The sequence below is a fragment of the Dicentrarchus labrax genome, unplaced genomic scaffold, assembly GCF_905237075.1.
Source record: "Dicentrarchus labrax unplaced genomic scaffold, dlabrax2021, whole genome shotgun sequence".
Classification (NCBI taxonomy): domain Eukaryota; kingdom Metazoa; phylum Chordata; class Actinopteri; family Moronidae; genus Dicentrarchus; species Dicentrarchus labrax.
The window spans coordinates 14,359,198-14,482,817 of NW_026136716.1; the positions used below are offsets into that span (position 1 = coordinate 14,359,198).

The 123,620-nt window shown below is 38.6% G+C and overlaps 4 protein-coding genes across 9 annotated transcripts; 1 reads left to right on the forward strand and 3 right to left on the reverse strand.

Moving 5' to 3' along the window:
- Positions 1-26,950: 26,950 nt before the first annotated feature.
- slx9 (SLX9 ribosome biogenesis factor) lies at positions 26,951-58,016 on the reverse strand. Its single transcript, XM_051427308.1, has 6 exons — positions 57,314-58,016; positions 56,884-57,004; positions 35,072-35,140; positions 30,677-30,851; positions 27,425-27,490; positions 26,951-27,323 (listed from the first exon to the last, which is right to left on the reverse strand). The coding sequence occupies exons 1-6, from the start codon at positions 57,509-57,511 to the stop codon at positions 27,197-27,199; spliced, it is 756 nt and encodes a 251-aa protein (XP_051283268.1). The 5' UTR covers positions 57,512-58,016; the 3' UTR covers positions 26,951-27,196.
- Positions 58,017-66,390: 8,374 nt separating this feature from the next.
- Positions 66,391-71,070, forward strand: LOC127378443 (ankyrin repeat domain-containing protein SOWAHC). Its single transcript, XM_051427273.1, has one exon. The coding sequence runs from the start codon at positions 66,605-66,607 to the stop codon at positions 68,432-68,434; it is 1,830 nt and encodes a 609-aa protein (XP_051283233.1). The 5' UTR covers positions 66,391-66,604; the 3' UTR covers positions 68,435-71,070.
- Positions 71,071-74,187: 3,117 nt separating this feature from the next.
- Positions 74,188-100,453, reverse strand: dhrsx (dehydrogenase/reductase (SDR family) X-linked). 3 transcript variants are annotated; one of them, XM_051427299.1, is made up of 7 exons: positions 100,356-100,453; positions 87,877-87,984; positions 86,526-86,594; positions 81,506-81,607; positions 81,206-81,413; positions 79,324-79,531; positions 74,188-77,128 (listed from the first exon to the last, which is right to left on the reverse strand). In XM_051427299.1, the coding sequence occupies exons 2-7, from the start codon at positions 87,929-87,931 to the stop codon at positions 76,955-76,957; spliced, it is 816 nt and encodes a 271-aa protein (XP_051283259.1). In that variant the 5' UTR covers positions 87,932-87,984; positions 100,356-100,453; the 3' UTR covers positions 74,188-76,954. The 3 variants fall into 3 exon arrangements, with proteins under 3 accessions (XP_051283259.1, XP_051283258.1, XP_051283257.1); XM_051427298.1 differs by having other exon boundaries at positions 100,270-100,356; XM_051427297.1 differs by lacking the exon at positions 100,356-100,453 and adding an exon at positions 94,308-94,444.
- LOC127378436 (E3 SUMO-protein ligase ZBED1-like) lies at positions 88,471-94,444 on the reverse strand. 4 transcript variants are annotated; one of them, XM_051427262.1, is made up of 3 exons: positions 93,235-94,301; positions 92,783-92,964; positions 88,471-91,764 (listed from the first exon to the last, which is right to left on the reverse strand). In XM_051427262.1, exon 3 carries the CDS (start codon positions 91,714-91,716, stop codon positions 89,665-89,667), a length of 2,052 nt encoding a protein of 683 aa, XP_051283222.1. In that variant the 5' UTR covers positions 91,717-91,764; positions 92,783-92,964; positions 93,235-94,301; the 3' UTR covers positions 88,471-89,664. The 4 variants fall into 4 exon arrangements, with proteins under 4 accessions (XP_051283222.1, XP_051283219.1, XP_051283220.1 ...); XM_051427259.1 differs by lacking the exons at positions 92,783-92,964; positions 93,235-94,301 and adding an exon at positions 94,308-94,444; XM_051427260.1 differs by having other exon boundaries at positions 92,783-94,301.
- Positions 100,454-123,620: the final 23,167 nt, after the last annotated feature.

The following is a 123,620-nucleotide window of genomic DNA, read 5'->3' on the forward strand; positions in this document are numbered from 1 at the left end:
AAGTTAAGCCCTAAAGTTAAGCACTAAACTTTGGCTTTCTGACCAATATTGTGATTGTGAGAGAAATTGTGATTACTTTGTATAAAGGTAACTCCAGACCTGTAGGCTGCATAGTTTTTAACGAGAAGTGTTTGTACCAAACGTAATAAAAAAATGTATCAAATCAGAGGGCGTAGTTTTCTGTAAAAACGTGACCAATTTAGGCCAAATTTAAAGATAGATATTACATTAGTGTTAAATTTAATAATCCTCATATAATCACATTAAAAAGTGGCATTATATTTATTGATAAAAGCGACGTAGTTGGCCAAAACTTATGGTAACAATGACAAACTGCTGGTTTTAGACAAGTGTGTATTATTTTATGACTAGATAAAATATAACTGGAGCCAGTAATGTCTGTAAATATCTGCTTTTGGACTGACAACACCAGGTTTGCACTTGAGCTGCGTGAGCTAACATTAACTTTGTCAATGTGTCCAGCTAACATTAAGATTGCACAAAATGCAGTGTTAGATGTTACAGGGACTGTTATAAATACAAATGCAGATCCCACTTCTGGTTCTGGTTGCATAAAAAAATCAACTTTTTTTTACTCAGATTCTATGCATATGATGCATATGGTGGTGCCTTTTTATACTATGACAGTTTTCCTCAAGTTAGATTAAAAAAATTGTATCGTGATACGCATTGTATTGTTGACAGTTCATAGCTCTACCGAAAATAGTGAAAAATGTCTATCCCAGTTTCTCAAAGTCAAAAGTGATGTCATGAAACATCAATGATATAAAACACAGCAAAGCAGAAAATCTCCATATTCGAGGGGCTAAAAATAGCATTTTCTGTCATTTTTGCATGAAAAATGAAATGTCGAATCAACTAGTCGACTAATTGTTGCAGCTCTAATGCTAAGTATTTACAAATCCAAAAATTAGTCATGCAATGCTACACTTGTGAGTGATATGAAATAAAATGGCGATGATTCAGTGCGTCTGGGAGTAAAAGAGTGAGCGAGGCAGTGATTTTGGACACATCCTCTCTGTTTCACTGTACAGCAGTGAGAAAGTCACCTTGTGTCCCTGCAGTAGCAGCACCCAGGGGTCCAGTCCCGCCCTCCCTGTCACAGCGTGGCCCCTGCTGGCCCCCATCTGACGCACCGACACAGAACTGCACACACCGCCCTTGTCCCCCGTCCCCCTCTCCAAAAATAAGCTCTGACGACATGCAGGCAGCAGAGCATCAGCTGCTGTGACGTGATTCTGGCTGACATCGTTCCATAGAGATAGAACGCATAATTAGATTTTAGATTCCTTGTCGCGAGTCCAAATCTAATTTATTATCACTTTTTGAAGCTGAGGTTACACTGATACGGTAAGCTCTGCTGTTTTTGGCCCCCGGTGTCGACTCTCAAACAGAACAAGATGCTTGAGAAGAGTCAGACAATCCTGCTTTAATCCCACCGCACTTCCATCTGTCAAAATATAGAACAATTCATGTGAAATCTGCCTTCAAAGCAGCATTTCACCTCTTTAAAAAAGATAAATGAATCAGCAGGTTTATTTGGGTAAATCCTCAAACTGCTATCAGCTCTTACTCTAATTCCCATGTGGACGGACCATACTGCCAGTGAGTCATCAGCCCACACACACACACAGTAATACAGAAGTCTCACAACATCGCCGCCACTGCACTCGTTTCTTGTCTTGTCAGAAATGATTACACCAAAAAACTGAATTCACTCTGCAGTGGTTGTGTAAGCAGTTAGTGGCGCCGTCCTGGGTTAACCTCATTCTTCGCTGCTGCCTGTATCTGACTCCAGCACTCTCCATCTACAGCCCCTTAAAATCCACCTCCAGGCTCCGGCTTCAATCACAGCATGTTTGAGAAGTGGAGCGGGCAGAGGATCAAAGTCGAGTCAGGGATCCTTCGCTTGACGTCTGAAGCTCACGTGGACAGACGATGATGCAGAAGGATTCATCTCTAAACACATAACCAGCCCCTGGAGTACAAGGTCACATCCCAACAGGCTCTTAACGCCAAAGGATGTAGTGACCTTGATGATAGTGATTATCTTTTATCTTCTCAGCACAATGTAGAACAGTGGTCTCAAACTACCATCTCAACGTCCAGATCAGATCCAGACTTCATTGTAATGAGCCAACTATTCTTTTATTTTTTATTACTATTTTAGGGCAATACGATTTTTTCGCAATGCGGCAACATTTTGATTATTAAATCGGCTCCTGACTTCACATTACACAAGCTGCACAACTTGTCATGTTGTTTCATGTATTACTGTAAGGAAGGTTACAGTCTCCGCATAGCTTGAGTATGTTTATTTAAAGCTGCAGTAGGTCATTTTTATAATAATATTTTTTTGTTATATTTGCTGAAACTTTCACTATATCCTGACAGTCGTACATGAGACAAATATTCAGTGAAAAAAATCCGGTTTCCCGGGCTTGTTCCAGTGCTCCTAACGGCATTTGCAAGAAACCACCGGGCCTGAAAGAAAACAACCAATCAGAGCCAAGAAAAAAGTGTAAAGAAAGAAAGGGCAATATCATCCTGTTGTCATGGTTACTGGGACTTGTTAAAGAGTCAGGATCAGGGACACTCTACAACTCCTGCACAATATACACTGATGTTTGTGCCAGACAGCTAATTGCAGTGTCAGGTTGCTGCTACATCACATGATCAGCTCATATCTGGTTTAGCTCAGACATTAGTGCCCAGCTCAGCCCACCACAAACCACCTCAATCATCCATCTAGTCGTGGTGGCTCAGTCTGTTACAGTGTATACTAATGTGTGCGGGTACACATTCATTGCTTTCATGGATTTGAATTCAGTCTACAGGTGCTTCCTTCCGGTTTGAGCTCTATTCGCACAGGAGACTGAACCCCCCCCCCCCATCTGTGTTTCGGATACTTTGCAAAACTTAAAAAATATGACCCCAAATCACAGAGATGCAGAGTCCCGTGGGATTTTGTAAACTATGGTAGGTCATTTGCGGTGGGGTTTCTACTTCACAAATTACCAACATGGCAGATTTGCATGGGATTAAGATCACACACGACCTCTGCACTTCAAATCACATGTGATAATACTAGTTGCATGCAGATAGGGCTTTATTCTGCAAAAACATGGTGGATTCTAATATTATTTGTTCCTTTTCTAAAAAATACAGTACACCTAGGGACAGGACATAAACTGTGGTTGTTCAACACTGACTGACAGCAGGGAAATGCCTTAAGATATGAAGGGTCAACCCTTTATCCCCACTGGATGTGGGCGTTGCATTCTGAATAAAAGCTCAGACTACTGCACATACAGTACAGTCAAAGTTAGGATAACCATGGGTGAGTTATTGTTCCAATTGGATGTGTATTGTGCAGCGCCATCTGTTGATGACACCTGGTTCGCTACATAGCACCATGGTTCCAAGACTCTTTAATAGAACCGGTTCAAGAACCAGGGCTAATTTGGTGGAAAAACACTAAAAGTCAGCTCTGAACACATGTCAGCAAGTTGAGTCAGTGGTATTCAGTGTTGGGCTAGTTACTCAAAAAATGTAATTTATTACTCTATACTTAATAGTAATATTATTATTACTTTATTCATTACTCTCTGACAACAGTAATTTAACTACTAGTTATATCACTTTTCTGCTACTTCACACAAAAAATAGTTTGCAGTGAATATTTCCAGCTGCTGAATGTAAGCTTTTCCATCTTCCAAGCTACTCCCCTCCACCATTACAACAATGAATTCAAGCTGTAACTAACTATGTTTTGTGGGGTAACTGTAGTACTATTACTGAAATGTATTAGTAAGTACTACTAGTTAATGGGGAAAGTAATATTATTACTAGTAATGAGTTACTGCCCAACACTGCTGGTATTGATCAACAACACCCAGCAAGATAAATTATGACAATCATTACAATCATTTTCTGCAGTAAAAGAATAAAAGTGCTTTACTTCAGTCAGTGTTTTACTTCAGGGCCTCCAGCAGCCTCCTGATCACAACTGAGAAGGTGTTTATAAAGTAAAAGTTATTAATGATGTGCGGCTGAAGGTAGAGCTTGGCTGGCTTTGTGTAATTATTGTAGCGGAGAGGTAATGAAATCATCAACACTTCCAATATCTCAACACAGATCATAAACTGTTGATGCAGCACAGCGCTGCTATTACATGCTCAATTTACATCTGCTGCATTCTCGACATTCACACATGCCTAAGTGCCTGTAGTGCGGGTGCTCTTTCTCACACACACATTCCTCGAGGGCAAACAAATGTGTGTGTTAAAATATATAAACCTTCCTCAAGTGAAATAACAGCTCACCTTAGTGTTTCTGTGGTGGGCCTGAGTGCATCAAAGAGCAGGTGAGGAAAAAAGAAATAGAAAAATCAGATTGATAAATGATTCAGCAGCGAGGCATCTGAGCATTGATAGCCTAGACTCCCATTAATGAGGGCCAGAGTTCCCTCTGCTTCATCAAAGTGGCGACCTATGAAATATTAAAGCGAGCTCGACAGCAGCACAACACGGAGCTACAGAGGGCGGGGCCCGACCTCCCGCAAAAAGAAAAACCAAGAAGGAAAAAAAAAAAAAAAAGAGAGGGAGACGGGAAAAGCAAAAGGAATAGCGCTGACTCGAGTAAGGATTCGGGGAACACTCGCATCAGCGTCTCAGAAACTGAGGCAGCAGAACTCAGAAGAGCTGAATATCGATGCAAAGAACGGCTGCAAAGAAAGGCCTGAAGATGGAGAAAAGGGCATGAGTCTGATAGATTTACAGATATGGATCAAGACCTTCGCTGCATTTAATTTAAGTTGAAGGTTTTCTATTAGAAGCAAATTAAAGTGCTTTACCTCTGCCAACAAAAAGGAAAATGTCACTGAGCATTTAATTTTAGGTATTAGATTAAAGATAAACACCCTGATTTATATATAGTAGTTATCTATGTTTTAAAACTAATAACTATTGAGATCTCTTGAAGGACCAGTGTGTAACATTCAAAAGCATCTATTGGCAGAAATGGAATATTCATATTCATATTATAAGAATGTTTTCAGTAGTGTGTAATCACCTGAATATAAGAATTGTTGTCTTTTCATTATCTTAGAATGAGCTATTTTTATCTAGAAAGGGAGTGGGTCCTCTTCTACAGAGTCCGCCATTTTGAACTGCCATGTTTCTACAGTAGCTCAGACTGGACAAAGCAAACACTGGGTTAAGCTAGGGACGGCCACCTTAATCTTTACACACACACTTAACAGCCGCTCTTATTCCCAGGTCAAATACAAACACGGGCAGTATTCAGTTAGTTGCTATCTGCAACTTCACTGCTAGACGCCACTAAAACCTACACACTGGTCCTTTAATTGTTCATCATAGTGTTTGTTCAATACTTTGGTTTATGATCAAATACCTGGAAAACTAATGCCGTTATAATGCAAATATTAGCATGCTAACATGCTAAGATGGTGAATATTGTAAACATTACGTGTAAAAGCATGATTAAGGACCACTGTGTTCTTTTTAGTGGCCTCTAACATTTAACTGAAACCCCTTGACTCAACCAAGGAGAAACTACAGGGGCCACTAAACTCGAGAAAAGGGACAGACCGATTATCTGATCCGATATTCAGATTTTTTCAGATCATCTGTATCGTTTTTTTGTTTTTTTATTATCAGATTGCTCCTAAATTAAATTCATTTAAAAATGCGCTACCCGCAGCACTATGATTGGTTACACTTCACAAGTAATAGCCAATCCATACTGAAGGCTACTGTGTCAAAGACAGAGTAATGGAAAGTACCTCAAAAGTGTACTTAAGTACGATACTTAAAATCAACAAACCCCTTTTATTCAACATTTTGACACTAAGATTTTCATTCTAACTTCAAATTGCTATATATCAGGTTAAAATAGAAAGGCTCCGTCAAAGTAAAATATTTCGGAATAATAATTTATTTTCATTTAATTGTAAGTCCGGGTCAGGGGAGGACGGCATCTGGGTCCGGAATGCCTATTAGCGATTGGGGATCCAGCCCCCATGTATTCAATCTTCTATATTGTGTAGGAGCACCACAGGCATGATATAAAAGAAATGTATATTTTAAATGTAGAGAAATCTGTTGTGTCCCAATCAAGCTGGAGACTGCTGATAATATTTCAAATGTAAAAGAAATGAAGGCAACGTTGTGACCACAAATACATTCTGAGGGTATAAAAAAAATACAAATACAAAGTTAAAGAGAGAGACATTCTAAAGCAATAAAGGATGTTGTTTTAATGCCTGAGGCCTCTCTGATTGAAGGATGTTGGGGATTTTTGTGCTACCAGAACATATTTGTGGTCACAGTGTTTCCTTTCTTTCTTTCCACTTCAAATCCTGGCCTCCAAAAGAAACCATGGTTGTTTTGGAATTTCTTTATAAGACATATGCTAGATTTGTTAGTTTTACAAAACTGAAATCATGAAGGAAGTTATTCTGTGAGATTAGGGCACAGATCTTTGGCACATACTGGCAACATGTGATGATATGACTGACTGAGTCAGGGACTGAACAGGTTGCCGTCTCTTCTAGCTTGGTTTCATTCCATTTTGTTCATTCGTACATGAGATCTGAGTATTGGTGCTTCCTTGTAGTTTGTCTTGAGATTTGTTTCCGTACAGTAAAGCTATTCCTTGTTCTGTTTGTAGTCCGAGTGGTTTGCTTTGGTTGCCTGCAGGTAAACAGTCCATGCAGAGAGCCAACGAGGTGGACAGCATTCCCATCGGCTATCATCTGATGAAGATTTACCTTTTTTAAAATGTATCTGTATCCATATTCTGCTGTTGTTTACAGATTAGCCAAAATGCGTCTTTCTCATCATTCTCGCGTATCAAGTTGCTAATTGGACTGCAGAGGAAGTCTTGTCCCAGATATCCGTTACCCGTTTTCTAGATATCTGCTGGCATATCCCCAAAACATCAGCCGGTGCCCCCAGAGGCTAAATCAGACGATAGCCGATGGGTTCTGAGATTGATTCTAAGCAGGTTTTGATTATGTGATTATGTAGGGTGTACACTCACAAAAAGTAACAAAATAAATTATGGAGAGCTTAAATGAAACCTCAACAACTAGGTTTCATTCCAGAAATGATAAAAACAATACAATAACTGCAAATCCAGCCTTGGAACAACCTTGATCAACAATATTTTGTGTGGCTCACTCAAAGTCTAGATAAGAATGGTAAAATGTAATATTGTTGTTTATTTAATATTTCTCATCTTAGTGACCTTTAATGGACACAATTTAACACAAGCACAAGGCCTTAGCAAATTAAGCATCAGCAGCTCAACAGAATTTGGCCAGTCGAGCGGCCTCAGCTAGTCCAGATATGGCTGTAACAATTAGTGGCCGATGCCGATACGTATAGAGCAGGGCTGTCAATGGCCCATATATAATGCAGATATCAAAACCATGAAAAGTCATGTATAATTCCATTCTATTCTATTCTATTCTATAGGAAATTTAGACATATGTTCACAGTAGGAAGCATAAAGGTTATATCACAACCAACTTTTTCACCACCTTCCCAAAACTCTCTAAGGGGAGTGTTTGTTGTTTATCAGACTCGTGAGCACAGACATCGGCCAATGCCAAATATCTCAAAAAGCTAAATAATCAGCCCGACCGATAGCGGCTAGCTACTTTACTATACTATCAAGACAAGATCCTTTAGGTAAACATATGTAAACATCTATCATTACATATAGCAGGGCAGCAGAGACAGCAAAAAGTCAGGGTTCGATTTCTGTGTGAAACCTTATTTTAACAACATAAGTTTTCCGTCATCTTTAACATCCAGCGATTGTCACAGGATAAATAAGTACACTTGTTTAGTTCAAAAACTGTATAGCCTCCTACAAAGGTTATGATATAGTACATACTGTATACGACTGTGGACTGACCAGCTTTATAAATCCTCTATCCTCTATTTCTTCAGAGTATAACACACACATTTTAAACACCTGCCTCTACACTGTCCCTGCCATCTAGCTCCCAATATCTCCTCACCTGCTGCTGATGCATCGAATCACATTGGCTTAGCATATTTCCATAGCACACGGCACATTCCCACCTCTGACGGTGTGATTTTAAGCCTGTTTTTAGAAGCCATCTGCCGTGCCGTCAGTGAATTTCACAATGAGATCAGCATTCTGCTCCTCTCTCTCATCCCTCTGACTTACAAAGCAGATCTAATATTAACACTGACTCATTCTGCTTTATGATGAGCAAAATAATGAGGTCTGGAGTCGAATCATAATGAATGTTAAACAAACATTATTCCTCATTCCTCTCGTCACACTGAAACCACTCAGTGGTCCGTCTAGCATTAACAGCTCTACCTAGCAGTGCAGTACTGTGATCATGAAACCCCTTCAGGATCGCAGACAGATCTGGTGCGGCGTGTACCCTCTTGTCCGCTGTAAAGGCTCCCGCCTCTCTCTGAGATAAGGGCACTTCCTCTTTGTCCAACCGTCGCCCCGGGACATGGCTGTCATTAAGATAGAAGAGGAGTGCTTGTACCTCCCTGAGCACCTCAACACTCTGCTCTCACTCTGTGTCAAGTTCAAAGGTGCTCTGTTAAGGCACGGAAGGGAAATTGTTTGGTTAAGGAAAGCAGGAACAAGAGTTACTATAGAGGTTGCAGATCAGAAAGCGATTTGCATGATTTCATATGGTCTGGAAGACAACGCTGTTCAGCTGATCCAAAAACACTTGTTATTTAAGTATGAGGAGTAGTTGGATTTAGGATGGTGCTGCTGTTATATTCTCTTTCTAAAATGGCCTTTAGAATAAACTGGTATAGCCTCACTCAGGGTTAGGGCTGTGTAATATGACAAAAGAAAAATGTCTATTGTTTCATATTATGCTCTATCGTTTATTTGTGTTGTATCACATCCCACTCTTTACGGCAATATTTTTGTCATCTGGACAACACCTTGCTTTCACCTGCACGGCATGGATGCAGGCAAGAAATTTGCATGAAGGAAACACAAACATGGCGGATAGTCAACACGACATAGAACTGGAGAAGGACTCCAACCAGCCAAGCCAAAACGAGGAGCTTGCCCCTAAAAGAGAAGCTACTTCTGTTGCATGGATGTGGTTTGGGTATGAAAAGTCCAGGACCAGGACCAGGACCAGAAAACTGCACTGTGCAAATTATGCCGCAGACTGGTCCCAAAAACAAACTCAAACCCCACTCACCTCTTTTACTTACACTAAAGAGTCTACAGATGAGAGCCACAAACCTACAGCTGAGTGCTCAAAACAAAACCCAGACATTGCAAGAGGCTTTTGTCCAAATTCCCAATTTATGCAATTCCAATAATGTAGTATGCAGAAGAATTCAAATACACTATGTGCAAAAAACTGTATGGTTTTTGCCCCAACTGCATGAGATTAGCATAAAGTGGGCATGTCTGCAAAGATGAGATTTTTAGGTACCCAAGAACCCATTTTCATTTAGATATCTTGAGGTCAAAGGTCAAGGGATGCCTTTGAATATGGCAATGCCAGTTTTTCCATCACCATAATTTAGCCCCCTTCCCGACAAGCTAGCATGAGGTCCATGGTACCAATGGATGTGTTAGGTCATCTAGTTTCATATTATATTTTCACTCTAGCTTTAAAACTAAGCCCACCACAGCTTCTGAAATACAGTGCAAGTGGAAGAGGTAAGGATAATAGGGTGGCCCCTGGGGAAGCCAATAAGATTTCAGGGCACCCTAGGTCCCCCTCTGGATACGCCCCAATTCCACCTGTCAGTCAGTTGATTCAAACCCAGGGCACTGCAGCTAACCACTGTCCAACTATTCAACTTGATTTCACAAAAACTTCAACTGAAGCACTGTAGCAAGAATGAGCAGTTTGTGTTTAAAGCAGCATTAAAGCATTGCAACTAACTCAGTAGTTAAAGCTAGTTTTTACAAATATTCACAGTTGAGAAGCTGAAATCAGAGAATTTAGGCATGTTTCTTAAAAAATGACTCAAAACAAAAAGATTAATACTTAATACTACGACAAATCAGTTAATCAAGTAGTTGTTGCAGCCGTTCCCTCCATAATTAATCTTCAATGCAAAGACCATTTCAACCATCTCTATCAGCAGATATAAAAGAGATTATTCTCAATCTTCCCTCAGTGTCTCATAGTGTGATTCAAAAGGACATATGTGAAGAGCACAAATTGATTTGATGGCCACAGTAAATGTTGTCAAGCCTGACATCAGCAAACGAGCTGTGATCTGTATTCGTCAGCGCCTTGCGTCGCCTACAGAGTGTCCTTCCTTTTCAGTTCGCGTCCTCGTGACCCGACTGCACACTTGAGTAAAGAAAATGACTGACTGAGTCATGTAAGATGTGGGGGTTAAGCTGAAGGCACATTAATTGTCTAAAAGAGGATTCAGCAGTCTACAAAACGCTCCGACCACCCAGTCTGGGCCCTACTAATCCCCGAGAGTGGAGCCTCGCAGCAGCCCGCCGCTTGGCCCAGGATTTAGTCCAAGATACCACAGAGTGACAATCACTAAGTAGGTCTAATATGTGAGAGTGGTCGAAATCACTTTTTATTCCTTTTACAGCATACCTCGAACGAACAGATCACTTATCAAGCAAAAGTGTCAAACATGGTCTGGTCCCAGTTTGAGGATTTGCTTCTTTTCTCTGTTTTATACCCTTGAATGTCTGTGAGTTGTTGGTCGGACAAGACAAGCAAATCAATTGTTGCAGCCCTGCAGTTTTTGGACACAGAGTGAGCCAACTGTCACACTGAGAAGCTTAAGAAACAATATCTAAAGTCTCCCTTTGAGGACAGAAGTAGGGGTTGGTAGATTAAGCTCTGGAAATAAATGAGATGCAATTCCTCAGCCTCAACCGCATCACCAGACAAGAACGTCGATATTGTGAAAGTGTTCAAGAACGAACAGGTTTGTAACAGAACACTGTTGTAAAGCACTTTGAGTGGTTGGTAGACCAGAAAAGCCAAGTCCAACAAAGATCCACAGCATCCTGCATTAAAGTCAGACACACCAAACACCCCTTGATCTCTATACCCTTATACACGCACAGGATCTGTTCACTGATGTCAGACGGATCCTGTCCATTTTCTATGGAGAGCAGGAGTTCTGTCCCGTTTGCCTTATCTGAATTTGCATAAACGTGCATCGACTTCAACTGTATGTAAATGATGTATGTAAATCTAAGTCCAGTGCAATGAGCAGGCTTACCAAACTCAGATCAAACTGTCAAACTTGGGAGTGCTGATAAAATGTGAATCAAACTGAACTGATTATCTGTAAAACAAGAACCAAGTGAGCCGCCATTGTTTCCTTCTATGGAACACCAACACCGCCATTGGTCCATAATCCCGAACTCGAGGCTTCAAACCGATACTCCACAAACCAATGGGTGATAAAACGATTCACACTTAAATATATCAAAAGCATCAGTGGCAGCATAATGAAAGTCATCTTCCAATGCGGACAACACCAAATACATTTAAACAAACTTGTTCCTATGAAGAGTCATCTGACCACATCTGAAGGAAAAAGCTGTTATGAAGGGCCACACTTGAATTAAAAGGTGAAAATCCCACCATCACAGAGAGGAGAAAGAGCAATCACTCACACAGGAATAACGGGGCACAATTTTGGACAGTCTCGCCTTTAAGGTATTCAAGGTGGCGTACTCCGTTGTACACACGAATAGTGACGGAGTTGAGTGAAGAATGCTTAGGTGGAACTTGAGAGAGGTTCAAACCACTTCTACTTCCATACCTCCACACTGTTCGCAACCACTGCAATTTTTTTTTATTTATTTGGGGTTTTTATTGCCTTTACTTGATAGTGACAGCTGAAGATAGACAGGAAAGGGGGCCGGAGAGAGGGGATGACACGCAGCAAAGGGCCGCAGGTTGGATTCGAACCCTGGGCCACTGCAGCAAGGACTCAGCCTCGGTACATGGGGCATTGTACATTGTCTTGCTCATACTTGCACCTTAACATTTATAAGTATCTGGGTATTGAACCTTAGTGCTTTTTGGGTAGCAACCAAAAAGGTGTTGCATTCATATCAAAACTGTCCAGGACTGAATCTGGTGCTGAGTGTCTGTTCTATAATCAGATAGTTCCTGGTTTAAATAATAATTCTTCCAATTTTTAGGCACAGTTCTTGTATGCTACTTGTGTTTAAAAAACATGTAACATTTGAGAACTAAAATTGAAATTCTCAAAAGGTATCCAACTGTTCTGGTATGGCAAGGATAACTCACATTTCAAACAACTCTCAGTTCAAACAATTCTCTTTGTTCTATCCGGGATTTCTGCTTGCACAGTAAATGCAACAGAATGAGTCGAGCTTTGCTAAAGATGCCCACTGATTGAGTCACGCCGAACCGACTTCGAACACACATGCATGGAAGTGAACATGCCTTCCGTCATCCACCTTTTTAATTCTATTTTTGTGCATGTAGGCTAAGTGGAAGACAAGAGCAAAAGGGCCTGCGGCAAGTTGAGCCAAGCCATGCAGAGGCCAGAAGTAATCGCAGAACAAATGAATTTGCCAAATAGGCGTTCTTTTGCGGCCAAAGGCAGTTTTCCTCACGGGGGAATTACACAGGGTGATCTGTCTTCATACTAGAATAGTCTTTTAATGTGTTATGCATAATTTATGAATGTTTCCTAGAAAATGGATGTTTAACACACCCATTCTTAAGATATGAGTCAGGAATTTACAACTTTAACAACCTTTCCTTGTTGAATAACAGGGACTGTGCTTTTATTTATATTTCTCACAATCATTTCAGCAGAAGATTGTGCTTTTTTGCATCAGTGAAATGTGTATTTGGAATTCAATTAGACTGTTTTGCACAGACAATATAGAAAATAAACCTTCCAATAGGACATTGAGCTCTGAAGTCAATGTCATTTGAAATGACTTCTTCAAAATGATTAACATTAAAGCAATTTCAACTATGCCTTATGGCCTAATATTGATTTCAACACTGTCCATTAAGCTTAGTCTACCTCTGATTGTCATAAACATTCAGTCCAAACCAAAAGGGACGAATAACGGAAAACATGCCTGTGTATTTCCACACAGATGAATAACACCATCATAACATGTATTGGAAAATGTGTTTCCACCACAACCAGGAAGCAGAGACTCAAACCTGTGATAACAAACAATAGTTATTTGGGGGTGCCTAAAGGGGGTTAACACCCTGACACTGTACTCACAATGTTCTGGTTTAAGTCCGGCTGGGGACTTTTGTTGCATCTTCCCAATCTGTGATTTAGTGGAAGCTCTGAATGTTGAAAACCTCTGTTAAAATGTTCCCAAATCAGATTGGAAAATGTAGTGCATTAGTAAATCACTATCCATAAGCTCAATATTTATTTCCATATTTACTCCCCATAGACAAAGCAGCATTTGCTTCTATAAAAAGTCAACTTTTATAAATGTTTGTTTAGACTACACAAAACTATTTTCCTAATTGTAAAAAATAAGCTTTTTTAATATAAGGTTTGTATAAACAAATCAGCTGGTCGAATTATTATTAAATTAATGTCTATAGGGGTGTTGATGAGAAAAGCAAGATTAAATGTTTTCATGGTGTGAGACAGGACAGATCACATTTGATCGCTAGAATCGGATTTTGACATTTGGTTATGGCAGACTTTTATGGTGTCTTGTTGTATGATGCATTAACAGTGTAAATGAACTGATCATTCAAATATTATCATATAATTGATCATTCTTCATATATTGCGATATACAGTGGATAATTCGGGAGTCGTGCTTGCTGCGCTTTCCGTCACGTCGGGAAAGTCGCGCCGAACTTAACCGAATAAGCTGCTAATTTAAGGAAAACACGAATATCAGGTAAACCACATGTGTCATAAATTAACTTAAGAGTCTGTCTTTTTCATTGGGACAGACCCTTTAATTCGGCGTAGAGATAAGGCAGACTACAGCAGTAGGTTCAATAATATAACTGCTTTTCCTGTTGTAGCCTATCCCCCGTTGTCTTGTGTGTATGTTTGCACTGTGTCGTGGTGAGCAGCGTCAGCCGGTTAATGAAGTTATAATTTAACAAAACATAACCGCTGCATTTCACCTTAAACACATGCCGTATTGATCAGTGTGCTTTATTTGTTGAAAAATGACTGTGTAGTGTTCCATGAGCTGTGTGCTTAGAACGTTAAACGAAGGAAGAATAGATTGACACATTTTTAGATGGAGTTTTGACCAAAGGAAGACAGTCGCTCTAAACGTGTGAACTCAAGCAAAAAAAATATATATATATGAAAGCGACCCATTAACGGGTACTTACGGTGAGCTTCTCTGTGGAGGTGTTTTCAGTCAACGGGTGTGAGAAGTCTGTGCTAAAGCCAACCGACCCTGGTGCAGTGATGCTGCAGCGTCCGAACTCCACAGCGCTCAGGAGAACCCACTAATGGTGGAGCGAAGATCTGCGGGGTGAGGGAGGGAGAAGAAAAAAACACACACACAAAAAAAAAAACGCTGGGCAATATCACTCAGGCAAGGTCTTTCCTGGATGCTCCAAAAGCTGCCTTTTCTTATTGGACAGGAGGAAAGAGGTGGGCGCAGAAAAATGAGGCCACATTGGCGCATTACGCACCAGCAGACGCACTGATTGGACACACTGCAAATACACTGACAGAAAAAACTGTTTTCATACACCATGTGTAACACCGGGATTTTACAGCAGCACTCCTGAAATGCTCCAGTGTGTATAATTATCTTCAGAGATATGACAACTTGAAAATTAGTAGCTTCAGTTTATATTGTGATAAAAACATTTTCTAAATAAATTGACCAATCACTGAGACATGTATCTAAATGTTTCATCTAGGAACACTGTTTACATTAAGAAACCCACTCTGTGCTTTAAATTAAAGGGGTAGCCTTCCTCTCCCTTAAGGGTTTCTGTGCAGGAAATTCTGAGGAGCTTTTAATTAGAAAATTGGATTAAGACCACCATTTTATGATTATGTTAAAATATTCTGAATTTAATTCATGGCAATTAAACTTTGACAAGACTTAGAAAAAAAAACATGATCACCAACTGGCGAACCAATTTCAATACAAGGTCCACTTACTAGTTTTTTCTTGTGCTTTCAGCTTTCATGGTCTTCATCAGTTTTTTACAAATAGAATTGTGTTTTTATTTTAATTGTATATAAAGGGGTAGTTAAATTGATATGAAATTGCAGGCCGGATTATATTTTTGTCATTATGTTACCGGGCTGAGGGAGGGAGGGTGGAGGGCTGGGATGGCCCCCGGGCTGGCAGTTGTAGTTTCCCAGTGTAGGAGAAACTACTGTAGCCAATTGGTAATTTGTATTCTTTAAATGTCTCTTTAAAGGACCAGTGTGTAGAATTAAGTGGCATCTAGCAGTGAATTGCAGATTGCAGACCGCTGAGCCTTCCAAGTGTGTCAGAAACTAGAGTGGCCACGAAACTCGCAGAGAAGTGGAAAGTTTCTCTGTGCTCATTAAAAATCACATTTTACGGGGCTCAAAATCAAGCTGAGGATCTTGATTATACTAATCCATAATAAGAAGGTGATTATTTCTTACTGCATATAGTGGAAATTTCTAGTGTATTTTCCTACCTGTATCAATATGTTTTCCAGCTATTTTGAACATTCTAATTATGTTACAGCATCCACCTTTCCTCATGTATTATATTTGTCAATTGTGCATATATAATTTCAACATGCTTCGCTCTCTCTGTTCACTTTGAGGCAGAATTGGCTCAGGTTCCCCCACAGGGTTCACTGACATTTCATGTAGTTTAACCTCATTAGAGAGGCTCAGATCTGTGGATTAAACCTGCACTTTTGTATTTACTTGGATTTACCCAGGAAGCAGCACTGTAACAACAGCAACTGAGTGAAATTGCTTGTTGAATTAAAAACAAAAATGCAGCAAGAGTTGTAATTTGCGTTGCTGTACTCGGAGCGTGTTGCCCTGTGAAATCTGTGAACCGAAACAGCCCAACATCTGGATTTACTAGAACTTATTAACATTCCTCCCTCCTCTGGAACCATAAATTTGGACTTTGAGGAAACTCATTACAATTTAATAGTTCAGATGTTCCACATAAACATCATTTAGGAGCACAGAGGGCTTTGGTTGTGCGACAGGAGAAAGAAGATGCCCCATGGCCTCCGACGACACACACTGTGACCTTGTGACCTCTTTTTTTGCTTCTTGTTTTATAGCTTTGTTTAGAGCAGTTTATTTTAATAGTATGAATATGAATGGAAAAATATACAAAACCAGAATCTGGAATGAGGGAATGTTAAAACCTCTTTTTTTTATTTTTACCACCTCATAAATCTTTATGAGCTCCATTCAAAGTGCATTAGAAGTTTCACAGTGACAGAAATAACTCTGCTTTAAAAAATGTATTAAATACGGTTAACGTTGGTGGTTATTATGTCTGGACCTCATGTTTTATACCTATTTTTCATTTCCTCTACATCACAAGCTTAAGGGAACAGCCTTTCCTCAAAAATCCTTTCATTTTACTTTATTGCATTGTATGCATCTTTGTTAAATTGTCTTAAATTCCTGTTTCCTAGGACACCATGCATATTATGTATTACATCACTGGAATATTGGATATACACTTGTGTAAAAAGTAGATCAAGTTATAGACTGCAATGATAAAAAAAGAGAGAAATTAAGTTTAGCAAAAGTTAAAGAGAAGATGGATATTAGGAAATTAATCTGGAGTTCACCAGAAACCCTGTGATTGGTCAAACTGGAAGGTTGGAGGCGGGTATAAGATTTAAGCCCAGATGTAGATGGTTGTTTTACCAGTTCAACTTCTGAGGCCTGCCGATGTGCCCTTGAGCAATGCACTGAACCCTTAACTGTTCCTGGAGCGCCAATCATACTGATCACTTCTCAAAAGAACCTTCTGTTACATTAGGGAAATGTAAGTGTTCATCCATTCCAGTACTTTAACACAGCTTTATTTCATGTTCTATGTTCATAAAGGAAACTTTTTTTCTAAAGAAGTAGGTGTGCAGTGCAACCAAATTCCCACTCTGATTATTTTTGGCACATCAGAGACATTGAACCACAGTGTGGGTGCTTGAAAGATAGAGTAATGCTTATGGCCTTATAACAACTAACTGGAACCCATCCAGTGTGAGGAGTTTGGTCCTCCTCCGCTTTTGAAGAGATCCATACATACCAATTCTAAGGCTATCTTTCACTATAGGATTGGTCTATTTTTTATTGATTTAATTTTAAATCAGCTTGTATTTCACTTTGTTAATTATATATTATTATATATTCTGTGTTCTGGTTGTATTTTATGTATAAAACGATCTGGATCTTCCGCATTGTGGGGCCTGTAGAGCAAGTGCACTAGAGACTGAACCGCTGTCTGAGCAGAGCCTAGCTGCCAACTTTTGCGTTAGCCTGCCGCTAATTTAAACAGGGTTAAAAAGACTTAATCATGCAGATTTATATCATTTTTTAACAGATTTTATTACACTTGTCTACACACACACACACACACACACACACACACACACACACACACACACACACACACTCACTGATGGCAGTCAGTCAGCCTTCAGGAGCAATTTGGGGTTCAGTATCTTGCCCAAAGACATTTTGACATGAGGAGTGGAGGGAGACGGGGATCGAACTGCCGATCTTTCCCATTAGTGGATGGTACCTCTAAGTCACAGCTGCCCCCGCTGGCTAATATGTATTGATTAATACGTGTAGCTGTAGTAAAAATAAATCAAGTGTAGATAAGTGGAATAGGAAGATAGTGTCATATTGCATTAGAAAAAAGGGATTCCATAGAAGAGTAAATCATGTCTAGAGACATATGTATGTAGATTTTTAATAGAAATTATGATCGTTGGTTCTTTAAGAAATAAGTGGAAATTCAATCACCTCCAGACATTGTTCAATCGTTCTTTCGGAACACAAACGACTTTCTCCCAAACCGTGAATGTGGAGCTGTATTCCATCACAGTGAATCTCATCCATCATCAGTAAAGAGCCCCGTGTTAAAGAGCTCACCATCAAAGATCAGACGGTGAAATATTTGTTATTATCTCACAGGACAGGGCAAGCAGAATACATTTTCAGGCAGTCGATGTGGCTCATGATCAATACATCAATATTCAATTCACTGAGCCGCTGCTGAAATCTCTCCAGCTGACCCTCGTCCTCCTGGGAAACTTTTATTCTCAAGCCAAAAAATATAAAATAAATACCGAAGGAATATTGCAGTTTGGTACAGTGAAGTTTCTTCTTATTATTGTATTTAAGAATTAGACATTTCTGCTGATTGCTGCTTTTACTTTAGAAAAAGTGATAGTCATTTAAGTCTGATGTATTTCTAAATATATTACAAGCTACTTTGAGTTGTAGCTGAGAACTGATGATGATTTCATTTCTAGGGGCTGATAAATAATCAAATGTCTCTTTAATTTATCCACTGCAACATTTATTATTTGTTTGGGATATATACATATAAAGTTACATTTTTAAATATCCAGCCTTATTTCCACTTAGTTCTACAGCAGCTCCGGCTAATGCATCACAACTGGGCAGGGCTGATTGGCTCTCCTCACTAAAGAATGACTGGAATCTGTCCAATCAGGTCCTGCTTGCAGTGTATGACCTACATTCAGCAGACTCATGTTTAGATCTTCCAAAGTGTAGCAAAACCCAACCCCAACACCTCTCATCCTCTCCTCTTTTTTCATTTTATCATGAGCAGCATCAGCATTTACTGACGGCCTCCTATAACATTTAGCATCATGTAGTCATTTGTCTGTGTTGATATGTTGTAGCAGGAAGGTCAGGAGTCCGCCTGCATGAACAAAATGCTAAAGTTCAATGGAAGTTAACCTCCGATGTATTCATCCAGATGACTGTACATGTCCTAACTGCACCGTTTTCATATTTTTCTATCATTTGGTGCAGCATCCGGCACACTACGGAAAACATTTTCCTGTGGCTGTAAGCACTAGTGCTACTACAGCAGTAAATGAATGCAGCTCTGTAAGAGCATTTCCCTCTGCTTACATCGAAAGCAAGGGTTCAATATGGAAAACTCATCCCTACTCTACCCCCCCACTATCCCTCTCTCTCTCTCTCTCTCTCTCTCTCTCTCTCTCTCTCTCTCTCAACCCCAACCAGTCGAGGCAGACACCGCTGCAACTAGAGCCGGGGTCTGTTTGAGGTTTCTGCCTCTTGAAAGGACGTTTTTCCTTGCCACTGTCCCCAAGTGCTTGTCTGCCACTGAAAATCTTGGGGTGGGTGAAAATAACGTCAATATACATTTATTTACTATACACTGATTACATTTTAAATCAAAATAGATTTATTTAAATTAAAAGTTTCTAATGTAAAATATCAGATAGCAGCATGTTATGCAGTGCTGTAGCCAAGACCATCTTTGTCGAGTCCAAGACAAGTCCAAGACCAGGACTAGTTGAGACTGAGTCAAGTCTGAGTCCAAAGAGGCTTGACTCCAAGTCGAGACACAAAAAAAAGAATGCTTTTGCCAGTGTGGTGAGTTTTGGTGGCCAATGTCAATGCCTGTTCTAGATGGATTCTGAATTAAACCACTCCCCGTTTTCTGAACTGCCAAGCCAAGATTTTTGACCAGTGACCAAGAGAAAAAAATGTCTTGAGTCTGGACCCCTGGGAATAATCAGGCCAAGGTGAAGGGAATTAAAAACAAAAGAGACATACACATGCAATGTACAGCAGTTTCAAAATGGAAGTAACAAAAGCAGAAGCAAGGCCCGAAAATGGAAAAGCTTAAATTTAAACATGTTACAATTAGTGATTGTTGTATTAGTATAAGTACAAAAATATAAACTACAGTACAAAAATAATTTACTATTTTAATTAATGTACTATGTACCCCCTCTTTCCAGCCAAGTTATTTTCCATTTCTGTTTTCCTTTTTTTTTTTGTTTATACTATAAATGTTTCTTTTACCCTGACACAAAAACACATCTCCTCCAATAAGGCTGCTGCTGAACACATCCCATATTTATATGAAATATAAATAGCTGCTGTATTATCAAACCTTTCAGTAAATAAATGCCTTTCCTAGTCAGGAAATATTTAAAATTGAGAAATGTAAAAAAAAAACTGTGGGAGCTCTGATCTGGCTTTCTGTCCGACATGTGCTCAGGTTAACTCTAGTGCTCAGTGATTCATTTATTGTACACTGTGTTTTAAAAGAAGCAGCCAGGCAAGAGAGGAAGCCCCGCGGCAAACTTTCATCTGATTAATCACCAACAGCACTCAAGAGGCACTGGGAATGTCATTAAAACGCTAACTACTATTTATATCCTTGTTTCTTTTATTCACCAAACAGGTATTGATGTGGAAAATACAGAATGAAAATAGTGTTAAAAAATCTCTGTAATTCTCTCTGTAAATCCAGCCCATCATTGTTTTTGTTTTTTTCCTGGTCTGCCTGCATCCCGCAGCAGATCTGAATGAGTCATGTATGAGAAATATGTGAAGGGAGCTCGAGGGGAGCAGAGCTGATCCTGAGTCAGAGCGAATCACAGAGGCAGACGGCGTGGAAATGAAAAGACTCCAGAGTCGCAAGAAATGTACACATCAGAGGAACAAACACACAAAGGTGCTCTTTCGCTCCATTCATGCTCCCCTTATGCGACTCAGGTCTTTGAAGAATGGGAAACAGAATAAATAAAACTCATGTCCTTGCAAATGTACGGTAGCCCAAAGGGGCCAGCAAAATTGGATATAATAAAACACAAACGAACTCAGAAAAACAAGCAACTGGAGAAAGAATGACTCACCGACTTGACTGCTGCATTTATATTTGTGCTGTGAACATAGGCAAAAACAGGAAGATATTTCACCATTAAACCTTCAAAATAAAATGTGAGAATAATGTCAGTAGATTATGTTTTTCAAGCATGTGTGCCAGTAGATTTTTATCTGATTTAAATAACAAATTTTGATCAGGTCAAACATTTTTGAATGACTGGGATTGTATGAAACCTGGCAAATGAAATGAGGGGGAAAATTAATTTGTAATCACAATGAGAATATGTTCAGCATGCTATTTAATGTCACCGACAACCTCTGTAATTTCATTTAGCCACTTGTTAGCAACCACCTTTTTTAAGACACGTAAAAGCTTCAACATTCACAGGTGCTATATTTACTGATGTATTTTATGTCGTTTAACAAAGCGTGAAAATCTTTTAAGCGTGCGTTAACACAGACCTTATTGCAGGCATCTAACCAAAAACCCATTCAAAAACCCATTGAATTCAAGGTTAGGGAACCGGAGGTGCAAAAATGGTTCCAGGTTTAAGAAGTTCCTGCGGCACTTTATTGGGCGACGGACACACACATTGTTGGTTTAGGTCTTTTCATGAGATCTGGTGACAAAAATATAGAATGAAAGCAGACTTATTCTTTAAAAGACCAATAGGATTCAGTTGCATCTAGTGGTGTAATTGCAGATTGCAACTCCCTGGGTTCATTCTCTATTTCCAAAGTGCAAGGGAGAAACTATGGTGGCCGCAAATCGTGCAATAAATGCAAACGGCCCTATCTAGAGTAGGGATGGCTTGATACCACTATTTCAAGTCCGATACCAATACCCATCCTATTCCCCCTTTTTCTCTCTTTTAAACAACTTACCAGTTTATAAGATATTTGTATAAGAACTACTGCTTAACCTAGCCTTTTAAAAAACAAAGTTTAGTTGAAGCTTTATGTAATAGTTTAAGATAATTGATAATCTAATATCCAATCCAGTGATTCTGGCCAGTATCGGACTAATATTGAGTATCGGATTTGTCAGTTTGGGACTAAAGTAGAAACAACCTCTGTGGGAGGTGATCCCGCGGCAGGCTCATTCTAAGGTAACAAAAACAACAATTTTTACTTTTGTGATTTTATATACTAATGAAAACATATCCTTTGAATATTATATTAAATTTTTGACAATAGATCATCCTAAATGTTACACCCTGGACCTTTAAGGCCTCAGTTAGTTTATATTGTGTTCACATGGTTCATTTTATGAAATAAGGTCGTCAGTGGCCCAACAGCAACTTCTTATTACGTCCATCTAACCATGTTAAAGTAACCTGACAGTAATTTAAGAGCACTTATTACTACTGGTAATTATCATAACAAAGAACAAAGCATTTACTTCTGACAGCTGCTGGGCTCTGCAGGAGTAAAACATCATCTGTTTAAATAAATGTATGCTGTGGAGTCATATAATTATGCTCCCTTCACACTGATTTTCACAGCACAGTGAAATGAACTAAAGCCAGTAGCTGTCTGAAAAGTATGAAATCAATGTAAAAACTTTGAGGTATGAAGATGAAAGGATGAGGGCCCACACACTGCTCCTCCTGCGCCTTCATTAGACCACTAAACAACGTTTGGATCCACAGGGGGGGATCTTGACAGGTCTTCATCAGGTCCTGTTTGATCTGACAAAGACCCCCTTGTGGATTGAAACATTGTTTGATGGTCTAATAAATGTGTCGCTCGAGTATTGTACAGTGTGTGGGCTCCTGTCTTTTGATCCTCTGGGCCCAGAGCCTTCAAGAAAAGACTGTTGTGCTTTGGAAACTGGTTGGCAGTTGTGTAAAATGTACACAGGTTTTTGTTGCAAAATATGCAAAACCGCAGGAAATGTTATTTCAATATATATGAATATCAAGTAGGTTCTTCCATAAAAAGCAGCTCTGTAATGCTCAATGCAGTTCATGTTGAGAAATATAACCCGACAGAAATACTCACAGGACCCATGTGGTTACACTGTAAAGAAAGGATTTCAAACCAGCTTCTCACTGTTTACTAAATTACGTTTTCATTCGGAACCAGTGACATCAGATTGAATACTCTTTTTCTTGAGGATATTCATTTATATATGTGCTATTAAAGGTGCTGTAAGCCATTTTCTTTGTTAAAACAAGTGTTGAATAGCTCTACATTCCGATCACTGAGTGTCAGTGTCAGTAACATCCTCCTATATACATTTCCTGGTATCCCGTTTCCACTTATCCAATCCGGAGAGAGAACTTCACAAAGAGGCGGTCCTCAAGGGCAGGAAGCAGGCAGGTGATGTAGTGATGGATGGAGGGGGCTGCTAGTGGACGGAAGTTCAAAAATGCGACTGAAACTGTTTTGAAATGTTTTTGCTCATCTGCGTTGGTGAGTTGAGGATTTACATCGATTTACAAAGATTATCTTCGTATCTCCTATAGAAGGCCATTTTGGGAATATTTTCTCACACGTAGTAAATTAAGGGTTTATTTTGAGCAAACTAGTGTTGATGATTGGTGGAAAGACTGTGGAAACATTAAAAAAGACTGTTCCGGTGAGTTTTGTTTTGTTTGTCCGGTTTGAGGTGTGTTGGGTTGGCTGTAGCAGGTGTTGTTCTGGTCTGAGATGCTGGTGCTCTAGTGCGACATCTAGTGGCAAGTGAATTTCATATACCCTTTAATGATTAGCTTGTAACAATGTGCGGGAAGGTTTTCTAGGGGTTTTTATCGTAACTTATCAAATAATGCAGAATACTTATGTTTCTGCCTGTTCTTGTCACAGTTCAAACATCTGTGAGTCAAAGGACTATTGTACAACCTTAGCTTCACCAATAGTTTGTCTGTTCTTTGCAACTTTAATTCCTTACAATAACTGACTGTGATTTAGTTACTTCATAGTCAGCCTCCATGTTCCTGTTTCATGTCATTCAAACATAATTCTTGTTACATGTCCTGAGTTTGGAGATGTGTTGCAGCCTGGTCTTTTAATCCTCTTCCTGCCTGTCTCTCCTGTGTTTACGTTGGGTCATATCCTCTGCTGTCACTGAGTATCAGCTGGTGACCAGACAGTGTCTCTCTGTCAAGTCTCTCTTCAATGCCAGGCTCCATTTGGCAGCGCAGGAATGTAGGACAGCAGTTGCGCAACAAGTCATTTAACACTCCAGTCAAAGGAGATTTAGAAAAAAAGAGAATATGTCCACACCTGTCTGAGATGGAAGTAAAATGCCTGTGCTCACTGACGACTGGAGGAACACATCCACTGCTTCATGTATGCAGTATACGTTGAAGGTTGCTAACAATGAGCTCTGATTACTTTTAATTTGACACTGAGCTCTTCCCATATTATCCATTATTAATGAGCCCTAATGGCCCGCAGCAGTATTGATTAGGTTTTTCTTACCTCTAATCTAATCATAGCAAAGCCTTCCAGAGGGCTGTGAGGATGAGTCTCACTTTTTTTCCCTCTTCCATATCTTCTTACGTACATGGTGCGGAGGAGTTCACACGACGAGATCGAACTGGAAAACTTCACATTGTCTCTTTTCTTTTCCGAGGATTTCATTGGTTTTCTTCTCTGTCCTTACAGCTGTCACACACTGCAACTTAACATTAACTTAACTTTCAGGCTTTGTTTACAGTTGTAAGAAGCATTAAGTTATTAAATAAATATAAGTACATGTAGTCAAGTACAATACTAACTGTAAGTACAATTTTTCTATTTCTATTTCACCTCTACATAGTGTAACATCAATAAAAATACATGAAATGGAATATAATATCCATAGATCCATGGACCCATAGATTAACATGGTGGATAGAGTATTCTGCAATTACACCCCCAGATGCCACTAAATCCTACAAAGTAATCCTTTAAGTAACATTTGCAGTGCAGGACATAAAACTTGTAATGGAATAATTTTACAGCATGACTTTTACTACTTTTTTTTGAATACTTCCTCCAACACTGGTATCGTTTCTTTTCAGTTGTGTCCTGCATCATAAGCATCAGCATTGTGGGATTTTCGGCTACATGCTGAGATGTACTGTCAGCATCCCTGGTTTGATTATGGCAGGGGGAATTTGCTACACATAATCTTCCTGTTTCCTGTAGGTCTTAATTGGCACTATCAACATTGGGTCTAAAGTTAATCGGACTCTCTCCATGGTAATCCTACCTGAAGATGCACAAGTGGGGGCTACTCATTGATGTAATATGGAATCAGTCACAACTTTGGGCTTAAACTCATGACCGTTTTCAGTTGACTGTTGATTAGGAAGTTCTGTACAGGCTTACTTACGCATAATTAGGACTTATCTTGTAATTATCAGACACTTTCAGAAGTAGAGTATGTCACATAATGTATGTGCTGTGTGTACATTACGTACAGAAAGGCTGTGGAGTATAAAATGAAAGTAAGAAAAGCTTGAACCCATTCACAAAGCATAGAAGGGATTCTCAAATATGAGAAACATAATGAGAAACTTGGTTCATGGAAACATTTCTAATAATTGACCATTCCTAAGTCCCATCCCATTTTGCTCTGTGGTCCAGTGACAGCTGAGCGTTCATTACGTTAGAATGAGCCTGATTTATCTACAGATGCTGCAGGTTGTCTTCAATGAAGTCCGCCATGTTGACCCACTATTTTTCTACAGTAGCCCAGAATGGACAAACCAAACACCGGCTGTAAATAGAGCCTTTTGCGGCCACACTAGTTCTTCCTACACACTTCACAGACCGTTCTCATTCTCAGGTAGTCAAAAGAGACACAAGCGGTGTTCAGTTAGTCGCAATCTACAACTCCACCGCTAGATGCCGCTAAATACTACACACTGGTGCTATAAAAGATAAAAATGACATATAGTATATAGTAACATCTTAAGTTAGTTAATTAGCCAGTCAGTTAACAAATTAGCTAGCATTCTGCTACAGACTCAAATGCTAGCAAACTAGGTAGCTTATCTCCATTGTTAGCTATTTAGTTACATCTGATAGCTAATGTTAGCTAATTATCTAACTAATGACTAATGTTGATTAGCCAGCTAGTTAGGTAGCGTTTGCTAATATTACCTTACTTAAAAGTCCAGTGTGTAACTAAATCCTACACACTGGATCTTTAACATATGACTGTAGCACCTTATCATCTTTTAAATATCTTTTCAACAAAGCCAAGCTCATAGCATATCTAAGTACAGGAAAGGAGAAAGTGGTGGTTCCAAAAGGTCAGGACTTAGGAAGGGTCAATAATTATTAGAAGAAAACACTTTGTACTGAGGGCAAAAAGCTTTTATGTGAGTTTTATTACCACATATTCAATTATGATTAATAATTAGTTTATTATCTGCTACGTTTTATTCAATACATCAGCACTGTGTGAGGAAAAGTTTGGGCACTATAACAAACAAGGCGAGTTTCCTTCTGAAAGTCCACATTGACATTTGGGGTGTCGCTGTATACTGGTATTGCCAATAACCAGTGATATTTAAAAAATGAAAATATTGATGTCGTGTTAAGAACATGTACCTGAGTGTAATTCATTTGCCAAAAAAATAAAAGTTGAAGATGACTTGTTGACTTGATATCATTGTTATGAATTATTTTGGTCGCTGTAATCGAGTAGTAAAAATCTGACAATGTGACAACCCTGGTTCACACACATATTTGTATAGTGATTTCCAGATCTCCCCATAACATGTTGATGTGCTCGCTGATGACAGTTTGACAATATTTTCATTCAGTTTGTGGCTCAGTGTTGCCCTGACAAGATGTTCATTTACATGGATCAGTGGAGTTGCTATGGTTATTGCTGATGAGTCACTCAGTGTTGGGAGCTGATCTTATTCTGAATACAGCACAATGAGAAGATACTGAAAATAGAAGAGTGGGAACGGTTGTGTAGGCGTCGATAGAAACAAGGCAGATTTGTTTGTACACGCTGCAATTGAATATTAAATTTTTGGAGTTGGAGCCAATATGAAGGCAGCTGAAAATAGACTCCAACATATAGAAAATACACATGAAAGTTGATTGTTAAAGGTACTGGGATTTATTACTGAAGAGAGAGCGTGGATAATAAAACTAAAAGGATATCCGTTACAGTCAACATTAACAAACACTACACTTTACGCCACTCAACTGTGTCTGGGACTCCTTTAGTCAGGGGTTGACATATGCGAGAGCGAGTCAGGTTCTTCCTCCTTTTAAAGCCAAGGATGCACCAGTGTTGGGTCTCCCTGACAAAATCAAGTCTGTGGAAGTTGCTGCTGCTGTTAGCTGGGACCTTGCTCTTCTTCCTGCCTCATCCTCTTCCTCAGCTGCTCGCCGATGTCGGCTAAAGGATTCATTTTGGCCGAGAGGGTCTTCACTGCGTCACTAAACCGGCTGGTCTCCGTCTCCCTGCGGTAAAGGCAAAAAACAGGGGAGTGTAATTTCACTGCCAAATGTGTGGGATGTTGACAGAAACAAATAAAGAAGAAAGAATATGAAAGGCTGCTTACAGGAGTTTGCGTTTCTGTGACTGTTTCATCTGACTGAAATCTGTTGGCTCAGGTCTCTTCACCGGCCTGAAGGGAGGAGACAGACAGGATGACGACAGGGACAGTTTACAAGCAGTCGAGAACAAAAAAAACCCCAAAAAATAGTAATTTTAAATTTTAAATTTGTGGAAGATAAAAAATGCTATTATAAAGTTATGTTTTAGAGTAATTATAATGATTGGATTATTACATTTGTGGTCTAAAGAAATATTACTGGTCCACTGATCCCGATTAAAACTATAAAAACTCCCGGATGATGCTGCGTGCATTCAGCTTCTGAATGGCTCTGAGATGCTTTGGTCATCCAGTCCTTACGCAGCGGAAAACACTTGTTTAGAGACAGCACAGATCTTTTGTATGAGACGGCTGCTGAGCCATATCAGATTGCCAAGACAATTGTGCAAGACACAGATTGATGAAAAATCAAATCTGATGCCTCCACACCTGCCGTTAGCCGTAAGTCCCTCTTCTGTCATGCTGTACAGCATCACACGTTTTGCCGTTTGATTTTCCTGCAACGCCAGTACTGATGCTCTGGAAAATCCTATTTACTTTAAAGGTCCAATGTGTAGGATTTAGCAGCATCTAGCAGTGTAGTTGAAACCCCCTTAATTCACTTTCCCTTTCCAAGTGTGAAGAAGATACTACAGTGGCTGCAAAATGCGCAAAAAGTGTTTGTCTCTTCTGGTAGAACTACTGTAGAAACACAGTGGTCCAACATGGCGGACTCCATGGGAGGCAACTTATTTTCAGCTGATCATACAATGAAAAAATACCTATGAATATTATACTGCAAACAGAATCCTACAATCCTAAAATAATACACACTGGACCTTTATTTATTTAACAGTACATCGAAATATGGATTTCACCACTGCTGAAGTTGAATTTTATCTAGATATATATCATTGACCATTTAAAGGAACAACCAACACAAACCTCCAAGACTCTGGGACCCTCTCTTATCTTATTATATTTATGGAGTAGGCTATGATGTTTATTATACTGTATATTATACTTTTTATTGAGCTACTATAATGTATTTTTAAAATTAATTTGGTGTGTTTTTCTATTGATATATATCTATATTCTTTGATCTGTCTGTGTATCCTTACAGCCTTTTTGTTGCCATGTATTTGCAGCCCAACAGCCAAACACCTGCCCTTATATAATGTTTATGGGGCATTACCTGTGCTAATAAACAATCGACCAATTTAAGTGGGATTCATCATTCAGCACACCTGGGTAAGAGCAGATTTGGATTGTTAGGAATGTTTGGTGCATCTGAAGCTGATTTCTCTTATATATTCACTTAACAGAAAATTAGGAGAAAATATAAGAGCAATTTAATAGAATGGTTGCTACACAAGGTCCATTTTTTTTTTTTTTTTACAGAATAAAGCCCAAAATAAAGTCTTTTAGTATTTTTGTACAAACAGCTCAAAGCTGTTCTGACAGTGTTGCAGCCAGCGCGCTGCTGTCGGCTGGACTCATCTCTTATTAGTGCAGAGCAGGATGTGATGAAAATGAGCCCTCCGCTCGGAGCTGTGAAACTTTTACGACCAGATTTACGGCCGCGTGAATAACTACTCCATCACATAAATGACGCAGTGCAGGAGGCTCCGCAGAAGAACCGGACTGAATAGGAAGCTCCAAAGAGTAGAGAGATCATTGAAATATTCCATAGTATAAGCATGTCTCTCCGGACAGGATTGATGCTTCCCGTGGAATTGCTGTGACTGCTTTTATTTGGCTTCTGCATCAAATCAGCAGGATTGTGTTTGACGGCTCCTCCTTTCATTATTGTGATGTCCTGCCTCTTTATCACTCCATAATTTACAGCCCGTACCTCAAAACTCACCTGCCTCTATCTAATGTCTGTCAGTAGCTCCACTCGGGGAGAGTTATCCTTTTTCTGGACTCACACACTGAAATACCGGAGCAGCCTGAGTCCAGACTGGGTTCAGGTGCAGCACGAGCCACTCTGGCCTGCTTCATTACCCTGAGTCCTATTCAAGCAGTGACAAGGAGGCTAATCCATCTTCCTGAAGAGGATCTGAAATTCTGACAGGACATGAGTGTGGAGCCATACCAATGACTGATTCTCCATGAGCAGGTATAAAGGAGTAGTAGGGCCACTGTTAGGAACACTAAATCTGGGATTATTTGAGATTTATGTGGGAATATTTTGAGGAAAAAATCTAAATATAATTAGAATAAAGCTGTAAAACTGAGAAAAGTCAAAATTTAACCTAAAATGTGACAAAATATTAAGGTTTTTTTATAGTATATTTTTCATAATTGCACATTTATCTTGCAATAGTATGACTTTTCTCATAATTAGAGGAGAAAGCAGAGTGCACACTGGATTATAGCTCCCAAAGAAGTGTTAATAGTTAATGAAAAGGGCAATGTTTCCCCTACCGGAGAACATCTTCAGAATGACATTACCAATAAAGCTTAATAAAAAGAAAGGACAATATGCTGTATACTGACTGCTTTGAGTACACTTAATTACTTCCACAACACACTGGTTTCAACAGTTACATTTAAGACCTTTTTAAGGACCATTATCAATGCAATTTTAAACCTATTTTCCTTCCATACTGGCACAAGAAGTATGAAGGATATGAAAGAAAATCGGTATTGGCTCCATGTTGATTTTGTTTTAAAAAAAAAAAAAATTTTTCTCCAAAAAACACATTAAAAAACGTAGTTGTTAAAGCAACAAAGACCAACTTTAAAGGCTGTCAAAAAAATTTAAGACATTTTTAGGCCTAAAATTCAGATTATTGGCTTATAGACTAAAGAAGCCTGATACCGATTCTGATACCTCAAACGTGCATTACAAACCTGGAAGTCTGTTCATTTTTGACGGAGCTATAATGAAACACTGCTAAGAGGTCTAAAATGTGTGACACCAACTTATTCTAATGTGACTCATCGTTCCCTTTACTGCACTTTTTATATCCAAATAACATTTGTTGATTAAACATCTGACAACGTGCTACTTTTAGTGTGACAGTCAACAGATGGAGACTCATCAGTCAGTCTGCTGACACTGACTGCATCACTGCTGCTAAATCCGTGTTTAACTCACATTTACTCTTCTCAAGGACAAAAGAAATGTGATAATTATGGAGCACCACGCTTGAAAAATCGACAACAATGTTGACACTCGATGCCTGCCAGAGCGGGCACCTTGGCACTTACACTTTGTTTTTCCTGCTCTTGCGGCGAGTGGTGAGGCCCGTTGCGGCGGGGGCGACGAGCTGGGAGAGCTCTGGCAGGGCGTCGGCCAGCGGCCTCATGTCCCCCACCACGGGCGTGGCTTGCCTCCGGGCCTCAGCCGCCTGCTGCTCCTTGGCCTGTTTGATGGAGCTGATCTCTGAGAGGGAGTGGAGAGAGAGAGAGAGAGAGGGCGAGTTACATCCAAGTTAAACAATACAATGAGAAGTGAAGCAAGAGTGAATGTCAGTGAAGGGTGAGAGGTCTCCATCTGGTATACACAGAACTCCATTTACAGAAAAATGTCAGTGGGAAGCACGCAATGGTTTAAAGGTCTAGTGAAATGAGGAACACATTTTCCAGTCTGATGCTAGTGTTTTACAAAGGCCACATTCATATAAAGCTGATAAAAACAGCCTATAAAAAGCTGTAAACACACACACAATCCAAACATAATTATAATAATAGCTATATTTTAATGACCACTGATCTACAGTATGCAGAGCTCAGCACCAGTCTGAAAGAGAAAGGAATGATAGAAAAAAGTTAGAAAGTTAGTTAGAAAAAAAACCCAGGATAAATACAACTGAACCCATAAAATATGAAGTATGTTTCCTATTTTTTATGACTTTTTTTTGTAAGATTCATACAAAACTATACTATAACTATAACCCCAACTGGTCGAGGCAGACGACCACCCACCTAGAGCCGGAGGATCTGTCCTAGGTTTCTGCCTTTTAACAGGCAGTTTTTCCTTGCCCCCGTCGCCAAGGTCTTGCTCATGGTGGAACTGTTGGGTCTCTGTAAATAATGTTATAAAGAGTTCGGTCTAGACCTGCTCTATTTGAAAAGTGTCCTGAGATAACTTCTGTTATGAATTGGGGTTATACGTTTGTTGATAATATATTCATTTAGTCATTTGAGCAGAGGTCCTTTTCTAATAATTGTGTATGGGAAAAATGCCTTTTGGGCCAGCATGCATCATATTTCAAGCTGTGTTTTATCTGTTATTTTCTGGCCTTGAACTCACCACAAACTATAATAATAAAAAATTTTAATATGTAAATAATTACACTGGGAATTCCAAAATCACTGATGAATCGTGAGTTGTGTTCTTGTTTGTAGGCTTAAGTGAGGATCAAACGTGTGTAAATCCTCACTTTATGAATGAGGCTCAATAAATGGTAAAAGTTTTCATAGTCAGCTTGAAGGCAAACATGAAATCAGCAGTTTTTTTTTTTAATGGAGGCCCTAAGGGGACACAGGGGGGAAAAAATATATTGGCTTTCCCCTGAGGAATATTTTGAGTTAGGGCTGCACATTTAATCGAATATTAATTGTGATCCCAAGTTTGGCTTCCCACAATTAAATGAACATGATCTACTACAATATTGATGTTTCAAATGCGTGCTCCGCTCATCAGACGCTTCCTAAACTAACAGCCAGCCGCCAGGGGAGATATTTTGATTTCACTTTTGGTGAGCTGTCTTGTCAGCAGCCTGAGAAAAAAATCCTGGGTGTTGCAGCTTCAGTCCGGAGTAAGAGGTAGTGATAGGCCGATTCATCAGGCCAACTCTCGGGCACTTTCAATCGGCATCAGGAGATGTCTGTGCTCTTGAGGCCAATAAACAAAAAAGGTCTTCAGACACATCTGCAGGCAGCGTTGTTGGTGTGAATCCTGCTATAAACCTATGCTTGAATTTCTTGTTTTTATATTGACATTATATATTGTTTGTATTGATTGTCTTGGTCAACATAATTGCGATACACGATATTATAATGATAATTTTAAAATGGCACTAAAAAATACTGAAATCACTTCCCCATGCATTTTGTTAAGAAACACATATATTTATTGCATCACAGATCAACACCTCATCTCCCTTTACTGTATTTTGGAATCTACACTATTTCCACAAATCCAGTTTAACAGCTTTCTTATAGGGGATACAACGGGAAAACCAAGCCTTCAGCCATGGTAACAGTTTTAGGATTTTGGAATTAGTGGAAAGATTTGGGCTCCCTCTCATCCCCTTGTTCAAGATAAACCAGGAAATCAAGACAGCTATTTCAAGTAAAGCCATGTGAAGATATTCCTGATCATCCTGATAATGGAAACTCACCACGATACATTTCTATCGCGATAATCGCGGATCGTCCCATCCCTTGCTTGTGTTTTTACTAAAAGTACTCTCTGGGGAACGCAAAAGTATTTTTTCATCTGTTTGCAATTGCTTTCCACCCATGTATTTCTTTTCTCCCCCATCTTCCCTAAGGGCCTCAGTAGTTTTTGCTATCAAGGTATTGTAGAAAGGCCATGATCTTGTATAACCAATGTCGGGAACATACAGTACAGGCTTCGACTACACTTCTGTTCTGTAATGACATAAGGAAAATATGTCTGGTATTGCTCAACCAGAATCCTAGTGGTTTACTAGGACTAAAAATCAACATTGACTAATGTGAAAACTCTTAACAATCACAAGCCTCAAACACTGGCATTAGCCTGTAAAAATCCACACTGGTCAAACTGCGCTGTCCTTACCATGTGTACATGATCTGAAATAAGCTAATATTTCATTCTAATTTTCTCCTAATTCCTGAAAACTGTCAGCCATGGAGCCGCTCTCGGGTTTCAGCAGGACCGAGTCGCACAGCCATTAGCACCTAATTATACGCCTGAACAGGATATGTGTAGTGTTACCCGAGAATTGATTGGCTCAGCACAAGGGTACGGTTACAGGCCTGATCGCAATTATGGGAGATGATGGCGGCAGTGATGATGTTGGTGGTGTTGGGGAGAGGAGTTCTAATTACAGAAAGACTCAAAGACGGACCTTCAGCCAAAACTCACAGACTCACTCGTCAGCTAGAAAGTTATTGAATAGATGGCTAAGATATTTGCGGTGATTACTGCAACCTCATAAAGCAGGTAAAATGAATCTTCATTGTATGTTTAACAATATGAACCCTAAGACACGAAAGACTATATTTAGTATGATATGGAAAAGTGCCATAATATTTGTTCTGATTGGTCTAAAGTCTTGAAATTTGGTACAGACATACTTTGGGTAAGTAACTAACAGTACAAATTTGATGACATTTTTATATCAAATGAAATATCACACTTTTATCAATGGACAATGTCAGGATATTTCTAAAATTTTGTGTTTTCCATATCAATCTTTTTTTACACTGCAAATGTGTGCATACCTTTGACATCGTCGTTGATTGAGATACAGCCAATTTCTTATCATACTATATTTAGTCTTTATTTTTTCCTAAAATTGGAGAAAATGCCCAAAAACAGATACAAATTAGAGATTTCATTATTTTCAGTACACACATGCAACAGGCTCCTATCTATATATATTCCATACAAATAAAAGTTACACCCAACTATTATTAGTCATACAGAAGGTGAAAACATTCGCTTGAGGGAGCATTTTCCATTGGCTTCAGTGTTATTTCAACAGTTATTCATCCTAACATTGTAACTTCATTCATAGTGGACAGAAACAAAATCTCACCAAACACAGTCTTTGTTAGTCTTTCCACTGTTCCAACAATCACAAACTCTGCTTTTGTCGAAATAAAACCTTCATTCAGCGACGCAGATGAGAAAAACAGCAGTTTCAGTCGCTCTACTCAGTTACTGGAGGGACTCACGTGCACTAACATGCGTGTGCGGTCAGACCGGCTTTGTAAACAAACCACAGAGAGGTTTCAATAGCAACACAGGCAGAGGGCGCATGATGTCACTCTCTGCTCAGGACACCATGACTCCACTATATCTTTACATAGCTAATAGCTTACTGTTATATTAATGTTTTAAATCTCATATACATAACCTTTAAGCTTACTCCTGCTCTTTTCATTATTCCCATCAGTGTACATAGTCTTCAGTTTCAGGTATCAGTGCTCATTTTCTTCAGCCAGTCACTTCCACAGTGCTAGATAATCCATCAAGCCATTATTTAAATATAGTTCACCGCTGCTATTAAGTTTTTCTCTTTTTGCTGCCAATCACCTGATACTCATGGGAAGAAACGGAAGTCTCATAAAACGTAGTCCCTACTGCCAAACAAACTAACTGGGGCAAGAAAGGGAGAGTCTGCAATAAACAAAAAGAAAGCTAAATAAAGCAGACACACTAGAGGGACAATTTACAGTTGAATAAGATTTGCTTGTCTAAAATGTAATTTAAATGTATTGCATAAAAATGTACATCCCAGGTTCACTGTTAGAAGAAAGAGTGGTACACCATATAGTCAGAAGTGCTATTGTTAAGTGTAAATAATGTCTCACTCTATCAGTGTGGTATCTGCCAACAGTGTCTGTACATTCCTACTAAAGTGCTGAGTGTTGATATAAACTCACTGTTGAGCCATCTCTCCCGCCTCTCCTTCATCTTCTCTTTCTTTGGCTTGACTTTCTTCTCTTCTGGGCCTGTGAAAACACACACACACACACACACACACACACACACACACACACACACACACACACACACACACACACACACACACACACACACACACACACACACACACACACACACACACAAACACAAAGTTACGTGACAGCACACATCAAATCCGGCTGGGCTCCACTCAGCAGAGGGAGAAGGCTGCTAATTAAACATGAAGAGAGGCAAATTCATAAATGTGTTAAAGATACATCAAAGGTGGCGAGGGAATGACTTGGCCGTGAGCTACAGCTCCACCCCCCTCGACCCCTCCCTGAGTGAGAGCAGTGAGAGGGATCGCAACACACTCTGAGCTGTGTAACACACAGGCACACTTTTGTTCTTGTGGGTTTTTTTTCGCCCTTTTATTACAAATGAGGTCTGAGGGGTATTTGATGCGTCACTTTTAAAGCGGCAACAGGTAACTTTTATTAAAAAAATAACTTTTTGTCATATTTGCTGGAACTTTCACTTTATCCAGAGTGTAGTACATGAGACAGTGCTCCTAATGAATCCACCGTGCCTGTTCCAAAACAACCGATCAGAGCCAAAAAGGACATTTAATTGCTGAGTCTCATTCCCAGGCTGTCAAATACCAATGCTTTGGGTCCCAAAGCGGCACCCCGGGCAATACCAAGACCCCCACTCACTAATGGCACCTCAGGCAGCACTGGTATAACTTAAAAACGGATACAGGTGGCAACCAATTATTTATCCCATAATTAAATATTATTTAATGTTTGGAAGAGGCAAAATTTCCCATTTCCAAAATGGAATAGAAATGTAGAAATAAACACACTGGGTGCGCTGAAGATAGAGTAAGCTGCAAGTCAACAGTCCTATCTGCTTTCTCCCTTTGTGGGAAGAACATCCCGGGGCTGGAAGGGAAAGTTTTTTTTTTTTTAAATGTTATTTTATCAGCAAAGCCACCTTGAGGTTCCCTGTGGTCAGGACATCCTCAGAGGCAAGAGAGAGGCCCGGGTGGCACAGATATACTGTGACAATATGTGTGTGTGTATTCTGCTTTAAACCTCTGGACAGATATTCTAATCTAGCAGTAGTCCAGCTGTAAAGTAGCAACTGACTTGTGTTTTTTTGTTTTAAAAAAAGAGAAAAACACAGTTGGGAATGACGTGGAGGTGTAAATGATATATGCATGGATTCTACTCGGTATTTATTCCCCGTTCTGCTCTTCATCCCGTAACAGCAGAGAGGAGTAACACTGATAGAGGATGATCATGTACAGCCATGTAGCTTGGAAAAAGGAAAATGACCACACCAAGAACAACATCAGTGATTGGGCTTTTTCCATTATCTGTTCTGAGCAACCCGTGACAGTATTTTCTCCGACTGTATAACTTCTTCTGCTTTTTCTCACTGTTTGTGTCTTCATCCCCTCAGTTTTGTGATAGAAGATGGGAAAATAGAAGTGAGGGAAGTGAAAGAAAAGATGTTACCCTGTGAATAATCAGTGCTGAGGTGCCTGAACTAGCGCAGTGCTGGCACATGCCCACCAGTAGAGAACTGGTTATACTGGGCAGCTTTTACATTTGAAAATGCATGAAGAGGGTCTTGCTATGTACTTTGCTACACAGTCAGGTTGTTTTTGTCGGAAATGCTGCAAGTATTACCTAAAATGAAAGTCTATGTACCAATCCAATATCACATACTTTATCTTTATCTTTATCTAACCCTGCTATTACCCAGCAGGTCAGGTTATTATTGGGTAGAGGATATAGAGGAGTAGAGAAAGTATGACAATTGAATAATTTATAATTATTATTATTAGAATATAAATTAGAAATTTACACATTGAGTCACACATAAGTAAACATTTTGTGGATTTTCATTGCAAAGTTAAGAAGACTCACATTGTCAAATCTACTCTAATTAGACCTAGTGCGAAAAGTTCATTGATTTTGGTTAAAAATACACTGTAAGGAATAAGGTAAATTATCAAATAAAAGCCAGTTTACACATAAAAGCCAGCGTGAACAACTAAAGATGCTTTCATAATGTTCATTTCCACAACTCTGCTGTCCCGCATTTGTATTATAAAAGAAATGGGGGTTTCATTCACTTATTTATTTCAATCCTTCTACTTTTCGATCAATTAAGATATTGTCAATGAAACTGGAATTCTCCTGCAGGTGTTTCAAATCAACAGCTTATCACAAAAGTGACGAGTATGAAGGGAAATGTTAAATTACAGTCACAGTAGCTTAACATAGAATGTAAGAAGCAGAAAGTGAGAGCAGCAGAGTGGTGAGTGTGACGTAACTCCTATTGTATTGATGGAATTAGTGCTGTGGAAATGCATATTATATAAAAGTAAATTCATCAAGACAACAGCTAAAATGCAGTTCAGAAAACGAATGAGATTGAGTTTAGAAAACTAAAAACTATGATGAAATCAATTAGGTTTGCAATACACAACTGTTTAAAACAGACTCTTTATTTCCTTACCTCCCCATATAAAGCCAAATAAAAGGGCCACAGCCACTACTTGAGAATGAATGGATCTAATCTGGGTAATCTGGGGGTTGGATAATGAAACAAAACACTGACTGTTGGATGAACTTCAGCCATCGGCTCCGTGCGTGTGAGCAGTGTGTGAACAGATCGATGGGCCCTTCCCTGAATGAAGCGCAGTATTGCGGTGATGTATTATTATATAGCCTGAAGGCAATGACTTTGTAATTAACAATGCAGTAAAGACCTTGACCACCATTTCTTAGGAATGGCATGAGGGTGACAGCAGATACAAGAAGGATGATATATATATAAAAAATCTATATATATATATGGATTTGATGCAATTTATGTGTTTATTATATATCTATTACAGACTGATCAATTGCACACTATAATGTATGTAGGCTATTAAAGTTTTCAGTATGAAATAAGGTAGATAAGATTTGAAAAGGCACAAATGTATGTTAACAACTTCCATCTAACACCCATTTAATCTGGTATTTTTTCATCTATTCCAGTAAATCTGACATTTAGTTTGACATTTACTGCAAAAAAACCCTTTCCCTGCTCAAAATACCTCAATGTGATCTCACATGAGCTCTGCCTGCAAGTTATCCACATACGATAACATTCTCTAACCATCAAAATGGACCCAGTATTGCTGCGTACATTCTAAACAAATATCATTTTTGGCTGTCTTATAGTTTTCTTCTCCTCATTATTGAATGTAAACGAAATGGTGCAATGACGTGCCTGGCCTTGTTTCTATCCATTGATTGGTGTCAGCTCTAGCTCGGTGGAGTTCAATGGTCAGAGGCAACAGATAGGGCACATGTCATTTCAATGAGCACAGCGGGGTGTGATGAGTCCTGGCCTGTCCCAGCATCAGAACAACAGCGTGCTGGCCGATTGATCCTATTTAGCTGAACTTCAGGCATGACGACTGGAGCAGCAGATCACAGCTTTTATTTCAGTCCACTGTTAGAAAAAATGGCCTGTGTTATTTTGGTCTAATGCACCAAACAAAAGGCTTCCTAAAAATGGAACTGTGACTTCATCTTTAATTTCTAAAGGCAATCTGGGGCTCTGCTTAAATACCATTTGTTGAATTACAGTGGATATAAGTTGTAGTGGTTTATAAGTTCCGTTTCTGAGAGGCAGCTGCGTTCAGTGTTGGTGGCCATGACTAACAGCATGTCTAGACGGGAACTTCATTCACAGGATGAGCACGGCTACAAAGCTTTGTCAGGGCTCCACAATCCCAGACAGCCTTATCAAAGTACAAGATTAAAGATAATTTTTTTTTTTTCCGACTCAACCTTGGTCTTGTTGTCTTTTGTAGTTTGAGGCATCATTCCTATCAGTCAAGACAACATTACTCATCAGCTAATGACAACCACACAGGTTTCAAAGACCCTAAAAAAAACGTTTCTCAATCATCTTCAAACTCCAAGAGATGGGGTCCTACATGAACACACAACTATCTGTCAAAGTTGGAACAGCTTTGTTTATCTCACACGACTTTTACTATCTAGGCTGTGTTTTTGTAGTGTGGTATAAGACTTCTGAATTGTCAGTCACACCATAAAAACATCTCATTCGATGTTAACAAAAACACAAGGACACTAAGAAAACCTACCTATGAATGTTCCCCCCAGTAGAGCCTCCTAAATGTTACACATCGGACATTTAAATTGACTTAATGAAAAACATGAGCTTCTCCTACCATTCACAATGTGTATTGAGCAAATATAACATTTACCATATTCAGCATCTTAGTTTAGTGAGTAGCAATGCTAATATTTGCTAATTAGACTATGGTGACCAGACATCCTGGTTTGTCCCAGATCGACAAACATCTCTAAAGCACTAAAATGTCAATCAATGTGTCATTCTCAAGCCTGTCGCTAGCCTGTGAGTCATAGGCAAGCAATAGCTATGACTTTCTGACAGAGAGTATGCTAACAGTTAGCTGTCATGCTAAAAAGAAAGTCAGCCTTTTCTGAAGAGCTCCAGAAGGCTTACACTTTGATGGTGTCCATGGTCTTGAAAGGTAGGTGTGCTAAACACTGAAATAATTATCCCCCTTCCTGATGAAAACACCTATGGCACAAGCATTAGCGCATACGTGTGCACATGCATGAACAGTAGGTACACTTTTAAGGTTTTAAGGTTTTCTCAGTTTGGAGGTTTGAAAATATAGTCACCTTAAATAAGCAAGTAAAGCTGAGGCTGAATGTTATTAGTTTTGCAGGTATTTGGTCATATATCGAAGTATTGGACAGATAAATCTTTTGTCCTGATGATGGTGGTAGATGGCAAGTCGAAGGACCACCCAATTCAGTAAGCATCGTCCTCTGGAGACCATGCAAGTCTGTGCAAAAATATCATGACAATCCATACAATAGTTGTTGAGATACTTCAGTCTGGAAAAAAAATGGCAAACCAACTGACATCCCTAGAACCACGCTGCTGAACAGATTTTTTTAAAGTTGGTGAGGTAAATGTAAACCATCATTAGGAATGAGCACCAGAAATACAAAATAAAACACAGGTTTGTGTTTCCTTTAATGAGCTCCAACTTCCAAGGTTTAAACAATATTTAATCACAATCTTAATACTAAGAGTTGTATTTAGTGTGTAAAGTATGCTGTATACATATTCCATCTGCTGGTGTGTCAGTGGATGCTGTTCAGACGGGCACACTATCTCCCAGAGTCTACACACTCCAGAGATCCTGGCAGGCCTTTATCTGCTACCGCAGCGCTAAACAACAGAAGTGTTTTTGCTGCTGTTTGCAGTAGAACAGGCAAAGATAGGCATCTGCTGCTGACTACAAATGCGGGTAGAGGTAGGTGGAGAAATCTAATCTCTCATGAGTGGCTGGGGGTGTCTTTTGTGTTTGTGGAGGCGGAGGGAATGGGGAGGGTGCTTTACCACCACTCCGCTCCCATTGGGAGCATCGTCTTCCCGCTGTTGGATGAAATGGATAGCTGTGATTACGGCTGGCTGGAGGGTACTCCCTTACCTACCCAGCCCACATCCATCCTGACTGAACATCCTGCTCAGACTCACCTTCCTGCACCTTCTGGGCTGAACGGACAGCTTGGATCTAAGGACTGGAGGTGGACGAATACTGAATCCTTATTCAGAACTAGAAGTTGCTTTAATAAATGTATTGATCTGATATGAATGACATTTTAACTGGGAGATTCTGACTCCCGAAATTGACGCGATGCAATCAGTTGATGGTTTTACTAGAGAAGACTCCTCACTCTGATGGAATTGAGACTAAAACAGCTATGTTAGAGAGCATTGTTTCTTTTACCTCATGACAATTTTTTTTTTTTTTTTTTTCCCCACCGCCTTGTAGAGAGCACGCAAACAGGACAATAAAAAAGTTTCATTTTGGTCTGTCAAGTTAAATATGGAATTAAAGTTAGTTGATATGAGCTGCTGTTTTTCATTTTCACAAGTGAAAGCAATCTTTCTCATGGCTACAACACTCCATCAAACTGAAATATTCTACATGTCTTATGCATCAATTTGTACTGTACACATTTCCCAAAAATTGCTATATTTAGAACTTAAAATTAAGGTATGTGGGTGTCAACAAAGTTCGAGTAGTAGTTTGAGGGAGTATCGGAAGATCCAAACGTAACAGCTTGTTGTTGTCTTGTCAGGAGGAGTACTATTCCACCTGTGTAACGCAGTAAGCCTTCATTAAAAAATAAAGGTGTGGGGTTGTGAAAGAACTGGGAGGCAGGAGCATGGATGTATAAAGAAGAACTGGATACAGCGTTGGAGGCAACGCTCAGTTCATTCCCAGGGAAGGTGCTCAGTGGCACATGAAGCCAAAACATTTTTAACAAATTACCCAGACCTTCTGCACAATGCTTCAGCATAGAGCAAGCACACTAGAGACTTTTACTGGCTGAGCCGCTAACGTGAATGAAGATACAATTATTTAATCAGGTGGCTCTTGTAGACTTTTCAAATGTTATCAGAATGGATGATAGTGAAACAGGTCATTATGCGGCGGTGTTAATGCTAAAAAAAACATATCCAATGTTTCACAGCTGCTTCTTTCATAATGTAAGCTTATGGGAAAAGTTTGGGCCAGTGAGCATCATGTAATGGATGCCATTGTTGCAATTACAAGGTTTGGCCATTATGACAAATTGGCTCCAAAGCACCAGCACTCTTTCAAGGGGCTTAGAAAGGAGTAGTATAATGAAAAACATTGCTGAGTTGCATTATAGGTAATAAAGGTTGCAAGGTCTTCTTGGTTTTAAAGCATGCTAGAAAACATATATATATACACACACACACACACACACACACACACACACACACACACACACACACACACACACACAAATTATACACAGTAGTTGTATATCTCAGCATTTGGTTAACTTCTGTAAAAAAGTAAATAACTATTTATGATTGGTAAAAATGATAATAATACATAATACAAACAGAATTGTATAAAAAGTTCCCTAAACAGGAAATAATCGGTTCAAAATTCATCCAAATCACTCTTTTTACATAAACTTACAGTCACTGAGTTCACTATTTGGGTTCATTGTAAAGTTTTGAATATAATACAAAATAAAATATGTCAATTAAGCGGTGGGAACCACTGCTTTAACTGAGAGTCTCCTGTAAAAGCTGAATAGTGTTTTATTGCATATATACCCAAAAGATTTTACAGTAAAAGGAAGGAAGAGTAAATTATTCATTCATCCAGTATTAATTTTTGCTTTACAGGCCAAATGTTTAACTGCTTTAAATGGAAGGATAATTAGACCTAACTCTAGTCAAAGGATAAATGGTCAATGGTCAGTTTGGCCTTTAGAGAAAATGACTAGTAAGAGGGAATTGAGGAATTGATATGCGTTCAAAAGGTTGGTGCAATTGCTTTCATCCTAAGGTTAATTGCCACTTATATTATAATCATTAGTTATGTAGGTTTTAAATAGAAACATACTATACTATATATAATTTTCACTTAATGGAAACAGCTCAGTATTTAAAGATATTTCAAATCTTGATTGGCTATACAGTAATGTAATAATGTATAATCTACTAATAATTTCCCGACTCGACTTTTATACCGTATGAAAAGGAATCAAAATCATAGGCCGTTTGAAAGGTAAAAAAAAACATAAAGTCTAAAACTGATAAACAGAAATCTAAACAGATGCTTTTAAACATAACCTGTTTGGTTTGGTTACAACAAACCCTGGGGTGTTTGCTTGGTTAGTTTGGTTCATTTGGCCTGCTGTGAAAGCTGTCAACAGACTAACCAACCAGAGTGAGACTGCTTGAGAAGGAAGGGCTCCATCCAAGTAGACTCCAGTGTGGTTTGTTGCGGTCCAAGCTGAAACGCACCAACCACAGGCTTTTATGCTGGCAGAGGTCTGCATGGTTTTAAAGGCAAACCTACTATTGAAGTTACTGGGTTCCAAAGCATCTCTATTTTACCCAAAGCATTTGTATTTGACGACATGGGAATGAATCAACTATCGTTTTCTGCTCTGATTGGTTTTTTTTTTTTTCCATTCACGCAGTGGATTCTTGCAAATGCCATTAGGGGCACTGGTAGGAGCCAGTGATATCACAGATTATCTGTCTCATGTACTACTGTCAAGATGTCGAGAAAGTTTCAGCAAATATAACAAATACATTTATTTTCATAAAAGAGTTACCTACTGCAGCTTTAAATCCACATTCAGATGAAAGATTATGAGACCAGGATTTTTTTAAACTGATATACATTCTGTTGTATGTTTAATATCACTTGACTGTACACTCTCAGGATGAATTTAAATGCTGTTGGTGCTGTAGTACTTGAGCTCCAACATATGCAATAATTCAAGAATAATCTATCACTTTGGACCCCACAGTAAGGACCCATTTCTTTTGACAATGAAATATGACTGCAGAGTCATTTCCCAATGAGGCGTGAATGTCATGACTTTTCTGTGTCAGGGAGGTGTGAAGCCATACTACTGCTAGCCAATAACAAGCCTCCTGTCTGCTTATATGTCCTCACGGTCAAATGAACACGCTTGCAAGCGAACAACACAGCCAATATGACTATATGAGAGTTCATGCATATTGCCCATGATACAGATCAATACATGTACATTGTATCAGTACAACCTCCTGCAGGGCTGGCTTTTAAATCATGTATTGATCAAACTAATGTGTAGTTAGACCTCTAATGATAGCGATAAAAATTACATATTACATTATTAGATGAAATGTAGAATTTTGTTGTCCTTTATGATAAATAAGAAGATGCCAGAAAATCTATAGAGGGAAACGGAGGGTTTATGGGCTATTTACACTAAAAACCGAGAAAGAACTGTTGCAACAAATGTTTTCCTTTAGAAAGGTTCTCTGTACCATCATACAGATTTGAAGGTCAATAGCATGTTTGCAGTCTTGTGATTCTGATAATGCATGGAATTCAGATGGAGGGCATGAAGTGAGAAGCAGGATGGACGAGATGGAGGAAAGTCTGTGCTGTGCTAGTTTAAACGATATTAGAGAGAAAGGTACAACAGAAAATCCTGTTGAAGGTGATGCTTATGTTATAAAGAGGAGCGATTTTTCAACCCAACTGAAAGATTTACCCTTTCCAGCAGGGGTCTGAAGTCGTTGCATGGCTCTTTTCAAAGCCACCAGACTCCTCAATAAAAACAGTAATTTTACCTTGCAGAACACGGGAGTTGCTGGTCCACCTCTGTCTCAATCAGTTAGTTTGTCTGTGTTATTGTGTGATTTTGGTGATCCAAACTAATGTGTTAAAACACAAAAGTCAGTCTGGTGGCCTTGAAGAGAGCATGAACGTATTTAATGGCTTCAGTGCCCTGTCCGAAAGGTCTATCTGACGGCAAGGTAAAGGGGTTTTAAATTTTTTTTAAAATAGGATAGGTTTTGTCCACAGAAGCATTTTTTTCTGGTTGTTTTTCTGGCCAATTTTTTGCATCTTTACCCCTTATGAACAAAAAGTTTTGGTATTCATCCATGTGGTTTATCCATTTGAGAGTTTCTGATAACTGCCCTTCATCTGGAGTTCCCTCCACAGGAATGCAATGACGTGACGTGCAAACAAGCAATTCAAAAGCAATGTACCCACTCTGGGATGTTTATTTCCAATTTCACTTCTAAACAGATCCACCACCCTGACTGCCCCTTGAAGAACTATCTGGTTCCTCACCCAGATTTTTCATCTGTTACAGCATCACCGAGTTTTACATGCAGATAACTATTACTTCCATTGCACGCTCTGATGCTCTGACGCATCCAGTCGCATTATAATGATGCAAGTAAACATGACAGCTCTGCGCGGGCAAACTGGCCTATCGGCCTTGTACCAAACCGGAGAAAAATAACAGAGACGGGTAAGAAAATGAAACAAATAGAAACACTGAGAACATGGGAATGTTGATAGTTCAAATTATATGATATAGAAATAAAGAGTTCAGTCCAACTACTGATGAACGTGCAGAGGATGGGAAGAAAAACTGGTCATGAGGTGAGAGTAGATGTGGAGGGCAGAGGAAGAGGAGAGGAGGGAAGTGGGCAGTCGGGTGGTCTGTGGGGAGCTGACCTCAGAATAAAGAGAAGCCGGGGTCTTCCCTCAGGGGTCTGGTAGCGATACGATACCGCTAATTAGACTGCAGACAGAGCACTTTGTCAAAAGGCCGTGGGGGCTGTCGGATCAACCTCCACAGTCAGGACTTTACACTAAAGGCTCAGGACAACACACACTGCCCTTTGATTACAAATATGACCTAAAAATGATACAGTTTGATTACATGGTCAGTACTACAGTGGCTGCCTATGAGAAACTGAAAGGTGAAACAGGATACTACATCAGTACCAAATAACGGAACGTGTGGTTATAATCACTGCCTTTATTATCCTGAGTTTCCCTGAAGAGTTTTATTGTAGTATCATCAGTTATTATTCCACAACGAGAAAAATTGGGCCTCACGCAAGAACATTTTTCTTTTCTTAAAATTAGGGCTGCACAGTAATTGAAATATTATCCAAATCGCAATATCGCGAAGTGCAATATCCATTCGCAGAAACCGCGATAAAGGTAAAATATTTAACAAAACAGCTTTATAAGTATTGTAGTTCTGAAGAGATGGCCTGGCCTACAAATCTTGATTTTTTTTTTTTAAATTAATAAAAAGTTTGTTTGTTACAGACATCCAAACATCTGGATGATTTTAATATTTTCTTCAGTGAAAACTAAATTTGTGATGCAAAATTATACTTCCAACACTAATTGTAAATCACATCGCAATCACAAGATCTGTTATAGTAATTAACAACTGCACTATATTGTGCAGCTACACAAAATCTAAAATCTCTGTCATGTTTTTCTGTCTGGTTTGCTCAACAGTGTTTCAATTCAGATTCATCAAGCTCTCTTAACTTCACAAATTTGTTGTAAATGGCTTGTTTCAGCCTGATGTATGAAGAGGTGGCTGTTTGTGAAACTTCATCTTTTGCATAATCCACGGCCATAAAATTGCCAAATGAGGTTGCCTATTGGGGCAATTTTAGCAGGGTCAGTAAAGAAAGATAAAGGCCCTGAGGCAGCAGTCGGATGGAGCAAATTTCATGGTGTATAAGTAGTTGTTATATGTGTATGTATAACAACTACTAGTACGACTTAATGTGTTGAAATATGCCAATAAAAATAAAACTGTAAATTGCCAGCAATGATGACCACAATGTCTTGAATAGAATATTAATTTGTATGAAGCCTGTTTTAGTTATATATTTTATTTATTTTTGTTATGTTTGTTTTGGCATCATATTTAAACTCCACATTAATTCATCTTAAAGGTCCAATGTGTAAGATTTAGTTGCACTTACTGGTGAGATTGCAGGTTGAAACCAACTGAATACCACTGTCCCCACTGTCCATTTCTCACCTAAAGTCTTTTCAGGAACATATTTTAGTGTATTGTTTATCTATTTATATGAGTGTGCGATTAGGCAAGCCATAATTGTTTCTTGCTACTTCAAAGCAGAAACCGAGTACAGCCAATGAGCGCAGCCGAACTCGCCGTACGTTGCTGGTTGCAAAAAAAACTAGACGGTGCTGACCATAATGCAAGACTCAAGGCTTCAAAACTGTATTCCATAAACCTACTATAGGTTCACGCTTCCTTAATTCTAAACAAAAATGGAATTTTGAAATGATAGATATAAAAGAGTCTAACAAATTAGTATATAAACTGATTATAGATAACAAGCATCTACAGCCTCAATGTGTGACTTTGTTGATACAAACTACTGTGTTAAAACACAAAAGTCAGTCTCGTGGCCTTGAAGAGAGCATAAACAGATTTAATTGCTTCAGTGCCCTGTCCGAAAGGTCTATCTGACGGCAAGGTAAAGGGGTGAAAATATTAGGTTTTGCTGCAGCCCTGTCCACAGAAGCAGTTTTTTCTGGTTGTTTTTCTGGCCAATTTTCTGCATCAACAAAAAGTTTTGGTACTCATCCATGTGGGTTATCCGTTTGTGAGTTTCTGATAATGCTTCAAATGTTAAAAAATCTTAATATAGCTGCTGAAGGTTGTGAATGAGAAGAATAACAAAAAGGATACAGCAATAGGTGAATGACAGTACACAAACATCAAAGCATGCTTCTCTTTCTCTTTCCAGCTCTCTACCCCATGGCACGTTTACTGATGCTGAATCCATTCATACTTCTCAGCACAGTGACTGATTAAAGAATAAAGTATGTGGCTCTGGCCTAAAGCACAACGGATTAGCCTAATTGGACAAATACAGTATGTTTTTTCCCAAGGATGCTTTATGAACTCGGAGCTGCCACAGTGGAACTCCTACAAGGCTCTACACTCATTTGCAAACACATACAGAAAGTGGCAGGCTCTTGCAGGCGCATTTGTGTTCAGAATGTAATTTACATATTAAACTCAGTGCATTGTATTTCTGCTGCTGACAATAACAATTCGGTCTAAAGTTCCTTTACAAGGTTTTGTGCAACTATGTGCTTGTGTTTCCAGAGGAAGGAGACAGGATCAAATGAAATTGGTTGGAAATGATTGGTTGTCAGTCAAGCCACTTGAGGTTGGCATCTAAAGTGAGTCAAACTCCATAAGGCCCCTTATTAAATGCCCAACTCTACAGCAGAAATAAACATGTTTACAACCTGGTACAAAAGCAGTTTTGGTCTCTATAGCTAATTTCCCCCCGTTCACGACAACTCTACATATTTGCCCATTTTTGGATTAGCAGGGAGCCGGCAGGACTGCCAAGATGGCGACGGCCAGAGCCAACCAAACTGAGCTTCACAACAGCTCTTCAGAAACAACTGGGTGACGTCACAGAGACAATGTACTTTACTTGTATTTTAAATGTGTGTTCTATCTTTCAAAAAAAAAAAAAAAAAGGCCACACCTCCTGGTAAATATCTGAGTTTCCGTGGGCGGCGCCAGGATATGTTTTAAGGTTCTATTCATTGTGAACAGCATATTCTTGCTACTCCAGTCTTTAGGTAAGTGCCAGTTCCCTTCATTGCATTCCCTCACTTTTCCTCACATCTTACATAGGACCTCCCACTGAAGATTCGAGGAAAAGATGCAAGGAGAGAGGAATTGAGAAAGTCATTTTTAGAGAAATGAGATGTCCTTCTCCGTAAACTGTCATCTGAAGTGACGTCTGTCTCTGAGGACGGTGGCACAGCTGGATCACAGCTGGGTTAGCTTTTAATTGGATTTTAGAGCTTCTCTGTTGGCTGGAAGTTTGTATTTGCCTATATATGCACAGTAGGGTGCAATGTCCTCTGCTGACCACATGTTGAAATTCAGTAAATCCTACTAAATGTTCCTATATTTTATATTCGATATATATGTATCGATATATTCCAAATGCTACTAAAACACTGGAATCCAATATGTTTACCATAGGGTCAAAGTCAGTGGTTCCCAACCTTTTTCCTTAAGGGATCCATTTTTTGTAAACTGACGACCCCTGACTAAGTGACAGATTTTATGGATATTTCCTATTATATTCAACAGTAGAAAACAACTGGTAAACTGCACAAAGAACCCGAACAGTGAACACAATAACGTTAAATGAGGGATTGAGTTTTTCTGATATTTTTATATAATTATCTGTCTGTATTATGTATTTTTATAATTTTTAACAATCTTACATACTTAACAAATTTTGTGATTTTATACTATTAGCTTTGATTGTTTTAACTGCATACTGCTTTTGTTCAGGTCTTGAAAGGTTCAATCTAAAACTTTGAACCAACTGTTATCTTCACAAAAATAAAGGAAATGTTTTCTCACACCTTAAAATTAAGAAGACCTTGCGACCCCCCACGAAGCTTTGGCAACCACACGTTGGGAACCACTGCTCTGTACCATACACCAGACAGCAATGATAGATCATTCCTGCTGGAAGACACTTTTTGAAGTAGGACATCAAAGCATGAACTTGCTAACATTTAAATGTTTTTTTTTTTTCTCTTACTACAGCATGATACTCAACTTGCAGAGACCTGAAAATGTCTGTATGGTACTCCATCACAGCAAACATTGTGTAGTGCTGAATGATTAGTTGAAAATCAATTGGTAACAATTTATTGATTAATAATTCTAGGCATTTATCAAGAAAAAAAGTCAACAAATCAACACATTAACTAATAACAAGAGTATTGAAAGAGAGAGAGAGTTGCAACCCTACACAAATGATGCTCAGTGAAATTGACAACCACCCTCAAACAGGTTGTCAGACCAACTTGATTTCCATACAGAATGAAAATAGAACTGAAATCAATGGCTGTCTTAAAGGAAAGAAAAACACAATAAAAACACTACAAACTGGAGTTTATTACAATAAAGTGACCCAAAAATGGAAAATATGGTCCTTTAAGGAGACAAGAAAAACTAGTTACAAAAAAAGATTGCATTTAAAGCTAATCAAATCCTGTTTTAGCTATCAGTACATTACACAGAGTGTCCTTAAACTGAGAAAGTACCTGGTCGCCTCAGTATCTCCCAGCTAAAGCAAGGAAACACTGATGCAGCTAAACCTTGATTTCATGCATGAGCTAAATTTATACTGTGCTTGGTCTATAAATAGCAGTGGGCCGTTGTCTGGTGAGTCTTCATGCAGCACAGCGTGCTTAGCAACTAGGCCCACATCCATCACTCCCTTCTTCAGACACATCCCCAGTTACACAGAGATGCTACCACTGCCCTCCATCCCTCTGATTATCTTTTTTTCCCTCTGCTCAGATGTCTGCGCCAGCCTTTTCAAGCTGCTGTTCCGAAGCTGGAAGGAGATGTTCCAGCAGCATTAATTAGTGCCACAGAAATCCCCAAAAAACCTTTAATGTAGTGTGCTGTGGTGCTGCTGCTGCAGCATGAGGAGGGCGATTGTAAGTCTTACACACCATCTAGTGGCCAGAGAATGCAATGCTACAAAACAGTACTTAACTGTGTCCCAATTCTACTCCATATATCAATTGTAGGCACATTTTTAGTATTTGTGTTTTGGTGTTCACATTTTGATCAGCACACATATTTAACCATTTCCTGCGAGTACAACATAATAAAAAATGTTTATATTGCAGAATAACTGCAAAAAAGAGGATACTAACAATTAGTATAATGTGTACAATCATTACACGATTAGTATGGAATTGGGAAAGTATGGCAGGAATGGTGGTAAAGACTAAAACTCCCATGATCCCACAATAATGTCATCAAACTTTGTCTTTTGTTATTGTTTTGATGTGAGAGGCCTTTGCAGCAAAGATTACATATTGTAAATTTAAATATATAATAAAGGTACTACTGATAATACTAATTACAGCACAATAGGTTAACGTGCCATGACAACAATTACCTATAAAGGGGTGCCATGGTTTAATAATGTCAATTACTGCTCGAAACCCTGAGTTAAAACACATTCATTAAGTAAACAAAGTAAAACTGAGGGAGAGAGAGAGAGAGAGAGATCACATCTGAACCTAAACAATGTATTATGTACAGCTTACTCGTTTATGAGAGGGACAAAGACAGTATCGGATTGGTATCAGCAGATGCTCAAGGTTGAGGCATCATTATCGGACATGAAAAAGTGGCATCAAGACATCTCTAGTTTTAGTGTAGTTTTATAGTGGAGGTGGTCCACCCCATCTGAAAAGTAACCACCTCTAACATCATACAAATGATTGCATGTTTATGACATAAAACATCCATCTTTAGTGAAAAAGAGCAGAGGTTCTTTTTTAGAAGTGTCCAACTATTGTCACAGTTCTGGACACTGATGTCACAGTGATTCCGGATGTCTGTAGCACACAGCAGAGAAACTTCACATCATTTCTGTGACTTGAACTGAGCACAAGCTTTTCAGAGACTAGCCGTTTTCTCCGATTTTCTCATTCCTTCACGTGATTCATTTAGATTATCAGACATGTGGTAAGTAACTCTTTTCAGTTTTTAATTACTTCCCTGTTTTCATGTAGTCTTTTAAAATAAATTTAACAAATTCAATAATCAATCAGAGTCAGTTCACCTAAATAACAAGAAATGTTTTCTCACTTACTGTGGTGGAACATCCCTTTCCAAAAACAGTGTCCCTGTTATTAATGACAATTCATTTTTATAGGAACTTTTTCTTTGGTACAAAGTAGTCTCTAAACACTCCCAGTTTTCATTGCTAAAACTATGAGGAAACAATTAGACAGTTAAGAGAAAAAAAAACTAGATTACGTTGCTCTCGAGACATACATTTTCAGTGTTTTTAAAAGTGCTCTTACAAAGTGTTTCATTGTGGAGGAGAATGAGGGGAGAGCATTGCTCCAGGTGAGCCATATGTTGTTCATGCTGTGAGCACAACAAACTAAATTACATTTACCTCCATTTAGAAATGTAAAGATATTTCATGTGACAGTTAAACTGTGAGACAAATATTAAAGATTTAAATCAATCATATGAAAAATTGATTTAGATATAAATCGTGGCATCAAGGCACAAAGACAAACGCAACGACAACGCAAAGGAAATATGCATTGTTTTGCACAGTTTATACCATACTTCAGAGAAAAAGGATTTTACAATATTGTAAAGAACATGTAAGAGAAAATATGTTTTGTAGATTCTTGTCTGGGAAATAAAGGAATCTTATTGTACTGTATAGTAGTATCATGAGTTGAGTATATCGTTACATCCCTACTTCCATTGTTTTGGGTTTTATATCTCAAAATCTGGACCAATAAAACCTCCTTTGGCTGCATGCACAGTCACCTCTAGGGTTTTTGAATTTTGGTGAACTGACACTTTATAGATAGAAGCAGTCAAGCTAAGTTATGACATAGACCTCTTTTCATACTGTTAGGCAACCACGCATACCAAGAGAGGACCCTTTCAGTTCAGGGGCCAGAGGCGCCTTGCCAGAGATTTCCACCAACAACAGCCTGGTGGCGCTTGACGACGAGATCGTCTGTGCCCTAGGTCATGATCTCTCGCAGATCCCCTCTGCCACTCGTAGCACCATGAGGAATCTGACGTCCCGGCATAAGGAGGTCAGCCAGTGGCAGGCACAGATATCTGAGACTATTGGGCAGGTGGACCGGGAAATCATTGCCCTGGAGCAAGTGAAAAGCACTGCTGACAGCTTTCTCGAGGAGAAGCTCTCTTATGGCCAACTAATGGCTGAGTGTGTGGAGAACAAAAAACTGAACACAGGGGTCCTGGCACAAGACCCTGTACTCATAGAGCTGAAAAAGGAGGTACAGTTGACCAATGAAATCACAGTACTGCTCCAGAAGCAGATCATTATCTTGTTGGATAAACTGAGCTCTCTGAAAGAGATCTACGCTCAGCTGCTGGCAGACTATCAAGATAAAGGTGAGGCTAACAAGCTCAGCACCAAATGTATAACTCTTGACATCAACTCAGCCGGCCCCCAGCTCCCAGTTAGTGAACACAAGCCCAGCCTGAGCCGTGACAACTGGACGTCCCGCTGCAAGGACATAAAGCGGACTGCTGATAACCTGGTTAAAGACTCTTGTTCCTTCAGGGGGAACCTGCGGTTTACCCTTGCCAGGCTGAAGAATGCCCATGAGTGTCAGCACCGCAACACAGATGGTGCCATGCAGAAAAAGATCAATGAGATGAGCAAGGTGCAGGAGAGGCTGCGTTGGGAGAGGCAGAATATCATGTATGAGATTAAAGATCTTACAAATGACACTCAGAAGGTTGCAGGCCAGATCAGGAACTGTGATTCCAAGCTGCATCAGACCAACCACTGCCTGGACATCCTCAACCACAGACCCAGGCAAGAGCTCTGTGTGGACCAGCCCTTCACCAGTCTCACGCTGGAGAAAAATGACCTGACAAAAATGTCATCTGGACTTCGGCCAACACTTCAGCGCTGCCACCAAGACATGGGGCCAATGCACCACCGCCTGTCGACTCTGGAGGACAAGATGGCCACTAATGCTCACGCCCTGGATGTAGAACAGAAGTGCCACAACCTGCACCAGAGTTTCCTGCCCCTGTACAACCCCAATGTGGTCATTCCCAGCAAGGCCTGGCTCTGCAGGGGCCCAGGGCCCTCCAGCCCTTACTCCTTCCTTCAGTAGTGTGCATCTGTGCTCTGCTACAGCCCTGTGGTCGGTTCCATTTGGTGTTGCAAAAATGAATAAAGTGTAAAAGTCTTTGAGCAAAAAGTAATGAGAGGGTTGTTTTAATTCAACTAACATATAAAGACACAATCACTAAGGTTTTTGCTGCTCCTTTGTACAAAATGAGCCTCATATATTAGCAGTAGACTGCCAGGATTGCTTATTATTACAAAGGAAAGATAGAAATAAATACCTCCAATGGAGTCCACTTTTACAACACACTGGACTGGAAGGGCTACAGGGACATTGTTTAGGTCCTTTAAGAATGCAGCAAGTTGTTGTAAATCATTTTCCAGTCTGTTGCTGTTAGGGTTGGGTTTCAATAGCCATTTCTATTTTGGCAATGATGGCCAAAATACCTGAATTTGTCAAATGAGCTATAATCGATATTTTTGAAAGCACAATGTATCAAATGAAAATGTGAAAGGGCTAGCTCATAGTGTTGAACCGACAGAGAATTATTAGCTGAATCTGTGGCTACCCTCAGCTTCATAGTGTGTTTCAGCTCATTGTTTAGCTGTCTAGCCCACAACTTTATTGTTTTGGTTCACTGTCATCAACGTCATTTTTGACAGTAGCAAGCAGCTGTATTCGACAAAAAACAGTTGGAGACTAGAGTCCAACCAATATTTCATAATATGTGCTGAAATAAAAACTGTTTTTTCTGGTACATATTAAGTATAATGATACTATATACACTTCATATAACAGGAAAAAAGCTTGTGACAATATATTGGTGTCACTGCAAAGTTTAGCCAGCTGTGCTATACAAAACTGTGGCAAGCAGCACAGAGTAAGAGGGAAGAAGCAGGACTTAGCAATGTCAACTACAACTGGTTGACGGTGTATGTTAAATTATTCAACATATTAAATAGGGGTGTGGAAAAAAATATTGTATCGCAATACTTAATTTTGTGACGTTATATCAAAAACACTATCAATTTTTGCGGTTAAACCTCTGACACTTGTATAGCAAACTTAAACTGAGAGCTATGGTGTGCAGAATGCAGATCTCACTGTTCTAAATTTAATTTAATTTTTTATTAAATCACAATTTATCACCCAGCCTACAGTCACAATATATTACAATATATTGAATTGTAACCCCTGTATAATGATACATCGTATCGCCATATTCTTGCTAAAAGACAGGCCTAATTTTAAAGACTATTTAACTTAAATATTCTTTAATAAAGTTATTTGTTTAAGAAAAAAGTCATCTGAGTACCTTATATTGGTACAAAATTGGACTATTTTCATTCAAGCGCAAAAAATAATTCCCTATATCAGCCGCCATATTGATTACCGGTGAATTTGTCCCCTCTAAAACGCGGTGTTGTCTCAGAAATCCCATATGGGTCGGGCTCTATTGGAAATTAGCTGGTGAACATAGAGAGAGTCAGATATTTCCCTCAGGAGTTGGTAGAGACCTAAAAGATCGAAAAGAGAGCAAATAACAGACTTATATTTGCCACCAGCACAACTATAAATGAATGATATGTTGCTCCAGAACTGTTGCTAACAGTGTTTACAGCTTGTTTTTAATTGTTCCCAAGTGGACAAAAAATGGTTTTAGCTACAAACCAAACACATTTTTTTTTTATCTCAGCTTGCTCTTTTTTACTACAAAACAATAATGTAGAAAAGGTGTCAGCTCTGGTGCTTTTACCAGTTAAAATATGAGCGGAAGACAAATTATTATACAAATTAACATCACTTCCGTAACTTTTGGCTGTTGTCTGCTTAATGTGCTCTCTGGTGCTGATGTCCGTAGGCAGGGATTGTTTGATTTCATGGACTAATAAAGCATTGTTTATCATGAAAAAGGTTTTGTAATTTTAAAATTGCCATATTATAAAGAAATAATCAAAAATGTAATTAAGTAATGTATGGCAATGTAACTATAATCTAATTACACTTTTTCAAATGTATTCTGGGCTGATTATAGTTACTTATTTCTGATTACTTTTCGTTTTGCCAGATTGTTACGGCCACAGAGCTGAGAGCTGTTGTTGTGTTGTGTTGTTTTCCCTCTGCAGTGAGTCTGGCTGTCTCCAATTGCTAATCAGGGCTGGACATATATATATAAACTGGGATCGGAGTTGTGGCAGGTGGGTCATCCAGCAGCGTGCATGCTGTTTGGGTCTGAGACGAGAGGCTGTGTAAAACGTTACGATGAAAGCGGTCCTCCCTGATAGAGGGAGTGTGTGATTGTTTTTGTTAAGTTTGTTAAAGTACTTAAAAATAGTTAATTATACAGGATTGGCTTCTCCTTCGTTTTTCTTTTTAAAAGAAAGCTTGTTTTGAGTTTTCATCTTTTGGTATTGTTGTGAGTATCAATTTTCTGTTTACTGGTTATGGAAACCCTTGATTCTTTCTCCCTGGGTAAAATTTTGACATACATCTCTGGGACATAACAGAAATAACAGCTTGTTGATCTCAATGTGTTGAGCTCAACAAACCCTTTGAGTCAACAATGCAAACTATTTGAATAAACTATTCAGAGAGGCTGGCTCTGTGTTGGAACTACTCTGGAGTTCTGGTAGGGGGATCACAGTCAAGCCTCCCCTCAGACCACTCTTAATAATAGGACTTATTCATCTGACCCTGTGCCAGTGAGGTCATTCCTGCCAGCTGTTATCACTCTATATGAAGAATCCTCTCTGCGTCACGAAGCCTGACAGACTCTATTGTTCATCTGTCCAATATAAAATAATATTCACAAGTGATTTATCTTCATATATATCTTTGTATTAAAGTGGAACTACACAAAGAGGATTTTAAAGCTGCAGTAAGTCATTTTTATAAAAAAATTACTTCTTGTCATACTTGCTGAGATTTTCACTGTGTCCTGACAGTAGTACACGAGACAGATAATCGGTGAAGAAATCCGGTTCCTCTGGCTGGTTCTAGTGCCCATAATGGTATTTGCAAGAATCTGGACAAAAGCAACCAATCAGAGCCAAGAAAGATACAAAGACGCGTTGGGTTGGAGGCTTGAATTTAGTTTATTGTTAAATATCATTCCCAAGTTCCCAAAGCGTCTGGATTTGCCGTCCTGGGAATGAGACTCCACAATCTTTCTTGGCTCTGATTGGTTGCTTTTGTCAAGGCCCGGTGGTTACTTGCACATGCCATTAAGAGCACTAGAAAGAGCCAGAGGAACCAGATTTTTTCACTGATTATCTGTCTTGTGTACTACACTTAGGATATAGTGAAAGTTTAGTTAGCAAAAAAATAAAACAAAAATCACACACTGCAGCTTTAAAGTTTTAAAGACAATTACAAGGCAGGTGGGGTCTAGCTACCTAATCTGCTTTAATTTGGCTCATTCTTATTCTTATCAGCCCGCAACATTTTTCATACCGGCACTGTATATATACTCGTGTGTATGATTTTCATATTAATCACAACACTGTATTCAACAAATACATGACATCAATATACAGTATACATATACAGTATACTACTCAGCACTATCATTGTGTTATTCAGTATATATTTAGATTTACAGTAACTACTTACAGCAAGTCTTACCTTTCTGAGCAGGTGTGGGAACATCTGGAGGTTCTTCAAACTTCAGTGTTTGTACCAGAGCCTCTGGAGTTATTTTAGTGCCAGCAAAGATCCCAGAGGGGAAGGAGCTCCCTGCCAGAGCCTGTGAGGTTTGCAAATAAGGATGCAAATAAATAAGTACAAGACTATCAAAGCACTTATACCCCATATCCATGTTATGGCTCCTCCAAATCTGGTACAAGCTATTTTGGTTAAATAGTGAGCTTTAGATTTGATTCACCTTTTCAACGTGGTAGCTAAAATAAACGAGTGATATTTCAAAATAAAGCTCGTATACGGCTACCCCTGAAATCACGGTGCTTAGCTAAATGTACTCTCGGTCCAACTATCGTTAATGGGCATTCAATAGCACACGTCAACGTTATTTATTCGAACAGTTATAATAACTGACCTGTTTGACATTTTTCGAGGCGTCAGTCTTGTTGTTTCCCAGCAGTGGAGGACTTATTGTGTGTAGTCCCAGTGGAGGAGGCTGCTCTAAACTCCGAGAGAACGCAGAGTCGCGGGGCTGTGTGAGGCTGCTCGGCCTCTCGAGCTTCACCGCCTCCTGGTGAATCTTCTGTCGGACATGTTTTATCTTTCCGACCATGTTAATGCAGCCTAGCGAACTTTATATTAAACTCAATTAAATGTGTTTAACACAAACAGTTGTGTTCCTGCTCCCCGGTGTCGACAGCGTGTGACGTTGAAAAATCCGCTACGCTTAGACCGGAAGTCAATGTGTTGCGCCTTCAAAATTAAATGACAAATTGCTCACTTTAATTACTTTTGGCTGGTGTTTAGTTTGTACCAACCGTCGTGGTTTTAACATTCGGATCCACACGATAGACGTTAACCCTCTACGATGTTTAGTGTCTTTTTTTTGCTTATTCTTTTTAGGCTCGGCCCCACGTGATGTAGGTTAAACACAAGGCTAGCTAACATTAGTCTATTGTGAGAGATGTGACATTTGGACAGGAGCAGTGTACTTCCGGCACTCACTGTCCCACTGGTGCTCTGTTTCACTTCAGGTTCGAGCTCTGTGTTTCTTGTTCGCCTGTACAACATCATTCATAGCTTAATAAAAGTTTTAGTTTGGGGGTAAATACCAGAAGCAGATGTTTCTACCCCGGCTAGCTTGACGATTGTTGACATGACAAGCGTGACTGGTGTCCCGGGTTAGTAGATCGGTGGAAAACGGCGCAGAACGAAAGTTCCGCATCTAATTTTAAGATTTAGAAGATAAATTGATTCATATATTTGAGTTAATTTACAAAAAAAACAAACATATTAACAGTTAACTGTTTACGTATATTCATGTTACATAGTTATTATTTAGATATTCCCAAGTTTAAAGCTTTACATGTACATCTTTAAAACAGTTACAATATTCTGCTGAATCTACCTCTGTGGTTTTAAATATACAGTCTATGGTTCTGATTGGTCAGATAGCCTACACACTTGAGATTGACACTGTTTCATAACCAGTTAAAAACCTCTTGTAGTATAAAGTAAGAACTGTGGAAGGAAGGAATAATGGACCCTTAAGTGTAAATCAGATTTATTTGCAGGTGGATGTGGCAAATGAATATGAGGTCTTCCACAATAAAAAAAAAAAAACAAGCAAATAGTAATCTAACACTACAATGTTCTACACTGTACAGTACATATGAATGTTTACATGTATGTAAAAACAGACATATCAAAACTAATTTACACGAAGGGGTCCTGGACCAGGTCCTGAGCAAAGAGTTTGTGGAGAGTCTGCAGATCTTTGACCTGAGAGAACAAGAAGAAAATGATTATGATGCTGAATTAGACACAATAGGTGTTTAACTCACAAGAAATACAACATTTCATTAACACACATGTGAAGTGTAAATCAGTTTGCATATTATTTATACTCACACTTTTCTGCATTTTTTTTTTTGAATTTTTTTATTATTATTGTGTCATGCATTAGCATGCCCAGCCCACCAGGGCTTACAAGACACCATTATAAAACATAAAGAGACCAAGAACCAAAAGTAGATGCTAAACAATACTAACATTAACGATATAAAACATCCTGACGTTTCATCCAGGCTTTAGTAACAAAAGAGGCTAACTTATAAACATTAAAGGTAAACAAACATTCCATCCTAACATCATCATTACTCCAAAATATTTCAGGGTTTTGAGCAAACAGTTCATTTACAACAGGTACTCTGAGTTAATCATAGAAGGGACAGTATAAAAGAAAATGAGATTCATTCTCCACTTCTCGTAAATCACAAAGTTCACAAAGTCTCTGTTCCTCTGGGATATTTTTAAATCTGCCGACCTCAAGTGCCAGGGGAAGGATTCCCATTCTTAATTGGGCAATCAAGGATCTCTGATTTCTTGGTAAATTTGTTTTAACATATAATTCTGTTTCATAATTAGGCTTGATTTGAACATATGTCCGTAATTTCGGTTTTATCGTTATATCATTTAACCATTTTTCATTGAACCCGACAAGTAACTTTTTTCTAATTTGTTTATGCTGCATGATAAATTATTTCTATAGATGTACTGAAAATCGGCTTCTTCAAAGACAGCATGAATCTCTGCGGCCCATGGAGAGTTCTGAACTTTACACCAAAGAAAAACTTTCTTATTGATCCTGTCATCTGACATATTAATAAAACAATTCCACAGTCTAATCATATCACACTTTCTCCTTATTGTACCAGGAATCCAGCCCATGTTACCCTGAGCAGCCAAAGAGGGAACATATTTATGAATACCCAGAAAACAACGTATAGCTCTGTTTTGTACTGCATCTGAAATCCTTCTTTCTTTAAATCCCCATACCCCAGCAGCATAGTTCACAATGGGAGAAACACATGCATCATACAATTGAGAGTAAGTAGAATAACCAAGGTCTTTACATATTTTTAACTTGTTAACAACGGAACCCAGAGCTCTGCCAGCTGAATCAGCCAGGAGTTTAATTCCATTTTCATAATTCATAAATTCATCAAGTGGAAATCCTAAATATTTATAAACAGATGTATTTTCTAATGGCATATCAGAAAAAGTAAAGATTTTCTCACTTCTTGGGACACCTTTTTTTCTAAAATGAATTATCTGTGTTTTACTCTGATTTATGGACTGCCTCCATCTGCAACACCAGGTCTGTACTAAGTTTAGCATATTCTGTAAATCATCCTCCGATTCAGCCAGCAGAACAATATCATCCGCGTACAACAAAATACCCACAGTTAAATCATTCAAATGTATACCTAAATTAGCATTCTTGACTTCAAAAGCCCAGGTCATTTATATAAAGAGAAAACAAGGTAGGGGACAGGACATCACCCTGTTTAACACCAAAGGGGGTTTTAAACCAGTCAGTTTGAAGATCATTTATCTGAACACATACAACTGAAGAACTATACAGTGACTTTAGAGCTTGATAGAATTTACCATCCACACCTCCTTTTAAAAGTTTTAAGGTAAGCAGATCTCTATTTACCCAATCAAAAGCCTTTTGGAAATCCACAAAAAATACAAAAGAAGATTTATTTTCTGCAATTCTTGTCCTGACAATTGTTGAAATTGTATGAATATGATCAATGCAGGCTTGACTCCTTCTGAACCCATTCTGTTCATCAACTAAATATTCCTCTGTTTCCAGATACTCGGTCAGCCTAGCATTCAAAATACTACTATACAATTTATACACTGTGCTAAGAAGGCTGATTCCCCTGTAATTGAGTGGTATCCTAGGGTCATTCTCAGATGACTTTGGGATAGGTTTGATAATAGACTTATACCACACGGAAGGAACAATACTGTGTTTAAAACAAAACCTAAACAAACAGAAAAGCATGTTTAAAAGAGGAGGTGACTTTAACACTTCATTTGGGATATCTTCCACACCTACTGCTTTTTTCATCTTAGACTTATTTATAGCAGCTTTCACTTCTTCCAAGGTAATATCACAATTCAAAAATAAATTTGGTGAATAGTTCTCTCCGCCCATATTTCTCTCTAAATTGTCCTTTACTTTACATGCATCTTCAAGAAAAGCATCTTCAAAAATTGGTGGAATATTACTTCCTGATAATAAATCAGCAAAATCGGTCTCCCACTTTTTAATTACAAAATCTTTCCTGCATTCCAGGACATCATCACTTAGGACAACCCCCATAGGTATTTTCTGTATTCTCCTTGGGCCTAATTTATTAATTTCCCTCCAAAATTGTTGTGGATTATTGGTTTGTAAATAATCTAATCTCAAGGACTGCCCTCTACTAAACTTCCTTTTGTAGAACCTTAATTTTTTATCAAAAATAAACTGTGCTTGCCTGTAATTTTCTCTCAGTTGTTGTTTCCTTACTGGATCATTACATCGAAGAAAGTTCTTTTCAGCTATTTTTCGTTCATTCCACAGTTTTTGGAGCTCAGAATTCCAGAAAGGTTTAGAGCACCTTGCTAACTGCTTAAATTTGTATTTATTTAAATGTTTGGGTTGACATTTATCCATTTCTAAAATAATCATATCACAGAACTCATTGTACCACCGATCAACACTATTTTGTGTACTTTGACAGGATTCAAGTTGTTTTATTAACTCTAATAATGCAAAGCGACACATGTCAGAGGACAAAACGTTTTCAGGAAAAGTTCTGCATCTCTTTTTTGATTGTGAAACTGATTCATTTTCTTCTGTTGTTTGAACTCCAACTTTAAATGTTAACAATAAAAGTGAGTGATCCGGTAAGTGACATCGTTCTCCAATAAGCTTCTGCATTAGCACACAATACACATTATTCTACTTAGTTTTAGTACAAAAATAGTTTTCATTTAAGTCTAGTTCTTATTTTAGTTAAGTAAACACCAACCAACAGCACTTTCACCACTGGACACCCTACACTCAGAAAACCCACTGCACCACCAAGTCTCCTCACTTTGAAACCTTCCCTCTGAGTGCTTTTAATTATTCACTTTGGACATTGAACTTCAAAATTCATTCAGCCTCACAGAGGAATCAAACACACAACCTCAGATTTTATGGTTAGTCTTCTAACCCACTGTATTATTTCCCCTGAGACAGTCTTCCACAATTTTGAAGTCCTTTTCACTCGTTTCTTTAAACAGCTTGTACATTTTTGTGTGACTGTATATTTTAAGCACCATTGCACCAAGATGAGTTCCTCGTGTGTGTAAAAACCTACCTGGCAATAAATCTGATTCTGATTCTGATTAATTTCAAGATTCACAGAGTTGAGCAAGGCTTGAACCTCCAAACTTCCAACCACTGTATTGATATTCAGACACAGAAACTCATTAAGCAAAGTGTATGTTTGTTGTTGCTTTTCTTTTCATCTTTGAGGAGAAAACACAGAAAAGTCTCAGTAGAAGACACCCTGGATATGATCCCTCCACCTTAGATCACCAGGTATCTGCACTTTAATGAACTATACTTGAGGCTTAACATTTGCTGCACATTTTGAAAATCACAGAACTAATACTAGCACTTGTGGCACCAAGCAGTGCTATTGTACCTGGGATACGAGGAGCTCTGTTATACCTCATATAAACCCCTAGAAAATAATCTGAGTTATATCAAGAAATAAATAAAAATGTAGTAAAAGCTACCAATGAGAGTTTCTTGTGATTTATTTGCTTAAAAAACTTCCGTAAAAAAGTAATATTGATGGTCTGTAAAACAATGTTGGTTACTTACGTCCTCCAACCCTTCAGCAGGGAAGTGTACAAAATAAGGAAAGGATTATGGGGCAGAATTGGGTATTCAACTATCTACCTTGTGGTCAGTAACCCTGATTTTTAACACCCTATTCAACCATCCTGCCACCCTTAGTCGCCTGAAATTTACCCAACCGTGCAACTGGTCGACTCCCCTGTTGACATTACTAATAGACTTGGTATTCCTGTTTGAGACACTGTACCTGTTTTCCTCTGAGTTTTACACTTCTAAAAATTCATAGATTTGAGTGAGGATCGGTAGAACTCAAACATCCTGAGCCGTTTGATCTGAGGGACTGAACTAGAGCTTTGATTCTCTGCCTGAACCTGACGGGTCGTGTTGGGTCAAAACTGCTATTTTAACTTAGATTGAATAAATATATATATATAAGTTAAATATTTTATTAAAAATGCATGCAACTGTAATTAATGTGAATTTATTAGTTTTGATAATAATTTGCACCATATAATATGCACAATGTAGTTAACTGATTTATTGTAAGCAGAAATTCGGGTTTCGTTTTGGGCCCCAAATTGCTTCTATGGTTCGGGCTCGCACAGACGTTTTTCAGGATTGGGTCCTGTCGGGCCTGATTGTTTGGGACAAATCAAAGCTCAACTAGACTGAACCTCTCTGACCTTCAGGCTAGTAGTTCCCACCACCCACTTAAACCCTAAACTAAGCTTGAGCTTCCACTTGTAATTTCCACTAAGACCGAACTCACTTTGGCCACTTATACCGAAAGCATTTTGTCCCTTCTTCATCTTTCTTATGAGTCGGAATCAGTCATGTCTTTATGTCATATTTATTTGCAGCGATTCATAAATCAGCCATGTTATCACTACTCTACTATAATAAAACACACTCACATCAAATACTCATTATTACTAGATTATTTTTTGAAGAATAACTTGACTGTTTTGTTTTTATGTAACTTAAACTTATGAAGGGACTGTTTATTAGACAATGGGTATGTAATAGCTTTTTATTTGTTCTTTTATCAATAGTAAGCAGTATTGTTTGATTAGTCTAAATGTTTGTTTATGTTCTTATTTATCGATTTAGATGAAACTTTTAAGTTGCAAACTTTATTTTGATGAGTGGTGTTTAATTTACATTTATAAGCTGGGAAAAAATTGTTGGAACAAGTAAATTTTTATGAGTAGTTTAATCAACTTAAAAACTTCAGTTCAGCAATTTGGGGCAAAGCAACCCTTTAAAGTACTTAAGTCACTTGTAGATCACCTTTTTTGACAGCAGATGGAACCCTTACGCTGCTTAATAAACATTGATCTCTGACCACACAGTCTTCCTGCATTTGTCAGTACATTACAACATTACAATACTTCACATGAAGCATCATTTTTCTAAAGCCTGTTGTGTTTATTTAGACTTTTGATTGTTTCCTAACTGCAGGCCGTCATTACAGGATGAGAGAACATGCCGGGACTTACACTTGCTTGAGCGTCAACTTGAATATTTTTCCTTTTTCTTGAGAATTAGTGGAATTCTGGGTTCGGCAGAGGAATCTGACATTTTTGTGACACATTAAGGCAGTCTATATAATTTAACGGTGACATATATCAGTGGTACCCAACCTTTTTCATTAAGGGACCCCCTTACCATCATTAAGTAAAGTAACAACCCCTGACTAAGTGACGTCTGTTTTATGGATATTCCATTTTCAAAACTGTACAATGAACCCAAACAATGAAGTCAGAACCAAGTGCTGAGATGAAGCTTTGGCAACACCTAGTGGGTGTCCTGGGCCACAGATTGGTCACAACTGACATATATAACGAATATAATTGTGACATAATCCTATATAACCATATCGTATTAAAGGTCCAGTGTGGAAAATTGCTATATTCAGTGATTATGCACTAATAAAAACATGTCTAAGAATATTATATATAATATTCAATATCATTTAATTTCACAGATTTTTTTTTTAGAGGAATTGAAAAAAAGAAAAAGACAATACCTGTGGGTCCTGGGTCATCTGGTTTCCCCAGCCACTTTGGCTGTCCGCTCATTCAGATCAAAGCAACAGCCAATCATATACATGTTTGTTCTGACTGACAGAGAAAGACTTTTTGCTGAAAAGTGTCATTATGAAATAAAATATTCTGAAATAAAACTGTACCAAATAAACAAAATAAAAACTTAGATTTGTAGTTATGTCATATGATGATTCTTCTTATATTTATGTGAATCTATTTATGAATCACATTTTGAAAACCCACATGTAGATTTACCTTGGAAAACCTGGAGGTGCTTTAATGCAATTCCAGTCTAAGTGACTCACCTTGGACCCAGATCACTTAACACTGTTGGCCTTATCATAAGTCTGTACTACAGAAAATATTTAACCCGTGCTTTTTCTCTCAAACTGAGATGACAGTGACTGATGACTATTCCAGACCTGTTCAGTCCTGTAATGCAACACAGCAACCATTCCATGGTTTCCAATAACAAACTGTAAACACACCCCTATCTCTCCTACATGCACAGCAATGTTAACTGTATTCATAATTCATCTTTAAACATTTCTGTAAAATAAAATTAATTCTACCTGATTTAAACTGTTACTTACGTGCTGTGGCCAAATTAATGTCATGGTTAGAGGTAAACTGTAGTAATCATGAACCCTACATCAAAAAGTAGGACTACAACTTCAATGTGTTAACACTGGGTCTACAGATGTGCCTTCTGTGATTCCCCCACTGCAACTGTCATCCATCTTTTCTAGAAATGTACCCCTAAACTGTGGCAGGGTAGCTGCAATTTTATCTTGGATAATAGTGTCTTAACTTTAAGTGGAAAATGTTTTTTTGTTTTCCAACATTATATATGAAAAAGAGTATTTTCTAATCTATTTCATTATATTTTTTGCATGTTTTACATTCATAAATATAAAAAGTGTAAAAGCTACTTTCATGTTTTTAAGAAAGAAATGAACCTATATGTTAAGATCTTCAGCATAAAACTGTGACACTGTGCTCCCTAATTAATGTTTTCACTTAAGCCACTTTCTATTGGTTTATGTTGACCCCTGTCATTAATTTATTTTTTGTTTTGTTCTTTTCATTATAATTTGTTAATCCTTTATTTACATGTTTGAACATTTACCTATATATCTATTTACATGGAATTGATATTTCACTAGTTATTTCATTGTATTGTTAATTGAATTGAATAATAATAATAAACAAGGTTTTTCCATTAATTTGAATGGCCAGAATAATGGATAGCATATGTATAACATTTTACAAAAATAACTTGAACTTTTTGTTGAATGAAACAGATAAAACACAATGCAGAATCTTTTTCCTGCCATAAATAAAAGCGTACACATGTAAATCCAACTAAAAAATGATTTCTTTAAATAAACAAACAGTTTTCATTGTGCTAGATTTTAGTGGGTGCTGCAGCCCCCTTAGGACCCCTACTTCCAGCACCCAGTGTCAAGTGCACCATTCACAAACAGGCGGCGTCAGTGTAAAGCTGGTGATACCATTCCCGTTGAGAACCACTTTAGAGGGGACAAAACAAAAACAAGTCAGAATGTATGAACACAATGTCATTTTTTCAAACACAATTTAAAAGTGTACATAATAATAACAAAATATTTAGAAGAAAAAAGAATTCGTTTTTTAACCATTCAACCCCCCACAGCCCACATGGTACGGTCCGGAGGCCCTGCACTCTGTTGCTAGGAGGCGGAGAACGCCTCATCGCTAGAAATAAAACGGAGAGAAAAGTTCTGCCTCACACTTCTCCTCACCTTGGACATGGTTTACGGTTCTACTGTACTCGTCTCTGTACCGAGGGATAACTCGGTGGATATTTCGGTATGGGACGGTTCGGCATTAAAGCATGTTTACATGTTTTGCTCCTTCAACCGTTATAGAGCTCGAGCATATTAAAACCCTGACTAAAGTGGCGCATTTATAATTGTTTCTAATGGCCGCTGACTGCTCTCAAGAGGCAATTTTGGACTTTCTCACAGAGAAAGGGGGCAAAGTGAAAAACACGGATTTAATTGAGCGGTTTAAGGCCGTATTCCCGGAGGAACCGGAGAAGAAAGCGGCCGTCCGTAACACATTCAAAAGCTACGTTGACAACGTAGCTTTTGTAAAAACCGAGAGTGGAGTTAAATATGTCTGCCTGAAGAAAAAGTTTCGCACTGCGGTTAAAGAGAGGCATAACTCGAGTGTCAGCAACGGGACAGAAAGGGAACCAGAGCCAGCTTACGGTGAAGAGAAGCGGGTGCGCCGTTATCCCGGAGGTGCAGACCGAGCACACTGCGGCCAGATTAGCGGTGATGACGCAGTGGAGGATCCGGTCCAGCCTCGTGCCGCAGGCGCTGAGCTGCAACAACAAACACCTGGCTCAGGTTACGGAAATGACAGCCAGGTGAGAGTTCCGCATGCTTTCACTCCCGCAACAACTTTACCGGACAAAACAGACGACAAAAGTACGTGTCATGAGTTTGTTTGTTTAGCTGAGGAAGCGGGCAGGGGCTCTGGTGAGATGGGGAACAGGGGAAGCTTTCGGAGAGACAGGAGGGAGTCCAAGAAGGAGCATGTTGGGAAAGTGCCTAAGATACCAGAAATTGCAGTCATTGAAGCGTCTCCTCTCCCTGCTGAGGGATCCATGTTCACCCTGCCTGGGCCTGCACAAACTGGTACTACAGGACAGGTAGACAGATCTACTGCTGGACCCGATCCCAGAGACAGACCGGTTGACACTGAGTCACCAGAAGGCCTGAAGGAAGAGCAGATTAATGTGGTGACTAGACGGCGAAACTCAAAAGGATCCCAGCGCAGAGCCAGGCAGCCACAGCCAGACCACGGGGAGGATGACGAAGGGCGGTTGGATGCACAGAGTTTGTCTGGGAGCGAAGAAAACAGCTCCCCGAAAGGCAGCCGTCGACACTTCATCGAGCTCATGCTGAACAGTTCCCCACAGGTGAGGCGTAGCATGGTGTTGCGCAACTCGGTTTGCCTATCCAGGAGCGACAGTGACTCACTCTCCTTGGTGTCCTCCAACCTGGATGACGACAGGGCCTCCGTCACTCTGGACCCGCTGGAACACGAATGGATGATGTGTTCTTCTGACGGGGAGTGGGGCAGCTTGTACTGTCTCCTCGCCACAGAGCCCAGCCTCATCCTGAGGAAGGATTTCGTCACTGGTTTCACCTGCCTGCACTGGGCGGCCAAGCATGGCAAGCCCGAGCTGATAGCACTGATTATCAACTTTGCCAAGCAGCAAAATATTCCCATCAGTGTTGACGTTCGGTCCAACACTGGCTACACGCCGCTGCACATCGCCGCCATGCACAACCACATGGAGGTGGTGAAGCTCCTGGTGGGCGCCTACAACGCGGACGTAGAGATCAGAGACTACAGCGGGAGGAAGGCCTGCCAGTACCTCACCGACAACGTGAGCGTGGACATACGGGACATCATAGGAGCGTACGAGCGCTCTGACTCCGAGAACGTGGACCGCAAGGACAGGCGCAGCTGGAGGTTCTCCAAGGTTCTCCAGTCCAACCTGAAACCCCTCAGGCTCCTCAACCCCAACGACTGTGACTCTTTGGACGGGGAGGCTCGACCCAGAGAGAAACCCCGCAGGAGGAACTCTTCATTCAGCAAGATGAAGCCCAAACTGCAGAGGCTGCGCTTGAGGACGTCGCAGATCGTCCACGGTACTTCGTTCGACCGAGAGGAGAAGGAAGAGTCTGCGAAGGGTTCCTTTAGGTCCAGACCTAAGACTCATTTCTTTGGGTGAGATCAAGACAGGAAATGGTGTCGACAGTGGAAACTGCTGGGGTTCAATATTTGTGGGTTTTATTTTAATTGAGTACCGGGTAATGCTGTGGAAGCACTCAATTCTGATTTATTTCTCAGATCAGATTTCTTGGTTCCGTTGTTCACATTATATATGTAATGTGGCCAATATCAGATTCCAGTGTGAACAGTCCTGAAGTGAACCAATATTGATCCAGAGTGACGTAAAAGTCACTGTTCACACCAAAAAATCAGTCCTTGGATGAAAGTGGCCCAGATCAGAACTGATAGGGCCGCTTCCGCCTGCAGTGTGAGACTCAACGTCTTCCCTTTAAAACGTAATGAATCTCTGATAACATTCACTCATATCTGATGATATCTATCAGCTAGGTTAGACAGGGTCCCTAAATGTTTAAAGATCCTCTCCGGTCAAACGTTAGACATATATACAAACGGTCTGCTTGGAGTAGGAGTCGATACCTTTTCAAGGATGTTAATTAATGAAATTATACTTCTATTTTGGAGCAAAAACATATCAGACAAACATTATTGGAAGTGGACTTTTTGTACATTTATGTCTGGAGGGGATCTTTAAGTTAGTTTGAAGTGCAAACAGCATACAATCTAATCTTTCTATTCATACTTTAAATGATAAGGCTGCAGTTATTCTGTAGTTTTCTATGTGTCAGTCCGTCTCTCAATACCTCCTGACTCCTCTAGCTCAAAGCCCATTGGTTCCTATTCAAGCTTTTTCACTACAGACACAACACAGTAAGGCCATTTTTGGCTCCATCCATGATCTGCCTTAAATGCACACTGCATTACAGTATTTATCAGTTTGAAAAGATTAGATGCTCACACATACAGTAGATGGTGGCATTGTGATCTGACTGCAGGTCAGCCTGCCTCTCTTTATCCGTCCACAGCTGACACTGAAGCCTCCTGACCTTGAGTCTGTAATCGCTGTGTCACAAGATTGTAGTGTGAGGCCACACCAGAGGCAGTAAGAAGATCATTTTACATATCATACTTTCCAGGACCAGAGTTTTAGTCTGGTGACTCAGCAACGTTTGCGGGTGAAATAAAGTTACAGACCTCCCCCCTGGAAATATGAAGCCATCTGGGGAGGGCGAAGTCTAAGAAAGAAAGAAGAAATCCTTTGGTTAAGGCTCTGAGGTTTAAAGATGGTTTACTGAACTGGAATGCAGCTGAATGTACAATATTTTACAAGTTGTTTGGTGAATGTATTCATGACATAGTGGATGGAAACCCTACTGGAAAACAACAACATCAAATGAGCACAAAAGGACAGTTTTAGAGCATGGAAACACAGAAAGTTATGAAGTGTTACATCAGTGAGTCTGTGACACAGCAGGGTTTCATTTAATCCACAACATGCTGCCTCATGTCACAACTCACTGTACAAGTCATGCATGTTAAGGTTCTTAACTAGATCCCAGTGGAGATGAATGGCTTACATTTCTGGGAACACTTCAACAATGGTAAATTTCCATGATGTCATATATGTCCAGTGATCATCTCGCTTTTTAAAATCCATCCATTACTTCCTTGTGAGTAAACCAAGATGGTCTCTCTGTTATTATGCAAGTTTAAACCTCATAACATTTTCAGTGTTTACTAGAAGCATTTATACTGCACTGTTCATACTTTTCATACTATTCATACACTATTTTAATTAAGGATTTAATAGCTATTGCACACTTAAAACTGCTAACTAATATTTTCTCCAGTATAATTCAATAGCTAAATTGGCTAGTGGTTGATAATGCCAGTATTGGTGTTATGGTTACAACGGTATGAGATTTTCATGGTACGATAAGAGTCTCAGAAAATATCAGTTCCATGGTATAACAGTATGCAGTATTACACAATTATTATTATTCTTATCATCATTTACAATGACAAACCTTAATAGACCCTATAATAAAAGAATGGAAACCGAAGCTTTACATTAAGTCCTTTTATTTGTATTTTAGTTCAGTGTATTCCTGCCAAGTATTTTTTTTAAATATTTTTTTAGTATTTTGATGGATGAAAAGTTTGCATGCAAAATTTGCATGGATTAATAATAAATAAAGTACAATATGAATTAGTAGCATTCCTCATTATCACAATTTAGCTAAATGAAATTAAGATATATTAAGTCAAAGATGTGGCATCTCACAAGCTATAGTTGTATAGAATTATGACTTACTAAGTCATACTTGTGAAACACAGTCAGCATTTTGAGATACTCATTTAAAATCTAATCTTTTTTCAAGGTGGCATTAGGCTTCCGTACATGAGCTTTCTGTTCAGGTGCGGACTTCCATACGAAGTGGTGCTTAAAGAAAACACTTTTCCAACACAATCTGCAGTTGGAACATGTTGCATATAGTTTGCTGCACATTCTCTGTTGTCTATGCATCTCCAATTTACCTTACATTTTCCTTGACTCAATGGCACCTTCAATCTTTTTTGCACATTCTAACAAACTTAGATTTTTATTTGCACACTTTTAAAGAGCTCGACCAATATTTTCTTGGGTACTTGTACTTGGGTGATGGAGGCCATTGTATTGGTGTATGTTTTTACTGATGAAAGAAATAAAACTGTATGTAATTGCTCTTTTATAAAGGACTGTGTCTGATTTGTCTTTTGGTAGGGGCAAATCTGAAAATATGGATGGTTTGTTCAGGGTGTCCACAGGGTCTTATAATGATAGTCCAATAATATGAATTTTGTTTTCTGAATTTTTTTTATTGATCTTTACTCTTTTAGCCAGTACGGATGGGAAATAGGTCTTGCATTCATATCTTAAAAAAGTCTTACATTTATTCCTGTTTTTATGTAACCTAAAATCAGTTGTAGGCATTTAAGGGGACTTCCAGTTGTCCTTTGTTGTAGCTCTCATGAGATTCTGTTGGTCCCCAGCAGAATGAACACTTTGACAAAGTCAACTTTCCCACTCAAGAAAATGAATACTTTCAGTTTTCATCCCTATAATCTGTCTACCCCACATGGCCAAAGTATGTGGACAATGGACTCCTCCTGCTGTATGTGACATACATTGTAGAATCAGATCTTCCACGCACCATGTTGAACCTGGCTGCAGGGATTTTCTCCCCATTCAGCTGGGTCCAGCACTAATGTGAAAAACCACATGAAGTAGCAAAAGCTGGACGTTCCAAGCATTTATCCATTCATTTTAGCGAATTCTTTTAATAAAAAAAAAATAAAATTAATACATTTTTTTATATAATTAACTTTTTCTCTCCTCTCCTTTCTTGCGGTCAGGGGCAGATCTAGATGGGTGGCTTCCCAAGCTGTGCATTTTTAATGTGTTAAAAATGTAATTGAATTAAAATGAACACATAATTTAATGTGTTATGGCCACATTTTAGACCTAAGTGAAGGCTTATATTTTCTGTATTATTCATTATTTTAGTATTTGGAAAAATGTCTTGATTTGGAAATAAATCAATTTTTGGATTTCTAAATGCGACCTTTAGATATTTATATTCAATGCTTTACTAACGTGCCACTATAATATAATGTTTTTTAGTTCAAATATATTAATCCCTTAAAGTCTCAATGCAGCCGTCTGGCCACCCCATGAATATTTCTCTAGATCTGCCCCTGCTCTTAATTACACATAAGACACCTTAAAACACCTAAAGTAATTGTTATAGCTGACTCAGTATGTGGATTTATTTTATTTTTATTAAATCATTAATTTTTCAAATTAGTTGAGCTACTCCAGTATCGCCTGGTGGGGAATCACTGTTTCAATATTTATTTGAGAAACAAAGTTTGAGTAACTGGGAACCCTCTGTGTGGTTCGTTCACCCACTAGATGGCGCTCCAGCAGAGGGAATCATCCTGTGTGCCCGGCTGCAGCAGAGTCATCCTCTGTGTGTCATTATGACTCACCAGAGGTGGATCACACAGGCTGGATTCTCCACAGGGAGAGGAGGATAATCTATGGCTGCCGCACATAATGACAGATTGTGCTGAATTAATGCTTTTCATTGTTTCCCAAATTCTCCCACAGGGAAGTAAATTCCCAGTGAGCCGGCCTTCACATCCTCAAAAGCACCCTGTTTGGGTTGAGTGAAATCTTGAGAAAGATTGCGTATCACTTCTGAAGAATTAGTAAACCAAAGGTCAGCAAGTTACTGGCAAAGTGAAGTGGTATGTTTCTAAAGAGAAGCCTGGTTTGACTTTTTAGCCTGCCCAGGCACAACAAGGATAGAAATGTCTCCTCACAATGTTTCCCTGTCAGACATGATGTATCTATCTGCTCTCAGGATTAGCCTCTGCACCAAATCCCATTTTCCTGTCCAGGAAGGCTGCCTTGACATATCCGCTCAATTTAGACAGAAAAGCACAGATTTGTCAGGGTTATTCCTCAGGATCGTGTTGTTTTACAAGCTAGCCATGTTGCTTAACATCACAAAGGTCGAGCTGCGGTCAACTGACAGCTGCCTAATGACTATATTTAGTATGTATCTTCATGCCTTAATTGGTAGATTGGAAAAAAGTGCACAAATAAATCCCAAAAATAAGTCTATAACATGTTCACATCACATTTACACTGAATCCAATGGCCCCAATCATTTGATATACTGTAACTCCTTATATATTTCTGTATCACACTGTATTTAGTCATTAGGTACTAGGGGTTACTCATTTTATCCCATAGGAATATATTATAAAATGTCTCTTAGGTGTGCACAATGGTAATACTGAACCCAGACAGGCCAACAGATTAGCATTTTTCTTAAGGAATCGATATTGTAACAGTCCAGAATATGTGTGTATGAAAAATTATGAAGATCTGAAATTCCTATCCTATTGTCCTAGAAGTGTTTTTTCCTGGAAAAAAATAAAAAAAAAAAAAAAGAATGTTAAGAAATACTTGAGCTGACCGACTTGAAAGACCAATCACTGCAATCTGACTCAATCTGGGCAAATCGCACTGACAGGGAAGTACTCAGATTACACATTCTTCTGTACTGTATGGAAGCCAAGAGAAGCCAAGTGCTCATGATATCTTTAAAGGACCAGTGTGTACGATTGAGTAGTATCTAGTGGTAAAATTATTGACTGCAACAGCCTTAAAAAAGTTAACGAAAACTAACCTAAAAACAAAAAATAATAAAAATAAAATTATACAGGAAACGGCTTTAGTTTGAGTCTAGTCACAATGTAGTAACGGTTGCCTTTTAAATGATCCTGCCGACATGATGCACCCCCGCTGGCTGCCGCTCACATTGCAATTTAACAACAAGTAGAACTATTCAGAGGTTATTGGGGCGGTCCAGTTTAACTCCACATACTGTTGTGTTGATGTAGCTTATTGTCAAAATGTTCGATTTCTTCCAAGTTGACTTTTAAACTAACAGCTCCACCAAAAATGTCACCACGGTGAGTCCGTTGTTTTAATTGGACAACGTTCAACTTGTCAGTTCTCGTCAACTACAAACAATTGTTCAAGTGCCATACGTAAAATGTTTGCCGGCGTGACGGGACGGTGGGACGTGACGGCGGGACGTGACGGCGAGGGGGGTTCGGACGGGCCTGCCCCCACTGCTAAAAAAAATCCTAAAGGAAACACTGTTATAATAATAAGAATAAAAAAAAACATTTTATGCAATAAAAACTGAACTGAAACTAGCAAACCTTTTAAGATGGAAAATAAATAAATACATGAAATAATACAAATATAATAAAAAATGACCCAAAAAAAGATTAGACTCTCAAAGCAATTTATTTATTAGTGATTAACATATTTGTGCCATTAGAGGGACATTTTTCTCAATCTGTTGATATAATAAATGTAAACAGACTATATGACTGTAAATTAAAACACACTGGAAAAAGGCATCATTTAGTAATCATTGTAAACAATTGGTGAGCAATATATAATCAATAAATTGGACATTTGATTGAATTTCAGTGTTAACTGGCCCACTACTGAATGAAATGCTACAATGTGTTCTTGATGTGCGTACCTTTAGTTATCCATCGTGGCTAGCTTCTGTCTCAGTGCTTCTTAGTGAGTTCTCTTAGTACTTGTGCAAGGTTTAGAATTGACCCTATTGTTTTGTGTCATTTAATACTCTACATTATGTCCTCACGCACCTGTGTTTATTCATGACTTGATTGTGTGACCCATCACCAACATGTTACTGCCCCCTTGTGGTGTGGCATACCAGTATCCAAACAATATAAACTACGATTTCAAAAAGAAGCCAAAAAACACCCATACTGGCTTCAACACAGTGCAACTGAAATGTATACAGTACATTTTACAGGGCGGAGGTGGCATAACAATAACAGAGCAGAGGATATTAGAGACACAAGAGTCTTATGCTAACTCTTTTTATACTAACAGGAAGTAAGACAACACGATTAATAACAGTTACCAGTAAGTGCTGCAGTAGTTTATACGATGACTTTGGTCCTTTATGATCTTTTTGGAATATCAAGCAGATGGGGCTGTTGGACCTTTGCTGATTGGATACCTGCATGTTAAATCTAAGCAATCACATCTGATCATTACTTAAAGCCTCTCCAACAGGGATCATAAACTGTCAGCCTGGGGGCCATTTCCGGCCCGCAACACGATGTCAAAAATATAATATAATATATAATGATTTTTCTAGTTGTTTCAAAACCACTTACTTTATATAGAATAAAAATAAAAACACTAAATGCGTGCAGACAGAAGGGAGAAGGTTTCAGGCCTTCATTTGTGAGCTGCAAACATTTAGCTTTATGTATTAGTATGATGTTAGTAATAGAAATATTTTCATATAGCACTTTCTTGTAGTAGTTGAACATTGAAGTAGCCTTGCTAAGAGATGGCAAAACCAGCAGTGGCCCCAAGCCAGTTTGAGTGTGAGACCCCTGCCCTACAAGGAACTTTCATTTTGTCGGCCCTTGAGGAGGCATTAAGAATAACTACATAGAAATAGCCAGTATTCTCTCTGATGGTCTTGTTTAGGTCCTATAGAGCCACCAGTATTAAAGTGGAACAGTTCAGAACTCCCTGTAGTACTTTTAAGCAGGAAGGAAACCATATGCTGCGTTTTAGCCGGCTCGCATTACTGTTCTACCCAAATTTGGCGATGGTGTCTGAAATGAGATACAGCTAGAATCATGTTGTCCTGATCAGCAGCAGACACAATGTACATTCAACTATATTCATAATATGGCAGCTCACAGTATTTCAGCATGAAAAGACACAATTACACTTCCTGATAATCCAGAACATACATGATACAAATTATTTCACTGCGTTTCACAGATTCAAGCAACAACATTAAAACTGATTTTCGCTTGGAAAATATACACCCATACTTCATTAGATGGTCTGACTAAAAATTTTAAAAACATTTCTCTCAACATTTGGAAAACATAAACATAGAAAATGTTAAAAGGATAAGGCTGGATTAATTCTATATTTTCCTTACGGTCAAGTATTGAGGCTATGGGATTTAGCCTCAATACTTTCAGACTTTCTGTCTGTGGCTCTCAGCTCCAAGCCCATTGGTTCTTACTGATAATGTGAATCTTTAAAAACGGTCCACAAATATAGTTTCACCTTTTATGAAGGCTCAGTAATTTTCTTAAACAGCTGCTCACTGTGGTTTTTAATCAAATGTTACTCAAACAGGAGGAAATTATGTTTTTGTTGGGGACTATTTTCAGCGGTGGATTAACTGACATTTGGTATTTCCAGTAGCAGGACGGTGCATGGGGGACTCATTGTTGGTTTTGTTCTTTTCATGGAATTAATGACAAGAAAAACACAGACTTTTGCTAGCCTTATCCTTAAATGTCACAATAAGGAGAAGAGATGTAATTATAATGTCTAACAATTGGCTCCAACTTGGTTGGCATTTTGGACTGTTAACTAAAGCTAAAGCCATTAGTATTGCACTACAATTGTTTTATTTTTTAACATTTAGATCTGGTTGAGTCAGTTTTAAATTCTTTTTGGCTTAGAAACAACCTGGGAAAACTTAATTTCCATAATATCAGTATGTTTTTAGTAGACTCAAACTAAAAAAAAATGTCCCAGTTAAAAATCTGCATTTGTTTTGTAGAATTCTATACAATTTACACACATTACTTATTAGAAATATGGAAACAAATAGATTCCGTGCCCCCCAAAAAAAATTAATACGTTTGTAGGCTTAAATAGGCACCGCTAAGGCATTTAGGTTGCTCGTATGATCAAATTGTCTGTGATTATTTAACACAACAAAGCTGCACTACGAGAAAACACTTGGCATGATACCCAGATTAGTCTGGTTCAGTGCCTACAAGAACAACAAGTGCCCGACTGCTCGATGGCACAGGATTACGGGTGAGCATGGAGATCCATGTTGGGACAATGTAAAGTGAGGCAGTGGTTTCATATCATTGGTGAGATACCGTCTCTCAGATAACTCTGGAAGATGTAGAGCTATCCCTGTGTGAGGGTTACCAGCAGGGTGGGTGAGGCCTCTTAAAGGCCCACTAGCTCGCAGCTCTTCTTCCACATCTCGGCTTGTAGCTCAAAGTCGTAGGAGATGTCGGAGGACTGCCTCTTCTCGCCGTTGTACAGATAACAGCCCCCCACGCCCTCCATCTCAGAGGCAGTCGCAGCATAGATGGTTATGGATGCTCCCTCTGCCGGAGTCTGAGGACATGCATGAAGAAAATAACCATCAACAGGTTGGTTTAAAGGCAAAAGTACCATAATGAGTTTAGTTCCTCGGAATTCTGAGGTGGATGTTCATCTTATACTTAATAAATAACAAGCAGACTTCAGAGAAGTCAGAGGAGGAGCATTCATTCTCATAAACAATGCCTACAAATTGAACCTTCCTAGGCCACGCCCCTTTTCTCAGTGCTCCAATAACAGTTGAGCAAGCCTCAGTAAGCTTTCTCCTGTGTGCTAGGCTTTCCTATGTCAAAAAGACAACCAGATTTTTTTTTAATGGTTCAAAGCTAAAAGTGTGAACACATAGTCACATCTTAAGTTAACTAGCTAATGTTAGCAACACACTAACTAACTAGCTTATAGACATCAATAGTTAGCCAGCTAGTTACATCTTAATTGAAGCCCAATATTACAATAACCATCTACAAAATATCTGTCAAATGGGAATGTAATATATGCCATCAGAGGAGCGTAAAAATGAAACAGGACAGGAAATCATTAAAGTGAAATATAGTTGACAGCACTGATACTTTCTTTCAATAAAATGACTGCACAGGAAATTAAACCCTGCTTCTACACGCATATTGAATGTTGTGGGGAAACCTTACAAGGCTATGATCTGTCACATAAAATTAGAATTAATGAATACTTTCTGCCTTAATTATTTGAGGCTTTTGCCTTGAGTGTATGCTAATAACAAAGACAATTTATTAGATGTATTCAAAGGACTTTCAATTATCCATAGCCCAGCATTTATGGGAAATGTGGTTACTGTCACAAGTCTTCAATTAAGGATAGTTGGAAGCTATCTTGGCTGCCACAGGGAAGACAGAGTTGTGAAACTACTGCACGGTCTTGCATACATATTATTAGATGCAGCTGTCAGGGTCAAACAGACCTTTAGTGAAGCATTTTTATTTCGTACTATTGAGCGTCTTATAAATATTGCTCTTTTGCGGCTTCTTTTCTTGACTCTTAATTCTAAACAATATTAAAGATCTCTTCCATGTCAAAATCCTCAGTGTCAAACACTCCGTCCAAAGATACGGATATTCTGTCACACTACACCTGCTCACACCCATCTCTCTGAATACCTTAATGGAGGCAGGGTTACATTTACCACCTTCACTCAGTCCTTAGTATCGTTAACCCAAATTGTAAGCCAAACTTCTTAAACAGTTTCTAGTTATTCCAAAGCACTCTTTTTTTTATTTATTAAAATGCCTTTGCTGTCATTGTGACGTCAACAACAAATGTTTGACTGCTTGATACATCAGAGTTAGTTCTTAGGTCTAACTTTACCACGCTGTGATAATAAAGGCCTTTTAATGGTTCAAAAGAGAGTGCCTTGGATTGTTCTTGTGATTTTTGTGTCTGTATGTTTGAGCACCTCAGACAAACTCAAATTTAGTCCAGGAAGTGCTCCTAGACAAACTTTTTCAAGTTTCAAGTTACTGTCAGTCCATGGTTTGCGGCAAGTGTTAACACAGTGGTTCCCAACCTTTCTCCTTAAGGGAACCCCTTTCGATCTTTGAGTAAGTAAGTTACTTAAGTAAGTATTTTATAGTACAGTAAAGAACAACTGATAAACTGTACAATGAACCCAAACAGTAAACCCCACAACTGTAGGAAGAGTGGATGAATTTTGGGCAGATTCCTGTAAATATTACATCAGAGGTGAGTTTTCTGATGGTTTTAGGCACTTTTTATACACTTATATGTCTATCATACATTCTAAGCAAACAATTTAATTTTGGTGTTTGTTGTTTTTCTTCACAGAAACAGACGAAATGCAGAGATATTGGCCTATTGTGTTTTGGTGTGCCTCAAAGGTCTGTTGTTGGCCCTTTTTTACTTTCAATCTTTATGCGACTGTTTGGAACTGTTTCATATTTTGTTCAAAGTACTTTTATTGTGAAGCTATTTGAGTCTTTTGTTTCAAAGAGCTATATAAATAAATCTTCACTTACATACTTATCAGGCAGGCAGTAAGTAACAAGTCATCTTCACAAATCACATCATAGGATAGATAAAGGCTGGCTGATACATCAAATTCTTTCAATTAATGAGAATTTTTGCACAATTTGCAAAACGTTTACATCGTGAAAAATATATAATTTTATATTCTCTCTTTATGCTCATTGTAAAGTAACTGAAGTGTAAATATGTACCCTGAACAGTGTCTTGGCCACTGGTTTCTTCAGTGCCTGTGCGAGGCTCCACAGGTTGTCGTACAGCGCTGTGTCCACCATGCCAGGGTCCACGGCGTTTACGATCACTGGGAAGCCACCGGCCGCCAGCTGTTCCTGCAGGTAGTAGGTGAAGAGGACCAGAGCCAGTTTGCTTTGGGAGTAGGCACCATGGGAACTGTAGCATATCCTGGAGAAGGGGGGAGGGGGAGGGGACGAGAGTGTGTGCAGATTAACTTTGAAATCATGCTGTCATTGAAATGAGCTCTGCCAGCTTCGCCCTGAGCCATCACAGTCGATTATAGTTCTCAGCTGTGGGTTGACTATGATGGTCTGGAGGCTGATACCAAGTGTGGAATAGTTTTGAATTTTGAACATTATAGCTACTGATAAGTTGCCTGTACTGTGTAGTATTTAGTGCAAAGGACTGTGTGGAAGACAATGCAGTTATCTGAATATAAGAGTTAATTTAGCTTATTAAGAGAAAACCCAAAAAAATTTTGGGAGATAATAATAAATAAAGATAACAAAGATAATCACAAGAACACTTTTCTCAAGATCACAGGATAATTATGGAGAACTCAGAAATGAGAGTCTGGTTCTTCGATCACACCTGATTTTAGCCCTCAAGGAAAAGAGCTGATGAGCAAATTACACTACACATGCTGATAAACTAAACCGACAAACAATACTTCTATTGGAAAACAGAAATATTTGTATATATCAATTTAATGAAATGATTAAAGATTTGAAATACAAATGTAATTATTATTGCATTAATAAAAGTGAGGGAATATATTCAAAAGATCTTTAATGACATCTTGCACTGAAAACATTTTTTTCTATTCAGTTCTGAAGCTTAAATACCTAAACCAGCCTGCCTCCCTGTGTTCCCCTCACATTGTTTCCACACACACACACACACACACACACACACACACACACACACACAGCAAAGACAACATCCACTCATTTCCTGAGATGAGACAATGCCATCGATCAGATCTCAAAGTGCAGGCGAGCTGCTCCACTGTGATGCCCTTGAGGAAGGACTTCACTGTGTTCCTCTTTGTGCTATCTATGAGGCAATATTGCTATGAAAAGCAATAACTGCAGGATATTCAACTACAGGAGAGCCCGGTCTGACCTCAGATGATGGATGCCTGCACTTAGCAGATTTTATGTACAAACTGAGCAGGTCTGCTTTTCCAAAACACACAGACTGATTCTAAAAATAAGAATAAAACCTTCTTTACCTTAGCAGGGAAATAATGAAAACTATTATTCACACTGTAACACAACCATGTACTGCAAGCAAAAGGATGTAGCATTATATCTCGTGTCATGCTGGATTAGCAAGTTAGCTACCAGGTACACTGATACACATGGCCAAGATTGAAATACTGGTCAAGTCCTTAAAATGTTTTATTTGGAGTTCTCATACTTCAATTATTTAGTCTACTGTCCAATTACTGTATGTTTCCTTAAAGCTGCAGAAGATTATTTTTTGAAAAATAACTTTTTGTCCTATTTTCTGAAACATTCACTATATCCTGACAGTAGTACATGCATGAGACGGATAATCCGTTTGGCTCTGATTGGTTACCTTTGTTTAGGCCCGTGGATTCTTACAAATAGCATTAGGAGTGCTAGGAGGAGCTGGAGGAACTGATTTGTTGAATTTGAGAATTTGTGTATGGATTATCTGTCTCATACTGTCCGGCTATAGTGAAAGTTTCAGCAAAGTTACCCCCTACAGCTTTAATATTTTATGTGCATATTCATTTGAGTGTGTTGTTTCAAAGGAAGTGTTTGTGACGCTGCCTAGTGACCTAGAGAACAACAGTTTATGGATTTCTCTTACTTCCTATTTAGGTCACCCATGTGGATAACTCCTGCGTAGTGTGTAGCAGAGGACATGTTGACGATTCTGGAGCAGCAGCCATATTTCCCCGACCTCTTCAGCACGTCCAGCAGCAGGTTGGTCAACAGGAAATGGCCAAGGTAGTTGAGCACAAAGTGGAGCTCAAAGCCTTCCTCTGTATGTCTCTCAGGAACCAGCATGGTTCCAGCTACATGAGAATGATAGAAGATAGAGACTTTTTAAAACTATAACACAAGTAGGACTTTTCATGCATTTACAGAGACAATCAAAGCAACCTACCATTGTTAACCAGAACATGTAGGGGGAGACCTCTGCTTTTGAATGTTTGAGCAAACTGTCGCACAGACTTCAGCGAAGTCAGGTCCATGAAGAAGAACTCAGCTGTCAACAGAAAAATGATGTTAGCACAGATTCCAGAGAGTTGTTTTTTTTTTTTTTTTTTTTTTTTAAAAAAAGGTTTTTTTTTTTTTTTTTTTTTGTTGGATTTTTTTTTTTTTTTTTTTTTTTTTTTTTTTTTTTTTTTTTTTTTATAAAAGGGGGGGGGGGGGGGGGGGGGGGGGGGGGGGGGGGGGGGGGGTTTTTTTTTTTTTTGGGGGGGGGGATTTTTTTTAATTGGTGGGGGGGGTTTTTTTTCCTCCTCCCCTCCCCTCCCCTCCCCCCCCCCCCCCCCCCATTTTTTTTCTTTCCCCCCCCCCCCCCCTTTTTTTTTTTTTTAAATTTTTTTTTTTTTTTTTTTTTTTTTTTTTAAAAAAATAAGGGGGGGAGGGGGGGGAAGAAAAAGGGGGGGGGTTTTTTTGGGTGGGGGGAAGTGGTTTTTTGTTTTTTTTTAAATAAAAAATTTGGTCTCTCTTTTTTTGGACTTAAAAAAAACATTACCTTATGTCTTAGTTGAGTTGGGTTGTGGTATGTATTTTTGTAAATGAATTGAAAATACGTAGCCTGGGGAAAAACGGCCAAGCTCATGTTTTATGTGTGAATAGAAGATTGCAGGTGAGGGTTGTACGATGAAGGTTTTTTTTTTTGAGCGGAGTGGTGAGCGAGTGGCGCGGGATAAAATTTATGATAGAGTGGAGCGGAGAATGCGCAGAACCAGGCGGAGCTGACGAGTGGCGCAAATTGACAGGTCTGTGAGCGAGGAGTGGAAATTTTCACCCGGTCCGCTCCGCTCACATGCTCTGCTGTCAACTTTGAACGATATTACTACAGAAGCCGAGAACGGCCATGGATTTTAATTTTTTTCTGCACTCTTATCTCGTGATAACGACTTATTATCTCGTTATCTCGATATAACAAAGATTGTTTTCCCTTTATAACAAATTAATTTATTTTATTATGAAAAATTTGATAACGAATTAATCTTGATTTCAACCTGAGCTGCCTCGAACGGCTTCCGTAGCCACTGGCTGTAGCTGTAGCCTACCGGTAAGTTACACTTTACGTAAGTTTGTTTACTTGACTGGAAGCCGTTCGTGGCAGCTCTTGTAGGTTGAAATCAAGACGAACACATTATTAATTAATTCGTCATCACAAGAAAACAATCTTTGTTATATCGAGATAACGAGATAATAAGTCGTTACAACGAGTAAACAGTGCATTAAAAAATAAAAAAAATCCATGGCCGTTCTCGGCTTCCGTATATTACAATGATATGCAAGTTGAAATTACAGTTTTCGTCAATGGAGTCTGGTGGCTAGCGATATTATGGCCTTTTCTGGTTAAACTAAAGGTTTATTTATTTAACTTATCTATTTATTTATTTACACTTAGATTATCAATCTGAGCCTGTCCGTGGGATGTATTTTGACGGGCGTAGTTGGCTTATGCTGCAGCAATTAGAGCCCTTTTCATGAATATTTTAGAATAATATCTAAATTGGTGAATTAAATGTTAATTTTGACCAAATCAGCATTGATGATTGTTGGAAAGACTGTGGAAAGACTAACAAAGCCATTCTGTCCCTGTTGAATTAAGTTATGATATTACAATGAAATGCGAGATAAAATAAGCATTTTTGTAGATCGAGTCTGGTGGTGAGTGAAAGCGATATTATCGCTGTTTCTGGTTAAACAAAGGTCTATCTCTGCTGGGATCCTTTCCATAATACATTAAGAATCACAATCAGAGTCTGTCAGTGGCAAAAACAAGCACTTTTAGTGGATGTATTTTGACAGGCGCAGTTAGTTTATCATTGCAGAAATGTTGACGTATATTTTTTACATCTAACTCTGTAAATTAAGGGTTTATTTTGACCAAACCAGCATTGGTGATTGTTGGAAAGACGGTTTGCTGAGTTTTATTTTGTTTCTGTCCCATTGTTTTGGTCTGAGATGCTAGTGCAACATCCAGTGGAAAGTGAATTTTGTATATAGAACCTGTGCTACAAAAGAATATTATTAAGAATATTATTTCAGACACAACAGATTTGGAGGTCTGCATTGAATGCAGGATTAAAGCTCTGTACAGCTCTCTAAACCATGGTACAGTCTTATTTCTTAGCAACTGCAGGCATGTTATTCATGAGTCACTTGCCACTGCTTGTGGCTTTTTCTGAGCTAACTGCTCAAGCACCTAATTAAATCAATTAAACTCCCCCATTGCAGCGTATTCTGCATTACACTAATTGAGATGCCACAGAAGAGAGGGTAAAAGTAGGGTTTGAAGTAAGGTCGTGCTACAGAATGTCCATGTAAAGAAGCACATGAAAAGGCCTTCAGTAAATCACTAGTCTAATTAGCACTGTTTCCCACACACAGTCGGACTGAAACAAAGAGCTCTTTGTGTAGAGATGATATGATGGCGGTCATTAGATTGGCCTATTTGTGCAGCACTCTCCTGTGTTTAGGATGAAATACACTCCACTGGAAGATTTTTAAATTTTCTTGCCTCTACATCACTTCAATCAGGTTATGAACAGCTGGCTGCCTTCATGAGTCCCATTTAAAGCTGCTTTCATCAGTACTGTTCAGTCATTGGCTCTTGGGTTGACATCAGTGCAGTTTGTACAAAGTGAGTATTTTACGATTAGTTTTTTAGATTGAAAGGAAATAGGTCAGCTCTCTACAGACACTGGCTGACTACACATGAAGAGCTATGTTATAAGTACAAAAGTAAAAAAGCAAATTTGATGTCTTCTCAGAACAAATCACTTCAACCAAAAACAAAAACCCCCAAACCCTTGTGTTTCGGAGTCATTTCCCAGAGTAACTTCACATTACGTATTCATTTATAATGAACCACACACTTCTCTTGGTGAGACACGTGTTTTCATCCTGGTGTTGCTATCATGTGCCCTGCATATTTTTTTAAATACTTTTTTTTAACTTAAGTACAATTTTGGGGTACTTGCACTCTACTAAAGGGACAGTTCACCCCAAAAATCATAAAAAAATATATATTTTTCCTCTTACCTGTAGTGCTATTTACAAAAAACACATCTACTTTTAATTTTGGGGTGCCTTTAAATATTTTAAAATAATAATTACCATTTTATGGTGCTTAACTCTTCTACATTTGGGAGGGAAATATTGTATTTTGGCTTGAAGGTTCGTTGCTGACCTTCAAGCCTAAGGTCCCATTGACACAGAGAATTTTTGTCAAATCAAATACTTTTACTTTTTTACCCCACTACATTTATATTGATGGCTGTACCATCATTAGTAGTTACTTTGCACATTTTCTAAAATATTGTCCATTGTTATAGATTAAAGATTAAAGGTTAAAGTTTTACCTTTCTCATGTGATCTATGTAATCCAATAATATATGATAATCTAATTGACTACATTCACTTTTGTATATTTGTATAATTTTTCATTTAAATCTAAATTTTAAATGAAATTTAAAGATTACATTGCGTTTACCACTTTTATTTAAAGCGAGATTCATGTCCTGGTGAAGTACGCTGTGGTCATGGCTTCTGCTATTTTTGTGATAAAACCATTGCGATATTTATATTTAACTTGCTAAACTGTAACATAACAATAGTACAGGTAAAGACGACTCATCATGTCAGTGATCTGACTCTGTAATGTCAGTAACACAGCAATATCTAACAAAAGCTTGCTAACATTAGCCACTATAAACTACTAGTCATAGCAGACCAAGTAAGGTGGCAATAACAATTGAGTTGAATTAAGCAGCAGTTTGTTTTATTACTTGTGGATTTAACATTTCATTTGTGAGAGAAAGAATGTGCTAGTTCTTCTTTAAAAGGTTTCATAGTCTTATTAATGACTCACATTAAGGATCTGATTACATTGCCTATAACTATTTATTTGTTCTTTTTTATATCATGCCACGGCAAGAAAAAGAAAATCGGACCAAGATCACATTATAACGTAAAGATTTTCTTGATATAACAATGTAAGTTATCATAATATGAAACTTCATGTTATAACAATAAATTATAAGTTTTAAGTTAAATATTATAATATATATATTATATTATATTATAACAAGATTAATTGGATATCGTAATATCAAGAAGTTTCTTCTTGTAACGTGATAACTTTGTATGTCGTAATAATGTGAAAAACATCTTGTTATAACAATAAACCTCAAGTAATAAAATAATACTGATCCATTTTTATTTTTCTCGTTGGCATCAACAAGCTGACGTATAATTAGGTCTTGGTAAGCCACAGAAAAAAATGGCCCTCATGATGGGCTATTCTGTGAACTCTGATATATGCACCTTCATTAGTAGACCGAAAGTATCCGTGCAATAATTTCTTGCAACCCATAATCAAGACTTATACCCCTCTAACCTACACACAGAGGGAGCAACATTTTGCCTTCTACAGATATGTCATGTCAACTGGCAGCTGCTGCTCAGGAGTGTCCTGCTGTGGTGACTGTGCCAGAATGCCAGCTGGAAGCTGCACGGTGCCAATTGTAACAAGTTAAAACCATCTGGAGTACACACGTGATGTGCATGCACACACATACACATCTTTATCTAAAAGATGTTGCTGAAAAGCTGGCACACGTCTCAGTATACAATTTACACACTGCTGTCGCTGACATGACTGATAATTTCAGAGAACAATTTGGCTATCCTATGAGGAGAGTGTGCAGCAAAAAGTTTGTTTCATATAAAACTTACACTAGAATATAAAAGCATGATTTAAGTTGATATTAAATCGGTTTAATGTAAAGTTATAACAGAAAGATTTTGTGGCCAATCTTCTAAAAATTTAACTGAAACAAAATAAATGACTACAAATGACTTTCTACACATGATGTCTTGACTTAAATGACAGATGTGACTGAAGACAAATTGAGGTGGAGACAGAACATTACCTTTCCCCTTGCTGCCTTCTTCTTGAATCATCCTGACAGCTGCTTCGCCCTCTTCTTTTTCGTTCCCAGCTGAAGATGATGGAAATCAGAGAGGCTTGGTGGGCAGATGTCCAGCAGATATTTCAACTCAACCCTACTGTCTGCACTGACTCAACAAGACTGGCTAAAGCTCATGTCATCTCTCTTTACATGTATTCATGTATCCTTAAAATGATCAAGATCACTGTCATACATAGAACATCATCTAAGCTTTATTTTTAAAATCACTTTGACTTCAGAACAAAACAAAGAACATGTAATCACAGAGCATCTGACTACAGGGGATGGTTCCTGCTGTTTGATTAAAATGTAAGATCATTAATACAGTCAGTCAGTTCAATGGAATTAATATAATACGGTGCAAAGCAACAGACCCTCCAGAGGCTACTGGTGGATCTTTCACTCGTAGGTCTGTTAAATACTCCACACGATGTGCACCAATTTGAATGAAAAATATTAAATCTTTGATACACTATAAATCCAAAACACTGTGTCCAATATTAGGATATAAACCACAAATTTTAAATTACACACAATGTGATGATCGGGCTGTAGCTTAAATTAGCCAATCATGAACATGTGCATCATAAGCTAAGTTCATAATCCCCAAAAAACGAACTTTGAAAAGAGGACCGCACAAATTTGGCCCCTATGTTGTTACGCAAGTCTTAAAATAAATAATAATTATACACAATCAACCCTTCCTAAACCCCGCCCCTTTTTGTTCTGTGTTCCAGTAACAGTTGAGCAAACCTCAGTCGACGTGCTAGGCTCATCTAGGTTGAAATTTCAAGATAAAAGCGATATAGTCGTAATAATAAATTAGCAAATGTTAGTAAACGCTAGCTAACCAGCTAATCTATATCAAGTTTAAGCTAGTTTATTACATCTGAAGCTAAAGGTAGCAAGATGCTAGTTAACTACCGGAATAATTTACATAAAATTGTTAGTTGGCTAAAATTTGCTAACATTAGCTGACTTAAAATGTGACATGTCGTTTTCATCTTTTAATAATCTTCCAAATTTGGTTCTCTTTTCAACATAGACTAGCATATCCAAGTACAGAAAAGGAGAATGTTATCTAGGATTCTGACTACGGCTGAGAACAAGGCAAAAAGGGGAGGAAGGGTCAATTATGGCGCATAACCAGTGTCTTCTGAGACAGCAACTGCCTTATTTATTTAAAGTAAAAAATGAAGGAAGAGAAAAAAATTACACATTAAAGCTGGACTGCAGAGAGATGCATTAACTTGCAGGGAGAAGCAGGGTATTTATAATATGGCTAAAGGCATATGATTGGACAGTAGCCTACCTATGATAACATGCATGCCCAGACTTGCCAGGTGTCTCGCTGTCTCAAAACCCATTCCTCTGGTACCCCCAGTCACAATGGCAACCCTTCCATTTTGCTTGGGTAAGACTGTGTGGGAGGAGAGAGGGGACCACATGAGAACAATCTTTCATTTCCAGTATTATTATTTTTTTATCAGTGTCAATATGATTAGATTTTTTCCTGTGTAAATAACAGGTAGGGTTAAATGTAATTGCGTCACTGCCCTTGCCCTTCACTGAGTCTCATTGATCCAGTTCGAGACCTTGCAGGGAAGAGGGACTCTAAGAATTTGTTTTCTTTTCAGCAGTTCATGTGTCAGACAAGACGCTGCCACACAGAATTTGAAGCAACAACAGAATGGAACTCCAATCAGTCCAGATTGACCGCCAACTGACTGACATAGACGAAAACGGAAGGGTAATCTATGTGGACTAAAGGTCTGATCTGTAATTAAGACAAGAATCAATTACAATAGAATCTGTTCCCCCTGTTGAAGATAAACAGTTGCATTTATAAAAGTGCATCAATGTTGCAATAAAATTGGAAAGTGTAGACATTAAACAGTCAGGTAAATATTGAAAACAAAATCTTTACTTGCATAAAGTGTTTTACATCATAATGTATATGTACCATTGTTCTACAGAGCAAGACATTTTAAAACTTGTCCATTGTTAATGCTACAATATCCATATATTGTAGGTATTTACAAAATACATCCCAAACAAAATTAACAAAAAAACAAAACAATTAAAAGTGCAACAAAAAGGCCAAAAAGAAACAACAGAGCTTACAGCATACGGAGTCGATGCAACATATTATTATTCTATATTCATTAGAATTCTTTCAGGTTTTGATTACGGATTTGTTGGATCCAATATAAGCATCAACCATAGCAGCTGACATATGATTTTCTCTCATTTGTGCAATAACTAAAATAAAATTTATAAAAAAAAGTTATTTGACTTATAGGCTTTAATACACTCCTAAGTTTTTTCTTTCTGTAACTGAGATGAGAAGAAGATCTTCCAAACGGACCCCAGAAAATAGTATATACCCAAAAACAATTAAAAGCAGGGTCCCAATTAGATGCGAGCCCCTTTACTAGCCTTGCGTGGCTACATGTTTTGACAAATGAAAACAGGTCTCTGGGGGGCAAATAAAGGCAGGTCTCTGGGGGGCAAATAAAGGCAGGTCAAGTGATTGAAGCAAATAAAAGCTTGGGCTATTATTTGAAGTTTTACAGTACAGCTACTATGCAGACGTGGTTTCTGCAGCTGTCCATGGACACGTCCGTTTGGGAGTGTATTCGGGGCTTAAGAGTGATTTGAGCTAAATGCTAACATCAGCATGCTAACATACTCAATGTCACACACAATTAAATGCAGGTGTTGGCAGGTATAATTAAAAATAAAGATGGACACTAGCCGTTTCTCCTGCTTACAGTCTTTGTGCAAGCTACGCTAAACATATCCTGGCTTTAGCTCTGTACTTAATATACCTGTTTGAGAACAATCTCCTGATCTCACTCTCAGAGAAAACGCAAATAAGCATTTTAACCCCCCAAAAATTGACAATTCTTGTAAAAGGACATGGCGCAAAAAAATATTTTCATATTGATTATAGGCCAAAACTTAGAAAGGTTATTATAACAGGCCCATTACATTTTTATACTAGTGACTGATACACATAAATATTTTTCAATGCTTTAGCAAGTCTGGCATGTAGGCCACACACTATGCACAGAATGATTTGACTTTAAGCACACGGTCACTCAAGTGGCTGACCCAGACAATAGTTTCCTTCCCAAACATTGTCCAAATCATCCTCACAGGGTTCAGGCTCATAGTAGCTACGCGAGTTCTCGTACAAGAAGACCTGCTGATCTACTAAAGTTGGAGCTATACGGTTCCTTTTCCCACACAGAACAGTCCCAGAGGAGCTGAACAGCCTGTGACAAGGTACACTTGTGGCAGGAACACACCAGTACTTTTGCAGCACCTTAAGGAGGGTCGGGAACAAGGGTGCATGACTTGTCCACCACAGTAAAGGGTCTTCATTTAGACCTAGGACTCTTTGTGATTTGTAGTTGCTCAGCTCCTCTACCACCTGTGCATGCAGCTCCTCCTGGCTCTGGTCTGCATCAGACTGGCAAAATATCGCGGCCAAAGGGTTGTCTTGGGTTACGCTGCTGGCTGAAGATTCTCTTAGGGGTGTCTGCTTTTTGCTAGGTGGCTCATCAGATACCAAGGAGAAATCATCTAGGCATGGTCGGTCTGCAATCTGCTTCTCAAGAATTGCTTTTGCCTCCTCAATGATGTAATTTTCAACTTTAGAGCGTTCCTGAGTGGACAAGAAAGGCAACTTCTTGTACCGAGGATCCAGGAAGGTGGAAATGTTGAGGAATGTTGAAATTTCTTGTGATAATTGTGAATTCTGTGAATAGGTGCTTGATAGGACTTTTGAGATGACCTCTTTGGTCATGCTGATCTCCTTGAGGTCCCCTTCCTTGATCTTGAGGGTGGTGTTCAACAGCATATGAAGCACAGGCCTAACCATGCTAATGGTTGGGTACCTGCAAGAACTTATCATGTTGGCCACAACTTTAAAAGGCTGGAAGACATCAATCAAGCCCTCCAGCAAAGCCCAGTCAGGACCATCAAAGCTGAAATGATGGCTGCCGGAACCCTCCACTAGTGTTGCAGTTACAGCAACCTGTTGCTCTTTCAGTCTTTGTAACATTGCCAATGTGGCCAACCAAGACCTACCCCTGTCTGTGATGAGTGCACACTGAGCTAGGCCATGCTGCTTCTGTTTTTCTCTCAGCAGATACGTTGTCGGTTCTCTGAAATGGTCAACAAGTTTGCGGCAACATCCCAAAAAGCTGTCGACTCTCGGCAGCTGGAAGGCTTCATCCATTGCCCGATTGATGGTATGCCCCAGGCAGGGCATTTCCACTGATAATTCCAGGAGCGAGCATGCTTTGACAATGTCTACTGAACCATTTGTGGTGGCACCGCTGACTTTATGAGTTATTCCCCATTCAACAAAGGCTTCATACATCGCTCTGGTGATGTTCTCTGCTGTGTTGTCCTCTTGTACTTCAAAGGTTTTAAGGCATTTATTGGTCATGGAGAAGCCAGTTGTACTGTAGTAATTAACTGAATGCATAGAGAGTGAAATGTATGTTCTATTCTGGGTTTGGCTTTGCCAAAGGTCCGTTGTAACGCCACAGTTCACAACCCCAGCAAGCTCACTAAAGACGATGTCTCGGCTACGGCAATACATCTGAGGAAGCATTTTAACTGCCAGGTCACTTTTGCTTGGTGGAGAATACCCAGGATCAACCGTACTCATTAAGGTCTTGAAAGTAGGTTCTTCAACTACAGATACAGGGTACAACCCCTCGCAGATGAAGTTGATGACAGCAGCAGTCAGATCATTGTGTCGTCTGTTTTCATAGTCTAAGCTCTGCCTTAAGTTTGTGTCCTGGGACTGTTGCTGAGCATGTATACCTGAAGGCTCGGTCTTTATCCTGGAGAATGCTGTGGCGAACGCCTCGCGCATCTGATCTGTGTTGCTCTTTACAAACTCACTGAACTCTACAGGGTGGTTCTTTTCAAGGTGGTACGACAGATTGGAGGTGTTTCCGGAGTAAGCTATTTGACTCATACATACGCGGCAGTATATCCGTTTCCAGTGCAATATGCAGCCATCTGCATCTGTGTCAAAGCCAAAGTACTTCCAGACTTTGCTTTTTGCCCGTGGGTGTGCGACCAGATTGAGGCCAGAACATGAAGGTCCTGAACTTTTACCCTCCATTGGTTCCTTCAGTAAGCAATCCACTTGGATGCCTTCATTTATGAGTACCTAACAAGAATAGTGAAATAAACATTTGAGGATGTTGATAAAAACATTATAGAATTTGTGGAGATGGGAATCTTTCAACTACAAGCATGAACACATAAAACCAGGTTAGAAGGTCCAGTGTGTAACATTTAGGATCTATTGGCAGAAACAGAATATAATTTTCTATAGGTATATTAATTAGTGTTTGATCGCCTGAAAATAAGAACCATTGTGTTTTTGTTACCTTAGAACGAGCAGTTTAATCTACAGAGGGAGCAGGTCCTTTTCAATGGAGTCCGCCATGTTGAATTGCCATGTTTCTACAGCAGCCCAGAATGGACAAACCAAACACTGGTTGATTGCAATCTTCAATCTCACCACTAGATGCTACACACTGGTCCTCTAGGGCAGTAAATCTGATTATCTTACATAGCTACTTCCTGCTTAAACTTTGACCTACTCCACTTATTTGTGCACCCAATGTTTTACCATGTAGTGGAGGATGATAATAGACATAAACCTTCATTCGCATTTTGGATATGTGGTTTAAATAACTGCTGACAACAACACTTTCATTCAAAACAAACACAAAAAATAAAGAGCAGCCCGGTTCTAAAGCTGGAGTTTTTCAGTCAGGCTTTATGTTTTAGTCACGGTGTGGGATATTCCTTGTAAATACCAAGAATTTAGGAAATCCCCTTTTTATCTGCACTCTGCATAATCAACTGCCCGCATTCTTTGTGGTATTACAAGAGTATAAATCTCAAGGCTGGCCTGTAGACACAATCACCTCTTTGTCTTAAAATGTAAAGCATTAGGGATGTCTCAGTCTACCGTCAAATGCTTTAACACAAATTTGCCTTTTGGTTTATGGGTTTAAAATTGAAATGAAACACTTTAAACACTATCATTCCAGTGTGTGTATTAGGAGCAGTGCAACAAGATAGCTGTTATTTAGAGGCAGCTGTTAGTTGTTGCTATATGTGTTCATTGTTTTCAATTTTTTTTACAAAATCACTTGAACTCAAGATCCACTCACAAGCTTTTTGTGTTGTTTTTAAATCACATCTTATGGTCTTCAGCTGGTGGACTTCAATCAGTTTAGGTCCAGTGTGTGAGACTTGGAAGGATCTATTGGCAGAACTGGAATATAATACTCATGGAAGAGGTCCAAGGTCAAGAGTGAAGTTTGATGCTGAAATTCTCAGACTTCTTAGATTTCTGATTTGTAACACTAATACAGAATAGTGGAACACATTTTGTTGTTTCCAGCATCAGTTTGATTTAATTTATGTGTGCTCATGCTTCTCATGGCCAATACCGATAACATAACCAATAATTTCACATTTTCGCATTTTAAAAAGATGTTCATAACCTTTAGCTTTTGAAATTAATTATTATTGTCCTGGACCGATAACTTAATTATCTGAAAAAAATCATAATAATAAACATTTCCCATTGTTGACCCTGATAATTATCGTCCATCCCTACCATATTGTGATATCAGAAAATATCATTATTGATGTTGTGATTGTACTTTTTAAACCGTATCGTTTTACCAGGGTCACACAGTATTTTTATAGCTGCTGTTCTCCAAATAAAAAGATTAACTACAACTTACACAGGTTCTTTCATACTTACCAGAATTAGGAAGGACTAGCCTGTTGTGGGTGACGCAACATATTTTTACCATCATTTTTAAATGCAATTTTTCTTAAAAACAGTCTCCAAAACACATGTGGATACAGATAAGCTTTCAGTGGATGTCATGTCCATGTCATGGCTTATTCCTGGAAAGCTACACGGTGAATCCTCACAGAGATGTTTGAGTAACCATGATAAATGCAGCTCATTTTTACACTAACATCCAGCTGTATGTTCCTTTAAAGAGTGGATTTTAAAAGCACATGATGTCAACTGGGCACAGCATGTAGTACAAAGGTCACAGGCTTTAGTTCTAGTTAAAATGTATGTGCACTAATAAAAACAGCATTACTGTAGCAGACACATACAATATTAGAGCCACTTGGGACTCAATGTTACACCGACTATTGCTTTACTTTACTTAAATGTGTCCTTCAACTGTCACTGTAGCTGGCAAAACAGAGCAGGGACAGGCTGTGAACTCTTACCGTCAATGAGACCAAACTCCGTTCAGAATATCCCCAATTTAACGCCGCCATGTTTATATACAACCATAAAGTATTTGGCTGTCAATAGTTGCTCTTCTATTTAATTCCGTACACAGTTAATTCCTCTGGCAGCATTTCTTACATACTACACTACAGTCGTATCTTTTCAGATTTGCTTCACACGGCTAACTGTCATTATTTTATAGATTATAACGAGCTCTTATACAGAGCCACTCCTCAAATGTCAACTTTACGTACTTTACGTAGCTTAAGAAACCGTTAATAAAAAGCCTTAACTCAAGTTCAACCATGCTCTGAAACTGTCACGTTTCTAACGGAGTTGGGCACGCAAACACACGTACTGGAACTTCTGGGAGATAAGAGCTTTGGAGACACTGTGAAAGACATTAAGAAAATAAAAGTCCACCTGACCTGGTAGCGTAAAAGATCTGTTGAACATCTGATAGAGAAGAACTTTAATTCCGCAGAGGTACAGCCTCAGAAGAGGCACCAACACTGACAGCAACCAGGTCATCCCTCTGTTTCCGACCAGACGAACAGCTTCCGAGTCCCACAGTGCTGCACGGTAATGAGTCCGGCGCGCAGCCTGCGTGGGATTAGTACTGTCCGTGGTTCCGCCCCCAAGTAAATTCCGTCACATGATTACTCTTACAAAGGGAAAGCTTATTTTTTGTTTTTTCGTTTTAACCTACTACTTTTCATGACTGCATTGTATTGAATAATAGGCTTGTATAGCTTCTAGTGTAGTTACTAATAATTGTTGTAAACCTGGTGGAAGGGAAACTATAAACTCATTTCATTTGCACAATGGAGATTACAAAATGTAAAACATCACTATGTCTTAACTCTGAAAAATAAAAGTCCCCAAAAGGTTATAAATCAGGGGTTATAAGTCAAAGATTCCAATAGGATTTCCTAAAGAGAAACAAACAAACAAACAAACAAACAACAAACAACTGCTGGTAACCAGGATTTTAGAAATACTGAAGTCCAAATCATTTATATTGTATCTTTCTAATAATGTGGATAATTCTGTTTTCTGTAAATGTAATTTAAATCCTGCTAAATCCTGTTTCAAACACTTTTCCAGACACGGGAATCAGCCCATAAAACAGCCCCCTTTTGTAGGTTTTTAGGCACAAGATGCAAACCCCCTCAGGTTGCAAAATCCCCCAGATTCCTGGAAAACACACATACCATCACAAATGGGGCACAAGGGTGAGATAGAGTGTGTGTGCGTATGTGTGAGAGAGGCAACGTCAATATGGATGCTGGCTGCTACAACTCTTAACTACTGAACTTCAATACAACACATGACATGCTGCCAACAATATTATCATGCAAGGATCATTGGAGTAATTTCATGTTTTTGTGCTCATCTGAAACCCACATCTTGTCAGTCACTTTTTACTGGACGGTGATATGTGCACACACGCAGGGTATCTTCTTTAGTTTTTTTTTGTGGTATGCCACAAGGCTTAGTACAAGGAACGCTGCCTTTACCTTACCGAGTGCATTAAAAGAGTAACTAAATTTATTGTGTTATTGATTGATTCAGGTCCAAATCTTGACACCTGTATTCTACATGTTGTGCTATAAATATGCATTTAAACCTCCCTCTACTGGTTGAAAACCGGCTATTGCAATCAAATTTCGCTGTTGGCTGTTCTGGAGGCGTAAGTGGAGGCAGCTTTCATCACCAAGCAGCAAAGGCGATGGGAGGGAGGGACCAGGGGCGTCTCAAGCTCCGACTGAAAAAGGCCGAGCCCCCCTAATTTGCAGTAAGTTTTATAAAGTTGCCCAAGAAACACAACTCAGTGTTTTGAATGTTTTCACTTGCGATTCCATTTTCACAGCAGCAGGTTAGCCACATGTTAACAAGGAGGCTAGTAATGACGTCGCTTATCGAAAACGAAACAGTTGATTTACCTGCTCTGCTTTTCAGTGGTGACTTTGATTTAGATTGTTATTTTGCATTTGTGCATGTTCTAAACTTTTAAACATTTGATTTCTTAATTCTAAATTCACAGAATTAATTGTGCTTGCTTTTGTATAACGCTAAAAATGTTGTAATGTGCATTTCAATTATTATGCCAGTCTTGTTTTTTGTAGTAGCATTGTCTGTTATGGTTTGTTGCATCAAAATTCATTAGCACCAACCCCCATAGCTCCCCCATCACAATTCTCTGGCACCACAGCTGCCACCCAGCCCCCTCCCCGTCCCTTCCTACAAAACTAACGTTCTGACCCTGCAGACTCTGGCTTGCTATGTCGCCGCAGTGTGACAAACTTTTACAAACTTCTGTGAATGTGCTTCTAGTGACTGTTAAAACTCCAGCGGACACAGTGTTTCCAGCACAGACACAGAGAGTCTGACAGCAGCTGCTCATGTCCGGGTTAGCTCAGTTAGCTCTGAGCCACTAGCTTAGCTAACGTTGCAACACAGGTACCACACAGAAACTTTTACAAATTGATGTGAATGTGCTTCTAGTGACTGTCAAAGCTCCAGCAGACTCTGACAGCAGCTGCTCCTGGCTGGTTAGCTCGGTTAGCTCTGACATGTACAGATTGAAAAATTACATTAAACAGACCCCACAGCTCTGCAGATATGGAAAGTATAATGTGTACTGTAGGATACTTTGATAACTGGTGAAATATTTTGTGAGTAGAAGTAGTGTTTTAGTGGTAAAGCAGGCAGCCCCGTGCAGCTATTGTCACTGACTATAACATTTCCCAACTCCATAACGTCTGCCAAACGTTAAGACAAGAACAAGATCCAATTTTGATAGAACATTCTTTCTCAATCCTTCCCTAAAGTGATTTGCAATGGCTATTAAACACAGATTTCTCCTAAGGAATAACACAGTCTTGTTGTTTGTATATATGTATATACGTTTGTGTATTACTGAAAGATCTGGATCAGCTGGTCTGGATGAATATTGAATCATTTGTCATGGCATGCTGGCAGACCATGCATTTGGGGATGTGGTCGGCAAAAGAGTGGGGTAATTCTCTGCGTTCAGGGTATTTGACATTTGAGTCCATATCTATTGATAATAAGCTTGCAATTTTATAACCACCAGTTGAAATATGACCAATTTTGTCTTTCTCAAGGATGTTGCGATCTTTGATGCTCAAAGAGTCTTTCATGTCATCTGTGGCTGCATGAAAGGAAGCATTCAGATTTCTTACTTCCTCGCACGGATGTAACAATACCAGCTGGCAGGCCAGAGGAGGATTGTGAGAGGATCTTGTAGGTCTGATTTATGGACTCCTGAGCCCAGCCTATCTCTGACCTGGCCTCAGGTCCACCCTCTGAATTTGTGGAACAAAAGGGGCCATCACATTAGTACCATCCAACACTTTCACACTGTTCACCGTCTAGGAGCTGTTTCTTTTGTCAAAGTGAGACAAATTTTGCAGTGAAACTCTTTTCTCTCATTCTGTAATGTGAGTGCACAACAGCTCTCCCCTAATTTGTATTTTACTCACCAAAAGCCTCACAACTGTGATTCAAGCATCCTCCAAACTATTGTACCTTATTGAGTAAGTTAACTGGATTAAAAAGACATTAGGCTTACAAGTGTATGATGATGATCAGGTTTTCCTGGAGGACAATGTCTCTTATATCATTACAAAAAAGGTGAGGAATCAATCACACCGACAGCAGAAAGCAGACACATTAAACAGTAAACAGACAGCAGAATTGGCCAGGTTAGCTCACTCTTAGCTTGCCACTGGCATCCACCCAGCAGATGGTGAGTGATGAATGAGCTTTGTTAAGTGGATATATTTCTGAAAGTAACAGACGATGTCCGTCTGTAAAAACAGTCTACAAGCTCCTGGCTAAAAATCAAGAAATAAGAAATCCTAAAAGAACACGTCATGTACAAAAAATTAAGCACAAATCCTCATTTCATAAAGTTCAGTGATCAGGTGAATCCAGGTAAAACTTACTGCTGCAACTCAATGACCAAGAGTTCAGTTAATATTTTCTATATTTTGTGTCTTCTTGGCAAAAGAAAATATGCTTTTATCGCTCAGTACCCCCTGACCAACACAAAACATTTTTTGTAGAACTTAAATGCCAATGGAGTGGTACAATACAGCGCTGCATCATCAGTGTCTGGTTTATTAAGAAAAGCATAACTTTTATTAATATAACTTTTTGTCATTATTGTTGAAATTTTCACTGTGTTCTGACAGTAGTAAGCGAGATAGATCATCTGTGAGAAAATCAGGTTCCTCTGGCTCATACTACTTCTCCTAATGACATTTACAAGAATCCACTGGGCCTGAACAAAACAAACCAATCAGAGCCAAGAAAGATATAAAGACACTTTGGGTTGGAAGCTTGAAGACAGTTTATCGTTGAGCCTCTTACCAAGGATCCCAAAGTGTCTGTATTTGGCACCCTGGCAATGAGACTCAACCAAGTGTGAACCTATTGTGACGTCACCCATTGGTTTGTGGAGTACCGTTTTGAAGCCTCAAGTTCCATGACAGTAAAACAGAGCCAGCGCGAGCCAGCGGACGTGACACTTTGCCTTGTCACACACAATCTCGTATTACAGCTAAACAGCACACTAAAATATGTTTCTGAAACAATTTTAAGTGAGAAATAGGCAACGCAGTAACCGAATCTAGCTTCGTATTTGATCAGCACTGCCTAGTTTGACAGTTTCATCTGAGTTTTGTGTGCTGTGCTGGACAGACATGCTGAGACTGACCTGTCAATCAAAAGGTAGCTGCACCCAAAAGTATATGCGACTTTATCGTCTATTTTACTCTAACTTGGACCATAATTTACTAAATGAACATTATAATATATTGAAGAAGATGTGAAACTAGCAACTGAGACCCTAAACTCATCAGGAAACTGTTTACTAAGCTCATAAATTAAGTGTCAAGTCAGCTCATTCTCCATTAAAGTGAATGGGATCGTTGTGTTATTGCAGCCAATAGAGCTCCCCCTGCAGGAATTTACATAGAATGCAGGTTTTAAGATATTTACGCGTTGGTTTCACTTTTCAGATCTGGAAGCTCTGTCCATTATATATACTGTCAGTGGACTCAACAATCAGCAGTCTTTCTCGCCTCTGATTGGTTGTTTATGTTCAAGCTCAGTGGATTCTGGCAAATGCCATTAGGAACACTAGGAGGAGCCAGAGTAACCTGATTTTTTCACTGATTATATCTCATGTACTACTGTCAGGATATACTAAAAGTTTCAGCAAATATAACAAAAAAAATGCTGCCTCATTGCTTCATTTCAAATGTTTAGAATCCCTCCCTAAATTTAGGGGAACCAATTTTTGTCGTAACACTAAGAAAGCATTTAAGTTGCATTGAACTGTGTCTTTTTAATTAGCTGCACTTAGGTAGAAATAGGTTTCTGCTTCACTGAGGATCTTTGTCATTCTCAGTGGCAGTGGGAAACTGCAGTGATCAAAGTCTATACAGCAGTTAAAGGTCCAGTGTGTAGGATCTACTGGCATCTAGTGTTGTGTAGTTGCTGATCACAACTCACTCGTTTCTACACAAAATATTACAAAAAAATTGAGAGGCTCTATGAGACTTCAACACAGCCAGTGTTTGGTTTGTCCATTCTGGGATACTGTAGGATAACTCCCTTGGTAGAGCTGGTACCCGATGTACAAAGGCTAAGTCCTTGCAACATATGAGTTTGATTCCAACCTCTGGCCCTTTCCTGTGTGTCAACCCCTCTCTCTCGCTCTCTCTCCCCTTTCCTGTCACTCTTATCACTTTCAATTAGAAGGCAATAAAAATACATATAAAAAAATTTTTTAAAATTCTGCCAATAGATCATCCTTAATGTTACACACAGGACCTTTAACCACTGCCTTTAAAACAGGAATATGGAATGTAAAATGTGATTTATCGAATTTACATTTACCTACCTAATAATCACCTACCCCCTACAGTACTCTGAAGTACACCTAGGGGTCCACCCATTTGAAAAACACTTCTATGATATGCACCTTTATAAAACATTTATAAACACCTTCATTTTCATGTTGTTCTGTCAGCTCACAGGACTGAAAATATTTTCTTGTTTATTGTAATAGTCTATAATATATAGTAATACATATATAAAAACTATGCTTTAAAATCCCCCTTTAGACATTCTTCCAGATTTCATACAGAAATGAATAAGAGATTCATCTAATTTGTTTGTAAATTGGGTGGCAATAATGTCAAATTTTACAGTAATTGAATGAATTTTAAGTGATATTCAACTGAATAACTAACCAGTATGAGCCATATATTATAATAATCGCTATATTTTTATATTTCTGGTTAAAAAAAGAAGAAGATAAAAATCTGCTCCCTCCTCCTCTCAGAAACTGACCGCAGCTCAGCTGGTGCAACATGTTGAATATCAATCCAGCTTCCATCGGCTGACCGCAGTTAAATAACCAAAGAGAGCAGGGTCACCTGAAGGTGCGCCGATCAGGGTCACCCTGTGGTCTCCGGGCTCTACTGGTCCCCCTTCAGCAAGTCCATGTCAATCAGATGCCGTGGTCACAGTCCACGTCCCGGCAGATGTACCACAGGATCACGTAGAGGATGAGCAGGATGGCGAAGATGAAGAGAGCCACCAGGATCGCCTTGGACACGGGAGAGATGAAGGACTGCATCTCCGCTGATGGAAGGGGGTCCTCCGTCTGCACGCGTGCCGGGTCGGTGAGGATGCTGATGCGCGCAAAACAGCGGGGAAGTCCTCCTGATGTCCGATGGTCCGTACAGAGGGAGAGACAGAGAGAGAGAGAGAGAGAGAGCGAGAGAGAGAGCTTAATTATACATCCACAAGGTCCTTCTTTCTTTCTTCCTTTTTCTTCATTCATTCATTCATTCTTTCATTCTTACTCTTTCTTTATTCTTTCCTTTCTTTTTCCATTTCTTTCTTTCTTTCCTTTTTCCCAATTTATTTTCTCTTATTTTCTTTAATTCATCCATTCTATCATTCCTTCCTTTATTTTTTAATTTTTTTCTCTTTCTTTCTTTTTTCTCTTTTCTCTTTCTTTCTGTCTTTCTAATTGTCATAAATGTAGATTTATGAACAGTTAGGCTGCTATATGTGAAAAGCAGACTACATACATGTGTCTGTGCTATTTGTCATTTTTGAGTTTCTAAGGTAGCTTTGGTAGAACAGGCAGAACAATCTAATGCTACCTCATTGCCATCCTTGGGGCAATTTAAAGTTTTAATCTCATTTGATCCGAGGCAGATCTAGAGAGGAGGGCAGCTGCCACCATTAATAATACCTGGCCACCCTCATTTAGTGTCAAACGCTGTCACATTTGGCAACATCTGGCCACACTTTTGAAGTGTATATATCTATGCAACCGTCAGAGATTTCTATTTAATAATATTGTGTATGTTTCTTTTTTTCTTTTTTTCTCAAGCAAATATTGAATGTGACTGATTAAATAATACCACCCTCTGGCCATTTTTGTCTGAAATAGAACATTATATACCCACTATCCACTACCCTTGTGGTCAAAATCTATTTTCATATTTATATTTGTAATATTTTATTAATTAATTCATCCTGCTTTTGAGTCTTCACTCTGTGTGTACTGCTGTTTTCTCACATTCAGTTCAGTTCAGTTCAATTCAGTTTTATTTGTATAGCGTCATTCAAGTTATCTCAGGACACTTTTCAAACAGAGTAGGTCTGACCCATTAGTTGCCGCCATAAGCAAGCACTTGGTAACAGCAGCCTTTTATACTAGTAGAAATAACTAATAATGATGATGATAATGATGACGACAACGGCCACAACAATGGGGAATAAATAATAATAATAATAATAATAACATTAAAAGTGGAAGTTAAGCAGAACCACAGCAGCAGTACAACCAGAATCCACGAGAACCTGCGAGACGAGAAAGCACAAAAACTCGTTGAAGTTGAAGTTAGTAACATGCATTAATGGGACATAAATGTGTGCAGAAAGAGAAGGAGACGAAGAGAGGAGCTCAGTGCGTCATGTGAAGTCCCTCGGCAGGTCTAGGCTTATAGAAGCATAACTAAGGGATGGTTCATGACTGACCTGAGCTGGGCCTAACTATAAGCTTTATCAAAAAGTACTTACTCTTAAATGTGGAGAGGGTGTCTCCCAAACCCAAACTGGAAGTTGGTTGCACAAGAGAGGAGCTTGGTAACTGAAGGCTCTGGCTCCTGTTTTACTTGTGGAACCACCTGTAGCCCTGCATCCTGAGAGTGCAGTGTTCTAGTGGGGTAATAGGGTACTATGAGCTCTTTAAGGTATGAAGGTACCTGACCATGAAGAGCTTTGTAGGTGAGGAGGAGGATTTTAAGGTTTAACATCAGACAATTGCAGGTCATCCAGGTTTTTGGTCCTTAAGGCATGATTCTAATTTAGCTAATTGATTAATTTCATCAGGCATGATAGATAGATAAAGCTGGGTGGCAAGGGTAATATAATTATATAAAGTGAACAAAATTGTTTTTTTGCAACTTAAAAGGTCGATCTAAATCAATATTTTAGAATTTTTAACTTGCAATCATGCATTTAATTAATTGGTGAAAATAGGGCCACTGAGTTACTTTTTAGAGTGCATGACTAACTTTAGTGTGCATGGAGGATTCATCATTAACATTTACAAACTGAGATAGATCTGATAAATAGGACTCTGATAAATAGGACTTAAACCAGCTTAGTGCAGCTCCTTTAATAATTACATGCTGAATTCTCTGTAATAGGATATGATGGTCAATGGTATCAAATGCAGCACTAAGATCTAAAAAGACAAGTACAGAGACAAGTCCATTGCCTTATGCAATTAAAAGGTTGTTAGTAACTTTCACTAGTGCTGTTTCTGAGCTATGATTTACTCTAAATCCTGACTGCAAATCCTCAAATGAGCTGTTGTTATATAGAAAGTCACACAACTGTTTGGTAACTACTTTCTTAAGAATTTTAGAGAGAAAGGGGAGGTTAGAAATAGATCTATGCTAAAACCCCTGGGTCAAGAGTGGGCTTTTTAAGAAGGGGTTTGATTTAATAAGTAACTAATTTATTGCTAAGTACTGTGGTACAAAGCCTGAAAATAAAGAAAAAATGTTCATATCCAGTAAAGAAGTGCCAACTAAGGGTAATATTTCTTTGATGAAGATTGATTGCAGAAAAGCTAGCCTCCTGTTTTAATATTTTCTTTTTTAGAGGGGCAATACAGTTGAATGTTGTTCTCAGTGAGCCTGCACCATTTTTAACAAGATGATCGTTTTGGGAGGGACTAAGGTAATCATATCTTATCTCTGGTATATTGAGACGTGGCATTGAATTAAATACAGATGGAATCTGTATCACATCATCAATTGATGATATTGATTGCTCTTCACATCAGCAATGAAGAAAAATAATAAAAAGGGCCCTCTTATAAGAAGTGATTTAATGTTGAAGAAGCTTCATGTTAAGCCAACATCACTTTTATTTAACTGAATTCAATATCAATGCAGTGTGGTGTAGAAAGTCGGCTGGTGAAGGTGCTTCAGTGGACGGCTGTGGTAGGGTGATGCTGGCTTTGTGTGCTTTGCTTGACGTCCATTCTCAGGGGCTCCAGGAGGACCAAAGACCCAGGAAGAGTCCTGCCCTGTGATATCAAAAACAAGCTGTGAATGTGGATCCTGGTGTTGGTCTGCTGTCCGTGTCACTTAAAATAATAGACTGTGAAGTGTTAGCCTGTGGGCTAATTCATGTCCAAATAAATCGACGCAAATCAGCAGTGTCACAGGTTATTTGAGTCTAGAAAGGGCTTGTAGGCTTCCTCTTTGACACTACTGAAGCAATGGAACATTATTAAAGGAGGCAGGTGTAAGAAATATCATTAGCATGTCCACTTAGGGTCGGCAAAACTTCACAGGTGGTCACAAGGACTTCTTGATTTTAAGGGGTGTAAGACAACTTAAAAAATATACACAGTAGGCCTAAATCTCAGCATGTCATTCATTTCTTTAAATTATTATTTTTATTTAAGATAAAAAAAAAATATCAGTGAAACTAATCTCTGATCAATATTCATCCAAATTGCTTGTATTACACAAACTTCCTGCAGTTATTATGTTCACTGTTTGGGTTCATTGTACAGTTTATCAGTTGTTCTCTACTGTTGTTATACACTGAATATAATATGAAATATCCATAGAATATGTCACTTCGTCAGGGGTCATCACTTTACTCAATGACATGAGAACCTTAAAGAAAAAGGTTTGGAACCACTGGTTTACAGGACCAGTGTGTAGGATTCAGTGGCATCAAGGGACAAAGTTGCAGAATGCCACTAACTGAACACCACTCACATCTGTATGTACAACAGAGAGAGCAACATAAATCATCTTTGAATTACTGAGTAAACTGATAATATTTGGAAAAACAGCATATTTAGCCAGTTTACTTCTTCTGTATTTATATTACAGCCTGTTCAAGATCACCTTCTCTCAAACTAACCTTTTAGTTCAAACAGCAGCAGCTCAGGTGGCCGGATCGAAAAATAGGTTAGTAAGACAAAAAACATCGGTTAACTGTTGACTGAGTGATAATAAATGTTTAAACAGGAATAGCATCATTCATTACATTCTTTGTTAAACCTACTGCAGGTAACTTTCTGTCCAAGCCAGAAACTCGTACTCACCCTCTTCATCCACGTGAACAGCAGCAGCTCAGGTGGTGGAGGAAGATGAGAGGAAGATAAATAAATGGTTAGTGAAACAAGTCATCTTTGAAATATAAAACAATGTTATACAAATAAACAGTTGTAGCACACAGTACATTACACAATACATTCGACTAATATAGTATTATCGGCTGATATTGGCCTATCGCAGACATATTGGTATCAGCATATATATATATACACACTGAACTAAATTTGTTTGCCATTCATCATGAGCTGAACTAAAATCTAAACTTTCTTATTACACAAAGGGCTATTTCTCTCAAATATTGTTCACTCATCTGTCAAAATCTGTTAGTGAGCACTTCCTGCAGATAATCCATCCACCTCCAGGGGGCTATCAGTAAAAAGTGTTTTTTTGTGGTGTTTTTTTTTTTTGCCCCCAAAAAAAAAAGGCAATTTAAAAATTTTTTTTTTTTATGGAGGGGGGGGGGGGGGGCGGGGGGTCAGTATCAGGTGTGACCGCCATTTTCCTGACGCATTGCAACACATCTCCTTCGCATAGAGTTGATCAGGTTATTGATTGTGGCCTGTGGAATGTTGGTCCACTCCTCTTCAATGGCTGTGTGAAGTTGCTGGATATTGGCAGGACCTGGAACACGCTGTCGTATACGCCAATCCAGAGCCTCCCAAACATGCTCAATGGGTGACATGTCCGGTGAGTATGTTGGCCATGCAAGAACTGGGATGTTTTCAGCTTCCAGGAATTTTGTACAGATCCTTGCAACGTGGGGCCGTGCATTATCATGCTGCAACATGAGGTGATGGTCGTGGAGGAATGGCACAACAATGGACCTCAGGATCTCGTCACGGTATCTCTGTGCATTCGAAATGCCATCAACAAAATGCACCTGTGTTCGTTGCCATACCATAACACCACCGCCATGGGCCCGATGACAACATTGACATCACAAACCCCACCCGCCATACACCTGTCTGCCATCTGCCCTGTACAGTGAAAACGGGTCATCGGAAAACCTTAAAGTGCCAGCCCATCAGCAATGTGAGCATTTGCCCACTCAAGTCAGGTCGAGACCTCGATGAGGACGAGCATGCAGATGAGCTTCCCTGAGATGGTTCCTGACAGTTTGTGCAGAAATTCTTTGGTTATGCAAACTGATGGTTGCAGCAGCTGTCCAGGTGGCTGGTCTCAGACGATTTTGGAGGTGAAGATGCTGGATGTGGTTACACATGGTCTGCGGTTGTGAGGCCGGTTGGATGTACTGCCAAATTCTCTGAAACGCCTTTGGAGACGGCTTATGGTAGACAAATGAACATTCAATTCATATATATATTTATATATATATATATCCGATATGCGCCTATAAAGAATACTTTCCAGTATATGATGCAGTGGTAATAGGTGGTGTCACTGCAAAGTTTATCCAGCAGAGTGCACTGTGATTTACAATACTGTAACAAGCAGCATAGAGTAAGAGTGATTATTATAAACAATATTAGTCATTATCAGCAAGCCCTTGGTCCCCTCTCCGTCAACATAAAACCCACTGCAAGAAACCTAGGTGTACGTTTTGACTCAGCACTTCAGAAACCTGTGGGTGACGTCACAGCCTATGGTATAGATGTGTGTGTAGCATACAGCGTTACATACAGCGTTACTTGCCCAATTGCAGACATTACTTTAACTTTAGCAGTCGTTAACAGATTTGACAAACTGATCCTTAAGGCCAGTGACGTTGTGGGGGTGGAGTTGGATTCTTTGACATTGGCATCAGAGAGGAGGATGTTGTCAGAGCTACATGTCATCGTGGACAATGTCTCCCACCCACTCCACATGGAGCTGGTCAAACACAGGAGTACTTTAAGTGCAAGACTAATTCCGCCTAGATGCACCACAGGAAGTAATTCCTGCCTGTGGCCATCAAACTCCTCAACTCCTCCCTCATTTTAATTCAACTGGCACTTGTAAAGTTCTCTAGTTAGTGTGCAATACTCGGATATATCAATATAGATCAATATTCTGTCTTATTCTGTTACCAGTACTGCAGTCTTTAAGGATGTCAACATATTAACATTATCAGTACTTATTAATAACATCAGTACTCACTACCCTTCTGTCCATCATATACCGTAGCATACACTTACTTCTATGTTTATATATTGTCATATTGTATTATAATGTACATACATAGACAATCTATGTGTATACCGATATCTACATTTCTGTTTTTATTTCTAGATATATTGTTAGATATTGTAATATCATTATTGTTCATGTTCTTAATGTCGTGTGAGCACCTTGAGCAGCTGTAACGAACAAATCCCCCCCCCATCAATAAAGTATTTCTGATTCTGATTCTGAAACAGTGTACACATACACACAGCATGTAGCCAGTTTACACAATGACATAAATTACTACTACTTAGTGCTACTAAAAAGGAGAGAATGGGTTGTCTCCAGGAATTTAACTGGTTTAGAGTGGCAAGGTGTGGGGTTGGTGTTCCCGCTAAAGAACACGGATACAGATGTCTTGTTTTGGATGATTTATTTGGCTGTGGTCTGTAATAATGCAAAGTAACAATCAGTACAGCAAACACCATACAAAAACACAAATACAGATACACAAACATAATAGGGTAACTAAGGTTGCAAAGGACTGTATTCGGTACTCAAGTATATCACAGGGATCATATAACGTACACAAATCACCTCACAGGATGCATACAGACAGCATGACTTAGCTTATTAGCTTTAACAACGCTAATAACAACAATAGAGATAGCATTAACTTATGCACAGCTTAACAGTACACAACGTTAGCGTGGGACATAAACAAACTTACAGAGAACAGGCTATTACTGAATGGAACTTAGCTCAATAAACAATTTAACATTACATCAACAATGTGGGCTTTCTAACAACTTCTACTTACACTCACCTTCTTTGTCCGCAGTGAACAGCAGCAACTCAGGTGTTGCAAGAAGATAAAAGTAAAGTAGGACAAAAATGTAATCTTTGAATTATTATTAGTTTTATGGATAAACAGATACTTGTACTTACTTTTTTCATCCATAGTTCAGGTGGTCCTCCTTAAAACCAGGGTTGGTAAGTTGATCTCCAGGTTCTGCCATTAGCATGAATGCCACTAAGTCCAAACTGCTTGAGTGGAGCAAACCAGCTTAGTGCTGATGGAAAATGTTTTATTGTCTTCTTGTTTTTGCAGCTTTCCCTCCATTGTCTCCTCTTAAACATACGACCAAGAGGATGGTGCCTGCCTTGCCAGACGTAAACGCTACAGACATGGGGTGTCAATGACCCTGCCAGACGCAAGGGCTACTCAGGGATTTTCCTGCCCAGCCAGACGCAAAGGCCGGCCCTCGGAATGAAAAAAACATCGATCTAGCCGCCGTGCCAAAATGTAGAAGTGGTACAGACAGACCCCGGTGCAAGAGGCTACCTGGGGTGTTCTTCAGCCCTGCCAGACGCAAAAAGGCTGTCCTTGGAATCACTGGTCCTGCCAGATGCAGAGGCCAGTCATCAGTGGCTAAAAGGGTCCCTGCAACCATCCTGCCAGATGCTGTGGTATGATCGTGGTAGTCCTCATCGATCTCATGAGACGATCTTGGTGTCTTAGGGACAACCGGGTCGTCTTCACTCTCTTCCCTGCTCCTCTTCCCTGCAGAGGAGCCGAGGCCAGAAGTTGAAGGAGATAAAGGATCTTCCGGAGAGCTGTCAGGAGCAGCTTGAGGAGCAGCTTGAGGAGCAGCATCATCAGCAGCATTTGAAAAGGCACAAGAAAAAGCAAACGGTGGCCCATAAGGGTAAGCAAAAGGAGGAGCATAAGGGTCACAGAGATAATAAACAGGAGGAAGATGAGCAGCAGGAGCCTGTTGTCCCCCATCCATCCCAATGTTCAGTGGTGGGAACTGCTGAAGTGATGGAGAGGGAGGTCTGGCATTTTGATTCTCATTATGATCCAGTCCCTCATATCTTTCCTCTCCTCTCCTACTGTCAGACTGGTCAAAACTGCCATGACCATCGGCTCTGTGAGGCTCAGCCACCTGAAGCACTTCCTCCTCATCATCGACACTAACAAGGTCTATGACTTCTTCATCTTCCTCATAGTCAGGGAGGAGTGGAGCATCGTTGATGATGATGTTCTCTGTAGGTCTTTCAGGGCGTTCAGTGCCGTTATTCAGAGGTAGAAAGACTGAGGGAACAAAGTATAAAACAGTCATACAACAGTTATACAAGTTACACGACAAATATTTTGCTCTGTGCTCCAGTAACAGTTGAGCAAGCCTCGGTTAGACCTTTCCTGTACTTAGATATGCTACGTGCAATGTTGAATCGATAACCACATTTTGAAGATGATAAAAGATTCAAGGTTATTTTATTCTCATTTACAGCACAAGGTTGTATAATTACATTTAGATATAGTTCCTTTTATGCTTCTTTTAAAAACAAAATAAAGAATTTTTAAAAAAATGACTAATTTGTATGATAAATTATTGAGGAAGATATTAATTTAAGATATCTAATGTTGGCAAAATGCTAGTTGACTAGCTGGCTAATCTACATCAATCGTTAACTGGCTAGTTAGCTGGTTAGTTAGCTGGTTTGTTACAGAGCAAAACAATCAATTAATTTTTTTTATTTTTATATAGTGCTAAATCATAACAGACGTTATCTCAGGACCCAACAATTCCCACCCACACTAACTAACTAGTCTACATATACTCTGGTAGAGAATTTTTTTAAAACAGAAGCTAATTAATTAGCGAACAACTAGTGTAGAACAGCTTGCTGGGTTTCTAGTGTTTTGCTAATGTTACTTAAATTAAGATGTGACTGTATATATACGTCAACAAGCCTAGCACACACTGTAAAAAAAATTGGCTCGTTCAACTTAAAATAATTTGTAACCTGGCTGCCTTAAAATTTTAAGTTGGACAACAATTTAAGGCTTAAATTGTTTAGTTTGGCAAACTTAGTAACTTAAGTTGCTTTAACATATATCTGAGTTTCTTAAACTTAGGATAAATAGTTGGGGTGACAAAGGTGAAGCTGTCAAATTAGTCCCATCAATTTTAGATTTTAAGTTTAATCAAGTTTTTTTTAGTGATACCAACAAGATATTTCAAGTTGTACAAACCTAAATCCTAGTTTAGACAACAGAAAATGACCAGTAAAACCAACAAACTTGGAACGATATCTTGGGTTGTACAAACCTAACAAAAAAGTTGTTTAAACTAAGCATGTTGTACAATTAACTTAGAATTTCTTGTTGTGTAAACATAGTAATAAAACTGCTGAATTAACCTATTTTTTTAAGGCAGCCAGGTTACTTTTTCCAGGAATAGTTAATCTAAGTTGCAATGTTAAGTTCATTCAATAAAAATTGAACCGCATCTTTTTCCCACACAAGTTAAATCTATAGTACAACATAAAAACTATTCTTCAACATCAAAGACCATTCAGAATGCCATTTTATTGAATTTCAAAACGGGGTGGCCTTTTTGGTATTACTACCATGAGGCAATGCAGAATTATGACAAGTGTCAGATATTTAACATGTTTAGCTGTTAACATTTACATAATAAAACTGTAAAATCTTAATATTACAGTTTACCATGCAAGAAGTTTCATGGTATAAAGGTAGGTGTGAAACAAAAGCTAACTGCTTTGAAAAAAAAAAGGTTTGTGCAATTTAACTGCAATTCAAGTAGATCTTGGGTATGTCTTGATTGAACAAATACTACATACGTACTACAACAGACAATATTGCACATTTACAAAAAGTATACAGACCTTTTTCTTTTGTGCTGACTCTTCTTAACATGTGATGGACGTGGCCAAGTTGTCACTACACTTGCCCTTGAAGCAGTTTGTTTAGAATTTTGGGCGAACAGTTGCCACTTCCAATGCCCATGAAAACTTTCTGTATGAGTTCGAAAGTGTATTTCAGTCCTTTGGGGTAGTCTATGTTGAAGCAATAAAACAGACCCATCATTGTCGCGAAGGCATTAGCAACATCTCTTAGATCGTGCAGAATGATGTGCTCCTCCAGGACAACAGCAACATCAACAGCCTATTTTGCCAGCAACTCCTGCTTGCTTCCATCTTCCTCTGAAACAATCAGAAGCCCAATGTCCACTCCTTTTGTGACTTCCTCTTCTGAACTGCCAGGCTAAAGCACATAATAAAGATAAGTCAGAAATCGAGCATATACTATCAATTTACCAATTCACTTTTTCAATTTGGTAAATGTGTATAAATGTATACATTTATTTGTATAATGTATTTAGTCAAGATAATTTTAACAGAAAAAAACATGGAGTCTCAGGTCTGTGATTTTTTATTTTGAAGATAAAAAAAATATAAACGCGTGGCCACGCGTTATTTTTTTTAATCCAATGTCACCAGGGCCCCCTTTGTTTTCGTACAAATGAAAACATAGTTATGAATAAATTTCTTCCATATTCTGTAGAGTCCCCTAAATCTGACATAACATGTGTAAATGTCAATGTTTGTTGTTGTTTTTCAACATAATTAGATTTTCCCATGCCAATGAAATTAAGTCACACACCTCGCAGACACAGATGAAACTTGAAGGATCCTCCTTCAGGTAGTATGGAAGTCCAAGCAAAGCAACTGCTCTTCTCTTCTGATTTGAGGTCTCATAACACAACAACAACTAAATAAGAAAAACTGTAATCAAGCATGCCTATGTCAATTCTGACAACACTGGGGTTGCTGCTGTGTCACTTAGCGACAAATTAAACTGTGGTTTAGAACAGATTTACAATCTGGTACATGCTAAATGGGACATGGCTGATGTTTAACTGTTTACATGACATTGTAACATTATAAAGCCTCATATGTCATAACACAATAGTAAAAATCTTTACTGTCCTTACTTGTATGTCAAGGGGCTGAAGCAGTGTATGCAGGTCTGCACTCGTGCTACTTCGCTCTGTACATTTAGAGCAGGCTCGGGACATATTTGTCCAGTCCATCAAAGAAAGACCCGTGGAGTTCAGTCGAAACCAGTCGCATAAACTCTGCACTGATCTGTAAGGACAAAAACAATTATTAGTCGTATCAGTGGTTTCCTTACAACATAAAATACATTGAGAGCAAAGAGGTCAGCTTTGGCTCTCACAGGCCAAAAACTCAAATCTAGCAAATCCTGATTAGTTTAATTTTTAATATTTTCTGAAAGCATGATGTTTCTAATGACAAAAAATTGTAATGGTCTCTCTTTACCATCGGTGTGATTCAAGACTACTTCCTCCTCCTGGTATAGCATATAATGTGTATGTATGTTTCCTGTGGAGACATCGCAAAGGTATGATGACAGACGTAATAAAAATAAACCCTACATTCATCACTTCCCACTGGCTTATGTAGCAGGATGTGGGATGAAATCAAAAAGAGTGAGACATCATCTTTCTAGTGTATCTCATTTGTCTTTAGCACTGATACAGGACAACTGAATAAGCTTAATGATTAAGAATTGGACATAAATTTTGTACTGTAAACTCATTCAACCATACCAGACTGAAAAAAAAATGATGTGCACTGTCTAGCTATAACATGGCTCATGACTTATTTAGCTACTTGCAAAAAATAATTGTCTGTTCTTAAAATCACACTCTACGGAAGCCCTAAGAAGTCATGCATTCATACATTTTATTTCCTCCGTTTTCTTGTGATTAGGAATTAATTTCATTTGTTTACTCGAGATAACGGGATAATTGTCCAGCGATCTTGAAATAATTACACTTTTCTTTTCTGGTGTTAAACTTTGCTGCTTGGCTGCCAGACTTTGAAACACTGTAGCCTTTTATTTAAGTGTGTATTGCAACATACTGTACATTTCTTTCTAACCAAACTCCTACTGCTAACCTGCTCTGTTGCTTCGCCATACACACACATTCACTCCACACTCTCAGGCCTATTATATCTGATTTGTTATCTCGAGATCTCGAATTAATTATCTTGTTATTTTAGGAAAACAAAGTCAAATTAACTCGTTATCATGAGAAAACGGAGGAAATAAAATGTATGAATGCATGACTGCTTACGGCTTCCGTAACACACTCAGATATGGTGCACAAACTCCGTAGTTACTACTACTGTTCATGTTACTAACTACAACCACTAAAAATTACATCGTAAAAATCTTATGTTACTAAAAACTGCTGCTGCCAGGTTTAATTTGACAATCTAGTGTAACATTTATCTAATTTATCTATCTAACAATACTTAACCAAGCATTAAACAAGCATTGTGATAAATACAAGCAGGCTAAAAGTGTGTTCTTACCTTGATCCTCCTCCTCTTGATCCGAAAAGTATGTTTATTGTGGCACATGGAGGTGTATAGCCCTTGTTGGCTGTGTGGGGTTGCATATGCACTTTTGCAGGGGCCACACGTACATAAGTTGAGTCAACTAAGAAATGTATGTTGCCTGAACGACTGTGATTGAAATGATTAGTTTGGCGCAGAAAAACTTGATATTTCAAGTACACCACACATTTTAGTTGAACTGACTGAAGGAAATGAGCTGAGGCAACTCAAACCTCATATCCTTTTTTACAGTGCATAACAAATCTAAGTATAGGAAACCAGATGACCAGGGTTATAAAACGGGCTTCAACAGCAGCCTTAAAGGCCTATTCAATAATGCTTCAACCATGTACACCACCATCCCTCTCACCTTCTCCATCAGCTCCCTTGGGCTCAGCCACCTGAAGCACATCATCAACCACACCAACAACGTTGATCTTCCCTTCCTTGTAATTGTGGAGGAGGAGCGTTGTTTTCTTCAGGCCTTTCAGCATCAGGGGTGTTCAGTGTCCTTGCTCAAAGGCTGGAAGACCACCTGAGGGGAACAAAGTATTAAAAATAAGTCACATTTGCCTTTCTTGTTTAGGCAGAGATGAGGCTTAAGCCCTAATTAATAATGTTTTGACTAACAAGCAATCAGAGAAAGGTAATTGACTGTTGAGTGGTCAGAGGGTGGCATGGAGACTTTAAGGGGTGGCAGAAATGTATGCTGATTTAATCACATATCTCAATATTTGCTTGGAATTGTCCCAAAATTAGGATATTTTGCATAAAAAACATTACATTATTGCGGTGCATTAGTAAGACATTGAATAAAAATATTAATTAATAGTTTTTCATTGAATTTATATTCATCACTTCATCTAAAATGTGACCTCTTTTTTTTTTAATGAATTAATCTAAATTAATGCATTAAATTTGACAGCATTTGACACCAAACTGTGGTGGCCAACACTCAAGTACAAATATTTCTAAATTATACAGTACTTGTGTAAACCTTGAGTACTTAGTTACATTCCACCATTGTTTATTTGCCATTTGGTTTAACTTCATTCATTCATGTCAGAGTTTGAGGTGTAAATCACAGGCTGTGAAGGAGACATCCCACATCCACAGTCACTGTGGGACAAACCAGCCCTTTCTTTCCCACTTTATATTCATTTTCTGTCTGTGTCTGTTTCCATCAAAACTGTATGTTTTCCACACAGTTCCACTCTTGTTTCAATATTTAAATTCAACAACTTAATGTTATATTAATTTAGTGCTAATTTAATAATATTTTTTAATGATCTCAGAGAGATGAATGAATGAATCAGGTGTGATCTTACCTGCACAGTAGTTAAACCACCGTATGACTCTGGCCAGCAGGTGCTCGTCCAGGGGGGGGTCCATTAAAAGCCATTTTCACAGCTCCAATAAAGTTTTCCTTTAACTTTTCCTCACTGGTTCAGCTCTCCAATAAATTGTTCTCCAGCTAAATTTCTCCAGACGAGATTTCAGCTTCCAGCAGACATTTTTTTTATGGGATCAACTCAAGTCAAGACCAAGTGCAAATGAGAAATTGCAAAGGCCTGCAGCTCTAATATAAGCTGCTGCACGTCACCACGTGATTTACAGTATATTCATTTATTTTTATTATTGGACTTCTGTTTGATTAGTAATGTGTATGATCTTCTATTGCTTATATAAACTGTGTATGGAGGCACCTGAATGCGCCTCTATAGAATGATTGAAACAATTTTGTTTATGAATTTATGATAGGAGGCAAATGTTCTCCGTATAACAATAGATTATATTATCAAAATCATTCTGTCTGTCTGTTCTTAATGCGCACCTGTTCCTTGACATGACTCGTTGAATGCAACCATTTAAATGAACAATTAAAAGGCATTTAGTCAACAACAGTGTTAAAGAAAGACGTGTTTTTAGATGTAAATAACTTCTAACACACTGACAGATGTTATTCTCAGCACACAGCATGTTTTGGAAGTTGTGCAATACATTTAACATTTTATTTTTTGCAGTTCAGTTAAATATTCCAGATAATTTCATATATTACATAACCGCTCAAAAGTTTGGGGACACGTGTTGATATTTCTGCCTTTCCTTCAATAATGGCGATTTGAACAGAGATAAAAACAGTATAATTCAGACACCAAATTTATTATTAAAATCTGGAATAGTTTTGGCACCAAAAGATGAATAATAAAATGATCAAAACTTCCATTTAGTACCCACTGTGCTGACAATTCCCCCCAAACTACCTTTCAATTTTGATTTTATTTCATTCCAGAAAAGAGTGGGTCCTCTGCAGTACTCAGTGGTTAGAATGGACAGGTTTAAACTGATTGGTCAGGCCATAGTATGTTCAGCTATTATAGACAATATTATCCACTTGACACTGAAACAGGAATGTGTTCTTATTTAATTCTGCACACATTTTGATGCTAAGCTTCCAGTTTCTTTGACCAATGACTGCTGATTTCTTATATTCTTATAATAAATCAGCAGCCCTGTTGTTTCTCATGATAACAAGTTAATTTACTTAAACAAATTTCCCCCCAGGGATCAATAAAGTATTTCTGATTCTGATCTTATTCTGCCTGATTAACTGTTGCTCAGAGGGATCTTTCTGTAAAGCCTTATACAAAGTAACATCTATTTGTAAAGAGGACTTTCTCCAACCTTAGAGAGCATTCAGAAATATAGAGGACTCCTTTCAGCTATCTGACTGTATACTGTATCAAGCTTTCATACAATGCGATTCCAAACTTTGAGTGGTAGTGTATTAATAGTGTTTGAGGTTCTGTTCTCACAGAATAAAAATACTATTTTCTCCAGGAAGCCAGCTTGGCCTCTCCTGTCAAGCTTAGACCTGAGTCATCATGATGACAACTATATGGCAATACGGTACCATAGATATTCAAGGTGCATCAGGATCCTCTATCATCAGCAACTACAGGCCATCACCAAGACTTAACAAGACTGGGAACCAAAATTACCAGTACATAAGCATCAATCAATGCCATTTATTGATTGTTACTGATTGTATTCCTCACATTTGTATGATGTTGTTTCTTTTGTGTGTTGTAAAGCAGAAAAGTGCTATATAAATAAAGTTATGTTTTTTTTACAGAGTTAAATAAGAATGGTAAAAAGTAATTTCAAAGCTGTTATTAAATGTTGTTTATCACAGATAGGTGAATGACCACAGGGAGGCTCCTTAATGGTACATAACAAGTAATTACTGACTGATATGAGTCATTCACACCACTAATCCTTCTCTAATGATTTGTTGTGTATTCTCTAATGACTGTTTGTTTTGAACTAATCTGTTTTTGTCCAGAACATTTTTTCGCAATGTACCTTTTGTAAGGGCTCAGACTGCCACACCCTATCTGTTCTTTAAAAGGTGGGAGTCAGGACTGCAGCTGCACACAGCTGCATCTGCAAACTCTAGAAGATAAGTTAAGTTAGTGGTGAGAAAAAGCCGGAAGCTACAGTCAAAATGAAGTTTGGTTTGAGGGTCGCTTTTTGCCTGCTTCTTGTTGCTGGAACAGTGAAAGGTAAGATGACTATTGGACTTAAGTGTCATTTTGACACTGTTGGTCAAATGTTGGTTTTTATGATTGTTGCATGGTTATGTACGGAAGAGAATGTGTGAGAAAGGCCTTGCTTGCAATTATTATGTTTTAATGTTGTTATTTCGAGATGTTAATTATTCAGTTATCTCGAGAATTTTTAAAAAAAAATTAATTTATCTTGTTATTTTGAAAAAACTGCCCTAAAAATAAATGTATCATGTTATCACAACAAAAAGGCCGTTTGTTTTCCTTAATTTATCTTGCTCCCTTGAGAAATCTACCTTTTGTTTTCTCGTGATAACAGAGGAAAGGGCCACAGGTTGATGAAAAGAAATGGACAGTACTGAACACAGTTTATATCAGTCACAAGTTTTCCTGTCTCTCCAACTGTTGCTATGATAAATTTATGTTAATTTGTAATGGTATCCCTTGTCTTCCTCTTTTAGGATCTGATCTGTCTGATGCCCTTGAAGACAATGGTGAGTAATTACTAATAACAAATTACTTCAGTCTAATATTATAGAAGGGTGTTTCTGGTCAGTTTTGAATCTCCCAAATAAAATTTAAAAAATTACCTTTACAGATAGACAAAATTGCATATCATTGTTGAGATTTTAGTCTGAGATTACTTTTTAAATTTAAATATTGCCAATGTTGCAGATCACAGCAAGGTCTGCTACATTAGCTTTGACTGTTTTTGCGTCTATTACACATGAATTCAATAGTAATATTAATTTATTTAGAAAATGTAGTTCAAAATACACAACCGCTAAACAAAAAAATGTAAAGCAAATGTTGCAAAGTAATATTTAAGAATTTTGTTTTAAATAATGTCATACTGTAATTGAATTAGCTCATTTTATTTATCCCAACATTTAGACGAAAGTTTGGGATGACAGTTTGAACGCAGAAATGCTTCACAAGTGTATTCACACAATTTACTAATTATTATATCTGGATGTGTAATAACACAGTGTATATATTTAGGAATCATCATGTTAAAAACAGTAACTTGAATCAAAATTTCTCTAATTTATAGTCACTAATTTAGTTGTTTGGATGGACTCCTCTCAGTCCACCCAGGGGCACCAGTAGATGTCTGGTCTTGGGGACCAAATACTTGTGTTAACTAAGCTCAAAGAGCATCTGTGGCTATTGTATTGGCAGGACATTAAAAAACACATTGTTCCACAGGGGATCCTACAAACATGAAGTGAACCTGTTTGTGATTTAGTGAGATTATGGAATGAAAAGAGACGGGGTGAGAAGGAGGAATAGATGTTGAAAGCACTTAAGATCATTAGTGAGGGAGGCTGTGGTATCTAACTACTGTCCTAATGAGGCTGATGACTAGTGGAGCCAACCAAAGACACACAAGTCCCAGTAACAACATGTATACGATAGTGACAGCTTGGCTAACACCTCAGAATTGCACCATTTCTGCTGGTACCCAAACCTGTGATGTAAAAACCACAACAACATTTTTATTTACAGATACAAGAAATGTCTATCTCCACTTGTTTGCGGAGGAACATTGTCACAACTTCCGTCTGTTGTCTTGAAATGATCAATTATTTGACATTTATTTACATCAAAACTACATTAAACATAAGTTCTATAGGCATTTGAAGGTCATCCTTGAGTAAAGCGGAGTGGTTAATAAAATAATAATAATCATAACAATAGTTATCAGTGATCTTTCATATGTACTGTACAATGGATGAGAAGGTGCTGGAAGTTGTACAAGCCATACACGGTACTGAATGTCCAGTGTAGTATTGCACAGTACTGAAACTTTCGCACTCAAATAATAATACTTTTGTTACAAAGTGCCCATGACATGTGCAAAAAAATAAAAAGATAATGAATTAATAGAAAAACTGCATTGAAAAAACATATATCAACCAAATGTACCAGGAAGACAAAACACAGATATGAAAAAAGGTCAATTTAAAAAGAAAATTTATTTGATGTTCTACATTCTTAGATGGCTTTGGACTAGATTTGGATGACGGTCTCAGTCCTGATAAAGTCATTGGTGTAGATACTACTCCAGAACCTGAACTGGTTTTAGGCTCTTTTCAAATTCTTTGCTCTGTTTCTGCTTTCTGTTTTCTTCCACTTATTGATGCTGTTGATGTTTCCGTACTGACAGATAACAATCAGGAAGCAGCTGTTCGCCGGGCTAAGCGTGGTGAGTGTGCAAATGCTGAAGACTCTCTATTATATGGGCACTAAATTAGTCTGATATATTAAATGCAACAAGGGTTAGACAACAAATAAGTCAAACACAGAGGAAGCATCTGCTAGAGAACAAACCAAAGTGCAGGTAGACCTACGGCCATCATACAGGATAAATCTTATTTCACTGTAGGCTGGAATACATTTTATAATCACTGTATTTGTTTATGTTTGTTGTTGTACTGTATATATGTCACTTATATCCAGACCAACATCGGGTCCAAGGAGGAATTTAAAGATACACACCCTTATTTTTCCAACAGCTACCACAAATCCCAAAACCTCCCAGCTTAGAGTTTGGAAACTCACAGCATTGTGAAACCTAATGTTGGCTGTTAGCAGCGAGGGAGTGGACTTTTGGTGGGTGTTAGCCTTGTGTTTTGGATTTGATTTGAATTTGATTTGATTCAACTTTATTGTCATTGTAAGTACAGGTACAAACAACGAAATGCAGTTAGCATCAACCAGAAGTGCAAAGTAGTAAAGTGCAATATATAAATGTACAGAAATATGTAAAGAAAAAGTAATAATAACATTAAAGATATATGAATGAATATACTGGCAAGATATTTACATTATGGCAAGATATTAACATTATGAACAGAAATATTAACATTATGAACAGATTAACAGAATAAATATAACGGCGGAGTCCAGGGGGGTGGGGGGTCAGGGTAGGGGGTTAACCCAGGGGTTAGGGTTAAGGAGGTGTGGTTGTCTAACCAAACAGATTGGGGTCTGTTGGTTAGAAAGTCCAGTGTCCAGTTGCATGTTGTTTTGTAATGGTTTTCCATGTCTTTCTCAAACAGGACTGGGCGTGTTTGATTTCTTTCGCGGCAAAGGTGAGTACAGCTACAGTAGAGACATGAACATCTGGCAGAATGTTCACAGTCGTGATTAGCTTTAAGATTTGATGAGGACGTGTTTGCTGGAGTTGACTTTGTGATATCTTGGATTCATGAGTTGCTGTAGTGGTTCTAACTCTTAACAAAGTTTGGTTGAAGGTAATAAGAAACCTTTGAATGTATCCTCATTCCACTGCCCTTATTCAAGTCTAATTTTATTTAATTAAACTTTTATTTCTTCATCTCTATATCACAGGAGCCTCTACTGTAGGACCTATGAAAGCCACTCAAGGAAGTGAGTCTACAAACCTTATACTAATTCATTCATTTGTCATATATCATAATTATCATTATTACTGTTTTATTCCATACCTCTTCTTTTTAATATTCTGCATTTCTTGGGTTCAATCTGGCAGATGCTCTTGGTCCAGGTAAAACTCATTCATTGATGCTATTTGGAATATTAAACTAGAACAGGTTCTAAGAAGTCATAATACGGATTTATGTGGATTTTATATAGCTAATTGCAAAAATTTAAGTCGATGTTGGTTACAATAAAGGCTGCATTATTGAATGTTTGGCCACTTGGGGGAAGCAGAACTAGCTGTGATCAGGATTCTTTCAGGTTAATTAGAGTCTGCCAATATAATGTAGTTTGAATGAACATTGTCATATTTTTTATGTTGATCCATAGGTCCCCAAAGTCCCAAGCCTGCTGGAGGAAGTGAGTACACAAAACCTGAACTGAACTTAACATGCTGTACAAACAGATACGGAAGCGTATTGCATTCACTTGAAAAAATTAAAAAAACTCAGTTTTTTCTGAGTAATTCATTTTTGGGTATGTTTTTTTCCAATAATTTTTTCAGTTTTTCTGACTATTATAGTCCTCAGGTGCCTGTGTAGAGTCGGCAAACTACTGATAATACCATCTACATGACTTAAAGACAGGACTATCTCCCAGTGTCTTAAACCCAGATCAAAGTATAACTTGATTGAACTAAACAAGCCGGTCACGTTTGTTTCCTTTAAATCGAGCTCTCAATAAAGGAATGAATGCATCTATTGTTTCAAATGCTCTCTAAACTCAGAAAAAAATTACTCCGAAAAACCAACCATAAAAATAAATTACTCCGAAAAACAACCAAAAAAAAAATTACCCAGAAAAATTCAATTCAATTCAATTCAATTCAATTTTATTTGTATAGCGCCAATTCATAACAGAAGTTATCTCAGGACACTTTTCAAATAGAACAGGTCTAGACAGAACTCTTTAACAGAAATAATTACTCAGAAAAACACAAATAATTACTCAGAAAAACAAACCAAAAATCAAATTACATTAAAAAAAATCTACATAAAGTGTATAAGCCTCCAGAACAGCAATGATTCTTCCAAGAGTGTGGAACTCCTTATGCAGTGCTTTTTAATGATGGTGGTGGATAGACAAAAACAATCTCTTATACTAAGCACTCTGTGGGGTTTAAGATTAGGGGCGGGTTGCACAAAACACCAAGTTTTCACTAGCTTTAAGTATGACACTAGCTAGGCTTTCTTAAGGACGTTGCACATAATCCCTTAAAAGGTTTTCTCAGGAAAGTAAAAGTATGAAGGCATTTACTGCATTGAAAGAGATTCAAGGTGTAAAATTCCACCTCATGGTGAACATTGGTTGCTTGCACTCTGGCCTAGTGAATTGGTCCACCCAAAAGGTAAAAAAAAAACCCCAACAAAAATAGAGAGATCACTAATTAAAGGAGTGAATCCAACAAAACTGGTAATAATTGTAACCTATAACTTACTAAATGTTAAGATTAGACAATGCTAACAATTGGTTGACAGTGAAAGAAATCTCTGTACACAAGTTGTCAAGCAGACTCAATGATACAACTAGCCTTCTGCTTAAAACTGTAACCTACTGTCCTATAAAAGTTATAATTTAAGATTTATTGCATACAATAGAGCCGAGAAAGATAGGAAGATGCCTTGGGTTGGAGTCTTAAAGATTGTTGATTGTTTAGTCTCATTCTCAGTGTCCCAAAGCATCTGTATTTGATGCCCTGGGAATGAGACTTAACAATCAACAATCCTCCTCGGCTCTGATTGGTTGTTTTTTTTTTTTTTTTTAGACCTGATGGATTATTACAAATGTCGTTAGGGACACTAGAACGCCAGAGGAACCTGATTTTTTCACAGATTAACTGTCTCATGTACTACTGTCAGGATATAATGAAAGTTTCAGCAAATATGACAAAAAAGCTATTTTTATAAAAATGACCTACTGCAGCTTTAAGTTTTTTGTTACTTTGGTTGCTAAGGGCTTTTGTGCAATGGTTGGGATATAACATATAACACCTTAAAGTGACACTTTAATTAATGTGTCACCTGTCTGTAGGTATTATTGAGGTATACACTGATTAGCCATAACATTATGACCACTGACAGGAGAAGTGAATAACACTGATTATCTGGTTATCGTGGCACCTGTCAGTGGCTGGGATATATCAGGCAAGTTAATGTGAAAAAATGGGCAGTGTAAGGATTTTAGTTACTTTGACAAGGGCCAAATTGTGATGGCTAGACGACTGGGTAAGGGCATCTCCAAAACTGCAGCTCTTGTGGGGTGACCACCAGGGTGCCCAGGCGGTCATAATGTTATGGCTGACTGGTATATTTAATAAAATAACAATTACATTTTTTTAATTTAACTTTTGCCAAGAAGACATTTATTTGAAGATGTGCCTATGTTCATTTTAAATGAATTTGTGTGTATCTTTGGCATTCTTCACTCCCAGATGGCTTTGGGTTCAATCTGGAGGATGCTCTCCGTCCAGGTAAAGATATTGGTTAAAGATTGAATAAAGATTTATTTCATGTTAAATGTGATATTATATATAATACATTAGGTACCTCTATATTGTTATGCGATATCTGTAAATATGTGGGTGAAGGAACAAGTTATTATATTTTGATGTGGACAGCACCACCATGTGGCCAGCTACAGAAGCACTCACTCCAATCATATCACATTGTGTGATCCTGCATATCCTGACATGCATATCCTCACAACTACAAAAAAAAAACCCTGAGAAAACCATGGAACAAGTGTAAAATAGGTCTGGAATAGCACTCATAATGGTCTTAAAAGGTCTTAATTTTAACCTGACCTGCAGAAACCCAGGTTTGTCCTCTGTTAGTGTAATGTTATGTCCAATGTTCTTGTTCCCACAGCTACAAAACCCACTGATAGCCCCACAGGAGGTGGTGAGTCTACAAACCTCACTTCCTCTTGTATTACATTCATTTACTTCAATGTTATGAAGTTTCAAAGATGTCTCTATTTCTAATTTAAAATGGAACCACTAATCTCCTTCTCCTATGACCACACTGAGTGACAGTTTTCTATACCTTTCCTCAGAATGTCAGGGAAATGTGGTCCAAAAGCTGAGCACAGTCATTGAGAATCAGAACCAGCAGCTCCGCCTGCTGCTGCAGCTGTTGTCTCGCTCAACATCTCGCTTTTAAATCAAAAGCCCAGGCGCCAGGAAGACATTTGTGAGTAGAAATGAAATGCTTTACCACATTTTTTTGATGAAATTAAAACATTAGCAGCAGCTCTTTTCTCATGTCTTGTGTTTTTAGACATGAAGAGGACGCGTCGGATGATATGCCTGAATATGCCTGAACTTCCTCATCTTTTTTCCTGATCAACAAACATCTATAAAAAATACTGATGTCCTTTATATATAGTCAGCATTCTTTAATCCTAGCTTTAGCTTTATTCATCTACTGTATTTTAAACGCACAAGTTATGATACCGAAGGTTTGTCTCCAAGCAGAATGAAAGAGACATTGAAGGCAGGGTGATGATGACTGCTGATAACTGTTCAAATCTGCTTTATTACACTATTGGTGAATCAATAAAGATGATCTTGAATGGTGAACGTTTGTGTACATTCATTTGTGTAACATTATTGATCACTGCAGTGCTGTAAGTCAATATGTCATTTTTG

What these genes read in the sequence shown, in the direction of transcription:
- slx9 (XM_051427308.1), bottom strand. Translation starts at nt 57,511, where the DNA reads ATGGTCGGAAAGATAAAACATGTCCGACAGAAGATTCACCAGGAGGCG. An exon ending in TCCCACACCTGCTCAGAAAG is followed by an intron (nt 35,141 to 56,883) that starts GTAAGACTTGCT and finishes GTGTTTTCACAG; the next exon opens with GCCCAGAAGAGAAGAAAGTC. An exon ending in AAGAGCAGGAAAAACAAAGT is followed by an intron (nt 27,491 to 30,676) that starts GTAAGTGCCAAG and finishes TCCTCCCTTCAG; the next exon opens with GCCGGTGAAGAGACCTGAGC.
- LOC127378443 (XM_051427273.1), top strand. Translation starts at nt 66,605, where the DNA reads ATGGCCGCTGACTGCTCTCAAGAGGCAATTTTGGACTTTCTCACAGAG.
- LOC127378436 (XM_051427259.1), bottom strand. Translation starts at nt 91,716, where the DNA reads ATGGAGGGTAAAAGTTCAGGACCTTCATGTTCTGGCCTCAATCTGGTC.
- dhrsx (XM_051427297.1), bottom strand. Translation starts at nt 94,410, where the DNA reads ATGACCTGGTTGCTGTCAGTGTTGGTGCCTCTTCTGAGGCTGTACCTC. An exon ending in GGGCATGCATGTTATCATAG is followed by an intron (nt 86,595 to 87,876) that starts GTAGGCTACTGT and finishes CATCATCTTCAG; the next exon opens with CTGGGAACGAAAAAGAAGAG. An exon ending in TGGCCAAGACACTGTTCAGG is followed by an intron (nt 77,129 to 79,323) that starts GTACATATTTAC and finishes GCATGTCCTCAG; the next exon opens with ACTCCGGCAGAGGGAGCATC.